This window comes from Euleptes europaea, chromosome 6, assembly GCF_029931775.1.
Source record: "Euleptes europaea isolate rEulEur1 chromosome 6, rEulEur1.hap1, whole genome shotgun sequence".
Taxonomy (NCBI): Eukaryota; Metazoa; Chordata; class Lepidosauria; order Squamata; family Sphaerodactylidae; genus Euleptes; species Euleptes europaea.
Genome location: NC_079317.1, coordinates 92,041,495 through 92,185,673, shown reverse-complemented (window position 1 = coordinate 92,185,673; position 144,179 = coordinate 92,041,495). Strand labels below are relative to the sequence as shown.

General features: G+C 45.3%; 2 protein-coding genes across 2 annotated transcripts; one reads left to right on the top strand and one right to left on the bottom strand.

Moving 5' to 3' along the window:
- The first annotated feature begins 33,254 nt into the window (after nt 1-33,254).
- LSP1 (lymphocyte specific protein 1) lies at nt 33,255-103,066 on the top strand. Its single transcript, XM_056852143.1, has 11 exons — nt 33,255-33,347; nt 59,373-59,525; nt 69,555-69,731; nt 73,730-74,048; nt 74,651-74,764; nt 75,007-75,050; nt 75,598-75,679; nt 77,801-77,941; nt 78,576-78,656; nt 80,046-80,159; nt 102,916-103,066. The coding sequence occupies exons 1-10, from the start codon at nt 33,289-33,291 to the stop codon at nt 80,133-80,135; spliced, it is 1,260 nt and encodes a 419-aa protein (XP_056708121.1). The 5' UTR covers nt 33,255-33,288; the 3' UTR covers nt 80,136-80,159; nt 102,916-103,066.
- Nucleotides 88,785-122,304, bottom strand: PRR33 (proline rich 33). The gene is made up of 2 exons (XM_056851956.1): nt 122,191-122,304; nt 88,785-90,333 (listed from the first exon to the last, which is right to left on the bottom strand). Exon 2 carries the CDS (start codon nt 90,322-90,324, stop codon nt 88,798-88,800), a length of 1,527 nt encoding a protein of 508 aa, XP_056707934.1. The 5' UTR covers nt 90,325-90,333; nt 122,191-122,304; the 3' UTR covers nt 88,785-88,797.
- Nucleotides 122,305-144,179: the final 21,875 nt, after the last annotated feature.

Sequence of the window (144,179 nt, the reverse complement as noted above, 5' to 3'; positions counted from 1 at the left end):
TCTCTATCAGCTGGAGATCAGTTGTAATAGCAGGAGATCTCCAGATGCCAGCTGGAGGTTGGCAACCCTAAATCACAAGATATCATTCCTGCTCTGACCTGTAACCAGCAATGCTTTCCGTTCTCAGAACTGTTCCTGACAGGTTGTTCCAGACTTTCCCATTTGGGTATGAATTTTTCTTCGGATTCCCAACCTTTCTTTGTTAATAACTAGTTTGATACTCATCAGCATAGAAGGTCCTCCTTATTTTCACTTGCAACAGCATTGTTGAAATGTGCAGAGATCTGGGGCTGGGAGGACTGCTACCCTTGCCCAAAACGACAGCAGCTGCTTCTCTTCATCCTCTGGGGGACGGATCATGTTGATGGTTTTGCACGAGGCCGACATGGCCCAATGAGACTGAGGAGGAGCCTCAGAAGTGTGATCAGTTGCTAGGGTAGACCTGGAGAGCTGAGAGATTTCCTGCCTGTTTACATTTTCTGAACTGCACCGGCCATTGTGGACGTACTAACCATTTTCTCCAGGGGAACTGATCTCAGTCACCTGGAGATCATTTGTAATGGCGGGAGATCTCCAGCCACCCCTGGAGGTTGGCAAGCCTAACTAGGATAGTTACTCTATAAAGTACCACTGGATTCATTTTTTTTTTTACTTCTTTTTGGGCGAAAACGCATGGTCGCTTTAGCCTCCTTTATTCCCTGTTTCAGCCAGGATTCAGCCAGGATCGAATGCACGCTCGGCGAAAACGCCTGTGTTCGATCCTGGCTGAATCCTGGCCGAAACGGGGAATAAAGGAGGCTAAAGCGACCCATGCGTTTTCGCCCTTTGTGTGGCTATGAACTTTGCACCTCTTTCCATCCCTTCAGATATCTTGCTTGCAGATACTTGTTCGAGCTGTGTTGCAACTGCCCGGCCTCCGAGCCCTGTGATTTGCGTTAAGGGCTCCTGACATAGACAAAACATAGATAAGGCTAGAAACCAAAAAAAATAAAAAAGAAAAAAAGAAAGAAAAAAAATGAGGTAACCGTACATGTGAGCACGGAGGCTATTGATGCAACATTTGTGAGATACAGCTAGACTAGGGACAAAGAGTTCTCTGTGAGCTGCTTTTATTCCCCGCATCCCTTGTGGCCTGCGCTACTACTTCCTGATTTTTAGGGGTGGGGGGGTTAGTTTTACTTTTAAGATTTGTGCAAGCCTGTGTGTGTGTGTGCGTGTGAGTGTGTGCTTCTTTCTGACTCAAAAACAAACCCACACCCTCAGCCCCACATGGTTTCCGGTGCTGCTTGCTTTAGAGTCAATACAGGAAGAGTGGGGAGAGAGCAATAGCACACCACTGTTCTTACAAAACCAGTTTGCAACTGCAACTTCCATTGCCTGGACCCACGTTCTCACCAAGTGAAGAAAATGGCTGATTCGGAGGAGTGTCTGAGAGATCTGGAGGGTGACACCGGGGTGGAGGAAGGGCCCCCCGAGGAGACACAAAGGTGAGTGGCTCAGCTCGATTATACATGTTGGCGTCTAATGCTCCAAAAAAAAGGCTTCACGGTTTAAAGGGGGAGAAAATTAAAAAAGAAGACTGGGCAGAAAGAGACATCTGGAAACTGTTATTGTAATCCCATTGGACCATTTGTAGACTCTTCCACGTATGCGGTATTCAGCTGTTGCCACTGATGTTAAGCTTACTTTTAGTGTAGTAGGTAAAAGCAAGAGTCGTAGATTCATGGTATGGTCTTAGACAAGCCGCCATCTTCCCCTCTCCCACTACTTACATGGAGATAAGGGAGACATATAGCGTGGGGAAATTGCAAAAATGATTAAGACAATATGTGAAATGCCTTGAACGTTTCAAGGCATGATCCATATACTATTAGCCATGATGGTAGCAGACCTGTGTGCTGGAAAATAAGGTGGGGTCCAATTTAAGGAGCGAATCAATAGGGTTGCCACCCTCCAGGTACTAGCTGGAGATCTCCTGCTGTTACAACTGTTCTCCGGCCGATAGAGATCAGTTCCCCTGGAGAAAATGGCTGCTTTGGCAATTGGACTCTATGGCATTGAAGGAATAAGAACATAAGAAAAGCCCTGCTGGATCAGACCAAGGCCCATCAAGTCCAGCAGTCTGTTCACACAGTGGCCAACCAGGTGCCTCTAGGAAGCCCCCAAACAAGACGACTGCAGCACCACCATCCTGCCCGTGTTCCACAGCACCTAAGATAATAGGCATGCTCCTCTGGTACTGGAGAGAATAGGTGGGCATCATGACTAGTATCCATTTTAACTAGTAGCCATGAATACCTCTTTCCTCCATGAACATGTCCACTCCCCTCTTAAAGCCTTCCAAGTTGGCAGCCATCCCCACATTTTGGGGCAGGGAGTTCCACAAGTCCCTCCCCTCCCCCAACCCCACCCTCCTCAGGCTCCGCCCCAAAAACCTCCCGCCGGTGGCGAAAAGGGACCTGGCAACCCTATGAATCAAGCATGAGGAGGAGTGCCGAATGCTCCCCTCTTTGTGCAGATTGCCTCCCCCTTACAGCACTGGGTTCTGAGACCAGAAGCGAGCCCGTTGGGGGGACAAGAGCTTAGAGAGATGGCCTACAGGGGAAGGAAGCGGTTGAGGTCCCTCTTCACTATCGGCAGGAGGTTTTTGGGACAGAGCCTGAGGAGGGAGAGGTTTGGGGAGGGGACTTCAATGCCATAGAGTCCAATTGCCAAAGCGGCCATTTTCTCAAGGTGAACTAATCTCTGTCGGTTAGAGATCAGTTGTAACAGCAGATCTTCTGCTATTACCTGGTTGGCAACCCTAGCATCATGCGGCACCCACAATGTAATTTCCTCACAAAAAACATAAGTGGCAACACCATGCCACACAGCAAAACCTCTGCACACTACTAAAACCCCAGAAAATGCAGTCTCTGTCCTTCCCCCAATGAGCCAAGGCTGTTTAAATTTGCCATTTGACTAGCCCCTGCAGAGTTCTGGGGTACAAGCTTTTATTTATTTACTTTTTTTGCGCAACTTGTTGATACTTCTGTTTTTTCCACATAAAGAAAAGTTTATTCTTCATAGATCTAAATTTAAAATTATTATATGGCTAGTCACATTCTCAGTAAAAGAACAATTTTAGCTAGATATTTAATTTTAGATTTGAGTAGCTCCCCTTTCCTAAACCTACAGATAAGTGAAGTGATTTGTATGCATATTTGTGAATGGCATTTGCTTAGAAAAGATCTAAAGATAGTAAAACGTTTTCTCCTAACTTCTTTAAGCACTGTTCTATTTCCTGTAAGATAGAGTAGGCCGCTAGAGCACAAATGCAATGAATTGGAAGAATGGGAGGGGCAAGATTTGCTCTGCTTCTCTAGAGCCCGGCAGATTTTGTAATAGAATATTGAATGTTCGGTGAGCCGAACGATTGGTGCTCCAAAGGATCCTGCAACAGAAACCTTGCTAGAGATCTATTGCCTTGACTGTCCCGTGGTTATTCTAGGCCATGTGGCATGTGTGTGCCCCCTTGAGGTTTACTGCACACGGATCTAGTAAGTCTCCCAGAACCAGTTGGCAGAAGTCTCAAACTGCCATATTTTATTTGTCTCGTTTATAGCCTGCCTTTCGTTCATCATGGAATTCAAGGCAGCATACTTAAGGATCTCATAAGAAGAGGAGTTGGTTTTTATATGCCGACTTTCTCTACCACTTAAGGAAGAATCAAACCGGCTTACAATCATCTTCCCTTCACCTCCCCACAACAGATACCCTGTGAGGTAGGTGGGGCGGAGAGAGTGTGACTTGCCCAAGGTCACCCAGCTGGCTTCACGTGGAGGAGTGGGGAAATAAATCCAGTTCACCAGATTAGCCTCCGCCGCTCATGTGGAGGAGTGGGGAATCAAACCCGGTTCTCCAGAGCAAAGTAACCGCTCCAAACCACTGCTCTTAACCACTACTCCACACTGGCTCTCCCATCTCCCATCCAGGCAGTGATCAAACCTGCTTAGCGTAAAGCAAGACTGCTGAATCATGTGTCTTCTGACCACTCCCTCTACGTCTTCATATATATTCACATTAGGCATCACAAGCCTGGTACACAAATGTTCAGACAAAGTTAAGCACTTCTATTTTTCATTGATTTAGTTGGGGCTTAAAGGGGTTTAATTTGACACACCCCAGCTTTATTTTCCAATCTATAACTGAAACCCAGATCCCAAAATACATTTCTGCCGTTTCAGAACTCAGCTGTATTATAACATGATCCCCATTTGGTGGGATGGGCTTCTGAGGAGGCAAGGAGGGCACTGCCTTTAGATGTTTTCAAGAGGTGCTACAAGCTGTTTTATTTGCTAAGGATTTTAATGGAACTGTAGGCATTTTTGAGCTGCAGGCGTTTTCTTGGGGGGTGGTATTGATTTTTATTTAATTGATGGTTTTAATTTAAAATGGTAAGCCACCTTGAGCCATAAGGGAAAGATGGGGTATCATAGTGACCATACATACAGGTCAATATCTTGTCAGGCAGGATGACACCCCCATTTGTTGCTAACATGTGAGGTACTCGACCAGAAAATAGCTCCTTACAAACACAATCAACTATCCTTGCACAACCTTCAAGGTTGGCTTCCCATTCTGGCTTCTCGTTTCCAGTGTGCCACAAAGCTCCGAGGCCTGCCCATGTATGGTCACTGACTAAGACGGGCTTTGCTGTGCCAGCAAGGCCCCATCCCATCCTTTGCCACGTTCGTCACCAGCTGTCCTGAATTCTCTAGATCTCTTAGAGGAGACTCGAAGAGTCCTAAGTAAGATTACAGCAAGTGCTAAGAATATCCAGCGTTGGAAGGAGATTGTCTGGGAAAGTTGATACCTAGTGAGGTATCTCTGGACTCCTTAGAACTGCATTCCAGGGGATGGAGCAGAAGAGTTTCTGCTCTATGTTTAACTCAAGTGTGCACTGCTGCGTTAAAAAAAAAAAAGGAAAACATGTTCTGCTTGAGTGGATAGAAGAAAGAGCTGAAAGATGTCTTGGCTCTTGACACAATTTCTGATGAAAGCTTACAAGGAAACTAATTATCAGTTAATTTAGTAAAAAGAGGTCTACAAAAAGGGGGAAATGGCTGTCTACCCTTTATTTGGTTTATATCCCTGGAAATATTTAGGCCTTTCTAGTGTTCTTTCATGCAATCGAAATCCTAGTTGTGTCTAGGATGAAAATCAGAATGATAGCGATGTTGGAAGCACCAAACAATTGAACGCTGCAACTCTTGGAATGTCATTATTTGTAAAATCTGTTCAGTTCAGTAGCTTTGTCTCTGTTTGTTTCGAAGGAAAAAGAATTAGCCATATTAATCCTTTGAAAAATCTTTGGGTACAGACTTTTGTATGTACATTCCCAGATAAATTTTGTTGTATGCAGCTTGATGTATTTCCTGGAAATTGCACTATCAGTAGACTAAATTTGATTCTGTGATAATAGCAAGCAATGAGAATGTGAATCCTGGGTATCTGTCTCTTGATTCCCTGGCACTACAATCCTAAACAGAATTATAACCTTCTGAGCTCATGGACTTCTACAGGCTTAGAAGGGCATAACTGCATTTAGGATTGTACTGTTTTTCGTACCTCTGTGAAAATTTCACTTGTAAAATGCATGAGAGGCACAAAAGTAGATGGAATTAGGGATGTTTGAACACCCACTAGTTTGGCTCATTTCTGTTTGCTGGTTTGAACAGGGCAATGATTTTTTTCCTTAACCACTTTGGCTTTGTGAATATAGTTCGAGCCTGTTCATCAGATTACTTTTCATGTAGTCCAACAGTACAATACAATGCAGTGTAATAGGCAGTGTTTCACACATGCACATTCTCACACAACCCAATGGGAGTCCTACTTTCCCCCCTCGCCTGTTGTCACTGCACACTTTGGCAGCTAAATTGTTGAAATAAACAGTGAGCAAATCAGTCAGCCAACCAACAGTTATAAACACTGTACGGGCACTTTCACACATGCCAAATAATGCACTTTCAATGCTCTTTAACAATAGTTTGCAAGTGGATTTTGCCCTTTCACACAGTAAAATCCAGCTTCAAAGGGCAATGAAAGTGGATTATTCAGCATGTGTGAAAGTGCCCCTCGTTTAAAAAAGTGTCACCGTTTGCGGTTCCTTTCTGTGTCACCAACTTTATTTTGTGCACGTGCATTTTCACACAGCCTTATGGGAGGCACAGCTTTCTTTCATGTAATTTACTGAGCAATCCAAAGCAGCATTACACTCTTCTAAGTCAGTTGACTTCAACAGGCTTAGAAGAGCATAACACTGTTTAGAATTGCACTGAGTGTTACTTTACCCAATTATCCATGACCCTGGGCAGAACCATAAGAACATAAGAAAGGCACTACTGGATCAAACCAAGGTCCATCAAGTCCAGCAGTCTGTTCACACAGTGGCCAACCAGGTGCCTCTAGGAAGCCACAAACAAGATGACTCTCCAACCATCTCACCTAATGCATATATGCAAAATCCCCCACCACCCAAGGAAATGAAACTTCATCACTACAATGACAGCAGAACAGCCAATCTGTTCAACAGCCATTTGACGAAGACAGGTAAAGAGATTGGTGGGTTGGCTCTCTGGTGATTATGGCTGTTGAGCATAGTATGTTCACCTTTGAAACATGTTTGCTGCAAAGATCACAGCCTCACTTCAGGGAACCTCTTTGATGGATACCTGATCAAAGTTAACTATGCACAAGTTAACTATGTACAAGAGAAATACCTGATGGACTCTTCTCAGTTTGAGGGCTATGAAAACAATTCAGTTGAGTAGCAATAGTTACCCTTTGTGCCTTCAGGAAAGGAACCAAATGTGGCTTTGCAGGACATTGTCAGGAACTAGCAGGAAAAGGTTGTGGGGACTGGGGAGACATATACCTCTTTGCCACCAGCAGGAGGTTTTGAAGGCAGAGCCTGAAAAGGGCAGTTTGGGGAGCAGAGGGATTTAAATGCCCTAGAGTCCAATTGCCAAAGCGGCCATTTTCTCCAGGTGAATTGATCTCTATCGGCTGGAGATCAGTTGTAATAGCAGGAGATCTCCAGCTAATACCTGGAGGTTGGCAACCCTACATATACCTGATCTCGGAGGATAACAGACATGCAAATTGTGCCAAGACATTCTGAAAGTTTAGGAGATCCAGGATGCACTAGCCTTTCTAAATGCATGTGGATGATCAACACTACTGGAGAGGGGAAACAAAAATAAATATGCTTGAAACGTGGGAGCATACATGTAACAGAATGGAACAAGGACAACTAACAAGCCATTCAAAATAAACCCACGACAACTTGCTGTGAACATATGGTCCAGAAGAGTATTCGAACATTAGAACTGGCATTCAATTTAACTGAAACCATATCCTGTCCAGAGTAACTGCAAGCCTCTCAAGCAGAAGCATGTTGGTTAGTACGGAGCTTCTGGAATACTTTTGAAGGAACATGAAGAGATTTGTGCCTGATAGTTCCTTCCCACTTTTAATTCAACAGGAAGAAGAATAAGCAGTAAGCATTCCTTGTCTGCCTTTCTTGAAACAGATGGATGAATGTCCACTCCAATGAGACTCATTTTATACGTAGAAAGGAAATCAACCAAATAATGGCTTTTGATGTTTTGTTAACAGTTTTTAACTACTTCCACCACTAGGTGGTTCTACTTGAGGCTGCTGTACATTTGTCAGAATCATCACAGAGTTCTAAAACATTGGCAGTGGTACATTACTGTGTGCTTTCCTACATTAATTAATGTTGTCAGATTCGTCATTGAATACTTGGCCTTTGGACAATACAATGTGACATTTAATCATGAATAAAGCAATTGCTTATTTTTAGGGCTGTGAGATGCAGTTCACAGCTGTAGTCGTACATTAAACAACCCTGCGATCTGGATAGCCCTGGTAATTTTCAACCCCCCCAGCCATTTAAGATATAGAAATGACTGCCTTATGCTGCTGAGTCAAACCTTGCTAATTTTGTGTCCACTGGTGGTCCAAGGAGTTAGGCTGAGGTTTTACCCAGCCCTGCTAACTGGTTCAAGGGATTGTACCCGGAGTCTATTTGATACATACAATGCATTAGAATAAACTATGGGATCTTCTGCCTACTCATTTCCGTCCCGTGTGTCTTTATTGCTTCGGTTTTTTTCTTTTCTGCAAATGTTTTGCTCCCTCTAGTGGTCAATTCGATATTAAATTGCTATATGTCTGGCATATTTCCCTGCACTTTAAATCTGCAGGGAGATATGTCAGATGTAATATGGAATCGACCACTACAGGGATCAAAGCACATGCAGGAAAACAAACAAACCACAAAGCAATAGGGACTCACAAGTGATTAAAATGAGAATACAGAAGAGACTTCTGTCTAATAGATCAATGACTAAATCCAATGGCAGGGGAAGCTGAACTCCGTGTGAATTGCATATGTATTCAGTGACTGACCTTTGCGGCAAGAAGAGCAGCTCCCAAATACATTATTCTTCAAGGGCGTTAATATCAAAATCACTGATCAAAAAGTTGTCACGGTGGTTCAGTGGTTAGCATGTCATGCTAGGACCTGGAAGACCCAGGTTCGAATCCCTGCTCTGCCATGAAAGCTCACTGGGTGACCTTGACCCACTCACTCTCTCAGCCTAACCTACCTCACAGGTTACCCACTTCATTTATACCCCACCTTTCTTCCCAATGGGGGCCCAAAGCAGCTGACATTGTTCTCCTGTCATTCATTTAATCCTCACAACAACATTGTTGTGATAGGCCCCAGGCTGCCCAGCAAGGCCACCTGGGTCTCCCAGATCCTACACTATAACCTCTACACTACACTGACTCTCACATGGGCTTCTTGTTGAGAAGATAAAACGCAGAAGGGGAAATGAAGCTGCGAGTCACTTCAGGTTAGGGTTGCCAATCTCCAGGTGATAGCTGGCGAACTCCTGCTATTACTCCAGCCAATAGAGAACAGATCACCTGGAGAAAATGGCTGCTTTTGGCAATTGGACTCTATGGCATTGAAGTCCCTCCCCTCCCCAAACCCTGCCCGCCTCAGGCTCCGCCCCAAAAACCTCCTGCTGGTGGCGAAGAGGGACCTGGCAACCCTACTTCAGGTCCCCATTGGGGAGATAAGTGAAGTATGAATACTTAAATGAATAGTATAAATAAACAAGGGGAAGTGCGTTTTCATATATATTTAGATCTTAAACTCATCCCCTGGCAAAGAGTACATTTTTAGCGGCTACGTGTGCACAGAGTAGATTTTACGCCTTGCATCTAAAGCATAAAATTTTGCACATGCTTTGCATGCCCCTGCCAAAAGATGCAAATTCAGTCCCCAGCATTTCCAGTTAAAGTACTTCAGGAATTTGGTATTGGGAAAGGTCTTTCTCTGCCTAAAACTCTAGAGAGCTGTTGTTAGTCTTCATTGACAGAACTGGGCTTGATGGAGCCCTTTTCTGATGAACTGGTGGAATCAGCTTAATACGTTCACCCTGTTCGTCTATTTCCAAACACATCTTTTCTTTTAGCAATTGTATTAGTTTGGCAATGGCACAATTAATAATAGATTGTGACCATTCCGCTGGGATTACATTAAGAACTGTCCTATGCAAAGATCAGCACTGCTTTGATGAAGTTTGGCAGGGGCAGGAACTAGTGTTGTTGTTTTTTAACCCGAGTTTCCTGGTGATAGAAAAATTCATAAACGTCACATGAAATTAGTAATATAGCCATGATCCAAATTTACAACTCTTCTCCCAGTTGCATTTTTCTCCTTCCAGAGGTATCAAATGGTCATTCGGTAGGATTGCCTAGCTGAGTTTTGTACCAAATAATACTTTTATTTAGAGAAACATGTACCTTGACCTATAAATCTTTAAGAGACTGTATTTCTGGTCTGGAAATGAGGGAAATAAGATAATTCTTTCAGAGTGTTCCTAAAGCAGCCCCAAACTAGATGCATTTGTTTATTTGACCTCAAGGAGGCAGGCTCTACTTTGTAATTTTGTACTTTGCCATAAGGTGGCAGAAAAGGAGACTGCCTTGACCGTTCTAATTTCCGTTCTAATAAGGAGAGAATCCTTATTTTGTGCTATCACAGATTATGAAGGTCATCTGATCCAATCTACTCTACTGAGGCAGGATCATAGTGGCTCCCCTGCTCTAACACAATTATGGGAATCATACCAAGTCCTGTATAAAAAGGTAAAGGTCCCCTGTGCAAGCACCGGGTCATTACTGACCCATGGGGTGACGTCACATCCCAACGTTTACTAGGCAGACTTTGTTTGCGGGGTGGTTTGCCAGTGCCTTCCCCAGTCATCTTCCCTTTACCCCCAGCAAGCTGGGTATTCATTTTACCGACCTCGGAAGAATGGAAGGCTGAGTCAACCTTGATCCAGCTATCTGAAGCCGACTTCCGACGGGATCGAACTCAGGTCGTGGGCAGAGCTTGGACTGCAGTACTGCAGCTTACCACTCTGCGCCACGGGACTCATAAAGTCCTGTGTAGAACAGACATTAACATTGCACAAAGGGGTATGCCCACAACATTAATGTCCTAACAGGAGCACATTAAGGTACTCATCGAACTATACAGTAAGTACCTGAGTTGAAGCAAACTTGATTTGTTCAGTGAAGCATTGTCACCTTACCCATATGGGGAGGGGGTGATTGCTCATTTGCATATGTTAACCTTTTAAATTATAGAGTCTTTTAAAAATAAATTCCCGTTGATTGAAACCCCAGAACCCCAGAGATAAAACAAGGCAACATAAAATAGTCCTGTCCTACCACCTGGTATCAGACAATATGCCTGACTGGGGACCTTCACATTTTATAGCCAAAAAATCTCAAATTTTAGCATCTCAGCTGTGGGTCATCTGCATCTTTTTGGGGACAAACACATCATGGCTTGAATCCAGAAATGTGCAAGCAGAAACATAAATGGATTTAGTTCAGTTCTGCTGGTCCTGATGCAACACCTTGCTCTTTCCTCCCTATATGTTACAGTGCCCAATAATTGGTTACACAAGATCTTGCACCATCAAAATGAAAGCGGAGAGCCTGCACAAGGACTCTAGTGGAAATGGAAATTTTGTGCTGGATCCACCCTATATCATCCAGAAAATCAACAGGGGAAAACATAAGGTGACATCTTGCTTTCACTTGGGAAGTAGCCATTCATGTATTCTGATCACTGAGAGTTTAGGATGATTCATTATATGCTACCTTTCTCCCAACAGGGGATCCATGGTGGCTTATCACCATCAGTAAAGCAATAAATAAATAAGGAGCCCTGTGGCTCAGAGTTGTAAGCTGCAGTACTGCAGTCAAAAGCTTTACTCACGACCTGAGTTCGATCCCGATGGATGTCGGTTTCAGGTAGCTGGCTGGAGGTTGACTCAGCCTTCCATTCTTCTTAGGTCAGTAAAATGAGTACCCAGCTTGTTGGGGGGTAACGTGTAGACGACTGGGGAAGGCAATGGCAAACCACTCCATAAAGATAGTCTGCCTAGTAAACGTTGTGATGTGATGTCACTCCATGGATCCGAATGACCTGGTGCTTGAACAGGGGACTATCTTTACCTAAAACAATAAATATAACCCATAATAACTTATTCTCACTCTAATGCCTTCACCACAAGGGTACAATTGTTACACAGGGTTCCTAATCCTGACATGAAGGGGTTAACCCCTTTCCTTGCCTCAGATGGGAGTATATTTTCTTTGCCAGTGCATCCATTTTAATACACACCAGATGTGGAAGGCAGTTGCCTGAGCATCTTAATCCTGGGTTTCAGTAGTTATAGTAGTCATTCTCACAAGGGAGACTGCTGGAGACTCTCTTGAGATTAGACGCGGTGAAAAGTTGGGGCAGAGTAGGGAACAAACACTCCCCATACCTGGCCTCTCTTCCCACACAGAAAAAAGGCTGTTGAGACCTCAGAGTGCTAAAAGTGAAGTTAAAATTCTTCCAGCTCCTACTAACCAAAAGGGCCAGCCATGAGGATCATTATTTCTGAATGTAAGGTACCAGTGTAAGGGCACAGACAATACATCAGTGTGTGTGTGTGTGTGTGTGTGTGTGTGTGTGTGTGTTAAGTGCCGTCAAGTCACTTCCGACTCATGACGACCCTATGAATGAAAGTCCTCCAAAATGTCCTATCTTTGACAGCCTTGCCCAGATCTTGCAAATTAAGGGCTGTGGCTTCCTTTATTGAGTCCATCCATCTCTTGTTGGGTCTTCCTCTTTTCCTGCTGCCCTCCACTTTTCCTAGCATGGCTGTCTTTTCCAGTGACTCTTGCCTTCTCATAATGTGACCAAAATACGATAGCCTCAGTTTAGTCATTTTAGCTTCTACAGATGTAGAAGTATTCAGCATATATTCGTGAGCTAGCGGTGACGATGGTGGGGCGGACGGGTTTATTCAGCACTGAGCCCCACATCAGAAAACCAGCGGTGAATTTGAGCTTTTGATTGCTCATAAGTAGCACAACTGGCAAGTCGGCAGGTTCTCAAAATGGTGTGAGCGGAGATACGGAGAGTGTTATATCAGTCCTCATTCATCACCTCACAGATAATATTAAACAGAGGGCTGCGTGAAAGGAACAACCGGATTCCGTACAGAAATCATCGTGACAATGAACAGACGGACCGTCTGTGAAAGTGCCAAGGGACAGTCTTTTGAAAATACCAAATCCTCTTACAACATTAAAGGAAGATGTGAAAACCCCGCCTGCAGTACGTGAGAAATAAAATGCATATGTTTTGCACAATGGACTGTAGGTGCTGGAGGGTCCTTGAAAAGATGGGACTGCTGTTAATTTTTTGTTTAAGTAACCCTTTATAATTCTGCATTCCCATGGACAAAGGCAAAAGCATTGAATACTTCTGCAGGTATGACGGAGGGGGTTATTTTGAATAATAAGATGTCAGAAATATTTGGCACTTGAGAAGCTTTTTTGAAATACAACTTAAAATAGTTTTATTTGTCTCTGGGATTTGAAAGTCAGGTTAGCAAATCTTCAATAACAGGAAATGAAGATTGCAATAGAATAACGGAACTGAGAACTTTGAGATGGTTAAGTTAAAGTGATATATTGTACATCCCAATGTATCAAGGTGTTCACATACAAATGTTTAAACCTTCATTTTCTAATGAGAGTGCTCTGTCTTAGCAGCCACTGGCTTCTTTTACACCATGGTTCTTTACTTGTAGCAGTTAGGAACATTAACACACTTCCCCAGTTTCTCTCTAAAACTGGCCTGGGATCACCCAGTTCACAAGAGATATTTCCCATTAAACTCTTAGGAATCAAAATATTGTCGAAGGCTTTCACGGTCAGAGTTCATTGGTTCTTGTAGGTTATCCGGGCTGTGTGACCGTGGTCTTGGTAAAAATACCAACCCTAGTTGCTATTCAGAGGAAGGCACTGGCAAACCACCTCCAAACATCTCTTGCCTTGAAAACCCAGGGGTTGCCATGAGTCAGCTGCGACTTGATAGCACTTTACACACACACATAGAATCATAGAATCATAGAGTTGGAAGGGACCATCAGGGTCATCTAGTCCAACCCCCTGCACAATGCAGGAAATTCACAACTACCTCCCACCCCACACCCCCAGTGCCCAGAAGATGGCCAAGATGCCCTCCCTCTCATCATCTGCCTAAGGTCACAGAATCAGCATTGCTGACGGATGGCCATCTAATCTCTTCTTAAAAACCTCCAGGGAAGGAGAGCTTACCACCTCCCGAGGAAGCCTGTTCCACTGAGGAACCGCTCTAACTGTTAGAAAATTCTTCCTAATGCCTAGACGGAAACTCTTTTGATTTAATTTCAACCCGTTGGTTCTGGTCCGACCTTCTGGGGCAACAGAAAACAACTCGGCACCCTCCTCTATATGACATCCCTTCAAGTACTTGAAGATGGTTATCATATCACCTCTCGGTCTTCTCCTCTTCAGGCTAAACATACCCAGCTCCTTCAACCTTTCCTCATAGGACTTGGTCTCCAGACCCCTCACCATCGCTGTTGCCCTCCTCTGGACACATTCCAGCTTGTCTACATCTTTATTAAACTGTGGTGCCCGAAACAGAACACAGTACTCTAGGTGAGGTCTAACCAGAGCAGAGTAAAGCGATACCCCATGGATAGGTTAAAAGTGTTGGAGTACCAGTCTGGGGCAACAAACAGGACAACAGAGGACAGAATGCGGTTCTCAGGCACTGAATATCAGCCACCGGCTTGTCTCCTTCAGAGCCTCCTGTGTTCACCAATTACGTTCGGCCCAGTTCTAAAAAAGCCTGGAGAATACCAACAGGAAAAGGGGGGGGGAGATAAGGTTTATAAAGCTCTGGAAGTACAGAGGCAGGCAGAAGCAAAGATTAAAAAGTGAAAACCCTTTGAACACTCTGTTAAGCCAAGTTATTGCAAGTGAATTTGGTTTGGGTCTGCGTCTGTGACAAACCGAGGTACAGAAAAATGCATATTTGTGGCCGCTGCCCGGGCAGTCAGGAAAATGCAATGTAAATATTTTCATAGCAAGCCTGAACAGCTTTGTGGGGCCTGGGGGTTGAGCGCTGGTTTGTTCTTCTGTGCTCCTATAGAAATATGTGATTACAGGGCATACATTCCTTACCCTGCAGACCCTTCTGTCTTCTTTTTCCATCATCTTCTGCCTGCCACCCCCAACCCGGCTAGCCCATCCATCTTTGCAACTTTAGTGAAAAGTGAACTCCTGGAGTTGTGAACTCCTAACTCTCCTCTCCCACCCTGTGAGGCATGTTTAGTTTCTGTCAAGTTCTTATTAATTATGTGAGGGTTTTTTGTTTCTTTTAAAAAAACCTCTCATGGGAGGAAGTTGACTTTGGAGAGTGAACACAGTGAGGCAAAACACTTTCAAAAGACAGAAGTGAGAATGTGGTTAACCCAGAGGCCCTAAGGATGCTGTAATGCGAAATCCTTCTGTTCCTCTCACCTTTAACCTTTTCTTCAAGCTCACATTTTCACCAAGCTGATCTGCTAATGTCTGAAAATGGGCATTAGGAACAGATGATCAAAGTGGCCAACTGTAGGTAATTGTTCCTGTCTCTACAACCAAATGGTCACCACTTTTTCCTCTTAAGTGTTGCTAAGGTTCAACCTATCCTGTTTTTATCCGTTGTTAATCTTTCTTTCATGCTCGGGCTATCTTTCTCAACAGCATGGACGACCAAGCTGTGGTACGGATGATTATAGTATGCCTGGATGGGAACAGACTAGGAGCCAACAAGCATTGTTCCAACTATGCCAAAGAGCCAGCTTCACACCCTTGCTTACTTCAGCATGCAATTCATAGGGTTGCCAGCTCTGCCCCCCGGGTTGGGAAATACCTGGAGATTTTTGGGGCGGAGCCTGAGGAGGGCGGGATTTAGGGAGGGGAGGGACTTCAATGCCATCGAGTCCAATTGCCAAAGCGGCCATTTTCTCCAGGTGAGAAAACTGGAGATCAGCTGTAATAGCAGGAGATCTCCAGCTACCACCTGGAGGTTGGCAACCCTAAATAATGTCAGGCAGCAGTCCTTCACTGCGAGTAAGTACCATTGAGCTGAGTGGGAAAATAACTTCTTGTAGAAGAGCCAGGAGCACCCACCAAAAAGCCTTTTGAGCATGGCTGGGGGAAAAAACCCACAGTTCCTTGGTTTCAATATGAGGAAGTTTATAGAGCTTCTATCCTGAGAAAGCGCTCCGCTCAAAACACAGGGATCTTAAATCCTGAATAAACCATTATTAACAGCCATTTTCTCCAGGTGAACTGATTTCTGTCGGCTGGAGATCAGTTGTAATAGCGGGAGATCTCCAGCTAGTACCTGGAGGTTGGCAATCCCAGCAATTCAGCATGTTTTCTTATTTATTAGAGCAGAAGCAAAACCAGATACCAAGACAGATACTTCCCTGTGTATTATAAAAGCACTATCTCATACATATTGTTATGTGGCTTCATGCCTGGGACGCATGTTGTTTGTACCCCAAGAACCTTTAAACTTCAGATGCCAGAGGTGCAAGGAAATGCATGTAGTCTCTCTGTCAAGGCAGGAGTTCCTCTAGATGCTTTTAAGAAGAAGTCGCCAACAGTCTGAATACTCCAGGAGAATATTTGGATGGGAGATCACCAAAGAATACCAGGGTTGCTATGCAGAGGGAGGCACTGGCAAACTACCTCTGCTAGTCTCTTGCCTTGAAAACCTCATAAGGGGACACCGTAAGTCAGCTGTGACTAGACCGCACTTTACACATAGTGTCTCACTATGTTATAATAAGCTAAAGGTAAAGGTCCCCTGTGCAAGCACCGGGTCATTCCTGACCCATGGGGTGACGTCACTTAGTAGATTCTACATATATTCTTTCACATGTATGAATACTCACACGTTTATAAGGTGCTATGCTCAGGTATAAGAGCATAGCATACCTGAGCATAGCACCTTATAAACGTGTGAGTATTCATACATGTGAAAGAATATATGTATGGAACCCACCCATAGGTTTTTGCAACCTTCTCTTTGCTGGCTTTATCTATAAGGTGTATTCTTATACAGAGAAATACAGTTCTGATCAAGCTGCTATTTTTGTAGATGGATCAAGATTTTTTGCCCTGAAGAAGGTTTTGAGTTTTTAAAAATAAAAATGCACCTGGCAATTTGAACATATCACTGAATTTTGGAATACTAGTTTGAGGCTTTACAAGGATGGAGTCCCTGTCAGAACCTTCCTGAACTAAACTGGAGACCCAGAAAGGGGCTGATATAAAATGTTAAGATGGATTTCACGCATGTCAGCTATCCTTACAGAACAAAATGGTGCATGAAAAATGATAAATCCACATTAAACGAGCTTGCCAACTGGTCTTCAACTGTACAGATGATGTGTGAAGAAGCCTTACGTGGGAAGTTTGATAATCTGCTGTACAAGAACAATATGGATGATAGCAGGTTACTATTTTTTAAAGTCAGAAACTGCTTGCAAGCGGATATAGGACTGCAGCTCCAAACAGTGTTTTCTGCAAAGAAGATTCCAAGCAGATCAGAAGTGTAGGCCTGTGGAAGATTTGTCAGTAGACGACTAATGTCCTATAGAGGTTCAGAGCAGCTACCACATCCCCTGTCTGTAATGGAAACTCCATCTCTGGGACACTAGCTGTCTTCCCTCGTCTCATGCATGAAAAGGGGTAAGATCACATTTTCCATGCTGTGTGGAGTGTGAATGATAAAAGGAAACAGACATAATTGGTGTTTAGCTGCAGGCCAAAAATGAATTGCAAATTTATGGACCACAGCAAGCCTCAGGGACATCAGTGGTGTAACCATATCTGTTGTCTGAGCCTGCATTTTTGCAGCTTAGTGCGGCCATAAAACAGAATTTAGGATTACCCAGGTTTGCTTCTGGGGGCCTTTTGTTAAATTATGTGGAATTTAACAAAGGCAGGGTTGGGGGCGGCAACCAGCGTCATCTACGTGATGGCGTCACTTACAGTGTAACCGGAAGTGCCGGCGTGAAGCAGCTTTCCACCCCTGCCTGAGAAACCCGGGACACCGGGCAGAGTGCGGCAAAGAAAGCTCGCACGCTGGGGCGCCAGGGAAGCCGCGGAGATGCAGCAAAGCAAAAAAGAAAGCCCGCACCCCCGCCAAACAGCTGAGTGGAGGTAGGGCGGTAGGAGCAAAATCGGCTGGTTTGAAACTTAAGGTAGGAACAGGAGGGGGCAGGGAAAGCCTCACGCCGGCACTTCTGGTTACACTGTAAATGACATGTAGATGACACTGGTTACTCCCTCTCTCTTACTCCACCTATTTCCGCCCGTCGACCAGCTGAGAGTCAGCGGGCAGCAGCAGTAATTGGCGTTAGATTGCCCACCATAAGCAGGCAGTGGGCAACCCTAATAGCAACCCTGGTATTCCTCGGTGGTTTCCCATTCAAATGCTAACCAGGGCTGACCCTAATTAGCTTCCAAGATCTGACAAGATTGGGATATACCATGCTGCCTTCCCTCCAATCAATCCATGTGCATCCATATTTTTTTTGCATATGAGTACTGGGTCCATTGTGGCATATGCATAATAATGACATTACTTTCTAAATGAGAGGGGCAACAGTAGAGGCGACAGAAGTCAGCAAATCCAAATCCTTGACCTGCTCTGATCTGAGATCCAAATAGACACAGTTTGAGCAGAAGGGAGATTGCACGTTGCCTCTGCGAGAAAAAGAAACGTCAGCTTTTATGCTGGAAGAGACAGAGGCCTTTTATGCATGGCTGTTTCCCTCACTGTCACCCCTCCGATTACTTCGGGTCTTTGTTTGGATTATGCATGCCGTTTCCAACTGTCAGAGGTCGCCTCGCTCTCCCCTTGCGTTTCCCCACATTTTCAAATTTGAGATAAAACAGGTCCCTCAAAAATGCAGGCAAAACGCTGGGAGTCGTCTTCAGAGGTGAGGGGGTGCCAAGCCTTTCAAATGTCCTCCCCCTTGAGGCTCACTCGGTTCCTACTGCACTTTCTTTTAGATGCCAGGCTAAGATTCAGCTTTTCACCCAGGCTTTTAATTAAGGGTTTTGTCTTATCAGCTTTGTTCTACGGGAAGCTTTTGTATAGCTTATGTCCAAAGGCTTGTTTGTAATAGCTAGGGCAGGACACCGAAGAGGCAGCACAGAAATATTCTAAATAAAGAAATAAGAACAGGGTGACTTGAAAATGTAGGCCATGCAGACAAACTTTTAAAAGTTATTGCTTTATTTAGCTGTCCCTTTATCTTTTGGGGCTAACACAGCACAACTTTGTAGTCTATTCTGGGGATCTCCTGGGCTTTCCACACAGGCTGTTCAGTCTCCTCTCTGATAATCATCAATTATTTGCAACTGGATAGCAGCTTCCACATAATGATCTTTCAGTGGCTTTACAAAACACTGGTGATCCCCCCCCCCCCATAACCTTCATAAACACCGAAACATGAGCAGATAAGTAGTGTTTTCATTACCTGAAGGAAGTTGAGTAACGGAGCGCTTCAGTGACTTTGCTCTAGTTGTGTACAAAACACTCCAAAAGTACCTGCTTCAAGCTACAAATCCATACGCTTTCATTTGGTGCACATCCTCACCTTTCTGTTGATATGGACGCATATGTTACAAATTTAAGCCAGTTCAACTTTTGTAGCTACCACTCCCTAAGAAACCCTGGGAATGTTAGTTGCCTATGGTGTTTTTTGTTCGTTTGTTTTAAAAATTGCTGGTACTCATATATAAGGTTGTGCTGATTCACATCAATTCCCTCATCAGGATTTGCGAGAGACCTCCCCCTGCAAGATGCCAGTACTCAATATTGGTACCACCACAAAATAGGCCCTGCTGGTGTAACATTGCTTGAGATCACCCACATATTTGAATTTGTCTCATAAATTAGTTGCATAAGACACTTCACTGCAGGCATGTCTGGTGACCTGTACCTTGTTCGTCTCTGTGGTTTTCCTTTTCCCTAGAGTGGTAAGCTGCAGTACTGCAGTCCAAGCTCTGCTCACGACCTGAGTTCAATCCCAACGGAAGTTGGTTTCAGGTAGCTGGCTCAAGGTTGACTCACCCATCCTTCCGATGTCGGTCAAACGAGTACCCAACTTGCTGGCGGTAAAGGGAAGATAGCTGGGGAAGGCACTGGCAAACCACCCCGTAAACAAAGTCTGCCTAGAAAACGTCAGGATTTGACGTCACCCCATGGGTCAGGAATGACCCAGTGCTTTCACAGGGGACCTTTACCTTTTTAAACTGACCTGATCAGGATTTTGTTTTACTAAGCTTGTTCTATATAAAACGGAATGCACCTATGTTTGTCTTGCTATCTGCTTGCAGCACACAATAATATTGTAGATACAAACTAATCTGTTACAACTGTTAAGTATCAAGAATCTTATCTCATTGTAGAATACTGAATTAAAGGAGCTTCCGTCTTTACAGTTCTAGGACTGTGGAATTGTTTGCACGATTATGACCTTTGTTAGTAACCATTTCAAATCTATGCCCTGGTACCAAGCCGCCCTAATCTGGAATTGCAACAATATTTAAAAACAAATGCTACTGAAGGGAAGGAATGAAAACAGAGCATGGGTATTTCATTTTTAAAGCCTCAGTTTCATGGGGATTATCTTTAACAAGCTCAGCTATTTAACCTAAAGCCCTAGTTAAATGAAAGGAATTGTGCTAAATGGGATCCCTCCTTTGGACAAGAGATACATAACTGGCAAATCTTTGTTTTGCTGCCTAGACCAGGGCAAACATGAGCTCACTACAAGTGCAAGATTCAAGTCCAGTCACCCCTTAAAAACCAACAAGCTTCTGAGAGTCAAAGCCGCCTTTGTCAGGTATCTGATGAAAGGAACTTTGATTCTCGAAAGCTTATATCCTGGAAATCAGTTTGGTCTTTAAGGCGCTATTTGACTTGAGCCTTGCTCTTCTGGAGGAGGCCCGTGGCACAGAGTGGTAAGCTGCAGTACTGCAGTCAAAAGCTCTGCTCACTACCTGAGTTCGATCCTGACGGAAGTCAGTTTCAGGTAGACGGCTCAAGGTTGACTCAGCCTTCCATCCTTCCGAGGTCAGTGAAATGAGTACCCAGCTTGCTGGGGGTAAAGGGAAGATGACTGGGGAAGGCACTGGCAAACCACCCCGCAAACAAAGTCTGCCTTGGAAACGTCGGGATGTGATGTCATCCCATGGGTCAGGAATGACCCAGTGCATGCACAAGGGACCTTTACCTTACCTTGCTCTGCTACTGTAGATCAGCATAGCTACTCACCTGAAACTATCATCATGAGTTCACTACATCTTCATCAGACTAGGATCCCAAATATCATGTCCAATCTCATTTAGGACAATATATAATCCTTAAAAGTTCAGTTTCAACCACATTTCCCTAGGGATGTAGAAGTATTCGTTTTTCTTTCTACCATGAACAGACAGAAGCTGGCCGATGTCTACAGGCACATTGATAGAGCTTGGTCATATACTATCTACCATCTACTCTATCCACATTTAGCGATTGCTCCTTTGGCAGAAACCAGTTACACACTCGGACTGATTAGGAAGCTAAATAGAAAAGAAAATCCCCTTGAAAATAATAGGGAACAGTTAAATATTAGCAGAGAGACACAATGAGGTAAAAGTACATGTGAAAAGAACTATGGTACAAATTGAAGAAATAACTGAACACTAAACTGGCAGATTCTGGGAGGGCCAAAAGATTCTGAGTTGAGATTTAGGGGTTCTGGTTCAGGAGCTGAGCCTTCTGCAGAATCCGTTTACAGCTTCCATGACTTGACAATACCATGCACTCATCATAGTATTACCTAGGGTTGCCAGGTCCCTCTTCACCATCTGTGGGAGATTTGGGGGGCGGAGCCTGAGGAAGGTGAGGTTTGGGGAGGGAAGGGACTTCAATGCCATAGAGTCCAATTGCCAAAGCGGCCTTTTCTCCAGGTGAACTGATCTATATTTGCTGGAGATCAGTTGTAATAGCAGGAGATCTTCTGCTATTATCTGGAGGTTGGCAACCCTAGTATTACCTGCGAAGCAAGTGGTTCATGATCACATAGGAAATGTATTTGTGTCTTTAAAAATTTAAAACACATGAGGTTTGTAACATGCCAACCTATATAGAGAATACAGATAAATCTCTGTCAAGAGCTAGAGTTTGCATGTCTTGTTTTGATAAATATGCTACACATTCCTGATTGATGTGGCTTTGAACCCTGATTTTAAAAAACACAGCTGGTTCCTCTAAGTTAAAACACTGGTTGTAAGGACCTGAGATAGGCTACTAATGTATTCAAGAAAGATTACTTCTGAGATGTCAGTCTGTTCTGGAAAGCTGTAGCCAGTTCAAGCTTAAAATCCACTAGTCCCTAGAGTAAGTCTTTAATTCAGTTTGAAGGCCTTTCCAAAATAACCCAGCCTATTACATACACACTGATGGTACACATATGAGTTAATCTGGAATTTCCCCCTGATTCCAATCTCTCAATAACTAATGAAGATTATAATTCTCACTCCATGAACAACCATGAATGGAAAGAATGGGGTAGGGGAAATCTGGAGATCTGCTGCTATTACAATTGATCTCCAGGCGACAGAGATCAGTTCACCTGGAGAAAATGGCCACTTTGAAAGGTGGACTCTATGCCATTGAAGTCCCTCCCCTCCCTGAACCTCACCCTTCTCCGGCTCTACAGCCAAAATCTCCAGCTATTTCCCAACCCAGAGCTGGCAACCCTACACACATAAGACCAATCTGCATTCCCAGCCCCCATGAGGAACTCACTGCAAATGAAATCCAAGTGGCAGCTTCTCTACACAATAGCTACTTACCACATGGGAGTTATCACGTCAATGTCAGATTTTGCCAAGAATGTATAGCTTGGTTCTGATTCTAGACAGACAGACAGTTTATTTACGGCCCTTAGCCAGATAAAACCAGAAACATGGTCTAAAATATTCTTACAAACAAAGAGTAACAGTCTGAGTCTTATAGCACTTAAAAAAAGAAATAACAACCAAGACACTTCTGCCAATTGGGCTAAGAGACTGTTCTATGGCATTGAATTTTCATTGCTGGCGAGCAAAATTTCACAACCTGTAAAGTGATTGAAGGATTATCCCCTTGTAGGAGCAACTCAATGTTTTCTCCTGCCCTGTCAGGTCCCATTCTCAATAAGAGGGGCTCAATAAACTTAGAACGGGGTAATGTGTAAAAATTCAGGAGGGCGTGCTCAATAGTTTCTAAGTCCCCTGATTTACAGGGGCAGAATCTCTCCTCCCTGGGTAGGTTCTGATTCTAAGTAAAAGGGAGTGGTTAAAGTGTTTTAAGTAGCAATGTTCACCAAGTGATCATTTTGTATACCTAGAGGGAAAGGGGCAAGCAAACTTCATCCAGGCTTAGGATCTTGTTTATCTTGCCTTTCTCAGGCAAAAGTAGTACTTTCTCCCTAGGTTGCCTCTCTTATTCAGTGCCGGGGGTGGGGGTGGGGGTGGGGGTAGGGTGGGGAAATATCTTCCCAGGATTTTGCTCAGGGACTGAATGTGGATTTTCCACGTGACAGAGATACATCCACCAGGTTGTTTCGCTATCTATTTACTTTATTTATAGCTTGCCTTTCTTATTGACACTCAAGGCAGATTACATAGTGTTTAAGACAATGCAATCAAATACCCGCTGGGACGCACAAATGCGAACATCATCCATTTTTAAAAAAACCTCAGCTAGCATCGGGTTTTTTCTAGTCCTTCTTGCCAAACACATTTTTAGCTTTCTGAAGATTTTGCAACCAATGACACATAGCAAAAGGATTGTGTGATTGATGAAGGCTGGCGTGCATTTCTCTCTCTGGGACTCCCTCTTTCTCCCACCACAGAAGCTGATTCACTTCCTCCCTTGAAGTTTCTCTCACCTTTATATTCTTCCTCTTTTGCTATGAGCTGAGGGTAGGGTTGCCCAAAAAACTTGGAGAAAGATGGCCTCTCCCTTTAACAGAGGCTTAATGTGTGGAAACAGGCAACCAATGTTTATCATGGCATGGAGGTAGCTAACATCACTTGGTAAATAACATCACATGAACACATGAAGCTGCCTTATACTGAATCAGACCCTTGGTCCATCAAAGTCAGTATTGTCTACCCAGATCAACTCTCCAGAGTCTCAGGCAGAGGTCTTTCACATCACCTACCTGCCTAGTCCCTTTAACTGGAGATGCCGGGGATTGAACCTGGGACCTTCTGCATGCCAAGCAGATGTTCTACCACTGAGCCATGGCCCCTCCCCATTAAGCCTCAGTTAAAGGGATGAGACATTTTTCTCCAGGAAGGTGACAACCCTAGATGAAGACAGGGTCCTGTGGTTTTCTCTCTCTCCATTTGGTTGTATATTGCCACGGCAGGATTTACTGTGGGAAGTACCCCTACATTGGGGATCATTTACACATGCCTGTCTCACAGTAAAGTATGGCCCGAAGCATTTTACACGACTGCAGGAATTTCCTGCAGCAGTTGAAATAGGGATTCTTTACTTTGGGAAACATGTGATGGGCATACACTTGCTGCAGTTAACCCTCTTCAATCATCGCTGCTTGTCCTTCTGTTGTCGTTGCTTGTCCTGGTCTTGGGGAAAGAACCCAGGGATACCACCTCTCCGCCACAAATATGGGACAGGGTGGATATTTGATTTGCCTTGCAGTTAAAACATGCAGCAGCAGATTTGTTCTGATAATGCTGTCCCACTACAGAGAAAGTGAATGCAGAGAATTGTTTAATTATTGGAAGAAAGCAGCCTAGAAAAACAAAGTTATGAGGATTGTCTTTTCCTGGTGGGCAGGACATGGTGGGTGGTGGGTTTGAGTATGGAGGGAGATGATGTCATTGTAGGGGCTCTTTGCCCCCTTCCTGTCCACTCTCTGGTCTCCAGTGGATAGGGTTGCCAGGTCCAGGTTGGGAAATACCTGGAGATTTTGGGGGCGGAGCCTGAGGAGAGTGGGGCTTGGGGAGAGAAGTTCAATAACAAAAGTGGCCATTTTCTCCAGGTGATCAGATAATTTATTGCAGCCATTGACCAGTATTACAAAGTTAAAACATTGTTAAGGTGAACTGATCTCTATCAGCTGGAGATCAGTTGCAGTAGCAGGAGATCTCCAGCCACCAGTAGCTTTCTCCAACAGTTCCTCAGTGAAGTATTTTGCTGTGGTAGGGCTAAAGCACCAGTGCTTCCTAATGGCAAGAAGGAGCAGACCCTTGGACCAGAAAGTCAATGTCTTACAGATATGATCACCACTGAGCTCTGTCTTGTGTTGCATTATATCAGCTACCTCCTTCTGCAGAAGCTTAGAAGGATGAGTGTGTATGTGTTTTTTAAAAAGGCAGAAGGAGAGGGGGGGAATAATCATAGTCCAGGCTGACGTGCTCCTCAGCTTTTGGAGTCAACCAGTTATGACATCCTCAGCTAAATGACTTTTACTCAAGCTGTGTTCTTACCATCACACTGGATGTGTTGAAAGTATAGAGAGAGGGACTGGGATTGAGTTTGCTGTTCCTCCATCCCACTTCCAATTTTCTGATGATGATATGAACAGAACCCTATGTGATATGAACCCTATATGGGTTCAGCTTTATGTGCAGTTGGGGCCCTTGCTTTGTGCAAGGCTCCTAATTGCATGGAGAAGCTATATTTAGAGAATGTGTGTAGTAGGGCTGTCGATTCGGCCCCAACCGAAAAACAGCCGAATTTCTCCTGATTCGGCGGTTTTTAGTTCGGGACGAACCGAACTAAAAAATGGCGGGAAAACGGGGGAGCCGAATTCAGCGAGTTCAGGAGTTCACTAATAAATTCAGCAAATTCGGGGTGCAGCAGCATAACCGTCAGTAAGCAGCATTCTCCCCTGGCCAATCGGTGGCCAAGCTGGGTCTTCTTCTGGCCAATCAGTCAGGATTGAGTACTGGAGGAATCAGCTGCTGTGCGGCCTGGCCAGGGAGACAAAGAGAGAGAAATCCTCATGGGGGGTGCGTGTGCACATTCGCTCCTTTCCATGGCTGCAGGGGGCGCATTTTTGGGGGTAGAGACCCCAAACTTTCAGGGGAGCTTCAGACGAGCCTTCTTAAGAGACCCCCCAAGTTTTGTAAACATTGGGTCAGGGGGTCCCGAGATATGGGCTCCACCCCTTTTCCCTCCCCCTTTTCCATTTCCGTGGCTGCAGGGGGTGCATTTTTGGGGATGCAGCCCCCAAACTTTCAGCATAGCTTCAGACAAGCCTTCTTAAGAGACCCCCCAAGTTTTGTAAAGATGGGTTCAGTGGGGGCAGAAATATGGGCTCCCCCTTTTCTCTTTCCGTGGCTGCAGGGGGCGTATTTTTTGGGGTGCAGCCCCCAAACATTCAGCATAGCTTCAGACAAGCCTTCTTAAGAGACCCCCCAAGTTTTGTAAACATTGGGTCAGGGGGTCCCAAGATATGGGCTTTCCCCTTTTCCCTCCCCCCTTTTCCATTTCTGTGGCTGCAGGGGGCGCTTTTTTGGGGGTGCAACCCCCAGACTTTCAGCATAGCTTCAGACAAGCCTTCTTAAAGGACCCCCAAAGTTTTGTAAAGATGGGTTTAGTGGGGGCAGAAATATGGGCTCCCCCCTTTTCTCTTTCCATGGCTGCAGGGGGCGCATTTTTTGGGGTGCAGCCCCCAGACATTCAGAATAGCTTCAGACAAGCCTTCTTAAGAGACCCCCCAAGTTTTGTAAACATTGGGTCAGGGGGTGCCGAGATATGGGCTTTCCCCTTTTCCCTATTGGGATGAATGGATCACCCGATCCTGTATGCATCTCCAGAGTGGCAAATCCAAGGCAAAACCTCCCGTGCTTAAATAGAATCGTATTGGATTACCCAGTCCTCCCAGGCCCTACTGATGGAACAGAAGACAGCCACAGTAAGACCCCTTTGGGGGCTTTAATCTATAATTTTTCTCCTGTGTGTATGTGTGTGGGGGGGAAGCAGAGTCTGTGTGTGTGTGGGGAGGGAGCAGTTTCTGTGGGTGGGGGGAAAAAGCCAAAGGGGGCTTTCGCCCGTTCTGCCTGGGGTGTGTGTGCCCCCTCGAGTCTCTCTCTCCCTGGTTTGAGGGGGGGCTTCAGTTGTGTGTCCATCATAAGATCGGTTAGGTCTATTTTGATGCTTGCTCAAAACTGGTTTTCAAATGGTGACTTAAAGAATGCATTTGCCTGGTCCCGACTCGAGTCCAATTCAAAAGGGGAAATTCCACCCCTCCTGCTCATTATGCATAGCTAGCTGCCTCTGTCCCTTTCCATGGTTTGCAAACTCCCAGGTGTCAGGTGTTGCTTTGCATGGTTGCAAACGTGTTGCTTTGCATGGTTGTGTTGCTTTGCATGGTTGTGTTGCTTTGCATGGTTGTGTTACTTTGCAAACTTCTTCACACCTGCCCCGCCCTTGCTCCCCACAGCTCAGCTGTTTGTCGGGGCTGGGAGCTTTGTGCGTGGGCGGCAAGCTCTGCTCAGAGATGCACATTAAGGGTGGGGGGACCCCTTTCAGGGGCCCATATCTCAGCCCCCCCTCACCCAATCTTTACAAAACTTGGGGGGTCTTGCAAGAAGGGTCCTTTGAAGCTCCGCTGAAAGTTTGGGACCTCTACCCCCAAAAATGCCCCCCCGGAGCCGCGGAAGGCGCGGTTGTGTTTTTAATGGCTTTATTTGGCCGAATTTTTTCCCCAAACTTTGAATTCGCGCCGAATTGCACAGACCTGAAGTGGGGGAGTTCAGACTTTGGCATATCCCGAATCCAGACGGGCCAAATTTGGCCGAATCCGAACTATACCGAATTTTTTTTTCAACAGCCCTAGTGTGTAGGATCCCGTTCACACCTTCCTATGGATGCACAGAGGTTGTGTCAGGGGCACTGAGCATGTGCAGTTTGGAGTTGTGAACAGAGATGTATTCTTTATTCATTCCAATAAGATCTCATCATTTCTCCTCCATCCACTTTCTTCTTCTTCTTCTTCTTCTTCTCCTTCTCCTTCTCCTTCTCCCCCCCAGTAAAGACCACTCAGTTCCCCAGATCCTAAAATTAATTTATTTATTTTGTGATTTATAACATGCCCTCCCTGGCTGAAGCCGGCTCAGAGCGGGTAACATCATATAAAAGCATTACTACATCAATATAAAAATCTACATTTAAAATAATAAAATCCCAATTAAAACTTAAAACACAAAATTACAAAATTTCAAGTGGCACCTCAACACACTCATATTGCTGGATATTACAAAATTTCTAATGGCGCCTAACCACACTCGTATTGCTGCATATTTGCAGCAGGTTACCCCTCCATTGACATTGATAATATAACAGGAAGGAAGGGTAATAGGGAGGCCAGCAGATGATATTTGCGGCTGTCCTCAGCCATAGGCCTGGCGGAATAGCTCTGTCTTGCAGGCCCTGAGGAATTCTTTAAGGGACCCACAGGGAACTTAAATGTCCTGTTATCTTGGAAATCCATCTGTTACTCAATGAGCTTTCAAATGTCCTTGAGTATATAGTCTCGAGTACTGTCTGGACACACAGAGGGATGTGGATATGTATTTGGGGGAGGGTCACACAGAAGCCCAGAAAATCTGGGCAGTACTTATTTGGGAAACTGGATCTATCTCATGGCATATATTTTATTGGTTTGATTTAAATATTGTGATGTGGTTTTAATGGTAAGCCACCTTATATCCTAAATATAAATAAATAATGTTCCTCCAGCACATCTAGACTGTTCAGTCCATATGAACCAGGCACTACAGAATTCTGTTCATCCCAGCCTAACTAGTGGAGACAACTGTGTGTGACTACAGGCCGAAGTCTCTTCCGTGAAGACCAGGGGTGGGGAACGTCAGGCCCGGGGGCCGTAAAATGCCTGCGAAATCATTTGGTCTGGCCCTTCGTGGGTCCTGGCAAATCTCTAGCTCAGAAGGATTTAAGACTGGCGATCTGCCCCCTCCCGCGGGGCGTTACTGGACCGATCTCCTTCGCCAACAAGCCCCGAGCGGCTTGTCGCTCACTCTGTCTTGTGTTTGCTGCCCTGCCTGAATCTCTTGAGCCCAGCTGGGGACGGCAGAGCTCAAAAGCGAGTTGCTCTACGTGGTAGACCCTCGGAGCTGTCTCCAGTCATGCCTGTTGGCTAAGTATTTGACCAAATATAGCAGGCTAATTTTTAAGTTGATAATTTTGTATGGCCCGCAAATGATGTTATAAATATCCAACTAGCCCTTGGCAGAAGAAAGGTTCCCCAACCCTGGTGAAGACCATTGAGCTGACTAGTCTTTTCCTGCCCCACACTTCTCCTGCTTACGATGAGAATTACATATTTCCAAACTCCCCCTTGTCATCAAAGCCAGCCTTTTACATTCCTTTCTGCCCCTCCTCGGCTTGCTATGGATTGTGCTGCATACCAGGCTATATTAAGAACGTGGTGACTGCTGGACCATGGTCGCATTTTGTTACGGTCACTGCTGGTGATGCCATAACTCTTAGGCCTCCGCTTTTTAAATTGCTGCCTGCAGCCACTCCCTTAAAGCCAGAAAGATTGTTTGAAGAGAATGGAGACTTAGGGTATAGCCACATATATATAAGTTAGTTTAAGGAGCATATTGCGACTTCTTTTAGCCCCCTTGGAGAACTCCAGGGGAATGCCTGCTAAACTGTACTGTTCTAGAGCTTTATGTCTCTGTTCATCGCATGAAATTCCTTACGCTGCCAGGATGCAGAAGACAGAACACTTTGAAGTCAAAGCTAGGCACTATCATCTGGTTAAAAACTGCCTTGAATTGGAAGCCATAGATACTTTAACGTATTTAAACCTAGCTTCTCTTCTGCCAGCGTGGTGTAGTGGTTAAGAGCGGTGGTTTGGAACGGTGGAGTCTGATCTGGAGAATTGGGTTTGATTCCCCATTCCTCCGCATGAGCGGCGGAGGCTAATCTGGTGAACTGGGTTTGTTTCCCCGTTCCTACACATGAAGCCAGCTGGGTGACCTTGGGCTAGTCACAGCTCTGGTAGAGATCTCTCAGCCCCACCTCCCTCACAGGGTGTCTGTTGTGGGGAGGGGAAGGGAAGGCGATTGTAAGCCAGTTTGAGTCTCCCTTAAGTGGTAGAGAAAGTCGGCATATAAAAACCAACTCTTCTTCTTCTTTCTCTCTTGTTCCTTTCAACTCCTCCATGGCCACAATGACCTTGACCCCCCCCCCAATTATCCTGCCCTCAGTGACCACGGCCGCAAATCGTAAATGTTCACCTAGCTTCTTCCAGATACCCTTCAACAGAACTTTCTCCTTGCCACACTATTTCCGCTTCCATACTTCATAGTTTCCTTGGGCTCTTTAGAAGTTCTGCCTAAAGCCTCTACTCTTAACCTGTGGATCATCAAAACAGTGTACTGGAAGTTAAGGTGATTTGAATATCCTGTAGCTTTAGAGAAAAAGAAATGGAGGAGACCAGAATATTTCTGTCTTTAGTGATGGGGGGGATAGGGTTGCCAACCTCCAGGTATTAGAAGGAGATCTCCTGCTTTTACAACCTATCTCCAGCTAATAGAGATCAGTTCCTCTGGAGAAAATGGCCACTGTGGCAATTGGACTCCATGGTATTGAAGTCCCTCCCCTCCCCAAACCCCGCCCTCTGCTCTTTAAGTCCTGTACACTCTCTCTCCTCTAAGGAGAAACAGCGAGAGATTGTATATGTGTGTCCTTGCTTATTGTATGATCGAATTTAAGAGTGCCCCCATAGTGGTAGGGGAATGGGTTCTCATTGCCTGAAGCTGGGCACTTCTGCATGGGAACTCCTCCTGCTTTCAGGATGATTCTTTCGTAACAGGCAAACATGGAGGACATTCTTCAATGGGGAAAGGACACAACGTGGCACCGAACAGGCAGCAGCTGTTCAGTCTTCATTACTCCTGCTATTCTGCCTGTAACTTCAGCAAGAATGGGACAAGAACAGATTAAGATTATCTGATGCCTGATAAACTCTTAGTGCAGGTGCAGAGTGTGAACGTAAGGATGGGGCCGTGGCTCAGTGGTAAAGCATCTGCTTGGCATGCGGAAGGTCCCAGGTTCAATCCCCGGCATCTCCAGTTAAAGGGGCTAGGCGAGTAGGTGATGTGAAAGACCTCAGCCTGAGACCCTGGAGAGCCGCTGCCGGTCTGAGTAGACAATGCTGACTTTGATGGACCAAGGGTCTGATTCAGTAGAAGGCAGCTTCATGTGTTCATGTAAGAAGAGCCCTCTGTGAGCAGACCAAAGGTCTAACATGTCTAGTTTTCTAACAAAGATCAACTAGATGCTTCCAGGAAGCTTAAACAGGGCATAAGCATCATAGCCCTCCCCTGTTGATACCCTGTGGTTTTCTCATGGTTCGGAAATGACGGAACACTAGATTGGAGGCATCCTCTGGCATTTACACATAAACTAGTGCTTAGCATATGGATGGCTTTTAATAGTGAATGACAGAAGAGTTGGTTGCCCATCAGCAGTGGCGGACCTATGTTTTTTGGACTCTGAAGCTTGAACTGTTATGGGGGCCCAACAATAGGGCAACATCCAACAAGGTCCAAAGGGCCTTGCTGCCTTTGCAAGGACCTTGAGGCAGTCCTTGAAAATGGTGGGGTGGAGTCCTTGAAAATGGGCCATACAGTGAGCCCCTTCCCACCAGCAACAAGGTCTGGGTAACCGCTGTTATCTTCTTCAGTGGGGTTTTTCTTTGGCAGATATATTGGTTCATTCTCAAATAAAGAGGTAGAACAGGGATGGGGAACCTTTTTTCTGCCAAGGGCCATTTGGATATTTATAATATCATTTGAAATTTCAAAATTTGACCAATTACAGGGACATTTTGAGGCCATATGAAATGGGTATTAGAGCATATTCTAAGGTCGATATTAAGTACTTCAACCCATTGGCTCATGATTGTATCACTAAGCCTTATTTTAATAACAAACACTTAAAAAAACTAATTCACTCATAAAAAAATGTTGCTTCAGGGCCCCTCCGGGATTAGTAATGTTTTCATTACTCAGCAATGCAACGCCTCTACACCAATTGTCCCATCTCAGAAATGAGGGCAGTTTTCTTGTTGCTTATCATAAATGACAATCATGCCACTGGTGTTTTCATGTATGCATATGCACTAGGAAGCTATGGTTAGCATCAAAACATAGAGGTGGAAGGGACCTCAAGGGTCATCTAATCCAACCCACTGCACAACGCAGGAAATTCACAACAGCCTCCCTGCTCCACTCCCCCATTGACCCCTGCTGTATCCCCAGAGGAAAGCGAACAACTTCCAGGACCCTTAGCCAATCTGGCTCAGAGGAAAATTCCTTCCTGACACCAAAGTAGCAATCGGCACTACCCTGGGAGGAGGAGGAGAAGGAGAAGAGTTGTTTTTATATGCCAACTTTCTCTACCACTTAAGGGAGAATCAAACTAGCTTACAATCATCTTCCCTTCTCCTCCCCACAACAGACATCCTGTGAGGTAGGTGGGGCTGAGGGAGTGTGACTAGCCCAAGGTCACCCAGCTGGCTTCATAACGCGGAGTGGGGAAACAAATCCAGTTCACCAGATTAGCCTCTGTCACTCATGTTCTCCAGATCAGAGTCCCCCACTCCAAACCACCGCTCTTAACCACTACACCACGCTGGCTCTCCACTCTCACTCTTGTGATCTGCCTAAGTTCACAGAAACAGCAAATTTCACCCCCAGATGTTTGCTGGACCCTTGCTAGTAAATGCCTTGCAGTGCCATCTTAAGCAGGGTTACAGGCTTTTAAGTCTATGGGCTATAACTCCTCTTAGGATGGCAGAGGGGCTGTGGCTCAGTGGTAGAACATCTGCTTGGCATGCAGAAGGTCCCAGGTTCATTCCCCGGCATCTCCAGTTAAAGGGACTAGGCGAGCAGGTGATGGGAAAGACCTCTGCCTGAGACCCTGGAGAGCCGCTGCCGGTCTGAGTAGACAATACTGACTTTGATGGACCAAGGGTCTGATTTGGTATAGGCAGCTTCACATGTGGCACCGCAAGAGCAGCTTTCGTGTCGACAATACTGACTTTGATGGACCAAGGGTCTGATTCGGTATAAGGCAGCTTCACGTGTGGCACCGCAAGAGCAGCTTTCGTGTCTTGAACGGTGAACTTTTGGTTCCTTTTTATGTAACGGGACGACGAATAGTGAAAAGATTAGAAAGGGAAGGAGAGACAAAGAAGAAGGGAGGGGGCGAGAAACAGATGGAAATCATAAGGGAGAGAGAGAGAGAGAGAGCGCCCTTATAGATGAGAAGAGGACACCTAATGAAGGGAAGGCATTCTGGACAGAGAAGAGGGGCTTGCAACTTCACCCTGAGTTCATTCAGCGATCAGATGGGAGCAGGGAGGGACCCTTCCGCAAGCTCTCCGAAAGCCTCTTTTCCCTGACATTTCCACTAGGCTGAGAAGGAGAAGGCAGAGGTGGAAGAGGCAAAGGGGGGGCTTGGCTGGGTGGGAGTGGGATAGGGGGCTTAGAGAAACAAAAGGAAACCAGCTGCAGAACTTCCTGAACAGGGAAAGAGAGACAGAGAGAGAGGGAACCAGCCAGTGCTAACAACTAACAAGATTATCTGAAAAAGCAGGGCGAGAGAGGGAGAGGAAAGGGGAGGGTTGGGCGCAGGAATTCGGCGCCTGCCCGGGTTCATTTCCACCCACCATGACCAGCGCGATCCTGAGACGGAATTCCAACAAGCAGGGCTTGCAGAATCTCATCAGGTGAGTCTTTACCTGTCCGCGGGGGAAGATTCCTTTGTTTCCAAGGCGCTCAGCCCACAGACAGGCTAGCTCCTCGCTGCCAAGGCGCTTTTTGACGCTCGCTATGGAAGGTTTTGCATTGGATCTGTCACTCTCTAGATGCCCATTTTCCCCATCTGAATCCTCAAAACTCTGCATGGCGGCTTATTGTTGAGTTTGGAGAATACGGGTGGGGGGGAAGGTGCATCTAAAGAGTGGCAAACCCAATGCAAAACCTTCCATGAATAAATAGACTCTGCGGGGAGGAACAGATGCCTCGATGTATCTGGACTGGGAGAAAGAAAGCAGCGGCTGCATCCTTCGGCAGGCTGAGGTTTCCAGGTAGGGAAGACATGCGATCTGGGAGGGAGGGGGGGGATTTGGCGGAGGGGGAGGGCTCTGGATTGATGAATGGGTCCCCCAGAGGCACAAAGGGAAAACCCCGACTCGATCCCGAACGTTAGGATGCGCCTTGACACTCTCAGGATCATTTATGCATGGAAAGTTTTGCCTTGGATTTGCCACGCCGTAGATGCACCTTTTCCCCATCTGAACTCTACATGGGGGCTTATGGTTGAGGTTTAAGGATTTGGATGGGGGGGGGATGTGCATCCAGAGAGCAGCAAATCCAAGGCAAAACCTCCCATGCATAAATGGCCTCAATCTTTTGGGCTGATCGCCTGCCATTTGGTGGGCACATCTTGCTTGGAGAGAGCAGCTCTACCGGCTCCCAAATGTTTCTGTGTTTTAACGTTTGGATAGAGAATTGTTGGGAGGGAGACAGTGGGTCACTGCCAGCCAAAATTGGAGGGCAACTAAATTGATGTTCTAAATTAAACCGGGAAGGCTTTTAAGGGGATAGATCATTAACTAGCATGAGTAACTTCTGTACACAGAGGTGGATCCCCAGAGGTCTCTTCTGCACAAATTTGTTTGTTTTCTCTTAATCAATAAAAAGGTGAGCGGAAGTGTCCGTCGGGGGAGTCACTTCCCTTGGGAAAGGGTGGTGTTTTAGTAATTCTCTGAAGTCTAAATCCAGGATTTTGAATCCTGGGAAGGGATGGGGGGGGGGGGTGAGGCAATAGTAAGATTGTCAGTTGACCTATAGATTGGACAGATGACAGCCACAGAGTTCCCCTGGACAGAATAAATTTGCTTATATTCATGGACGGGTTTCTATGCAAATTGTTACAATGTTCCATTGCCTACACCTGAGAATGGCTTAAGAAGCCACAGCTAGATGGCAGATTTAGTGGACCCATCAAGGTGTGCTTGGCCAGATCTGAATTTCCATGTGGTGTGCCTGTAGCTTAAGCGGGAATACCCATTCTCCACTGGCTGACTAAGGCAGATCCAGCTGTAGCTCTATATACTGCAGTGGATAATTATATAAATATATTGGTGTGAATGGTTCTGGAATGGAGAATAACAACTTCTATCACACAACTACTCTCCCCCTTTAGAGCGTACACCCTATAGGCGTGAAAGAAATTGTCACATACTGTGTGGTCACTGCTTAAAAATGTTCCAGTGGTGACTCTTAATATTAGAGAATCATAGAATCATAGAGTTGGAAGGGACCACCAGGGTCATCAAGTCCAACCCCCGGCCTGCACAATGCAGGAAATTCACAAGTACCTTCCCACCACACCTAGTGACCAGAAGATGGCCAAGATGCCCTCCTTCTCATCATCTGCCTAAGGTCACAGAATCAGCATGACAGATGGCCATCTAACCTCTTCTTAAAAACCTCCAGGGAAGGAGAGCTTACCACCTCCCGAGGATCCTGTTCCACTGAGGAACCGCTCTAACTATTAGAAAATTCTTCCTAATGTCTAGACGGAAACTCAGCAAGCTTTTGTCATAGAGTAAGCCGTGTCAGGATGGGAGACCACCAAGGAATACCAGGGTTGCTGTGCAGAGGAAGGCACTGGCAAACCACTCTGTTAGTCTCTTGCCATGAAAACCCCAAAAAGGGGTCGCCATAAGTCGGCTGCGACTTGACGGCACTTTACACACACACACAAGCCGTGTCACTCACCTCACCCCCCCCACACACAAATGACCAGCTTCCCCATGCCCATTAGGGCCACTAAGTGGAATGATAGCTGAGTAAGAAAACAGACATTCCCTCCTCCCTCACACATACAATATGCACAACCAACAAACCTCTGTACGGTGTTGGTCACAATGCGGATTAAACTCAGGGATGTCAAACAATTGCAGAAGTTAAAGAACAGGCAGGAGCATATTTGTGTAAGTCAGGAGAAATGACACTGGACTAAAACCATGGGCAAATCTGAGAACAAATGGTAACCACAACCATTACCGCAAAAGTAAAATCTGATGTCATTATTCCTAGAAAATATATGTGCATCCTTAAATCGTCTTTGTAGTGCCTTACAAATGGCCTTGGTTCTTGATACTATGAAATGTAGGGGCTAGTATCCTATGCAAAGGTGCAGTCTCTCTATAGCCCATGTACTAAAGTAGCCTCAGTGAAGCTGCTTCTGGCAAAAGGGGCTTGGGTACTTAAAGCTCGGATAGTACGGCCCTGTTAAAGTTTCCTTTTCTACCTACAGAAGTGCCCTGTGTCAATAGATAATACAAGGACTTCTGTCTCTTTAAGTACAAAGCAAAGCTGTCATGTCAACCTCGTGTAGCCTGTCCTTGATCTATGCTAGATATACAGCCCTGTCTTGAGACTCAGTGTCCAACTGTGTTCGGAAACCTCAAACTGACTTTAAATGAACGTTACACTGACATCTGGCCAATAATCCATTCAATCTTTTCTTGTTGTTAGAAACAGATGGGTTGTTCTTCTTCTTTGATTTTCAGGAGTTTTAACATTGCAACCGTGAAAGATATAATCCAAAAATGTTAGATAGATGCTTACTGATTTCACCTGGATTTCCTCATACCCAACTTTCTCTGGATAGCCTTCAATGATACATTTTTAAAGAGATGTGTTTTCGTTAATGGCAGATAGTAAAAAGAATCTGAGATGGGAAAGAGAAACCCTTTCCTCCGCATGGGGCACATGAAGCTGCTATATTGCCTGGAATTCCACCTTGGAATAATACCACTCACAGTTGGTCTGGGATGTGTAAATAACTTCCAAGTGTAATGGGGCTGTGTCGCGTACAGTTCCAACCCTTTTTGAAATACAGGGCGCCAGGCTCAGGAAACTGAACAATGCTGGGTGGTGGCAGGGTGGCAAGATAATGAGAGCTCAATTTTTATCCAAATGTAAAGTTGAGCCCCGTGGTGCAGAGAGGTAAGCTGCAGTGCTGCAGTCCAAGCTCTGCTCACGACCAGAGTTCGATCCCAACGGAAGTTGGTTTCACGTAGCCGGCTCAAGGTTGACTCAGCCTTCTATCCTTCCGAGGTCGCTAAAATGAGTACCCAGCTTGCTGGGGGTAAAGGGAAGATGACTGGGGAAGGCACTGGCAAACCACCCCATAAACAAAGTCTGCCTTGGAAACGTCAGGATGTGACATCACCCCATGGGTCAGGAATGACCTGGTGCTCGCACAGGGGACCTTTACCTTTTTAAAGCTGAGTAGAAGCATCCTTCTCTGTGTAGAATAATGCTAAAAATCCTTTGCAAGTCAATGACAAGTCATGAGGCACGAAGGATTCAGAAGACCATCCGGTTCAGCAAGCAGCACCAGCAGATTATTTTATTATCAAGCATCTCTAACAGATATACCACAGCCGGTTATAGTGTGTCAAAAACAGGGCGTAGGAACGGCAATGATGGATGTTTGTGTGGTCACTATTGATTGAAGCACCAAGAGTAGGGTTGCCAAGTCCCTCTTTCCAACCGGCGGGAGGTTTTGAGGGTGGAGGGTGGGGTTTGGGGAGGGGAGGGACTTCAATGCCATAGAGTCCAATTGCCAAAGCGGCCATTTTCTCCAGGTGAACTGATCTCTATCGGCTGGAGATCACTTCTAATAGCAGGAGATCTCCAGCTAGTACCTAGAGGTTGGCAACCCTAACAAAGAGGTTGCCAGGCTTTAATGTGTATTCGTGGTCTTTTAGGCCTAGCTTAAACATGATTTTGAGTATGCTAAAAATAAATTCTACCTGTGCAGAATTCCATGTGATTATCAGACTACATCTCTTACATCCATTATATTCTTCAGAAAGCTCCCACCTTAAGGTGCCCTCCCTTAGGATTATCCATATGACTATATCCAGACCGTGGGCTTTTTCCATGGTAGGCTTGATCCTTTGGAATGGCCTACCAGAGCTGGTGAGGAAGGGCCCTTTATTGGCTACATTTAGGAAGACATATGGGGCAGTCTTCTTCCAAAGAGCATTGGGTGGACAGGAAATTATTTCAGACAATTTGGCTGGGCTCATTCTAGTCCTGCTTGTTTTTGTATTTTGAATTCTGATAGCTTTTAAATTTGTAATTTGTATATTTTAATGGGTATTCTTAGGCCCCCATGGCGCGGGGTGGTAAACTGCAGTACTGCAGTCAAAGCTGTGCTCATGACCTGAGTTCGATCCCGATGGAAGTCGGTTTCAGGTAGCCGGCTCAAGATTGACTCAGCCTTCCTTCCTTCTTGGGGGTAAAGTGTAGATGACTTGGGAAGACATAGGCAAAGCACCCTGTAAACACAGTCTGCCTAGTAAATGTCGTAATGTTATGGCCCCCATGGGTCAGTAATGACCTGGTATTTGCACAGGGGACTGACTACCTTTGCTTTTTAATGTGTGTATTAAGTTTGGACTTTTAGAATTTGAATCCGCACAACCTGGTTGCTGCTCTGTCAGCCACCTTGAGTCTGAGGGGATGAGGGATATAAATGTTTTAAATAAATAAACGATTAGTGCCACATTTAAAGTGGGTTGTTGATGCCTCTGCAACATGATGCCTCTGTGACATGAACATGCCAGCACAGTGTACCACCAGCCACACATTCCTAGCATACTACCACTGCACATGTAGGAACTATGGCTTAAGTTACGTGTACTACTTGCTGCATGCAACCCCACATACCTTTTTTTTTTTTTTTTTTAAATGCCTGACATAATTTTTAAATTGGGTCTTGGAGTTGTGCTACGGAGCCTCGTGCCCCAGAGTGGAAAGCTGCAGTACTGCCATCAAAAGCTCTGGAAGTTGGTTTCAGGTAGCCAGCTCAAGATTGACTCAGCCTTCCATCCTTCCGAGGTCGGTCAAATGAGGACCCAGCTTGCTGGGGGTAAGGGGAAGATGACTGGGGAAGGCACTGGCAAACCACCCCGTAAACAAAGTTTGCCTAGTAAACGTCGGGATGTGAAGTCACCCCATGGGTCAGGAAGGAACCGCTGCTTGCACAGGGGACCTTTACCTTTAGAGTTGTGCTGGAGCACAGGGAAAGAAGCGGCTTGTGATGCCTCTCAGAACTGATTCACATGTGAATGTCCATCACTGGATGATGGCAGCATGAAATGTTATCATGTGCGCATGAATGAGCCATCATAGAACCCACCCTAACCTCACTGTCTGTCAATTGAAGCAGTTCACACATCAAGCAGCAAGTTAGCAAGTGTGCTCCGCTGGTATGTGCGAGCCAGTCCTTAGCCAAATCTACTTAAAAAAAAAAAAAAAGCTCTCAGTCCTGAGTAGAATAATTCTAAAGACGTAGAGGAGACAGGAGTTGGTTTTCTCTTCCTTGTCTATTAATCACTGGCTGTGTGATAAATGAGTTTGGCATGCCAGGCCTGCACAATCCCCTAATCTCTCGCAGATTCCAAGCAAATGCCAATTGGACATTTTAATCATCCCTCTGCCTCATTTAGCTTCCTGAACCTTCTATCAGCCGCACACCAAAGGAAGTGACAGACCTGACCTATGGGGTAAAGAACAAAGCAAGAGAGAGGAACTGAAAGGATTTTTGCCTTGTGAGAGGTGACCTATGCATTAGTGGGGTTGCCAGGTCCCTCTTCGCAACCAGCGGGAGATTTTGGGGGTGGAGCCTAAAGAGGGCAGGGTTTGGGGAGGGACTTCAATGCCATAGAGTTCAATTGCCAAAGCGGCCATTTTCTCCAGGTGAACTGATCTATCAGCTGGAGATCAGTTGTAATAGCAGGAGATCTCCATCTAGTACCTGGAGGTTGGCAACCCTAGGTAACCTCCACATCCAGAGGCAGTAAATCTCTGAACACCAGTGCTAGGAGTCAATGTCAGTGAGAGATAGGGTTGCCAACCTCCAGGTGATGGCTGGATATCTCCTGATTTTACAACTGATCTCCAGACAACAGAGATCAGTTGGCTTGGAGAAAATGGCCGCTTTGGCAACTGGACTCTATGGCGTTGAAGTCCCTCCCCTCCCCAAACCCCCAAATCTCTAGGTATTTCCTAACCCAGAGCTGGCAACTAGGGTTACCAACCTCCAGGTAATAGCTGGAGATCTCCTGCTATTATAACTGATCTCCAGCCGATAGAGATCAGTTCACCGGGAGAAAAGGGCTGCTTTGGCAATTGGACTCTACGGCATTGAGGTCCCTCCCCTCCCCAAACCCAGAACTCCTCAGGCTCTGCCCTAAAAACCTCCCACCGGTGGCGAAGAGGGACCTGGCAACCCTACTGGCAACTAGGGTTGCCAACTGCCAGGTAGTAGCAGGAGATCTCCTGCTAATTCAACTGCTCTCCAGCTAATAGAGATCAGATCACCTGGAGAAAAATGGCCGCTTTGGCAATTGAATTCTATGGCATTGAAGTCCCTCCCCTCCCCAAACCCCGCCCTTCTTTAGACTCCGCCCCCAAAATCTCCCGCCGGTTGAGAAGAGGGACCTGGCAACCCTACTGGCAACCCTAGTGAGAGGTCTTGGCCTCCGTGCCCTAGCTCCGTGGCTAGCCAGTTGGCCACTGTGTTAAAAAGGATGCTGGACTAGATAGACTGCTGGATTGCAGATCTGTAAGATGGAGGCAGAATTGGGAGGCTTCTTCCTTAACCCTTAAAATGATTAACAATTGTAGCATGTTATATCCTCCTACCAAGCCTCCTCTTCAGAATCCTACATAACCTTAAAGGCTTAGCGATTGTAGCATAGGTTTTTGTAAAGTAAGAGTCTCTATGCTTCCTTTCTGATGTGACTTTTTAAAGAAGCGGATGCCCACATATATATTTAAAGCTGCATCCAAATATCTTGCGTGAAATATAGCATGCATTTATTTCCTAGGAAAGGTACATATATTCAGTATGAGTTTTGAAATTTTGCCAAATGCAGTGCTTTTCTGGGATGAAGCAGACACGTTATCCTTTCTGTACTATACTTTCAATCTGCTGGAAACATGAGGATAAAACTGTAATCTTAAAAATATCATTTTTATATCTATAATTTCAGCATTAATCTTAAAACACAATAAAAAACTTTTTAAAAAAAATCTTGCAAGGCATTATAAGAGCCTTAGGTAGAGAGTGAACATTGCAGGGTTAAAAAATGGGATGAACTACAAAGCAAACAAATCTCCTTTTCCAGTGGTCACGTGGCAACTCATTATTTACAAGGTTAAAAAAGGCATTGCTCAGATCATGAGGCGTGACGTATAGCTGTACAGAGGGCAAAGTAGAGAAATTAAATCTGCTTATCCAGCACTCTGAGCTACCATAGGCAAAGAAAAAAATCAGTAATCCAACTAATCAGCTGATCAGCTAAAATAAATACAGTCAAAAACATTTTTAAAAGAGTTTTGACTTTGGAGCAAAATTGCACATCTTCATCTTCTAATGAAACAGCTAAAGAAACTGGCACACAAATCAGCTGTCTGCATCTTAAGATTTTCTTCACAACAGATGTTCAACAGTGTAATCCTAACCGCAGTTATACCTTTCTGAGTCCACTGAAGTCAATAGGCTTAGGAGAATGTAACTGTGCCTAGGATGGAACTGTATATTGCTTTTGGGTCACATCTGAAATTTTAACATAAAACCTGTTTAAAAAGGTAAAGGTCCCCTGTGCAAGTACTGGGTCATTCCTGACCCATGGGGTGACATCACATCCCGACGTTTACTAGGCAGACTTTGTTTACGGGGTGGTTTGCCAGTGCCTTCCCCAGTCATCTTCCCTTTACCCCCAGCAGGCTGAGTACTCATTTTATCCACCTCGGAAGGGTGGAAGGCTGAGTCAACCTTGAGCCAGCTACCTGAACATGACTTCCGTCGGGATCGAACGCAGGTCGTGAGCAGAGCTTGGACTGCAGTACTGCAACTTACCACTCTGCACCACGGGCCTCCTAAAAAACCTATTTTAGCTAGAATCAAATTCCAGAGGACTAGCTGTAGCCAAAACAAATACCGGTAAGTATTATTGAATACTAACGAATTTGTTGAGGCCTAATCTTTCATGAGTCACGATATTCAGGTACACTTGCGTTGTGTTAACTAAAATATACATTCAGTTTTCAAAATGGCTTTTGTCCATTTTCTATCCCCCATTAGCAAAATACAAAAATGACACCTTTAAAACTTTTTTTAAAAAGTGCCATCACGGGGTCACTTGTGAATATGTCCTATAAGAATCTGCAGTGGATCTGGTAAATAGAAAGAAAGGGCCCAGATTTTTTCTTTTTTCTTTTGGGCAGGATATAAGGCACATATCTGTGATGAACCTGCTGTGTAGGCTAAATGAACCATTTGGATTTGTTATCAAATTCACCCAATGAAGGGAACACAAATCTGAGCATTGATTAGGGTTGCCAACCTCCAGGTACTAGCTGGAGATCTCCTGCTATTACAACTGATCTCCAGCCGATAGAAATCGGTTCACCTGGAGAAAATGGCTGCTTTGGCAATTGGACTCTATGGCATTGAAGTCCCACTCCTTCCCAAACCCCACCCTCCTCAGGCTCCACCCCAAAAATCTCCAGGTATTTCCCAACCCGGAGTTGGCAACCTAGCATGGGTAGATAATGCCGCAAAATGAAAGTGGCAGAGGAGATACCCATGTGTTTTTTCCCCAAAGGCTCACCTCAAAATCCTTTGAAAATGCCCATTCAATAATTTAGAGGAGAGTGAAAGCCATGGAGGCTCTTACTCTAAAATTGGGCTTGAAACTCGTTGCCTTAGTCTCTTCACATTTGAAACCATTGGATAGGGTTGCCAACCTCCAGGCACTAAGTATACAATACAAAAAGGGGAGTGGTACCTGGAACGCACACATATATAAACAAAAATTACCACTGATGCACAGGATACGAAAGTTTTATGTGGTTTCAAAAACGTGGTTTCTAACAAGAGATTCCAGTCACGCAACAAAACAATTTATACAAGTTGCAACAATCTATGCAAGTTTACAAGGTTTCACGAATCTTATCCTTGTTTCGCTAATTGCATTAGCTTCATCAGAAGTCTGTTGCTGCTGTACAGGAATATCTTGACTTTTTGATTTTGCTCCTGGTTTTTGCACATAAAACTTTCATATCCAGTGCATCAGTGATACTTTGTTTTATATATATATGTGTGTGTGTGTAACTTCCAGGTACGAGCTGGAGATCTCCTGCTATTACAACTGATTTCCAGCCAATAGAGATCAGTTCACCTGGAGAAAATGGCTGCTTTGGCAATTGGATTCCCTTCCCTAAACCCCACCCTCCTCAGGCTCCACCCCAAAAACCTCCCGCCAGTGGCAAAGAGGGACCTGGCAACCCTACCATTGGAATTATTCTGGAATATATTTGGAGGATTGTAGCCTTGTAGGGTTGCCAGGTCCCTCTTCTCAACTGGTGGGAGATTTTGGGGGCGGAGCCTGAAGAGGGTGGGGTTTGAGGAGGGACTTCAATGCCATAGAGCCCAATTGCCAAAGCGGCCATTTTTCTCCTGGTGATCTTATTTCTTTTGGCTGGAGATCAGTTGAATTAGCAGGAGATCTCCTGCTACTACCTGGCAGTTGTAATTACAAACAGTAGTCGGCTCTGCAAACAATGGTAATAGTGTATTGCAACACCAAAGGGTCAAAATGACAGTATAATAAGCACAAATCAAAAACATCAATGACAAATGTGTACACAATGGAAAAAATGGCAACAAGAACAAGCAACAATGATCACAAAACAAGCACAAATTGTGCTAGCGAGCGGACAATACAGCAAACAATCACAATATTTTCATAATGTTCGTGCTAAAGAAACAATGTCCAATAAAGTCGGATTGGCTTGCTGCTGGATGCTTGCGCAGTCAGGCAAATCGGAGGAAATGCCTTTCTGGATATACAACAGCACTATCGCCACAAAAAGTGGCTTCTTCAGCCTTCAAATATGCAACGAAGCTTACAATTTCAGATTTCCCCACTCCCAAAATGGGCTGCTAATTCATTGATAACTGTTTCAATCTCCTGCTACTACCTGGCAGTTGGCAACCCTATAGCTTTGGTAGGCTAATACAGGAGGATGAATGGATGGCACTGTTGAGGAAAGCATAAACGGAATTACTTCACTGTGCAAAAATGTAACATGAGGGTGAGTGAGTTGATTCCAGCATAGGAACAGAGAGGCTAAAGGGAAGCCTTGCTCAGGAACTCAGTGGTATGAAATCTCCCAGAAGTACTAGGCACTGTTGTCATTGTTTACGTATTATAAATTAGGATAAAGCAACTTGCAGCAATTCACTCTCAAACAAAGACTCTGTTTAACAACCCTGGGCAGACACTGGAAGGGAAGGCGAGAGTTAGATAAGATGATAATTGTCCATTCTTCCCAAGTGTCATTTCTAGTTAATTACACAGTTGGCAGCAATAAGGTCTCCCAGCAATGGCAATGCCTGTTCTGGGTTCCCTTAGCTTGATGGGCACTTCCCAAATGCCAGGCTTTTGAGATGCAAATTACATTGGTAGATGTGTTCATGTAAAGCCTCTTTCCAAGGGTCAGAAAGGAGGCAAAGCCTACCGTTGGACAAAGCCAACCTTTGAAAGTGGACAAAGTGGACAAAGCCTACCTTTGATTCCATTTTAGGGCCACTTCACACTTTTATCTTTTATTTAGATATTAATAATACACGAACACATGAAGCTGCCTTATACTGAATCAGACCCTTGGTCCATCAAAGTCAGTATTGTCTACTCAGACTGGCAGTGGCTCTCCGGGGTCTCAGGTAAAGGTCTTTCACATTACCTACTTGCCTAGTCCCTTTAACTGGAGATGACGGGGATTGAACCTGGGACCCTCTGCATGCCAAGCAGATGCTCTACCACTGAGACACAGCCCCTCCCCAGGGTGTAATATGTATACCCTGATTTTCCAGACCTATTGTACAAAGTGGCTGACAACAGAATAGTAACATATCATAAAGTCAATAAAATAAATGACAATAAGCAACAGATAAATCACAGGACAACAAAATAATCACAGATGAATCATAGTCACAGTCAAGGTCTAGGACAAAATTACAAAACATAAACAGTCAACAAAAACATTTACAAATCTTTGTCTGACCCCTAAACATTAACACTTTCAGAGTTATGCCAATGTTACATCGGTGTTTGTTGCAATAAATAAGAATTCAAGGAAATATTAGTTTAGATAAACATGGTTGATATGCATGTATGTTTCCAACTGTTTGGAGACATGCACCTTTCTACAGCGTGGTGTAGGAGAGCCAGCATAGTATAGTGGCTAGGAGCGGTGGACTCTAATCTGGAGAACCAGGTTTGATTCCCCACTCCTCCACATGAAGCCTGCTGGGTGACCTTGGGCTAGTCACAGTTCTCTCAAAACCTTCGCACTCCCGCCTACATCACAAGGTGTCGATTGGGGGGAGGGGAGAGGAAGGTGGTTGTAAGCCGCTTTGAGACTCCTTAAAGGTAGAGAAAAGTGGGGTATAAAAACCAACTCCTCCTCCTCCTCTTCTTTTTCTTCCTCCTCCTCTTCTTCCATAATGACTATGTTCACGTCAGAAATCAGTCACAACAATTTTTGTATAAAATGTTAAGTGACACCTTTTTTGTTACAAGTTATATAGGCTTGACCTGCAGGAGTAAATTTTCTTGTTAAGCCCACCTACGGTCAAAAAGCAGGTAGAATAAGCTGAGACACAACCAAGATAAGGCCAAAATAAAAGTGAAGGCAGTCTGTAGCTATCTATAGCAGCAGAGTTATTCAGACCTGTAAAGAAGCTTGCGCTGGAAGGTCAGGAGCTATCTACTGATCTGGTCTGTCCAATAGTTTTGAGTAGCTTTCTGGCTAGTATGGCTCATCTCCTTGTCTTAGCTCAGCAGCCTTAGCCAGAACTGGTACCATTCAGGGTGCATATTTGCTTGGTATCGTCTCAGTTCTCAAGTTCATGATACACTCCGGTAGTTTTTCAGCCTATGATCTATATGGGGCAATACAACTTTACTGAACTGCTGACCTTAAACCCACAAAACAACATGTGTGAGAATACCTTGTATCTCCTGACCCAAAAGTAATGCCAAAATTGAATCCATTTCACTATCACATTTTAATTCTTCCAGTCTTTCAAGGAACGCAGGCCAATATACAAGTTCTCCTCAGCTCCATTTTTTCCTCACAACAAACTTGTGAGATAGCCATCGTTGAGAGATGGGGACCAGCCCAAGGATATCTAATACGTTTCATGATTTCTTGCTGAGACTCAAAGCAGATTACACAGTGTAAGGCAATACAATTAATATGACAAAATCAATAATAAGCATTTACTAAAAGTAGCACTACATAAATCTGAATAAGCAAAGTGTATTAGACATGACACAGAGTGCAGATATAATGAAAAAAGTGGTATTATGTCACCAGAAACTGGGTAATACATACAGCAAACTGATAATACATTCTGTACACAGAAGAGGGCATCATGGCTATCTTCTGGCATGGAGTAGGGGTCACTGGGTGTGTGGGGGGGAGATAGTTGTGAATTTCCTGCATTGTGCAGAGGGTTGGACTAGATGGCCCTTGTGGTCCCTTCCAACTCTATGATTCTATATGCACCATCTTAAAACAAAGAATTTTTCCCCTTCAAAACTTGTGCTGTCTGAATATGTAAATTTATATAGATTTAATAGATTATTTCATACATAAATTAAAACTCTTACCCATGAAGGAGATCCCTTTGAGTTCAGTGGGTTCTTGACAAAGGAGAGGCACAGTACATTTAAGGGATAACTTAGGGCACATCTGCTCTACAGACTTGGTGGCTTCATACCGCTTTAAGTGCCATGGCTTCCTCCAAAGGTATCCTGGGAGTTGCCTGTTGGTGAAGGCTCTGGGAATTCTCTATTAGAGATCCTTGGCCCACTCACTGAACTATATTTCCCAGGGCTTCTGAGGGAAATGGAATGACTATTAACTCAGATTAAATGAGCGGCGTAGATTTGCCCTCATACACAATGCCAGAAACTCAACATGTAGCCTTGATTTTCCTGCAGTGGCACTCTTTCATATCTGGGGGAAAACCAGCTGATCGTGGGATATCAGGATGGTGCCGATGCACAAATAGAATGGAGTGCATGAAGAAACAGACATATCTGAGAGTGGGGAAGACTCTTGCAGTCAAAGACAACTATGCTGCCCAGCTCTGGAGATGTGGGCTGGAAAGTACCCCGAGCCAAACTTAGCTCAGCTCAGCTAATTTCTTCTCTCTCTGGGCATTCATTAGATACCCTCATTCCACTCTTGATGCCCACCTGTCCCTCAGAAGCCGGACAGCTAACTCTCCCCTTCTTAGTGTAAAAATATGAGCTGTCCTCTCTCTGACTACTCTGGCCATTCATTCCCAGAATTTCCAAACTCTGCAGGCTGACATATTACAAACTGCGCAGCTGCCTCCTGCGTGGCTGTTAGCTGTATGTCAGTTCTCTTAACTATTCCCAAACAAGATAACACCAGGCTAACTTAACTACGCACAAGGGCTCTTTACGGCATGTCTGCTGCTAATGGGCCGCGATCGGACAATGTCTGTTGCCTGCCAGATTTCCAACTGGTACAAACTGATTAAGGCGTTGATGGGAATTTTTGCCATGGTGAAATCAATGAGACTAGCCCTAAGTGCTAGGATGGAGGTCCTCTTCATTATGGAAGTCACTGTGTGGTATAATAGAAAGATAGCTGCTCTGTTTTGTTTCAGAATAGAAGGTGAGCAATGCCAGATATTGGATGCTCCCCTATCCTATCATCTCTCTGCAAGTAGAAAAATAGCATCTCAGGGAGAAATATTCTACTAGCCTGCTCCCTGCTATCATAGTTTCACACTTGCATGGGAGTGTTTTAAAATGGCACCTCCTATCTGCAACCCATTTTACCACCTTATTTCCAGCGTGGTGTAGTGGTTAAGAGCAGTGGACTCTAATCTGGAGAACAGGGTTTGATTCCTTACTCCTCCACATGAGTGGCGGACTCTAATCTAGTGAACCGGGTTGGTTTCCCCACTCCTCCACATGAAGCCTGTTGGGTGATCATTGGGATAGTCACAGTTCTCTTCGAACTCTCTCAGCCTCACCTACCTCACAGGGTGTCTGTTGTGGGGGGAGGAAGGGAAGGAGATTGTAAGCCAGTTTGATTCACCTTAAAAAGTAGAGAAAGTCGGCATATAAAAACCAACTTTTCTTCTTCATGTATTGAGATTCAGATTCACACTTTATACAGCAGTCATATTTCACTGCCATATATATAAGTTATGATGGGGAAAAGCCCTGTGGCGGAGAGTGGCAAGCTGCAGTACTGCAGTCCAAGCTCTGCTCATGACCTGAGTTTGATCCCGACGTAAGTTGGTTTCAGGTAGCTGGCTCATGAAGGGGAAATATGTGTCTCCCACAGGCAGAGGACACATGCGAAGGAGCTGCAGTCAGTTGCAGTTCCCAAGTGTATGACTCCCATGTGTTCCTGAGCACTTGAAGATGTACGTAGGACATCTTCAGAGTGCATACATGGAAGCGATAAATCACCGCTGTATAGATGGCAAAATGCCTGATCTGAAATGTATGGATTTGCCTGAAGCCATAGCTCCTTTTGCGAGTTTTGATAAGCCGCTATCCTCCAGCTTTCATTGCGCATATTATTACCCCCAAACAAAGCCACACTGAAAAGAGTCAGGGCATAAATATTGTCCATCTACCCACTAAACAGAAAGGGGGACTCCGATTTCAAGCTCACCTACCCAAATCAGGCATCCTACTTAGACCTTTCAAAGCACTGATGTACTGGAAGAGGTAGTGTGCCTTTTGCCTTATTCCCAAGGTCATGTTGCTCATTTTTATTCCCTGTCTGTTGAAGTAAGCAGGATAGTAAGGGTGCCCCACAGCAAATGTGGGAGGAAGGTGAGTGATGCTAGTTGATAAGAATAAAGAGATCACTTTCAAAGTCACCAAATTTGGATGGATAGCCTACAAGACTAGGAACTCGGGTAAGCCATATATAGGATTTTTAGCTGTAATTTTTATTATGATACTGTATAATTCTGTGAATTTATAACTTTAAAATGTTTCTTTTCTCACAAGTTATTTGATACTGGAAGCCTGAATTATTATATGGATCTTATTTTATTGGTGTTGGACTGTATTAAATAAATTTGATTTGAGTGATGAAAATAAATGGAGCAAGAGGCATGATGACATCCTCTCCTCCTAGTGCAGAAGTACCCTTCAAGGCACAGGTAGGCTGTTCAGAATGCAAGACGGCAGACCTTACAAAGTCCAAATCTTGATATTACCTCTGGGGTCATGCAATATCAAGATTTGGACTTGTGAAGCCGCATCAAGAGTAATAATTGGGGCATTCTTAAGCATTGCCTTGAGCAGTGGTTCTCAACCTGGGGGTCGGGACCCCCAAGGGGGTCGCGAAGTGTTTTCTGGGGGGTCGCCACCACTGTCCTGGGACAGCCCCCATCCCGGGCTGTCCAGGACTAACCCAGATGCCCTGTAACCCTGATCCGTCCGTGAGGGCAGGGAAGACCCCAAGCAGAGAGGTGAGGAACTGGCCGACCGACAGCCAGAAGGAGCTGGGCTGCAGAGATGCGGCGGCGTGCCGCCACTCACCAGCTGTAGCCCCGCTGCCCAGCTGAGAGGTGGGCTGGCCAGTCCTGGCTGCGGTCGCACCTGTGCTGGGCGGATGATGCGGCAGGATGTGTGGGAGGCCGAGGAAGCTCCCCTGGCTCGGTCAGTTCAGGTCTCGGAGGAGAAGAGGGCGGTCCCCCTTGAGGCCGCTACAGCCACGTTGTTTTTACTTTTAGCTGCACTCGGGTGGGGCGGGAGCTTCAGCCTGGAATCCAAGTGCGCATGTCTGTAGTGTGGCTTTGCTTTTCTGCCCTGAGTCATCAGTTCTGCTCTGCCCTGAGTCATCAGTTCCATTCTGGCAAGGCCAAGGGGGAGAGAGTCGAGGTGCATGCGCAGTTCGGGATTTCCCCCTCGAGCGCGCAGTTTCAGTGAGGCACAGAAGGAGCAGTGACTGGCGGAGGGGAGAAAAAGGCACGAAAAGTCCGAGCGGGATAAGCGGCCCTCGGCTCTTTCCTGGCCCTTCGCTCTCGTGAGGTGATTTAACGGAGCTCCGCTTTGAGGGATAACTGCAGTTCTGTGCACAAGCAGTGTCCCAGTCACAAGAGAGGGGTTTTCCTTGCGAGAGCCCCGGCCTGCTTGGAAGAGTTTTTGGGGAGAGAGGGGAGGACAAGGAACACAGTGCATGCTCAGAGGCACTCTTTCCTCCGTGCCAGGAAAGGTTACTGTGCCACACTGTCACAGCCGCTGCACAACAGGTGGTAGTACCGTTTGCTTGTTTGTTTTAAACTTTAAAATTTAAAGTAATTATATATATGGATACCCTGGACTGCCAAAAAAACAAATGTTTTCTTTATCCTATTGAAAATGTCATTTATGCAAATTTATGCAAACGTGACGAGGGTCGCAGGTTACTTGGCAATTGTAAAAGGGGGTCGCGACTCGAAAAAGGTTGAGAACCACTGGCCTTGAGTCTCTCTAGAATTTATATCTTGCTAATTTGCTATAGGGCAGTTGGCACTCGCTCAGTGCCACTGAGGCTATAATCGGTATCCTGCTCAGTTCACTGTCCGCAGGTGCAGCCTTGGTCATTCAACTCTGGAATCTGGGAATTTTGCCAGCTGGATGTGTTTAATGTCTGATCCCAAGTGGGAGGGGTTTTTCCCCTAGTGGTCTTTGTGTGAGCCCATCTAAATGCACCAAAGCTAGGCAACTGCACGGTGAGAGCGTAGAACTTAGCCGAATGACATTTTTGTTCATTTTCTTGAATCAGCCTTCAGTCTTTCCACAGTATGCATATAAAAGCCAGGAACCACTTGACTTTCACCCTCAAAGTGTTCCACTAGCACATGCTCGATTAAATCAGGAAGCCTGTTAGTCTGAGAGGTCTCTCCGGGGGTGTTTCCTCTGAGCCTGCTTTCATCATATTTCACATTCTGAAATATGTCTCCTCTTTCCTTGCACGCTTGTGGAACTTACAAATCACTTGTTTCATGCTGTCACTGCCCATCACTTTGCCAAGTGACAACTTCTCTTTTTGGAAGGATTGAACACCCTGGCAGGATTTCCTTAATTGTCGATGGGCTTTTTGTCTCCTTTATAAATCTGTTCGGAGTGACATAATTGTCTTTCCTCAGATTTCAGTTTTCTAAACGGCATGTGTTGGGATTCCATATTGCTAGTATCATACCCCCAAATTCCTTATATGAGATTATGTTTAGCTCTGTTCTGCTTACCAGCTAGTAGGGGAAATGAAAAGATCTAGATACTACAGTTCCCAGGCAGTGTGACCCCTTAGTTTGCATACACATGAGTTGAATCATGGTGTTTTTTTGTTTGTTTTTTGTAGACCACAAACACATTGCAGTTTGTCAGGTGGCCAGTATGGAAACCCATCTATAGAAAAGGTGACTGATTGATGGGTACCCATTGCAGTGGCTAAAGAAAAAAATGCAGTGAAAAATAGCATCCTCACGGCTGATTTGTAAAAGATCAACTCCTTACAGTCGAGAAGCGAGTTCTGTCCATTTTGGCTTTTTGGGGTTCATTTTCAGCTGAATAGCAAAACCAGGAATCCAGCCTAAGGCGGATAGTCAATAGTTGAAAAACCTGAATAGGTATTTGGCTTTTTCGGCTTTGGCTTTCCCAAGGCTTTTGTGTGTGTGTGTAAAGTGCAGTCAAGTCGCAGCCGACTTATGGCGACCCCTTTTTGGGGGGTTTTCAAGGCAAGAGACTAACAGAGGTGGTTTGCCAGTGCCTTCCTCTGCCCAGCAACCCTGGTATTCCTTGGTGGTCTCCCATCCAAATACTAACCAGGACCGACCCTGCTTAGCTTCTGAGATCTGAGGAGATCAGGCTAGCCTGGGCCATCCAGGTCAGGGCTTTTACCTCTGGGAAATTTTTTGAAGAGCTTGGGGGGGGGGCTTTTTCAAGGTAGAGTCACCACATTCACACAGCATAGCTGCGAAGGACTCTCCTTGCATGAACACCAAAGTTTGGTAAAGTTTGGGTCAGGGGGTCGAATTTTAGGTGCCCCAGAAGGTCACCCCCATTCCCCATAGGAAACCTTGCAGCCACCCTGCAATTCTGGTGACTTTACCATGAATACCCCCGCCCCCCAAGCCGCCAATATTTTTTTCCACAGGATAAAATGGACATGGTTTTTTTCCCAGGAAAAACTGAAAAAAGCCGAAATACCCATTTACTGTTATGGGTATTCGGCTTATTTCAGTTTTCCTGAAAAAATTCAGGACCAATAAACCCGAAAAAAATGCACAGCCCTATTTGCAACCAAAGGGGCTAGAAAAGTGTAACACTATGTTAGGATCGAACTGTTACTAATCCCTTCATTGTGCCTCATTTTAGTGAAACAATTGCTAAAGTGAAGTCTGAAAACGCTTCGACTAAAATGTTTTTATCACAGAATTCCACAGGGAAAAACTAATTTCCTCCTCAGCTGTAGTATGTAATGAATCACTGTGACTCATCCCACCTAGGATGGAAACAAGGAACCAGGGGATGGTCTGAAGGCACGTGATCTATCTGCCTTGCTCATGTTAAACAGATCTGAGTCTGGTCAGTACCAGCAGGGGAGACTTCCTGGATATCTCCTGGATATGCCACCTTGAGTGCTATGGTGTGAGAAAAGTACAAAATAAATGCAAGCAATAAATGGGGGGACTATTTTTTTCATTGAGGGTTTCTTCCCCCCTCATGTCATCTTGGTTTAAGACCTTGAGCAGCATAAGCCACTCAGAAATATCTCTCCTATTTTGATATTTTTGAAGGAAGGGTGTCATATGTTGTACGGTTGGGTCGTTGAGAACAAAATGTATAATTTACCAAAACTGAAATTGTTCATAGTGTATATCAATTAATATAAGCAGATGAGATCATCTTTTTTTTCTCCCACTGAAGTTTATCTGAGAGGAAAATGGTCAACTGCTGTTTTTTGTTTTTGTTTTTTAAAAAGACTGGTTAGTAGGGTTGCCAACCTCCAGGTACTAGCTGGAGTTCTTCTGCTATTACAACTGATCTTCAGCCGATAGAGATCAGTTCACCTGGAGAAAATGGTTGCTTTGGCAATTGGACTCTATGGCATTGAAGTCCCTCTCCTCCCCAACCCTGCCCTCCTCATGCTCCGGCTCTAAAACCTCCCACCGGTTGCCAAGAGGGACCTGGCAACCCTACCGGTTAGGCCTAATGAAGGAAACGACCTGTGACAACTGTAGGCAAGAGTCCGTTGCCAGGATGCCAGCGCTTCCTCACTGTGCTTCTGTTACTCTTGAAGTTACTGTCCTTCGATTGTATTCAGGGCTGCCAGGAGAAAAGAAAGAGCAACAGATTGTGAGCTTGTGAGGTCATGGGGAGAAATTAGTAAATCCAGCCAAGGAAAGAAAGGGAGTGGCTACGGGAGGCTACAGTGGCAAATATGCAAGCCTGTCTTGACATTCCTCCCAGAGGAGCAATCCCAGGGCAGCGATGCGAACTAGACAGAGAAAGGTTATTGTGGTTCCCACTGTAAACGCTTAAATTTGTGGTGGTGGTGGTGGGGAGGTTACTGCTTTCTTTTAAAAACAACCTGAAATTCTAGTGAAAATGTAACTTTTCGTTCCCCAGTTTAAGAGGCTAGCTGGAAATGTTTGAGTTATGAACATTTCTGCATCAGACTTTTTATCTCCCGTCGCCGCATATATATGGAACAGAGGTCATGATGGAGTCCAGTGAATGACTTCGTTGAGATTGGGGGTGGGAAGCACAGCAGCTTGACTTCTTGCCAGGGCCCAGACAACCCTTTCCATAGGAACTGTAGAGAAAGCAGTAAATATGAGTAAAGAATTAATAAAGAGATAGGGTTGCCAGGTGCCCGCTGGTGGTGGGCAAACCCCCCGTAATGTGCCCCTGTGCCCACCGACCAGCTGACAGCCGGCGGGCAATCGTGCACGTGCGCCGACGCAGCACTTCCGGTTGTAAACCAGAAGTGCCGCGTCAGTGTACCCACAAGATCTGCACAGAAACCTCCCGCCGAAGGTGAATGGGGACCTGGCAACCCTATAAAGAGAGTTCTCAAGTCTCATTTTTGATAGCTACATTGTCTTTGTTCTTGCGTTCGTCTGTGCTCTAATGGATGGGCTTAAGTCAGGAAACAGAGGGAGAGTATGCCAGTGCATAGATGAAACATTTTCATTTTTGGCAGCGACATTCATTTCCTTGATAAGTTCCATGGTGAGAGAAAAATGCATGACTTTGCTTAAATTAAACGACAACCAACCATCTATGCACTTTTGAACTTCATCTTTTCCAATTTCACTACAGACCTAGCCATGCTTTTCAAACTCCCTGAGAGAGGTCTGAGTTTCAGACATGTTGGCTTGCTTGGAAATGATGAACATGTGGTGGAAAGAGGTCATGCCTGCCCCTCAACTCCTAATTGCTAATGTGCAGTATATTTTTCTGATGAGCTAGAAACACAAAATTAAACAGCTAATCCTTCCACTGTCTGTGTCTTTAAAACCCCCACAATTGGTCACATTCCCACAAAGACATAGGTGTACCTAAATAAATACATTTAAAATGTACGCATAATATGAATCCCCTTTCTACTGTGCCACTTTCCCCTTATATCTGGACTAGGGTTGTCAACCTCCAGGTACTAGCTGGAGATCTCCTGCTATTACAACTGATCTCTAGCCGAGAGAGATCAGTTCACCTGGAGAAAATGGGCGCTTTGGCCATTGGACTCTATGGCATTGAAATCCCTCCCCTCCCCAAACCCCACTCTCCTCAGGCTCCACCCCCAAAACCTCCCACCGGTGGTTTGAGGAGGGGAGGGACTTCAATGCCATAGAGTCCAATGGCCAAAGTGGCCATTTTCTCCAGGGGAACTGATCTCTGTCGGCTGGAGATCAGTTGTAATAGCAGGAGATGTCCATGCACCACCTGGAGGTTGGCAACCCTAGTTGCCAGATCCAGGTTGGGAAACTCCTGGAGATTTGGGGGTGGAGCCTGGGGAGGACAGGGACCTCAGTGAGGTGAAATGCCACAGAATTCACCCTCCAAAGCATTTATTTTCTTCAGGGGAACTGATCTCTCTAGTCTGGAGATGAGTTGTAATTTTCTGTGGGATCCCCAGGTCCCACCTGGAGGCTGGCATCCCTCAGTCTCCTGTTTGCCAGCCTCATGCTGGCAACCCTAAGTGGGGGATCCACAAAGACTTTTTCCCTTCCCACACTATTTCCTCTTCCCTTTCCTTGAAGGCCCCCACAGCCTCCCCCCCTTTCCTTGCTTCCTTCTCTCCTTCCCACCCATCAGCCAACCTGTCTTTACCTTCCAGTCGGTCTTCAGCTTTCCCTTCCAGCCTCTTCCTGGGAAAATTCTGCACAGTTTTGTCTGCAGTTTTGTTTGCATGGAAGGGGAACCTGTAAGGACTTGCGGGGGCACCGCACTTACCCCTGAATTCCCCTCCCTACTCTATTTCCTCTTTCCCTCCTCCTGGCAGCCTCCGTGTCCTTACCTTTCCTTGTTTCCTTTTCTCCTTCACACCAACCAAGCAACCCCCTTGGATCTACTTTTCACCAATGTTTGTTATTGATTCCATTCATACTCTCCTCAATGGGGACCCAAAGCAGCTGATAGCATTCTCTGTTTCACCTTATTCTCACAGCAACCCTGTGAGGTAGGTTAGGCTGAGAGTGCGCGACTGTTCATTAAGTGAGCGTTTCGTAAAGCTATAGGCACTGCTTCTATTATTTGGTTTAACAAACAATAACCCAATGCAGATTTTTAAAAAAAGTTTCCGATTTTTCTGCAAACCTGGGGCTTTTCTCAGGTTTATAAAAAGAAAAAGTTGGTTTTTAAATGCCAACTTTTGCTATCTTTTAAGGAGAATCAAACTGGCTTACAGTGTCTTTCCCTTCCTCTCCCCGCAACAGACACCCTGTGAGGTAGGCAGGGCCGAGAGAGTTCAGAGAACTGTGACGGGCCCAAGGTCACCCAGCAGGCTTCATGTGTAGGAGTGGGGAAACAAACCCGGCTCACCCCATTAGAGTCCCCTGCTCATATGGAGGAGTGGGGAACCAAACCCAGTTCTCTAGATTAAAGACCACCGCTACTAGGGTTGCGAGGTCCCTCTTTGCCACTGGCGGGAGCTTTTTGGGGTGGAGCCTGAGGGGGGCGGGGTTTGGGGAGGGGAGGGACTTCAATGCCATCGGGTCCAGTTGCCAAAGCGGCCTTTCTCTCCAGGGGAACGGATCCCTATCGGCTGGAGATCAGTTGTAATAGCAGGAGATCTCCAGCTAGTACCTGGAGGTTCAGTATAGGAATAGCTATGAGCAATGCCAACAATATTATGGCTATATATTTACAGTACGTGGTAATATACCCACCAACTACTTATATTCCCAACAAGCATATGTATTTATTTCTTATTCTTGTAAAATTCTTTCAAAATAGCAAGTTCACAACAATTCCTATGTAAGGTAAGTATTGAAATAAAGTCAATTGAAATGTCCTTAAAGATGTGCTTCTTTTCTTTGCAGCAGTTGATTAATTGCAGGAGAAACTCATAGCTATTCCTATACTGAATTTCTCATCTTATGATAAGTGTATAGAGGTGTCTGATTTTTCTTCCAGTACCTGGAGGTTGGCAACCCTAACCACTACTAACCATTGTACCATGCTGGCCCGGGCAATAAATTCATGTTACCACCCAGATTGGCATGTTTTAGCAACCCCATCCTTTCCTCTGGGATCTGAGAGGTAGTTTGGGTGACGGAGAATTTATTGTATAGCGGCTAGGACATTCTGGGAGGAGCCACTTCAAGATTTTAGGGCGTTGGGGAAGGAAGAAAAACAGCATGAGGCAGAAGTGGCCGGGAATGTCTGCGGGATTATAGGGCTTGGTGCCGTCCTCTGACATTCTCCGCCTGGTTGGTAGCAACGGCACAGCTTGGCTCAGGAATTCTGATGAAAATATAATGTTTCTAAGAAAACATGTCAAGGCCTTTTCACCTTCAGGATGCTCTGTCCCAGAGATTGAAAGGGGAGGTCCAGGATTCTTGTCTGATTTCTTAGCCTCTCAGAGTCGGAGGATGTATTTTTACAGCATTTTTTATTTCCCTTTATTTGTTGAACTTCCTTTGTTCTTGCTCTACGGCAGGGGTGGGGAACTTTTTTTCCGTCAAGGGCCATTTGGATATTTATAACGTCAAGCGCGGGCCATATACAAAATTATCAACTTAAAAATTAGCCGACCAAGCCCCAAGCAGGCAGCTGCCTCAGATGCCCCCCCCACGCGTGGGCAAGCAGGCAGGAATCCAACCAGTGGCGCACTCGCCCACCTGGTGGCACAGGATGGTCTGTTGCATCAGCCGGGCATAGCCATCCAGCCGCACGCCAGAGTTGCTCCTGCTCCGCACGGTCAGGGCCAGATTCTACAGCCGGCTCCTGCTACCTCCCCCTGCAGGAATGAAATGAGGACACACTGGCTAAGAACTCCCCCCCCCCCAAAACGCATTCTGGCCCTGCCACCTTTAACCCCTCCATTGTTGCCACTTCTGCCCCCAGCCCTCTTGTAGTGCAGAGGGAATAGGTTTCTCCATGGCCCTGGTGGTAAAGGGTTAACACAGTTTCTTGGGCCATCCTAACAGCTCCATAGCTAACAACTCTTCTGCAAGGGGGAAAAAAGGTTCCTTTTCTCGGCAAAACAAACTCACATCCGCCTTGGATAGAGGCTATTCCTGTCCGCAGGAGGGAGCGGATCACCAGTCTTAGATCCTTCTGAGCTAGAGATCTGCTAGGACCCAAGAAGGGCCAGACCAAATGATTTTGTGGGCCTTAAACAGCCCCCGGGCCTGATGTTCCCCACCCCTGCTCTAAGGCATAGCATTAAGAGACAGAGTGATTGCATACAGCACTATGTCCATACAGTCCAGGGCTGTACCTAGGCTGTGTCTCCACCAAGCATTTTTCACTTCATTTGTTAATCTGTGAGGGCACAGTTTGCAGAGCTTCTTGTGTTCTGCATCTGTATTCTTCCCTGGACACTAGCAAGGTTCACGAAGAGGAGACAACGCAGAAAATACATAACAAACAGAGCATTTTATTGTAACCACCAATATACATCAAGAGGAATCTTTGAACTGGCTGCTAGTGAGAGTCAAACTCCACTGCAACTGGTGAACAGACTCTTGGGTGCCAGCATGGTGCAGTGGTTAACAGCGGTGGTTTGGAGCAGTGGCCTCTGATCTGGAGAACCGGGTTTGATTCCTCACTCTTCCACATGAACGGCGAAGGCTAATCTGGTGAACTGGATTTGTTTCCCCACTCCTACACATGAAGCTAGCTGGGTGACCTTGGGCTAGTCACAGCTCTCTCAGTCCCACCTACCTCACAGGGTGTCTGCTGCGGGGAGGGGAAGGGAAGGTGATTGTAAGCCGGTTTGATTCTTCCTTAAGTGGGAGAGAAAGTCAGCATATAAAAACCAACTCTTCTTCTTGCTAAGAGGCTGATTTCCAGCACTTAATCATTTGGTGAGCCAAGAGGGACAACAAATCACATGCACAATTACTCACTGTTGGATTCTTCAGGTTTTCATACCAAAAGGAGGAACAATGTCTTACATTCTCCTTTCTTTTAATTTTTTCCCTGTGTTGCACAGACTTGATTAGTTTATGGTTCCCAAACATAGCTACTCTCTCTCTCTTTGCGGATACGTCATGAGTCAGAAACGACAGAGCTTTGCTCATCCAACTGTGTCCTCAAAAGGTGCTTGAGAAGAAGATCAGTAATGTGATGAAGCTTCCTTGAGACATACCTTGTCCATCTGCTGTGTGCCTTATGCTACACTATGCAGTTGGAGGAGGGTATTGGAATGTGTTTTAAAGCACACACTTAATTCATGGGGGTGAAGCTCAACCAACCTGGCCAGTGCCCCAATGCAACTAAGTGTGTGCTTGAAACTATACCCCCCTGAGTCTTCTACAGTGTGCCATGGCAAGCCACACATGAAGCTGCCTTCTACTGAATCAGACCCTCGGTCCATCAAAGTCAGTATTGCCTACTCAGACCAGCAGCAGCTCTCCAGGGTCTCAGGCGGAGGTCTTTCACATCACCTACTTGCCTAGTCCCTTTAACTGGAGATGCTGGGGATTGAACCTGGGACCTTCCGCATGCCAGGCAAATGCTCTACCGCTGAGCCGTGTCCCCTCCCCAAAGTCAAAGTGGGAATTTCCCCTTGAAGGTGAAGAGTTTGAAGACCACTGTGCTGTGGGCAGGTATGCTTCAGTTATCACCTGGCACAGTTATGCGTAGCTCTTGTGAATTAGAGATGGGTTTGCACGTTGTTCTTATGATTTTACTGTATTGCTTTAAGTTGTGAATTGCCTCAAGCTGGTATTTGGAGAGGCAACTTATATATATTTTTCCTAATTAATACATTTCTAAATAAATAAGGACTGAGTGATGAGCACAACAACTTCCTTATTGCAGCATAGCCTGGGTGCCAGCCTTACTTGTTCTTTAGGTTCTTTCTTTAAATTTGACCTTGATCTGGCATGACTGAATTTTCTTTGTGATTGTCAGGCTGACAGCACAGTGGAGTGTGGAAGATGAGGAGGAGGCAGCCAGAGAGAGGCGCCGGAGAGAACGTGAGAGACAACTGAGGTCCCAGGCCGAAGAAGGTCTTAACAACACTGGAACGTCTTCAGAAAATGGAGAGCCAGTACAAGAAAGCCAGTAAGTAGGGACTAAGCACAAAATTATACATGTATTTGTTCTAGGCCACTCTTAAAAATCATCTTGCACACTTCTCAGCTGCCTAATGAACAATTCAGTGTAACTCAAAAGTTTGCATTTTCATATAGCAATGGACCGGAGTGTGATAAAAATGGTTTTGTATTCATTTACAGCATCTTTAGACAGGAAAACAGAGAGCCCCGTGGTGCAGAGTGGTACGCTGCAGTACTGCAATCAAAAACTCTGCTCACGACCTGAGTTCAATCCCGACGGAAGTTGGTTGGAAGTTGGTAGCCAGCTTGAGGTTGACTCAGACTTCCATCTTTCTGAGTACCCAGCTTGCTGGTGGTAAAGTGTAGATGACTGGGGAAGGCAATGGCAAACTACCCCATAAACATAGTCTGCCTAGTAAAAGTCGGGATGTGACGTCATTCCATGGGACTACCTTTACCCTTTTTAGACAGGAAAACAGGATGACTGCAATTAAAACATTGAGGCTGATCTGCACATTATTCTAGAGGATGAACCACTTTCCATGAAGTGGATGCTCCACACTGGGGCTAAATTGTGTGGGATGATGTGGGATGGGGCTAAATTGTGTGGGATGATCACTTGCATTGCCAAGAGAATTTATGTGGCACTGAAAGAAGTCATGGGCAACCACTGATGGTTGCCTGAGATTTTCCATGCAATGTGGGAGATACATGTGGTCAGCTGTTCTACACATTAATCCCACAGTGCCATGGACATCTGGTAACTCACCAGGGTGGCTGCAGCCCACCATCCATGTCTGGTGATCTTCCATGTTTGAAACCAAGAGTCTTTTTCTCTTCCTCCTATACTTTAACTGTGAATTTATCATCTTTTAGAGGCTAAGCAAAATCTGAGATAGAGTATCATCAATAGAGATGTAATTTTTCTGTGGGCAAGTGTTTCATAGCTTGCCGTGAGCAGGACCTTCCTGTTATGTCTCTGTGGAGAACAGATTCATTCTTGTACACTCAACTTTGTTTGTTAAATGTTTTAAAATACTGTACCTTCCAGGAGGGGGATTGGGATGAAGACAAAGCTTGATGTGGTCATGGCACTTTCTTGGATGAAACACAGAAGCGCCCCAGTTGTGGTACAAGAGGGATGACGAGTCTGCTTTTAATTAATTAATTTGTTGTTTTGATTTGTATCCCACCCTCACTCCCTGGCCACGACCGGGCTCAGCGTGGCTAACAAAAAGCAAAAGGGCTGCATGTGCAGAGTAAAAAGCTGTCATCTACTCCCCAACTGACCTCTCTGCAGTTTCTCTCCAAACATCCTTTTTTGGTACCAGAAGTACCCTCTTTTTTTTTTTTTTTAACATCAAGTCACAGCCGACTTATGGTGATCTTGTAGGGTTTTCAAGGTATTTGGAGGTGATTTACCATTGCCTCCACAACAGGATCCTGGTATGCCTTGGAGGTCTCCCATCCAAATACTAGGCAGGGTCAGGGCTGAGAGCATGTGACTGGCCCAAGGTCGCCCAGCAAGCTTCCATGACACGAGCAGGGATTTGAACTTGGGTTTCCCAGGTCCTAGTCTGACACCTTAACCACTATGCCACGTTGGCTGTCAGAAGTAGCCTTAGCGGAGGTGAAGCGCTTGGGAGGAAGGCTGCAGGGAGAAGCTGTGGTAGAAGGGAGAGGGTTCAGTGTCCTTCCCCTGCACGCCCCATTCACTGTCGAAATTGGGACCCTACCCCCTCTTTCAACCTACCTTCATATCAACATGCGTAGATGTGAGAGCTAGCATGGTGTAGTCGTGGTTAAGAGCAGTGGACTCTGATCTGGAGAACCAGGTTTGATTCCCCACTCCTCCACATGAAGCCTGCTGGGTGACCTTGGAGTAGTCACAGCTCTCTTAGAGCTCTCTCAGCTTCACCTACCTCACAAGGCGTCTGTTGTGGGGAGAGGAAGGGAAGGAGATTGTAAGCCAGTTTGATTCTCCTTCAAAGGTAGAGAAAATCGGCATATAAAAACCAACTCTTCTTCTGGATTGGAGGCTGATCCTGCCACCATGACCCATCATGTGCATTCTACCACCAATATTATCTCAGAAGGATTTCAATATAAAGTGGGGTAGATATAAATGCAAAGGAACATTAATATTATCACACACAGAGTTGTTTTAGAAAAGTTCTTATTTTTTTTGTAATGGGGGTAGATCCCCTGTCATTTCTCAGCATCGTCTGCAGCTGCTGATCTGGCTACAAAAGTTAGCATACGGCTAATCTTCCATAAGCACTGGCTTTCTCTTATGTAAACTTAGTTCCCCCCAGTGGTGACTCATCTTCTTCTTATAAGCTGTTTTGGCACAAATATCCAGCCATTCCAGTGAAGTAAAGGGTTTAATGCAGTTACCTTCAAATAGCAGCTGTCATAACTTTCCTGTAGGTCCAGATTAGGTTTGTCAGACTTCCCTTATTTCAGAGCATGAGATCCTCACCAAACATAATGAGTACCTCTCCTTGTTTCAAGGCTGTACACTTCTGAGTAATGGATGCCTGTTATAAACTGTGGAGGATAGCTGTCACTAGGGGAGGGGCTGTGGCTCAGTGGTAGAGCATCTGCTTGGCATGCAGAAGGTCCTAGGTTCAATCCCCGGCATCTCCAGTTAAAGGGACTAGGCAAGTAGATGATGTGAAAGACCTCTCTGCCTGACACCCTGGAGAGCTGCTGCCTGTCTGAGTAGACAATACTGGCTTAGATGGACCAAGGGCCTGATTCAGTATAAGGCAGCTTCATGTGTTCATTTGTTCACCTTGCCCTATTTACTTCTTGCATTATATACTCATTTGTACAACTTCAGAGGAATATGTGTATATATACACACTGAGAAAACGCTAACTAAGGTAGGAAATGTGTATTCTTGTTCTAATGAAGTCCTGCTGAGAACACATAACAGATATCTGAATTATTCTCTTTAAAAATATTTTCAGATTTTGATTGACCTCTTCATTGGCTCCATCACATATGTGCAAACACTGCTAGTCACTTACTTGAGGGAGTCCCAGAGCCTCCTTTCTTGTAATTCTGATTCCTGCCAAAACAACAGAAATCCTGCAATAATCCAAATCTTTCACATGAATAAGACAATGGTGACAATTTGTGTAATTTTCCCTACTTTGCATAGTGTATCCCACTAGGATTTTCTCAGGGAAGTAAAGGGAAATGGTTATGGAGGGACCTTTCAGCTCTAAGAACTTTCTTAGGATCACTTGCCTTCCCTTTCATCCTTTAAAACTCCTTCTAAATAGCACTGGGACTGAATTAAAAAACAACAACAACCAGCCAGGCAGAAACTTTTGTGTAAGGTGGAATCAGACAGGCTGTTTAAAAAAAGCAGGCTATCTGGTTTGTGCTATCTAACTATGATGACTCAAGATTGGGCACTGTCTCTTACATTGGCATCCAGATTGATGCAATAAAAAAACTCTTTCTATACATATAATACTGTATGTGTATGAAATTTAAAAAACATACGAGAGAGATCTCAGATCCTGAATAAGTAATAGTCACTCACTTCTCATTTGATTTGATGTATGTATGAATGTTTTTTGGGGAAGGGGACAATTACTGCTTCTGTTCTAGGGTTGCCAGGTCCCTCTTCGCTACCGGCAGGAGGTTAGGAGATCTCCTGCTATTACTACTGATTTCCAGCCAACAGAGATCAGTTCACCTGGAGCAAATGGCGGCTTTGGCAATTGGACTCTATGGCATTGAAGTCCCTCTCCTCCCCAAACCCCGCCCTCCTCAGGCTCCACCACCAAAATCTCCTGCCGATTGCAAAGAGGGACCTGGCAACCCTACGGGAGGTTTTTGGGGTGGAGCCTGAGGAGGGTGGGGTTTGGGGAGGAGAGGGACTTTGATGACATAGAGTCCAATGGCCAAAGTGGCCATTTTCTCCAGGTGAGCTGATCTCTATCGACTGGAGATCAGTTGTAAAAGCAGGAGATCTCCTGCTAGTACCTGGAGGTTGGCAACCCTATTCTGTTTGCCTTCCCCCCCCCCTCCAGTCTGCAGAAGAACTGGCTATCACGTGGGGACAAGGTGTAGTCTTTACCTCTATTTTGCTGCCATCTGTCCCTCCTGGCTGCCAGAATGTGCAAGCAAAGTCTTTGTCCATGCTTAGCAGGCCCAGGCCCAGAAAATGAAAATGCTCACACAGATACTGAGCCTGTTCTTGAATAGACTGAGAGAGCCCTCCCAAAGCCATTGAAATCCTAATGGTGATTAGAGGGAAGAGGAAATGCTAAGCACGGAAACACAAACAGGTAGGATCCTGTTTGGCAGAAATCTTGGCTAACACTCCTGGATAGACAATGCCCTTATCAAGCATATCCCCTGTGTTAATCTTTCTCCTTCTGGCTCCTCTGATTTTTTTAAGAAACTGAAAGGTGCTGGAATAACAGTGAGATACCAAATATCAGTCAAATTTAAATATTGTTGATCTTGACTGAATGTTGGAAAAATTGCAGTCAGATGATTTATACTGAAGAATTGTCATGATATGGGTTGGATCATGATTAGTTATTACCTGAATGAACACCCCTAAGATCTGATGTTGCCAGTGCTTATTAGGGTTGCCAGGTCCCTCGTCGCCACTGGTGGAAGGTTTTTTGGGTGGAGCCTGAGGAGGGCAGGGTTTGGGGAGGGGAGGGACTTCAATGCCATAGAGCCCAATGGCCAAAGCAGCCATTTTCTCCAGCTGAACTGATCTCTATCGGCTGGAGATCAGTTGTAATAGCAGATCTCCAGCTAGTACCTGGAGGTTGGCAACTCTAGTGCTTATTGATTCATACTTCAAGACTGCGTAGTCTTGAGAACCCAGGATGACCTTTGTACTGTGGGGCAAAGATACACATGACTTCAGTTCCTGAACTATCCTTATTGCTAAAACCACTCTGGGGCAAAAAAGCTGTGCAGTCCTTTAAATTGTGGTTGACTGTTGCAGGGGGATCTTTCATTAAAGAGGTGGAGTCCAAGGCAGTAAAGGAAATCCAGGGCACAGAAAACAAGGAAAGACCCTCAAAACAACTCCCTCCCCATCTTAATTTAGCGTACAGATTTGCCTTTTGGTTAACTGTGGTCAAGAGGCTTGTGCATCGTTGGATTAAATTTCCGCTATTGTGTTTGATCACAGCTTTGGAATGCAGTCTGTATACTCTGAAGGCCAAATGACGGACTCTTGCCAGTTGAGTATAAATGGGTCTCTCTTTATTAACAAATAGGAGAGAGCATTCTCCTCTGCCCTGCCTTTCTGTACCCTTCAAAGCCCAGGAAATATCTGAAGTTCAGCTTGGTTTTTCCCTTTGCTCTGTCATATGGGGCCCTTTAATTATTTCAGCCTGCATACTGGGTGTGAACTTCTCAACACTTATTAGTGGGTGGTGCTCTTAGAAATTTTCCAGCCAGCAAAGGATCATGTTTTAAAACAAGGTTTGAATGAATTTTAAGGACGCTATACCATTTCATACTTACTGCATTGAAGCCGTATTCTTCTCACTCTGAAGCCAACAGAATCCTATTTTTTTTTCTGCTGCTTGACTCAGATTTAGTCAGTTTGCCGATAACCCATGTGTTATTTGCTGAGCTACTGCCAGCAAAGAAGAATCCATGAGATCTGTGCCCAAACCAGATCAGATGCTGGAATGTTCACGAATGGATCATTTTTATGAGTAAATTGCAGCCACATACGATGAGGTCTGGTTTAATCCCCTTCAAGTATTCTTGATCAAAATTGACCCCCCCACACACCGCATATGCCCTGGAAGGGAAAAAGAAATATTTAGGGCGAAAACCATGGTTGCTTTAGCCTCCTTTATTCCCTGTTTCAGCCAGGATTCAGCCAGGATCGAACGCACGTTCGGCGAAATGCATGCGTTCGATCCTGGCTGAATCCTGGCTGAAACAGGGAATAAAGGAGGCTTAAGCGACCATGCGTTTTCACCCTTAGACACAGAGACAGTGAGGGGTATTCTTCATGGAGATTTGCTGCTGTTTCGATGCTGATTTGCGTCGGAGGCAAATTTTGGTTATTCACTGCAGATCCGTGTTTTCCCCCACTGAGCAAAATAAGCCGGGTTAAAAGAGAGGCAATCCAAACCACTTCTGAGCCGTACTTTCCAGTAGAAGAGCGTTTTGTTGCTCGGATGCCCATGAAAAAATGTTTGCTTCGCTCCCCGGGACGTCTCCTTTCTCCTCCCCCAAGAACGGTGATTGGCTGGGGGAGTTGCCACTCTAACAGCATCGCACCGGCAGGAGGGAGACCCAGAGCAGACTGGCTGCCCCTCTTGAGAAGGGTGATGGGGGTTTTGGCTTGGATTTGCCGCTCTCAGGATGCCCCCCCAACACACACACACACATAGGATTGCACCGGCTGGAGGGAGACCCAGAGCAGACTGGCTGCCCCTCTTCAGAAGGGTGATGGGAGTTTTGGCTTGGATTTGCCACTCTCAGGATACCCCCCCAACACACACACACATAGGATCGCACCAGCTGGAGGGAGACCCAGAGCAGACTGGCTGCCTCTCTTCAGAAGGGTGATGGGAGTTTTGGCTTGGATTTGCTGCTCTCAGGATGGCCCCCCCCAACACACACACACACACACAGGATCGCACCGGCAGGAGGGAGACCCAAAGCAGACTGGCTGGCCCTCTTCAGAAGGGTGACGGGAGTTTTGGCTTGGATTTGCTGCTCTCGGGATGCCCCCCCCCCAAACACACACACACAGGATCATGGGAAGAGTGGGCGGGATTAGGTGGATTTGGAGCGGTGAGTCATGAGCGGCAGCAGACGTAAGCAGCGCAGAGAAGTGCTCTGTTTCTCCCGTGAAAAATTGGGATGGGGGGAGAATCTGCACTGCCATGAAAAAGCTATTTAAATCAGTTTATTATTTGCTCCGATTCGAAACCGAAGCAAAATCCACCGTGAAGAATACCCCATAGAGACAGTGAGGGGTATTCTTCATGGAGATTTGCTGCTGTTTCGATGCTGATTTGCGTCGGAGGCAAATTTTGGTTATTCACTGCAGATCCGTGTTTTCCCCCACTGAGCAAAATAAGCCGGGTTAAAAGAGAGGCAATCCAAACCACTTCTGAGCCGTACTTTCCAGTAGAAGAGCGTTTTGTTGCTCGGATGCCCATGAAAAAATGTTTGCTTCGCTCCCTGGGACGTCACCTTTCTCCTCCCCCAAGAACGGTGATTGGCTGGGGGAGTTGCCACTCTAACAGCATCGCACCGGCAGGAGGGAGACCCAAAGCAGACTGGCTGCCCCTCTTCAGAAGGGTGATGGGAGTTTTGGCTTGGATTTGCCACTCTCAGGATACCCCCCCAACACACACACACATAGGATCGCACCGGCTGGAGGGAGACCCAGAGCAGACTGGCTGCCTCTCTTCAGAAGGGTGATGGGAGTTTTGGCTTGGATTTGCCACTCTCAGGATGGCCCCCCCCAACACACACACACATAGGATCGCACCGGCTGGAGGGAGACCCAAAGCAGACTGGCTGCCTCTCTTCAGAAGGGTGATGGGAGTTTTGGCTTGGATTTGCTGCTCTCAGGATGCCCCCCCCCCAAACACACACACACAGGATCATGGGAAGAGTGGGCAGGATTAGGCGGATTTGGAGTGGTGAGTCATGAGCGGCAGCAGACGTAAGCCGCGCAGAGAAGTGCGCTGTTTCTCCCGTGAAAAATTAAAAATACCTCGGGATGGGGGGAGAATCTGCACTGCCACGAAAAAGCTATTTAAATCGGTTTATTGTTTGCTCCGATTTGAAACCAAAGCAAAATCCACTGTGAAAAATACCCTTTAGTGAAGCTCATGGAAAGAGCATCTATTGAGGGGGAAAGGTTAAACACCTTCTCTTCCTGCAACACAGCCTCTTCCTGAATTACAGCCCCCTGAGGCTACAAATTACATATAAAGACACTGGGGGAAAAGTGATCTACCTGCATCATGTCTTGTTTGGCCTTCCAAAGCAGATAATTTTTTAATTTCTTATGCACTGCTGTGATCAACAAACACATTATACTTCAAACTCCCACTAATTTAAATGGAAAGTTATGCATGTGCTTAAATAGCTCCCACCAAAACCAATAGGACTTGTTGGTGCTTGACATCTGTTGGATAACGTCCACATGCCTTGACAGGGAGAATCTTGAAAGACAAGCACCCATTTAAGTTTATATATCAGGTCCTGTGGGTTCTTTATAGGGACCTTTCTTCGCTATCAGTCAAACCATGACTCAACAGCATTTTAACCTTTGGCCGAAAACGCATGGCCATTTTGTTCCTTTAATCTCCTGAGAATGGAGCGAATTTCCCAAGGCCACATGCATGGCCGTGGCCCACCCTCAGGATCAACCCGCCCACTCCTGTAACTTCCCCGGGTTATCTCAACGCTGAATTGTGCCGACTTAAATTTTTGGAGCTCTTGACCCTTTTGTGTCCTCTTGGACAAAGATAGTAGACAAAAGACTTTCAGGTTTACAGATTTCCTATCTAGGTTTCCCTTCAGACCTCCCTTTAGTAATGAATAAGACACTCATGGACTTAGAACGAAGGGACCATCTTGAACTATGTGGTGATGACAGAAGGAAATGCATACCCTCCTTCTGGGGACAGAGCACCCCATCTTTTCCAGTGCACCCAGATTATCTTGAATTCTTAACCATTCCACCTTTCACATATTTTTCTTCTTGGCCAGACATAATGCCTTACCCTTCAATGAACTAACCGGTGGATTTTTGAAAACCCCAGTCGAGCAGAGAGTCTGCCTGTGTGGAAAGGCAAAGACCGAAACACTTATCCATTTTTTATTCAGTTGTGATTTATATTCTTCTATAAGATCTTCTTTGATTACTCCATTGATTTCACACTTTCCTGTATGTTCTCGTGACTACCACTTAATCTATCTGCTGTCTGTAATGATAAGGCTGTTACTCTATTTGTAGTTTACTACTTAACAGCCGCTCTGAAGATACGCAGAAAGTTATAATCAAGTGACACCTACTCTGCTCTAGTTAGAGACCTCACCTAGAGTACTGTGTTCAGTTTTGGGCACCGCAATTTAAGAAGGATGTAGACAAGCTGGAACGTGTCCAGAGGAGGACAACAAAGATGGTAAGGGGTCTGGAGACCAAGTCCTATGAGGAAAGGTTGAAGGAGCTGGGTATGTTTATCCTGAAGAGAAGAAGACTGAGGGGTGATATGATAACCATCTTCAAGTACTTGATGGGCTTTCACTTAGAGGATGGTGCTGAGTTGTTTTCTGTTGCCCCAGAAGGTCAGACCAGAACCAACAGGTTGAAATTAAATCAAAAGAGTTTCCGTCTAGACATTAGGAAGAATTTCCAACAGTTAGAGCAGTTCCTCAGGCTTCCTTGGGAGGTGGTAAGTGCTCCTTCCCTGGAGGTTTTTAAGCAGAGGCTAGATGGCCATCTGTCAGCAATGCTGATTCTATGACCTTAGGCAGTTCATGAGAGGGAGGGCATCTTCTGGGCATGGAGTAGGGGTCACTGGTGGTGTGTGTGGGGGAGGTAGTTGTGAATTTCCTGCATTGTGCAGAGGGTTGGACTTGATGACCCTGATGGTCCCTTCCAACTCTATGATCCTATGAAAATGCACCATTTGCATACAGGGGCTCTTTTTGAACTGGAACTCTTTTCGCGACAGGTCAGAATTCTAATGCCTTGACCAGATCCTCCTCTAAAGAGTCCATGCAAAAGATTATGTCTAAGTTATCAGCTTTGTTATGTGTTTTTCCAGAGAACGTGCAGCAAAGATGTGCACGGGGCAGCCTCGATTCAACAAATGATAAAGTTGGCCATGCCCTTTGGTCCTAAGGGTATTGTGATGAAAGCTGACCGGCATCTAAGACTGCAAGATGCAGGCTCAGCATCTGCAAGACTTGTGGATCCAGGCATGCTGACCAGAATGCTCGCTGCGTTACTCTGAGCTTGCACTGTGCTAATTTTCCCTGCCTCATATCTCAGGTTTGACGGCAAACCTTCTGGGACTTCGGAATTGGAAGAGGACGAGGGCTTTAGTGACTGGTCGCAGAAACTTGAGCAGCGCAAGCAGAAATGGGCAGGAGAAGGAGCGCAAGAAGGAGAACAAGTGTGCCAGTGGAAAGAAGCCCAGCAGGCAGCCCCTACTCAGCGGGAAGAAAGGTATGGCGTGAGAAGGGCTCTCTAACGAACGTGGCAATGCGCTGAGCATAGGCCAGGCATCCTGGAAGAAATGCAGTAACAGGGTTACCAATAGGCCTGGACAACAATGACTAGGGTTGCCAACCTCCAGGTACTAGCTGGCAATCTCCTGCTGTTACAAGTGATCTCCAGCCAACAGAGATCAGTTCACCTAGAGAAAATGACCGCTTTGACAATTGGACTCTATGGCATTGAAGTCCCTCCCCTCGCAGACTTCGCCTCAGAAATCTCCAGGTATTTCCCAACCTGAAGCTGGCAACCCTAACAATGACCCATCCCCTTAATAGAGGCTTAAGATGCTGTAATTTACCAGGTGATGTTATTTACCTCCATGCTGTGAAGCTGCCCATGTCTACAAATTGGGCTCTCTTAAAGGGATGGGACATTTCTCTCCAGGAGAGAACCAACCTGGAGAGGTTGTATTCATGTATACGTGAAAGTAAGCCCCACTGAATTCAGTGGGGTTTACTCCCTGGTAAGTGTGCCTAATGTCATAGCTCAGGCCCAAATCACCCAGTATACTGTGAACCACTTCTGTTTTAACTTTTAAGGCTTTTTATTTTAGTATAGGCATATTTACATTGATTCATTGCCCCCCTTTCTCCCCAATGGGGACCCGAAGCAGCTTAGATTGTTCTCCTCTAATTTTATCCTCACAACAACCCTGTAAGGTGGGTTAGGATGAGAGTGTGCGACTGGCCCAAGGTACCGAACAAATTTCTGTGGTAGAGTGAGGATTTGAATGTGGATCTCCCAGACCCTAGTCTGAAACTGTTTGACAGTTGCGTGCTAGTTCAGTGGAATAAAAGGTAGCATTACCCACCATTCCACGCTGGCAATATGTTTTCTGCTTTTGTTCCAAGAAAGAAACTGAGAACTCTGATTAGTACACTTGTCAAGTGTGGGACATAGCAGGGTTTCCGCCTTTAACAACTGCAGGACAGGCAGAAAATCAACAGGTATGTTTTTTTTCTAACAAGGAGATGCAAAAATGGGAATGGCATATATTGGCTTCCTACCTGTTATGTTGCTGATAAAGGCAGAGCATCTGTGAGGAAACAGGACAAACCTTATGGTAAGGTAAATGCCCTTGCATTGTGCCTTATTCTACCATATCTCTGCCAACTTTCAAGAACGCTAAATGACCAATGGTGCTAAATGCTACCATCATTTAGGTAGCTAGGTAACACCCCCCTTCATCTGCCCTAGGCTTCTACAGGTGTTCTCTGTTTTCCCAGCTGAAACAAGCTCTCTTAGCCAACCAATCCTTAGATGCTTAGTGAGGGCCAGAAAAGGGGTTTGAGGTATGTAACAGCTTTCTATGGGTCATGGCTGCATATATAAACACAGTGAAAGATATGAAAAATGGACTATTGTTATGCCTTGTGAGACTGTGACATTTGTAATATTTATACTTTGTCCAATTAAGTTTACTTCTATGTAAGTGTGCACAGGATTTCAGCCTTACCTCCAAGGAGAGGTCAAGCATAAATTTCAGACTGGTAAACAACAACCTGTTTGGTTACCTATATTGTTCTCAGGTGACAAAGTAGGAAAGTGGTTAGAAATTATAAATGAATGTGTTCCTCTCCTCCTCCTTTCTAGGCCACAAATGATGAACATTGATATGAGCAGACAGCCTGGCTAGTTAACATATTTGTGGGCAAGAAGAAAGGTCGATATATTTCAATACTTCGACTAAATGTGACTTAGGCGCTACCCAAAACGTAACTGTGATCACATGTATGATTGGTTTTTTTTTTGCTTTTAAAGGGGGAAAAAGCATTGGTTGGCTTAAGAGAGCTTGTTTCAGCTGGGAAAACAGAGAATATTTGTAGAAGGCTAGGGCAGATGAAGGGGGGTGCTACTTAGCTACCTAAGTGATGGAAGCATTTAGTACCATTGATCATCTGGTGTTCTTGAAAGTTGACAGAGACATGGTGGAAGCAAGCATTAGTGGTTCTTCTAGATATTGGTGTGCTTTTCCTTCTTTTCCAAAAGGGTTTGTTGCCCCCAACCTAGAACTGAGAGTATTATGACGTAAGACAGGAAGAGGAAGCCTTTCTGTCAGTGAAAGGGTGCTACAGTTTCTGTCTAGACTCAGAAGCAATTTTTGGGTGCTAAGTGTGAAATCTTTTCAAGATAAACATTGAGATGTGTATTGGACAGAAGTCTATACTTAGAGGGGAAAAGGGGACTCTGTCATTGTCTTCTAACACCTGTCAGAAATGTAGGAAACTAGCGGAAAGTGTAGACTTTGTGGAAACTCTTGGAATTGCAGTTGAAGTCATTTTAGTCAGGGTCACTCTTATAATATTTGCATACAAGAGTGGTTGTATTGGATGTTATAAGCTTGGGCTGGAATTCTGTGTACGCTTACTTGAGAATAAATCATGTTCAACTCAGATTTACTTTTGGGTGAAGCTGCACTGTCTAGGACTTTCTATCCAGTTCAGTATCAGTAGAAATAAAGTAACAGATGGAAATCCTTCCTTCCTATCTCCTGATAGGACGAACTCTTATAGGGCACTTATGTGGCCTTGCCATATCAGCTGATGGTTCTGTTATTCTTGCATCTGCTCCATTGATATGGCAAACTGACCAATATATCTATATATCTATATCTAGTAGGGTCGTGCAAATAAAAATTGGTAAATTTTGGGTTCATTGGGCCTGATTTTTTCGGTAAACCCAGAATAAGCCAAATACCCATACCGGTAAAGGTGTATTTTGGCTTTATTTCTGGGTTTACTGAAAAATTCAAGCCCATTATAGTCTATGAGGATTTTTTCAAAGCTCCTGTGGGGGCATTTTTGGAGATAGAGTCACCAAATTTTCAGCATGGCTGCAAGGGACTCTCCTTAGAATGGTCACCAAAGTTTGGTGAACTTTGGGACGGGGGACCAATTTTACGGGCCCACAAAGGGGTCACCCATCTTCCAGGCATTTGCAAGCCGAGCTGTTCATCGGTTTTCAGGTTCAGAAGTTCAGCAGTTCCGAGGACTGGCAGAAAGAGCCGATTGACAGGCTGGCACCTTAAAATCTGGAGGCTCTGTTCATATCTGGGTTGCCTTACATGATGTCCATGCAAATTAGCTTCCAAACTGAGGGAAAGCTGCAGAGCCATGTAACTGAGCAATTGTCAATAGCCATACCCGAAATTTTGTGGGAATTACCTATTTGGCTTCGGGGAGATCGGTAAAACCAAAACCCGAATATTGCCAAAATGGCTAATTTTGGGTTTATTTTCAGTTCAGGTATATCGATATGCACAACCCTAATATATATGTGTGAGTGTGCGTATCTTGTATCTCAAGTGCAAGATGTCTATCAAGAAAATCAAGGGTTACAGAAGAGTGGGTTAGGGTCGGATCTGCTGACTGACAAGACTGCCTAGCATAACAAGTTGATGTTATTTTGCCTATGGATATCAGCAAAGAGGGGTGGAATGCCGATGGACAGTGAAATCTAATTCCTACACCTGATTAAGGGGGGGACTGCTCTAGTCCTCCATTAGTATAATATTTTGCAGGGAAGGCAATATGTGACTTGAATTTCATGTCAACTTTCTAACAGGTGAATTAGCATTTCAAGCTAGATGATGTTCGAAGCTGTAAGGAGAAGTTGTTTACTCTGTCCCTACATGCAGCACAGGGTGCAGAACATTTTACTCAAAATAGTCATTCTAGATTAATTTTGTTGCTAAATTGCTACTGAGGTACATCTTCTGTCATTGAATGGCACAGTATTTTTTGAATCCCTCTGAGGTACTGGGAAGTATTTTTTCCTGTTTTGAAAAGTGTGGAATATTCTCAGCTCCAAAAGAATTCCCAACTTCTTCAAATGGCTGGTCTCTCATAACCTGGATCCTTGAAGGGTCCTGGTACTTTAAACAGACGAGTAATGGGTACGTTTTGTGCATTCAAAGGCTGTCCTTTCTCCCTGAATTCTAATTCTAGGTCCCTGAGGCATTCCTATACAGAAGAGGACAGCAACCTAAGGGAAGCGGAAGCCAAGCTGGAGCAGGTCCATCTGGATCAGGAGTCAGATTCTCCAACCATCATCCGGTTTGGATGTGGGCCTTCAAATTTTCTGAAGTTTGTTCCTACTTCACCTTCATTCAATCAGAGCAATATAGAAGCAGAACTGGAGGGGCAGCAAAAGCTCAGTGAAGCAGTGGATATTAGAGAAGAGAACCAGTATACTGGATTTGAAGCGGAGAACCAAAGTGTTGTTCATGAGAATGAGCGTGAAGAAGATGAGAAAGAAAAGCAGGAGGTGAGAGCAACAACCCTGTCCTTTCCACCTCAATTCACTCTCACTTATATGCTGCTGATGCCTGGTATTAATTCAATCAAAGCTGTAGATCTAAACAAGCATTCGACTAAGGCTTAATCCTAGTAAATTTTCCATACTCCTCAAAACTTTTTTCCAGGTGCACCAACATAACGATGGGAAGGTTTAAGTGGGTGATGATTTTCTATTCTTATAGTCTTGGAACAGGCAGGCTAAGCTAAAAAGGAGTCAATAGGGCCATGTAGAAATGGACAGTAGGGTTATAGGGAGGTTAAATTCTGGAGTAAAATCTTGTGCTGCTGGTTCTGGAGGTTTCCAACTCTTTAATCACAAGACCGACGTAACCTGGATGTTCTGGTTGCTAATCTGGCTCACCAGGTTCAGCTGTAGAAGCCAATATGAGTACCCTGTGCAACTTCCATTTAAACTTGCTTGCTCTTTTCCTGCTGTATTGGTTACACACAGCATCAGCATTGAACAGCTTGAAATGCTGTACTGATTGCAGGCATACAGGCAATCTGTAAGTGCATTGGTCTCATGTGCAAGCAATGCCTTCTGACTTTGTCGACCACTTTTGTCTTCAGGAGAAGAAGAGGAGAAGGAATGAAGAGGAAGAGGCGCCCGGAAAACGTCAGAGAGCCCCAAGCTCCTCCAGCTCGGAGGAAGAGATCCAGCCTCCTTTGAGTCCTACCATAAAGGTACGTTTCTCCAAATGGAAGCTTTTATTCATGCCAGGATGGTTTATAAAATGGTACAGAAACATTGTTTTGTAAATGGGGGTGGAGGGCGGAGAAGTCTCCCAGCACACAATTTTTCTCTTCTCCCCCCCCCCCACTTCCTGGCTTTAGCTTGACACGTCTGAATTGGTAGAGATGTCAGTTTTATCTGTTCTATAGACCGCAAACTGAACTGCTAACAGTCTGTTTTATCTATTCTTTAGATCACTGAGAGAACTGAATCACTGATCCGCTCCATAGAGAGGAGGTAATTTCCACAGTATTGCTGTGCGATCTCAGTCTGCCCATTGGTTAAAAGCAGCTATACTGAAAACAGGTGTTGAGGCAAGGAACTGGACTGTTTACTTTCTGGTCCTATGAAGACATAACATACAACCATGGTTTGTTTTTCCTTACGCATGGTAAAACATTCTGTCTGAATACAATGATTACAATTTGCCACAAACTAACCAAGGTTGAGTATTATACCTGCAGTGAACAAACCATGGTTAAGGCAATTTCCCCAGTCTCTCTTGTCTAAAAGACCTTGCTGGTCTCTCCTAAAGTATGCTGGGAAGGGGTAGGACTTGGTTCAGCATGTTAAACTATGGGCCCTTCAACATCTGGGCTAAGATACCAAATCATGGATACGTAATATGTCTGTAGTGGTCCTTGCTGTATAAATGGGGTGGCATTTCCTGGAGGGACTAGTATGAACTTAATGGAAAAGGGATTGCAGAGTAAATGGTAGTTGGTAGGGTCTGTAGCATCCAGCCCTAAGTCCTCTTTCCACCAATCTTCTGTTCTGCTTCCAGTAACAGTGTGAAGAAGACCCAGGTGCCTCTCCCAGTTTCAAAGATTGATGACAGACTTGAGCAGTACACTCATGCCATTGAGGTGAGGTGAAGACCTTTGAGCCTGTTGATAACGTTAATGTTTGCAGTTTCCAAATCCGTTCTCCATGTGTATTCCTTTCCTTGTTCCTTCTCATGGCTGGATTTTTACATAACATGACAGAGGCTTTGAAAATCCAACAAAAGCCCAGTGGCCCCTAAAAGACTGGTATTTATTTCAATATGAGCTTTAAAAAAAAAAAAAACCCAGCCAGCCATTATTGGCTCCAAGACTGTGACAAGGTGGTAGAGTATTTTTACTACACTCAATCTTAGCCAAAAGGTCGAGAAGCCTACACCTTGGATCCAGCACCTGGCATTACTCTGCAAACATTATATTTAGTATATGCAGTACCATTCCAAAAGTGGAATCCTATTTATGATGTTGTGAGTGTGCCTAATGGACTCGCCAATACATGCAGGTCCCATTGCTATCTTATGCCCAATGACATACACTGTTAGACCAATTGTGCTGAACTTCAAGTGATGGAATTATACTGCCTCCTCTGCCAGGGGGAGGGGCTGTGGCTCAGTGGTAGAGCATCTGCTTGGCATGCAGAAGGTCCCAGGTTCAATCCTCGGCATCTCCAGTTAAAGGGACTAGGCAAGTAGGTGATATGAAAGACCTCTCTTCCTGACACCCTGGAGAGCCGCTGCCGGTCTGAGTAGACAATACTGACTTTGATGGACCGAGGGTCTGATTCAGTATAAGGCAGCTTCATGTGGTCATGTGTTCAGGGCCTGTTAGCCTTACCTACTTGTTCATTTTAGCTGATCTACTGTCACTGTTTTACTCGGGCAGGAGCAGCCGGGGAGGCCAAAACAACCCCAGGAGAAAGACCTTGACTCTGACTTGCCTGGGGAGAGAGGAAGGAAAAGCTTGTGCCTGCATACCTTATGCAAAGGCCACTAGCTGGCACCTGCCTGTCTTGCAGAAAGTGCAGGCTGTTGGCTTGTGGGGCAGGGTGTACTGGTTTCCATCTGCTTTGCACAAATTGTGGGGGGGCTCCCTCCTGCCATCAGCCCACCAGGACTTTCCACAGTGGTCTTAATGGCCAGTCCACCCCTGCTCTCATGTAGAAAGCTCTACGTACAACAACCTACTGGTGGCCTCCAGCCCAAAGAGTGTGCGGCTGTCTTCGACAGGGGACAGGGCCTTTTCATCCCTGGCCCTGGCCTGGTGGAGTAGTCTTCCAAGTGACATCAGGGCCCTGTGGGACCTTAAGGAGTTTTGTAGGGCCTGTAAAATGGAGCTATTTCCCCAGGCCTGTAGCTGAGGGCAGCCGCCAGTTGTCCATCATTGCTGTCCTCCCCATCTCCCCTCATAACTATAATCGATGGGGGTTCATCTGCTTGTCTAACCCACAGTGGCTACTATGTTGTAATTTTAATACCATCTTGTTTTATAGTTGTTACAATTGTTGGATTTTAATTGCAGTTTTATGATTTTATGTGATTTTAAAGGTTCTTACTCTCCCTGAGCCTGGTTGGACTGGGAATGCGGGTGGGCTATAAATATGCAAATTAAATAAATGTAGGTCTGACACAAAGGCAGTCACTACATTGGATGTGTTCAGGAGCTACTACGTCAAGGCACCTGCTTGCACTGTGGTCGACAAGCGGTGTTATCACAAAGATGCTATATACCAAAATTCCTGCTTTAAAGTCAATAAAACCACCTTCCCATGTGAGCTGAAGCAAGAACACAATTGTAGAGATACTGCCTGATTGATAGGGTTGCCAGCCTCCAGGTACTAGCTGGAGATCTCCTGCTATTACAACTGATCTCCAGCCGATAGAGATCAGATCACCTGGAGAAAATGGCCGCTTTGGCCATTAAACTCTATGGCATTGAAGTCCCTCCCCCTTCCGAACCCCGCCCTCCTCAGGCTCCACCCTAAAAACCTTTGGCCATTGGACTCTATGGCATTGAAGTCCCTCCCCTTTCCAAACCCCGCTCTCCTCAGGCTCCACCCCAAAAACCTCCGTGGCGAAGAGGGACCTGGCAACCCTACTGATTGGAGATCAGAGTAAACAGGATGTGATCCCAAAACCGGTGCTGTACAACTCCCTTAATGAGAGCCTAACTGGCAAAGCCTCTTACTCTTGCCCGTATGCTTTCTAGACTTCCAGCAAGACCCCAAAACCAGGCCGTCAGCTTTCCATTGACCTGCCTGCCAACAGTGCAGTAGTGGCCAGCGCAAAAAGTCTGTGGGAGCCTGGTGAGGTTGCAGTTCTCTCCCCTGTGAAGACAACACCCTCTAAGGTAGGACTTCGGGCTTTGTGTTCAGCACGTTTTTACTGTTATGGAAAGGCTAAATCTATGTGAAGGAATGGATGTGATAGCTGAAAAGAAGCCTTGTTGCAGAAAGGAAACGGTTTCAACATCATTTTAGTGCAAAGGCTCAGAATCAAATAGCATAGCAAATAATGTCAGTTATTGGTTGTTAAAAGCATTGTGACCTTTAATACATACATCTTATTAATACATAATACATTGGTAAAGGTCCCCTGTGTAAGCACCGGGTCATTACTGACCCATGGGGTGACGTCACATCCCGATGTTTCCTAGGCAGACTTTGTGTATGGGGTGGTTTTCCAGTGCCTTCCCCAGTCATCTTCCCTTTACCCCCAGCAAGCTGGGTACTCATCTTACCAACCTCAGAAGGATGGAAAGCTGAGTCGACCTTGAGCAGGCTACCTGAAACCAACTTCCATTGGGATCGAATTCAGGTCGTGAGCAGAGCTTGGACTGCAGTACTGCAGCTTACCACTCTGTGCTACGGGGCTCTTGTATTGAGGGTGTTGTAAATGTTAGTCTTGAGAAATGAATTTGCATTCAAAGGAAGAGTTTTTTTTTGCTTTTGAGTTGAAAGAAATAATGATGACTCTGTTTGTAGGACATTGTGGCTGGAGACATTGTGGGTGTGAGAAGCATTTGGGAGCAGAAAGAGACCCCAAAGGCAGATGGGAGTGCTAAGGTGAGGTGTTGTGTTTACTATGGGAGGGGGGAAGGGAACCACCAAACAGCGGAAGGAAATGGAGACCAGTAGCCGAGGATGCTTTCCTGTGACTTGAAGGATGCGTTCCTGTGGTTTTCCTTTCCTAGTGTGCAAACTGCTCATGTGTATCCGGTGGCCGCTTGACAGGACTAGACTGCTCTATGCATATCTACTTTAGCTTGGACTGAAAAAGTTGTAGGAATACGAAACTGCTTCCAAGGGAATTGGTCCTGCCAAACTGGAAAAGGGAATTATATTTTGTTACCCCACTTAATGAATCTCCTAAAATGCTACTCAGGGATTTACAATGGGGGAATGTAATCCAGCATTCACCCTTTGAAATTCACTAGTTTAATTAATAAGAAATGTTTTCGCGTAGAGTAGTTGTGCTTTTCTGAGTAATTTTGCTAGGCTCCTATTCTTGTGGAATGCCTACCTGTTACTAAAAGGTGCATTGCAAGAGTGTGGTCTTTGTACTATTTGACTTATCAACAAATAATCCTTGTGTCAGGCCTTCGTGGTTGCTTGACATGAGTAGGCTAGCCTCTGGCTCCGTGTCAAGACTTTGAGTCTCATGCCTGTAAACTCTGTGTACAGTTTCGTCCGTCCTGTTTTTCCCAGTTGTGTAATATTTAGTCTATGCTTCCTGGGAACCCCTTATCTCGGGTTTGCCTCGCTTTGTTTTGCTTTCACAGGCTAGAGTGCTTTTAAACATGTAACCTGCCTATGTATCGCCATTAGCAGCCTTCTTCTGTTTGATGACAGTCAGTTCTTTTAATCTACCTTTTTGCTCCTAATAAAGTATTATTGCTTCAGGACTACCTGCCTGGACGAGTTTGCTTGAGGGATGCTAGGGGTGGACGCCTGATTCTGACACCTTGTGGGGCCCTAAGTAGATGTTTGTTCAAATCATGAGCATTGGCGGGAAGTTAATCCAGATGTATCTAGTGCAATAACTAGACCCAAGATGTGTGTGTTAAGTGCCGTCAAGTCGCTTCCGACTCATGGCGCCCCTATGAATCAATGTCCTCCAAAATGTCCTATCTTTGACAGCCTTGCTCAGGTCTTGCAAATAGAGGGCTGTGGCTTTCTTTATTGAGTTCATCCATTTCTTGTTGGGTCTCCCTCTTTTCCTGCTGCCCTCAATTTCCCTAGCACGACTGTCTTCTCCAGTGACTCTTGTCTTCTCACAATGTGACCGAAATACAATAGCCTCAGTTTAGACCCAAGATAGATTGTTTTAAAATACTGAAAGCAAACACTTTAAAACAAAATAACTTGGCCAGTACTCAAAACCCATGAAAAGTGGTGAAATGGGAGGTGGGTATTTTCTCCTGAAAGTTCTCCCATTTCTTTTCTCCTGCTTAGGTCACACTTCCAGGCAAGAAGTACAAGTATGTGGCAACCGGACATGGCCAATACAAGAAGGTGTTGATAGATGAAGCCACAGAAAAATAGCCTGCTTGGGCTCGAAACATGTGGGTAGGTACTGCAGACAATGACTTCAAGCTCGTAGTGTGTGCCTTTAACCATTACTGCATTTGGACTCTCTTACGTGTACCACGCCATAACGCCATTTGACAGAACTTTCCAGCAATAGGTAACAACTTCTTATGACTCAAAATGACTATACTGATCTGTCTGAAACAGCAATCGCATAATGTGCTGTGAGGAGAATTGGGAAGCTTGTCAACTTTCTGGCAGTGATGTCTGACACACACAAAAAACAGGTTTTTTCCCCATAGAAATACTTTATTTAATCTATGTACACAATGTTTATAAAAACTGCTGTCATCTTGAATCCGGTGGCTGGGTGTTATGGAAATTGCATTGAGAATACCGGCTATGGAAGGAAATCACTAAGGGTTGCTATAATAATCTGCGGAAGGGTTCTAGTAACTGTTAACCAGGGACTCAAAAAAAGGTGCCCAACTCACTTCTCCCTTTCTTTTGACTACATCCTACCTCTCATTTCTCAGTTCTCGACCTTGGCTGCATCTCTAGCACTTCACACGTTTTCCGTTCAACCTTACCTCAAAACAGCGGGTGTGTATTTCCTTACCTGTTATCTGAGGCCTTATCATGTCTACATACTTATTCTTAGTTTAGACTTCCCACACATCTGAGCCGTCACTGGATAAAGAGTGTGTATAAAACCTCAGCCTTACTTTTCATATTCATTTTAAAAGAAAAGGGGGTTTGATAGTGAAAACCAGCCCGTGACCTACATCTGATGTGTGTAATCCAGTATTTAAAGTTCGTAAATTACAAACCCTGGGCTTACCAAGTTTGTAATTCATACACAGTGTCCTCAGATCCTTGCCTTTTCTCATCATTTCAAATTCACCTCCTGTTAGGTGGCAGTAAGGATTGTGGGGCTTAGAATTAGTGAAGACATGAAAGTTCAGGAGATAACTACCTATGAACACTTTATGTGTCCAAGGAGGGGACATATTCTCGTTCAGTGCTGCTAGCATGAATAGGGTTCAAAGTGGATGCACCAACTGGAAAAAAAAACATGTATCTCTCCAGTGGATGGATTCTGGCTTGCTGCAGAGCTCTGCTTTTGAGACCTCTCATGCTCCGGCTGTAAAATAGATGGCGGCAAGAACCCTCTGCTCTTCCACACCCCCCACAGTAAGACTGAAGCTATCTGCCTGCAGTAAATACCCCATTTGCATCTTCTTAAGAATGCCTGTAAACCTTCTTTATAAACTCTTTAAATGTTTAAACTTTGCACACGCGACTTATATGTACTTTAAAACATTAAAGTGATTCAGTCACTATTCACAGCAAGCAGAAGTACTTAACACCCATCTTTTTCTGCCATTTCACAAAAAAGTATAGCTAGAGATCCCATAACTACCCCCTCAACAAAGTTTACAAATTCAAAGCAGACAGGGCATTAAGTTTTTTTAAACACATTCCGACGTGTGACACAACAGTTCTTGAAAGCAGTAGCAATACGTATATTAGGATCTCTTGTTCTCTTCAAGTAATGTTGGTGATGCCTTAAAAAATTCTCTCCCCTCTAAATGCATGCAGGTTTGTTTTTGGTTACCGAAAGGGGGCTGTTAGTCCACTTACCAAGGGATGCATTTCCCCCCTCGTTGTTAGTAGAGAATGCACCAATTGGGAGGGAATGCCTACCTTGATATGGCCACAGGACCAAGGCCCGCTCCAGGTATTTCACTACACCAAGCATAGTAGCAGTTGTCATGCAGGCCAAGCCTCACCTGTCCCTTTCTTATGGCTATCTGGAAAATGAACCCTAGTAATACTACTGGCACCTCTGGGACTCCCTTTGCACTTTTGGCACACGTTTGTGATGCACATTGCTGTCTCCTCCTGCACCTCTGCCCTTGTCAAACGGGGTCTGAAACAGCCACTTGACTTGGTTGAATAGTCACTCTCCCCGCCCCCCGCCCCAGGAGGGCATACCCTTGACACACACGTGTGCATATTTTCCACCTTGGAGTTGAAAGCGGGGGAAAGGGCTAAATGGAGCTATAGAATGTGAAGATCTATTGGTCTTCTTTTGGTCTTTTATGTTAATAGGTGACTGTAATGCGTATTCCTTTAAACGCAGTTGCTTTTCCACATATTGCTTTAACTGCATTACGAACAATGCTTTTTTTGCATTCTGTACTGAGCATAACAGTAAACATCTGTATCTCCCGAATGGGTAACTTCAAGACTTATTCCACCTGTATTGTTGTCATATTCCTTTTGTAACAAGGCATAGTAAGCTACTTAATCCTTTGAACATCAAAACAATGGCGAGTGGCCATGTTCCATTATTGGCATAGTATTTTAAATGTTCACTCTTGGTCTCGGGTGTATCCCCTTTAGTTCAGTGCAGGCATTGTGGAAGTAGGGGACGGGCCATGGCTCAGTGGTAGAGCACCTGGTTGGCATGCAGAAGGTCCCAGGTTCAATCCTCAGCATCTCCTGATAAAGGGACTAGGTCAATAGGTGATGTGAAAGACCTCTGCCTAAGACCCTGGAGAGCTGCTGCCAGTCTGAGCAGACAATACTGACTTTGATGGATCAAGGGTCTGATTCAGTATAATTCAGCTTCATGTGTATGCTTGGAACCCTATTAATAATAGGCCTGTTTTTAGCCAGGAATGAATGGGCTGTTTAATCTTTTTCTGGCATTTCAGATTATGAGGGGGCCAAACTTGACAAGATGCTTGTTTCTTGTGTGAAATCCAGCAGCGGAAGTCACAATCTAAAGTAGAAGACCTGTGTGTTTGGGAGGAACTTGACCTTCTTCCTGTTCCCACCCCCACCAATTCCCTCTCCATCTGAGCTACTTTTTATGGAAAGAAAAGCACTTTGGAGCAAACACATAATGGGAAAGGGTCAAGGCATTCCTTCCAAAGGGTCATGTGCTTCAATTGCAGCTGCATTTAGTAAAACCAACCAGGATAACCTCCTTGTGACTGTTACGGGTTGTTTGGCCTTTAACCGCTGTTGCTGAAGAACGGGACACAAATTTCAAGCTTGCTTCAGGGTGGTACAGTATTCTGTGACATAACACAACGGCTGCTCATTCTTCAACAGAGTTTGGAAGCTACAATTCATTTCACACTTCTCAAAGCATCCGTGTCGAAATAAAAGCTACAAGTACAACTGTATAGAATCAAAAGGGGAAAAAAACAAACCTCACACCAAGTCAGCTTGTTTTTTCAAATCTGAGGTTAATGCATGCCTGGAGAGAGTGAACCACGTAGCTGCTCAAAGCTATATTACAGCAGAAAACAATGCCCTGTTTAAGACAGTAATGTCTATTCTAAATTGATGCGGCTGTAGTTAAATTTGCTTCTCTCCAGGGCAGCACTGCCATACTTCATAGCACTATTTACACAAAGCAGTAAGAAGATCTGTACAATTCTTTTTTGGTAATTCCCTTGTTGTATGATAACTGGGGTTGCAGACTCCAGGTTGTTCCTGAAGATTTGGGGTGGAGTTTGTGGAGGGGGAGGCCCTCAGTGGCTATAATGTTGTAGAAGCCACCCTCCAAAGCCACCATTTCCTTCAAGGGGACTGATCTCTGTAGTCTGGAGATCGGTGTTGCGTGAGGTATGTCTGGCACCTGTCCCAAACTCTTGTCCTCTGCTGTGATTTCAGCTGTTTCAGGGTCACCTTCCCAGGTCTCGAAATGGTGCCAGAGCTGAAACACACTCTTTTTCCCTGGCTGGACAGTTCTGTAACAGCGAACCTTCCAGCCGCCTTCCTCCCCGGCCATTTGGGAAACTTCCCTATTTATATACTCCACCCCCTTTCCCTCATCATCCAATAGGACCCGTCCTATCCCACATCCATCATTTAGTTGACTCCACCCTTCCCTGCAATTGCTATCCCGATGCGATGCAAGGCCTGCCCATGAGCCTTGATGATCCCTTCCCCAGCACCCTCGTTCCAGCTGGGAGTCATTATCCCTCTCTGTGCCTAAAAGGATTGGTGCACCCAGCCCATTCTCTTCCAGCTGCCTCGATCTGCCTTGGCTCTCTAAGGCTTGAAGGGGCATACGGTATGCAGCCTAGGAGTGTGGGGCAAGCACTTTCCCTGGCTGCTGCCATGCTGCACCTTCCCTTGGGGCCTGCCCATCCATAGGGTTGCCAACCGCCAGGAACTAGCTGGAGATCTCCTGCTATTATAACTGATCTCCAGCCGATAGAGATCAGATCACCTGGAGAAAATGGCCGCTTTGGCAACTGGACTCAATGGCATTGAAGTTCCTCCCATCCCCAAACCCTAGGGTTGCCAGGTCCCTCTTCTCAACTGGTGGGAGATTTTGGGGGCAGAGCCTGAAGAGGGCGGGGTTTGGGGAGGGACTTCAATGTCATAGAGTTCAGTTGCCAAAGCGGCCATTTTTCTCCAGGTGAACTGATCTCTATTGGCTGGAGATCAGTTGAATTAGCAGGAGATCTCCTGCTACTACCTGGCAGTTGGCAACCCTACCAAACCCTGCTCCCAAAACCTCCTGCCGGTGGCGAACAGGGACCTGGCAACCCTACCCATCCAGCAGGTTGCCCGGGTTGGCACTCAGAGTTGTGCCAAATCTCTTGGCACTTAGTGACGTCCTGGATGGTTGTTGTTTCTCTTGTTGGGCCTTGTTTCTCCTAAACTCCCAGGTAAGGGGGGAAAAGTCCCATTGGGAGGACTGGGGAGTAGAGTTGCCAACTTCCAAATGGTGGCTGGATATCTCCCACTATTGCAACTGATCTCCAGGTTGCAGAGATCAGTTCACCTGGAGAAAATGGCTGCTTTGGAAAAGTGGAATCTATGGTACTGTACTCCATTGAAGTCCCTCCTTTCCCCAAACCCTGCCCTCCTCAGGTTCCACCCCCAAAACATCCAGGTATTTCCCAACCCAGCGCTGACAACCCTACCAGGGAGCCAGGCAACCCCAGACAAGTTATAATTCTGGGAGACCTCCAGGCTCTACCTGAAGGCTGGCAGCCTTATGACTATTGTAAAATGTTCTAAAATTGCAAGAAAAAAGTAATCTTAAAAACTACTCGAAGCATCTAAGAACATAAGAACCCTGCTGGATCAGGCCAGCGGTCTGTCTAGTTCAGCATCCTGCTTCACACAGTGACCAAACAATTGCTCTGGAGTGCCAACAATCAGGGTGCAGAGGCCAAGCCCCTTTCTTCAATGTTGGCTCCTAGCACATTGCTCGAATTGCTTGATGTAACTCAGGGGTGGGGAGCCTTTTTTCCGCCAAGGGCCATTTAGATATTTATAACATCATTCGCAGGCCATACAAAATCATCAACTTAAAAATTAGCCGACTTGGGCGGTCCTAGTAGCTCCATAGCTCACAACTCTTCTGCAAGGGGGGGGGGGAAGGTTCCTTTTCTTGGCAAAACAAACACACATCTGCATTGAATAGAGGCTATTCCTGTCCATGGGAGGATGTGGATCACCACTCTTAGATCCTACTGAGCTAGAGATCTGCCAGGACCCATGAAGGGCCAGACCAAATGATTTTGTGGGCCTTAAATGGCCCCCAGGCCTGATGTTCCCCACCCCTGATGTAATTGGTGAGCTCCAAGGCTATGATTGTGAAGCACACAGAGCTATTTCAGCTGGAACAAGAGAACCCTTTTTGCCCTCCATATTTTAAGGTGCTTAAAGGATGGTGTGAACTCACTATTAATTGCACCCTGCTGCCATACAGAGGTTAAGAAACTCCAGATCACTATGGGCACTATCACACATGCTGTATAATCCATTTTCAATCCACTTTGAAGCTGGATTTTACAGTGTGAACTAGCAAAATCCACTTGCAAACCACTGGCCATTTATGCACGGGGAGATTTTGCCTTGAATTTGCCGCTCTCTACATGCACATTTTCCTCATCCAAATTCTCAAAACTCTGCACAGGGGCTTATTGTTGAGTGTTGAGAATTTGGATGAGGAAAATTTGCATCTGGAAAGCAGCACATCCAAGGCAAAACCTCCCGTGCTTAAATGGCCATTGTTAAAGTGTACTGAAAGTGGATCAAAAATGGATTATTTGGCATGTGTGAAAGTGCCCATGTAATCTTTCCAACCGCCATAAATTGTTCGCACACAGTCCCAATCCGTGACTGGACTCACACTTGGCGAACCAGCTGATAAAATACAGCAGCGCCTGGAAAGTACTGTGTCAAGGGTAGAAATGGCTGTCTACCATTTTTGCATGCACACACTGTTATGTTAGCTAGCTGAATTTTGCTTGTGTGTAGAGGAAAATGATTGCAAATGGACCCTAAACCTGGTATTTGAGTGTGGTTCAGCAGTAGTACACCTGGACTTTGAAAAACTCTTTCCTCCTCTCTGCTCAAGGTTGCTTCTGATTTTCCCACGCTTTTGTTTTGAAAATACAGTTTCCTTTCCCTAGATCTAACCGCCACTGGCTATCCATCAACCACTTCACACTTGAAAAAGGGGAAATGGAATTTAATTTTTCCTTGACACTCTAAAGAGAAAAGGTGCCACATCTCTCACGCAATTGACCCATCCACTTGAGAGGAAAATACCTTTTAGAGAAGTACTGTAAGTAAAAAAAAATATGGCTGTAGATCTGTACCTGGTCTATTCTAGTCACGTCAGATATGCTTGAGCTATGGGACATGCTCCCAGGGAGCTCTGCCAGATTAATGCTGCCATCTCTGTTCCACAGTGACATGGATTCCTTCATCTGTTTTCTAGCTGCGGCCCTAGGCATGTCCCCCCAAATGAGTACTGTAGCAACAGCCCTAAAGGGGGAGGCAAGCTTCTCATGTCAAGTAATTGCTAACATTCTTCAAAGGAAGATGGGGAAAATCCCAGGCCTCCTGTGCTCTTGCAGGGCAGAGGTATCAACAGTGCTTCTTACAGCAGGCTGACAGCAGTGTTGCAAATAAGATGGGAGCCATAATTTAATGAGGTGCCTGGGCTCATCATTTGTGGCATAAAAGAGCCAACTTTTGTATAAATTGCTAGCCTGGCTGCCTTGACTCAGTTTCTCTTACATGAATAAGGAGGATTTTTCTGTGGTATTAAACCATTTGGTTGAGTTTTTTTAACTCCATTTCTAAAAGACAAGGACCTCATTATGGTTATCTGTATCTTGGCAATCACTCAAACTCATTATTGTAATCCATTAAATAAAGTTCAAGGTAGCGTCGTCTTAAGATCCTGTAGCTGCCTCAGAATAATACTACTTATCCTTTTTATAGGGGTATAATACAAGGAGTATATTTACAGTTGCCAACCTCCAGGTACTAGCTGGAGATCTCCTGCTATTACCACTGATCTCCAGCCGATAGAGATCAGCTCATCTGGAGAAAATGGCCGCTTTGGCAATTGGACTCTATGGCATCAAAGTCCCTCCTTAAACCCTGCCCTCATCAGGCTCCACGCCAAAAACCTCCCGCCGGTTGCAAAGAGGGACCTGGCAACCCTAATGATACAACAGTTCTGCAAAACAATGCCTGTACCCAATATAGACAGGGGGGAAATGCCAGCCACCATATAGGATATATACAAAAAGTGACTGTGAAACTGAGTATGTACAATATAGTTTCTAATGTCCTTTATAAGGTATCAAGGTATCATAACATTCAAAGTTGGCTTCTTGAAACTGAAGAGTAAGATGGGATACGATCGTTTCAGAGTCTTCCTCAGTCCCACTTATATCACACACTTGTTCAAATTCAGCTTATTAAGTTTTTCACAAGAAAGTTCCCCACGGGGATAATGGCTGCAACCGCTACAATATTCCAATTGTTCAGTAATCTCAAATCAGGATGTCCATCCTTTATTGCAAGCGGTTGTTCAGCAATTTTCTCACAGCATCAAATAACAAGTTACCATGTTCCCAAACAGGATACAAGTTATCCCCGTGGGGAACTTTCTTGTGAAAAGCTTAATAAGCTGAATTTGAACAAGTGTGTACACTGTTGATGATATAAGTGGGACTAAGGAAGACTCCGAAACGATCGTATCCCATCTTACTCTTCAGTTTCAAGAAGCCAACTCTGGATGTTATGATACCTTGATACCTTATGGACATTAGAAACTATATTGTGCATACTTAGTTTCACAGTCACTTTTTGTATATATTTTCACTTGTTGTGTGCAGCACATCATTACAACTTTGTTATGCTATGTCAGTGTCAGCATTTTCCTGTAATAATTTCTTAACCATTGGTACCAGTACAGAGGTGTTCTTTTTGCAATTGCCATATAAGATATGGCAAAAAAAAAGGCCAAGAATATTCTGTCCACTACAGAAAAGAAAGTAGGTCTGGCAGGATATTCTTCTAGTTTGGCTCAGTACTGTACACCTAAGTGGGTGTCTCCTTAGTGAGAAAAAACACTAAACATCCAGAGGCTTGAAATGGCTGGCCAGCTTAAGACCTGAAGACCATTAAAACAAGACCCAAGGAGAACATCTTTCCCCCTCAGGCGTCTCTCACTTAAACCACGCATATACATTTCTAGGTCCCTTGAAGGGTTTTATTTTTTTTCCTTAAACGATTCCCTCGCAGTAAATCTTGTAATTATCAGATCTTCCCGAACGAAGGAGAAGGGGTTCATCCCTTTCCTTCAGATCCCCACCCAAATGCAGTCCTGTTAACGCAACGGCGATTCCTCGGGTGTTTTGCACTGGATTCGGCGTACCTCAAACAGAGTAGTAATCTTTGTCATGGGCTTGGATGCCAGCTCTTTAAGCTTCCGCGCATCAAAGCGAGGCCTGTGGAGTAAAAGGGGTAAGCGGCGCCGAAACGGGAATGTCCCGTCTCTCCTGATTTCCCTTTCATCTCGCTGCTGCTTTTTTGCTTTGCTGGTCATCATCTGGTATACAATGGCATCCCACATCTTGATGGCTCTTGACTTGGTTATCCGCTTGTCCTGACCAGTGTCAACTTGGGAGCCTTGTGTTCTCTCTGCTCCCTCCTCTTCAGACTTGGTTGGCTGGGGTTCTGGGACTGGAAATTGAGGCTCTTCTGAGTCTATTATCAAATGCTTCTTGAGACGAGACCAGCCACTAAGCTTATTTCTGGGGGGCAATGCTGGCTTAGGCTTTGGTAATGTACCTTGGAAAGTAACTGGTGGTGGCAGGCTCTGTTCACGCCTAGCTTCTGGTGAGAGAACATGAGTGATGGCTGTTGATGGAGCAGGCATGGCTGTCTCTGGCATGATGTGCTTTTGAGATCCATTGGGAGTTGCATGTCTCTGAGCCTCCTTGTGTGGTTCAGGGCCTCCATCACTTCCTGGCATCACAGGCCTACTGACTTGAGGAGCTGGGGATGTGACCACAATCTGCTGTCTGGGAACATGCAGTATTGCAACTGTCGTTCTAGTAGGAGGTTCAGGGGCAGGAGCAGGTTCAAACTTAGGAGTGATTGGTCTTGCCTGGCTTGAGAAGTATGCACCTGGTATCTGGCCTGGTGGCGGATGTTCTTGGTGTACCTGCGGGTGAAGAGGTGGTGGCCTGTCTTCACTACTAGGATATTTAGGCGATTGTTGTAGCAAGGGGCTTGCTGCTTGCATACTATACATGGAAGTATGGGTCTCTGCAATGTGAGCAACCACTGCGGGGGGTTCCACCACAGGTATTAGATGAACAGGAGGCTCAGGAGAAAAAAGCACAGCACTTGAAGGGGACCGTTGTGCGTCTGCGTCTGACTGTGGCTGCCCTCTGAGTGGCCATGAGGGCTCAGCAGTGCTCGGTCTCTGGAGTGGTGATGGGGCAGGGGAGGAGGTGACCCTGAGATGCTCCGAAAGGCTTTTCTGCTCTGCAACGGTGAACGTGAAGGGCTTGCCTTTGGGAAAGGGGGAAGAAACGTGGTGGATAACAGGTCTGATGGAAAAGCGGGGCGGGAGGTTGATGGTGAGATGTGTTGCCATTTCTGTAGGCTTCAGAGGGGAGGAGCGTTCACTGCGCTCCAGGTCGGGGCTGGCTTCACTCACAGGGGACAGACTGGATCGGAATGATGTGGTTTGCTGGGCTGATAAGGTTGCTTTCTTCTTTGCTGCTTTTTTCAAGAGTCTCTGAAGCTTAAGATTGTCTTTTCCAGGCTTTGGCGGAAGAGGAGGGGGTGGCATCTGTGGATGAAGCGAGGCTGGCTCATAGGGTGGTGTTACAGTAATCAGCATTTTAACCCCCTGAAAGAGAACAAAAATTTCCGTTTTTAAAGTTTAATATTTGGGCAGCGTAGATTCTTGTATGATGTCTACACACAAGAAGCATTAGGGCTGCAAACCTCCAGGTAGCACCTGGAGATCTCCCGCTGTTACAATTGATCTCCAGACAACCAAGACAGTGTGAGCGAAAAGGATCTTTGGGTCTTAGTAGACCAAACACTGAACATGAGTCAGCAATGTGATGCGGTAGCTTAAAAGGCAAATGCGATCTTGGGCTGTATCAACAGAAGTATAGTCTCCAGATCACGCGAAGTGATGGTATCGTTTTGCTCTGCTCTGGTTAGACCTCACCTAGAGTATTGTATTCAGTTTTGGGCACTGCAATTTAAGAAAGATGTAGACAAGCTGGAACGGGTCCAGAAAAGGGCAACCAAGATGGTGAGGGGTCTGGAGACCAAGTCCTATGAGGAAAGGTTGCAGGAGCTGGGTATGTTTAGCCTGAAGAGGAGAAGACTGAGAGGGGATATGATAACCATCTTCAAGTACTTGAAGGGCTGTCATATAGAGGAGGGTGCCGAGTTGTTTTCTGTTGCCCCAGAAGATCGGACCAGAACCAACGGGTTGAAATTAAATCAAAAGAGTTTCCTTCTAGACATTAGGAAGAATTTTCTAACAGTTAGAGCGGTTCCTCAGTGGAACAGGCTTCCTGGGGAGGTGGTGAGCTCTCCTTCCCTGGAGGTTTTTAAGCAGAGGCGAGATGGCCATCTGTCAGCAATGCTGATTCTATGACCTTAGGCAGATCATGAGAGGGAGGGCACCTTGGCCATCTTCTGGGCATGGAGTATGGGTGTTTGTGTGTGGGGGGATGTGGTTCGGAGTTTCCTGCATTGTGCAGGGGTTGGACTAGATGAACCTGGTGGTCCCTTCCAACTCTATGATTCTATGATTCTAAGATCAGTTCACCTGGAGAAAATGGCTGCATTGGAGGGTGGACTCTATGGCATTATATCTTGCTGAGGTTCTGCCCCTCCCCAAACCCTGCCCATTCCAGGATCCACCCCCAAAATCTCCCCAACCCAGAGTTGGCCACCCTAGTTAAACGCCCTTTTTACCTTGTGAGATAAAGTTAACATGAAGAACAGACATTTGACATGAATAGCTGCTTAAGAAAACCACATCGGAACTGCTAAACCACCTCGCATCCCTCAAATAATGCTTTCCATTTAAGTTAGTTCACGCATGGGAGGAAACCTAAGTGTTGAGAAATCAAGTTATGTACACATGCAAATATGAGCCGGCCTTTAACTCCACTGAAGAATAAAAATATTAGACAGCTGGGATAAAAACTCTATTACAGGGGTGTCAAACTCATTTGTTACAAGGACTGGATACGACATAAATGTCAATTGGTCGGGCCAGCCCGTATCGCCTTGCCAGGCTGTATCAAGACTGGGGGGCGGGTAGCTGCCTCAACGGGCTTGCAGCCCGGATAAGAGCTCTCAAGGGGCCGGATCCAGCTCACGGGCTGTATGTTTGACACCTCTGCCCTATTATTTGGCTGAAACCCTTACATTGACTTAATGGATGATCAGTGGCTATTTATATTCACACACCATCTGACATTCTGCTCAATATACAATTCTATCCTTAACGATGATCTTTGGCCCAAGCTTGGAGATAATAGCAAACCTGTGCATTTAAATACAGGTTTGCCTAACCCACATGTAACATTTGGGGAGTGTGCTATTGTTGGGGTTGCCAACCTCCAGGTACTAGCTGGAGATCTCCTGCTGTTGCAACTGATCTCCAGCCCACCGAGATCAGTTCACTTGGAGAACATGGCTGCTTTGGCAATTGGACTCTACGGCATTGAAGTCCCTCCCCTCCCCAAACCCCGCCCTCCTCAGGCTCTGCCCCAAAAACCTCCCGCCGGTAGTGAAGCTGGCTACCCTAGCTATTGTTGAGTCCTTCACCCTCTTTCCACTCTTACTCCTGCATCTTGTCTTACTAGGGCAGACCCTTTCAAGTCTGCCCAGGACGGCAGAGAAACACTTGCAGGGAAAGAGCTGTGAGGACAGGAAAGCAGTGGATGGGTTACCATTCAGCATTTCCATCCTTGTGCTTCTGCGGCCTCTAAAATGTGCCCTCTCCTGCCACCAGCACTCTTTCAGAAGACCACAAACGGAAGCAGCCACAACCGCACCAAATGCACTCTTTATTTGTTGAAACATTTATACTCTGCCTTTCCTCGTTGTTCAAGTCAACTTATACCCATTCTTGGTCTCGCTTTTAAAATACGTGGCAGTAGTATAAATTCCAAAGCCATTTTAAAATTGTATTCAAGGTATGCAAATATGTCACAGGCATCTAGTAGTAATCCTGTTTCGATGTGAAGCACGAGCACCAGACCGAGGACAGGTATCATGAGTTCTGGACAACTAAGACAAGTGTTAAGATTAACATTAGGAACAAGATTATGTGTTGAGCAAAATACCAAGTGGTATGCTAATCTAAATACCCCCTATTAAATCCATGTAAGTAGCTCAGTCAGCTGACTTAACTGGAAAAAAAAGTATCCACAGCTATGATAGAGAAGTCTCATAATTTCTCTCTGGAGTCATCAATTATCTGAGGAGGGGTTATATCAAAACAGGAAGATAACCGGATGCCTGTGACATATTTTCATGGTGGTGGTGGAAAGTGCCATCAAGTTATTGCTGAATTATGGGGATCCCATAGGGCAGGGGTGTCAAACATAAGGCCCGTGGGCAAGTTCCGGCCCCTTGAGAGCTCTTATCCGGCCCTTGAGCAGCCACCCCCCCACACACACTCTTTATCTGGGCTGGCGAGGCATGGCCCGGCCCAACCAAATGTTGTTTATGTCAAATCCGGCCCTCATAACAATTGAGTTTGACATCCCTGCCGTAGGGTCTTCAAGGCAAGAGACGTTCAGAGGTGGTTTGCCATTGCCAGACACTGCATTGCAACTAGGGTTGCCAACCTCCAGGGGGTGGCTGGAGATTTCCCGCCATTACAACTGATCTCCTGCCGATAGAAATCAGTTCACCTGGAGAAAATGGCTGCTTTGGCAACTGGACTCTATGACACTGAAGTCCCTCCCCAAACCCTGCCCTCTTCAGGCTCCACCCCAAAAATCTCCAGGTATTTCCCAACATGGAGCTGGCAACCCTAGCTGCAACCCTGGACTTCCTTGGTGATCTCTCTTCCAAGTACTATCCAGGGTACACATTTGTATGTGTGTGTGTAAAGTGCCGTCAAGTAGCAGCCGACTTAAGGCAACCCCTTTCTTTGGGGGGGGGGGTTCATGGCAAGAGACTAACAGAGGTGGTTTGCCAGTGCCTTCCTCTGCACAGCAACCCTGGTATTCCTTGGTGGTCTCCCATCCAAATACTAACCAGGGCTGACCCTGCTTAGCTTCTGAGATCTGACGAGATCAGGCTAGCCTGGGCCATCCAGGTCAGGGCACATATTTGTATACCTTATATAATTTTACAATTGCTCTTTATACTGCTGCTTGTGTAATTTTTTTTTTAAAGCTGTCTATAAGAAGACAGATAGATACAGTGTACCCTACTGATCTAAATGATTTTGTCCAGTTGTGGCCTTCTGACTTTGCAAGTGCTGTTCCTTGCTGTCTGGGACCATCATTTTTTACATATGAATAGGGGCACACCTGTGCTTTAAAGATGCTGGCCTGTGTAGCCGAGGCCTCATGTTTGATCTTTGTTCTTGAAATGGAGTCTCCTGTTTTGCGTCCTGAGTTATCTAAAGGTGAGTTATGGAACTGGAGAGCTAAGGATCCGCTTTACGAATTGAATTTTAGCTTTAGGCAACAGACAGCGTTGAATATCATTTGTCAAAGTTCACTAGGGCTATCAAGTCCACAGGGCTTCTCCTTGGTGACTGGGAGGCTTGTCTCAGCTGGTATGGCCTGCTGGTCAAAACCCCGTGGCTCATCTGATAGCAGGTCCTCCTGGGAGCAGGAAAGCAGAAAGACAAGCTTGACTCGCTTCGTAATATCCTGAAGCTTTCGTATGTAGAGCAGATGTTTCCACTTGAGCACACACAAGTGGCCTGAGCGGCATTTGCCTGTGTTGCAGTTTGTCCATCAGCACAAGCTAATTAATCCTCTGGCCTTAACCGAGAGAGACCTTGGAATACCTTCTGCAGGGTTACGATTCCAAATCTCACTTCCAAGGCTGGTTTCTCCTCGTGTGCTCGGTGGCATGAGGATAGGGTTGCCAGGTCCCTCTTCACCACCGGCGGGAGGGTTTTGGGGCGGAGCCTAGGGGGGCATGGTTTTGGGGAGGGGAGGGACTTCAATGTCATAGAGTCCAATTGCCAAAGCCGCCATTTCCTCCAGGTGAACTGATCTCTATCGGATGGAGATCAGTTGTAATAGAAGAAGAAGAAGAGTTGGTTTTTATAGGCCGATTTTCTCTGCCACTTAAGGGAGAATCAAACCGGCTTACAATCACCTTCCCTTCCCCTCTCCACAACGAGCACCCTGTGAGGTGGGTGAGGCTGAGAGAGAGTGACTTGCCCAAGGTCACCCAGCTGGCTTCATGTGTAGGAGAGTGTAGCAGGACATATCCAGCTAGTAGCTGGAGGTTGGCAACCCTACATGAGGAGTCGTCTGAAAACTCATGGCTGGAGAATGCTTGCGTGGCACCGCACTTGTGTACGCTGCTGTTCTTTTGCTTTCCAGCAATTTGACTGTGGCTGCAAGGATTGTGATGGCCTATCACAATTTGTATGCGCCATGCGGCAGTCTCCTTCACATGCATGGTTTGCCACACAAACCAGCTTCCATCTTGTTGGACAGTCAAGCTGTTACTTGACCACTGAATGCATACGCGAGTTGATCCAAGGATGAGACATGATTTCGGGTGACCCACAACGGACAGCACAGCCACAAATAACATGTAGAGCAGGAACTGGATTTTTTTTTTTACCTGTACATTTTTTAAAAGTGAAAATCATGTCTTTATGTTTGCTTTGGTAACACTAAAAAGAGAGCTTGCCCATCTCTCTCCCTCCCCCAACAGAAGGATTTTTGTGTTCTCAGTTCAGAAACAGCACACATCTTCCAGTGGGTTGAGGCAGGAGCCTTTCCCAGTCTTATAGGTGAAGAGTGAAAGCCGGAAGTTCAGTTCACCTTTTCCTTCTCGTTAGCTAATTTCTCAGGATGTTTGAAATCTCATCCATCTGCACTGATGAGCCTATGGGCTAAAACGCATGGTCGCTTTAGCCTCCTTTATTCCCTGTTTCAGCCAGGATTCAGCCAGGATTGAACACATGTGTTTTTTCTTGCTAAATACTGGCTGAAACAGGGAATAAAGGAGGCTAAAGTGACCATGCGTTTTTGCCCTATGAGTGAACATAAGAACATAAGAAAGGCCCTGCTGGATCAGACCAAGGCCCATCAAGTCCAGCAGTCTGTTCACACAGTGGCCAACCAGGTGCCTCTAGGAAGCCACTAACAAGACGAGTGCAGCAGCACCATCCTGCCTGTGTTCCACCGCACCCAAAATAATAGGCATGCTCCTCTGATACTAGAGAGAATAGGTATGCAGCTTGTTTATTCTGTAGGCACAGACAGCACTGGCACGGCGTGGGACTTGCTTCTCCTCCGGCCGGCTTTGGAGGAGTGAGTCATAAAACCATGACACGGCACTAATTCTCATGAGCCCGAAAAGCAGATTTTGGCAACTTTCTTGTAACAGAGTCACTCCACCCATCAATATACGGGACCTTATTCAAACGGAGAAACCCTTCCCCAGTAAATACCAAGCTCAACACTTCTGACATTTACCAATTGCTTTACACCACTATTGTACAATGCAAATCACACAAGACAGTTATTGCTATGCCCTCAGTCTGTGACTGAGAACAGAGAACAATCAGTTGAAAAAACTATAACCCACTACCTTCGGACCAGCCGACCCTATATGCAACACAGTCCAGTTCACAAAATATACGAAGGGCCACATTCTGATAGAGTTTTGGAAAGTTGTGTGGCACCCACTGAGGTGACACTACAGAGCTTTCTTTCCACCCATTCCTCCCAAAATGTGTACAAATGTATGCAAAAGTGTTCCACAACAGTCTCTCTCACAATCAATCCACCCCTTCAATCAAACACAATCAATCACAAAATCACTCACTCACTCTCACACGCCACCCACCATTTCCAAACCTTTTCCTGTCAGACCTAAGATCTCTGCGGTTTCCAACCAAACCTGATGGCTGTACTAGGGCAGAATCTGGAAGTTGATCAGACCTCCCTTCCTCTGATTGCAGAGGGCACCAGAACTGAACTAAAACCCCTTTCCTGATTCTCATCTGCCTTCTGTGATTTCCTCCGGAGGTGCTGGGCTGGTTCTTGCGATCCTGTTGGGTTCCAACGACACCCTACCAGGGTGAGTGAGGCCAGGGTGTCCATGCGTAACTCTCTCGACCAAAAAAGGTCGTGCCGGCAGAAAGGACTCAAAGGCACCCTGGTCCAGCACCCCGAGCCGGGTGGGTAAGAGGGGGGCAACACCCCATCTCTCCCCCCTTCACGAGCACGGCACCAGAAATGATACGGCAAAACGGGGGTTCGTGGGGGGAGAGAGAGACCTGCAGATCGATATTCAAGAAAACAGTTTATTCTGGCAGCTGCGACCCAGAGCACTCTATCGAGTAAAAATCTCTGAGCCCCGATCATACTGAGGAAGGGATATTTATCCAAATTCAAGATATGACAACCCATCAACATTCAGGGTAGGCTGATAACACTCCAGACATCGAGGCGGCAGTGGAGTAATAGTTTCACCCAGTTCTTGTTATGGTTTACTGTAACCCTCCATGACTCTTAGCCCAGTTACTAGCTCACAGACACACAGGGAGATTCTGCCCAGCAACAAGCTATTCCCTGGTTGCCCTAATACATTTTACAGAAAGGAAAAGAGATTATTACAAATTGCTAAATCAGTGGATCTTCCATAGTCAGGGGAAGTCTACCTTGCTGTCACACTAGTATCCATTCTAACTAACAGCCATGAATACCCCTCTCCTCCATGAATATGTCCACTCCCCTCTTAAAGCCCTCCAAGCTGGCAGCCATCACCACATCCTGGGGCAGGGAGTTCCACAATTTAACTATGCGTTGTGTGAAAAAATACTTCCTTTTATCTGTTTTGAATATCTCACCCTCCAGCTTCAGCAGATGACCCTGTGTTCTAGTATTATGGGAGAGGGAGAAAAACTTCTCCCTGTCCACTCTCTCCAAACCATGCATAATTTTATTGACCTCTATCATGTCTCCCCTCAGCCACCTTCTTTCCAAGCTAAACAGCCCTAAGCATCTTAACTGCTCCCCATAGGACAGTTGCTCTAGTCCCCTAATCATTTTGGTTGCTCTTTTCTGCACCTTCTCAAGCTCTGTAATATCCTTTTTTAGGTGTGGTGACCAGAACTTTACACAGATCCTGCTATCACCTCTGACAGATTCATACCTAGTTTGCTAGCATTCTGTGCCATCATAAGCAGAGAACCTGTGCCAATGGGAGCACAAGAAGGAGTAAAAGACATGCAGGGGTTGGACTGGAAGCCGATACGCTTCTGTTAATGTGTAGCTGTATGCAAAAACGAATGGCTGTCCGTAAAAACATTAGAAAAGTGTGAAAGCAGATTTGTCTTCTATGTATAAATGCTTTCATTACACCCACAAACATACAATGATGCAGGAAAAATTTCTCCAAGTCATCTCTTTTGCTCCCTCTACCCTTGCAAAGTGATCACTTCTCTGGGGAAACATTTTTCTATAAGGGGAAATAGTAGGGTTGCCGATGTCTAGGTACTAGCTGGAGATCTCCTGCTATTACAACTGATCTCCAGCCAATACAGATCAGTTCACCTGGAGAAGATGGCCGCTTTGGCAATTGGACTCTATGGCATTGAAGTCCCTCCCCTCCCCCAAACCTTGCCCTCCTCAGGCTCCGCCCCAAAACCTCCTACCAGAGGTGAAGAGGGACCTGGCAACCCTTGTCAATAGTTAAAACTTTGGTTATTCTCTCTCAAGCAAAAGTTCTGTTTGCATCTAGACAGATTTCAGCGTATAAAATCCTTGCTGTGGTCATGTTTCTACTTCCTTCTTCCAGCCTTGCCAAAGTGTAAATCTGTGTGACAGAGTGGTGTATTTCAGCTCCAAACTTCTGCTTAATATCATTTTTCATGTTCAGAGCCAGGGTTAGTAGAAGTGCTCATTAACCTCTCTCCCAGATCTTGTGACACGCTTGGATGGTGTGGTCCACCACCCTCGTCCCTCATCGGTATCGGTTCCACGCAGAATTCTCCACGCACACCTGAGCAATAAGTATTGAGGACCTACTGGTATTTATAGAATGCAGTCACTTTCCATACCTGAATACGGTTACGTGGCAGAGTGACTGTTCAAGCTTCCCACATAGCTTTCAAGTGTCCCTAGCGGAAGTGGGAACTTGTGGGGAAAGACATGGATTATCCACCATTTCCTTTCAGCTCTGATGCCGAATCACTTTGCTGACTGCTCTTCTACTATGTATATCAGCCTATATTTAAATCTTTGGTCAACTTTGGTCCAGTTTCAGGAGAACAGAGCTCCAGTGTAGGAGAAGGGTATAGGTTGCTAGATGGAAAAGTAATTTGCAATCCTTAATGCAGTACCAGCTGTTCCTCTTGGAGAGAAGCCTGAGATGTGAGGAAATCTGATACTTATGTACTGCAGCTGATCTGCTACGGGAAAGCTGTCTCTCTTCTCTTGCGAGGGGGGCCACTACACGACCAAGCTTTCCCCCCCCCCTTGGCTAAAATGAAGAAAAGGGGGGTATAAAAGAAGTGCCTAACTGGACAATACAGGATTTAGACCTCTAGTCGCACCCCTTGCCCAGGTTCACCACCAGCGCTTCCATGGCTGGCAAGAGAAAAATGGAAGTGGTAGTGGTGGACACACAATATTACTGGTTCTTGTAGGTTATCCGGGCTGTGTGACCGTGGTCTTGGTATTTTCTTTCCTGACGTTTCGCCAGCAGCTGTGGCAGGCATCTTCAGAGGATTAACACTGAAGGACAGTGTCTCTCAGTGTCAAGTGTGTAGGAAAAATAATATATAGTCAGAAAGGGGTTGGGTTTGAGCTGAATCATTGTCCTGCAAAAAGTATCAAAGGTAATGTGCTAACCATTGTCCTGCAAGTATCAAGATAATGTGCTAATGAGGGTGTGGTATGTTAATATGGAACAATTGTATCCTGAAGTGATCTGTTAATGTGTGAAATCCAAAGCTAATCTGCATGGCTATTGTGAGATTTGGATTTCACACATTAACAGATCACTTCAGGATACAATGGTTCCATATTAACATACCACACCCCCATTAGCACATTATCTTGATACTTACAGGACAATGATTAGCACATTACCTTTGATACTTTTTGCAGGACTCAAACCCTTCAGCTCAAACCCAACCCCTTTCTGACTATATATTACTCTTCCTACACACTTGACACTGAGAGACACTGTCCTTCAGTGTTACTCCTCTGAAGATGCCTGCCACAGCTGCTGGCGAAACGTCAGGAAAGAAAATACCAAGACCACGGTCACACAGCCCGGATAACCTACAAGAACCAATGAACTCTGACCATGATAGCCTTCGACAATATTTTGACACAATATTACTTTTAGCAAAACCCCGGAAGTGACCTCATGACATCAAGGATGCCGCTCCAGGATTATCTAGGAAGTGGTGTCATGACCTCACTTCCGGTTTTTGCCGGAAGTGATGTTGTGTGCTGGCACATCTGACCCCCACCCTCAATTTCTCCCAAAGGGTTGCCAGTGGCTCAGGTTGGTTTAATTATGATTGGCATGATCATCCAAATGCAGGTCGTTCCACTAACTATAGCTAGTCAGGGTTATGTCAAGCCAGGATCTGACACCACCATTCTGAAACTGGATAACTAACCACAGTTAGTCTAAACTAGGGTTTCATATGATGTGCCAATCCAGACAGTATTGGCTTGTTGGCCCAGCACCAACCTTGGCATAGGAGGCTGTGGGGAGGGGGGCAGAAAGAGCAAAGATGAAGAACTCAGCGTCAAGGCAAACCAAGATCTGAAGAAGAGTTGGTTTTTATACCCCACTTTTCTCTACCCTTAAGGAGTCTCAAAGAGGCTGACAATTGCCTTCCCTCCCCCCAGCGGACACCTTGTGAGGTTGGTGGGGTTGAGTTTTGAGAGAACTGTGACTAGCCCAAGGTCACCCAGCAGGCTTCATGTGGAGGAGCAGGGAATGAAATCTGGTCCCCCAGATTAGCGTCCACCGCTCCTAACCACTACACACCACACTGGCTATTAGAATATTCTGAGCTGAATTCTGTTTTCACAATCTAACCATAGTTAAACTTTGCATTAGCTTGAATAATGCAGCGTGTTTACTGTTGTGACAGCTGAGAAAGAAAGAAAATTGCACAGGGGCTAATCTTTGTCCTCCCATAGCCCAGTAAAGTGGTAAGCTTAGTAATATAATGAAACATACAGTAAGCTTATAACTTTGTTTTTGATCACCCAGTTCCCTTTCTGTTCATCCTTGAGGGCCAGCGTGGCGTAGTGGTTAAGAGCGGTAGTTTGGAGCGGTGGAGTCTGATCTGGAGAGCCGGGTTGGATTCCCCACTCCTCCACACGAGTGGCGGAGGCTAATCTGGTGAACTGGGTTTGCTTCCCTGCTCCTGCACACGAAACCAGCTGGGTGACCTTGGGCAAGTCACAGTTCTCTCAGCCTCACCTACCTCACAGGGTGTCTGTTCTGGGGAGGGGAAATGTCTGTTGTGGGGAGGGGAAGGGATGGTGATTGTAAGCCGGTTTGATTCTGCCTTAAGTAGTAGAGAAAGTTGGCATATAGAAACCAACTCCTCTTCTTGAGAATGCACATTCCTTAGTAGGGCTACACTGTGAAGGACTGTCTGTGCTGCTCTCTGTTACTGAGTGGTATAAAGAAAAGCACCTGATGTCAGGAAACAAATCTGAGACTGTTACGGCAATTTTTACAGTCTCCTCTTTTAGCCTTTTTTTCTCATTGCTCTATCGGGGCGTGAGGCTGGACCCCAGCAGTGACTCTGGAACTCTCCAACAGAGAGAACTTTTTGCAGGCAAAGACCAGGCGCCACCAACAGCTGTGTGGGCAGAAAATAGCTGCTCTGGGGTTCCACCTGCGTGCTGCTTGTTCAGCAGAGGGTGTGAAGAGGCACGAATAGAAACCAGTAAGAGCAGGGGACTCCCCACAGGGGCTCTCAGCTATAACGTAGGTGACTTTCATTGCTATATGCTCCCTTACAGTCTGGATCTGTACTTTGTAGAAAAGGTAACGTGTGAGGCTCTGAGGAGATCCTGCCTGTCTTCGGCCAGCGTGGTGTAGTGGTTAAGAACGCTGGACTCTGATCTGGAGAACCGGTTTGATTCTCCACTCTTCCACATGAGTGGCAGACGCTAATCTGGCGAACTAATGCTAATCCGGTGAATGCTAATCTGGTGAACTAAACAAACGAATCTGAGTTTGCTACTGACTGTACTATCAAGTAGAGCCAGCATGCTGTAGTGGTTAAGAGCGGTGGTTTGGAGCGGTGGACTCTGATCTGGAGAACAGGGTTTGATTCCCCACTCCTCCACATGAGCGGCGCAGGCTAATCTGGTGAATTGGATTTGTTTCCCCACTCCTACACACAAAGCCAGCTGGGTGACCCTTGGGCTAGTCACACTCTCTCGGCCCCACCTACTTCACAGGGTGTCTGCTGTGGGGAAGGGAAGGTGATTGTAAGCCAGTTTGATTCTTTCTTAAGTGGTAGAGAAAGTTGGCATATAAAAACCAACCCTCCTTCTTCTTCGGGAAGCAAAAGGAGCTCCACCGGACACAGGGTGCCTGGTGTTATTCTTTGCTCCCCTTTCCTCACCTAGGCAACCCCAACAAAGAAAGTTGAGGGCTACCCCCACATTCATGAATGCACATGTAGACATCCACTCCTGTCTGCTTTAGTAGGGCTGGATACTGGGGGGGAGGGAGATCTACACGCTTGTTGCAAAAAAACTAATACTGAAGCGCACTGCTGAAAACATGCTGCTCTTTCATGTTTATGGAAAGATGCAATTCACCCTACTAGTCAGCCACAAATGTGCTAATGGGGTGTGGGGAGGAGAGAGCAACCAGGGAATGAAGATGTTATGGGTAAGTGCATGTATCAGTGTTGTTTAAAGAGCACAAAACACCTAGCTTATGCATTGTCAGACGGCCAGAAGTAAAAAGCAGACAAGCAAATTGAAGATCTATCTTGCGAGTGCTAATGGAAATCGGAATTTCCTGCTTTGAAAGTCTCTTAAACTTAAAGTCCTATTTGCTGCAATTATTTCAGCTTCTACTGTTTCCATGTTCTCATGGCTGATGTTCTGAGTGCATTGCCTCCTTGATTCAGGAGGGTATATACATCTGTATAACTGTCAAATGATTTTTTTTTAACAGGTGGTGGATCTTTCTACCTACAAAAGAGATCCTACAACTCTCTGTGTTCTTCTTACAGCTTGGCTTGGTCCCGGTTTGGACACTTGTGGCAATACTTCTGTGCAACGCTGAAATTTCCTCTCCTGAAAAGGAACTCAACAAAAGGACGTCTTCCTTCCTATCTCAAATATGCAACCTGCTATTAAACCAGCTAATGATTTCTTCACAGATAGGAGCTTCTACTCCAAGCTGATTTCTTTTGGACTTTGGGCAGCCTCAACCAACAAAAACCCTCTCTAGATCATTTGGCTTCTGTTTGGAAAACTTGTTAGTTGTATACTATTCTATGCCATTCTGGTAAAGTGAAAGGCCAGCCTATTTTTTCATAGCCAAATTTGAAGGATTATTTTAGTAATCCAGGAGGGACATTCACATAATCTGTTACTAATTTGTTAATTTGGGAGCAAGAAAATAAAACAAACGTTGACATGTTAATTTGAGCACTAGGGAAGCCTGGTAGTCTACCCTTCGTTGTAAGAATTTTTCTACCATTCAAAAGGACAATCTGCAGTAGAATTTGAAGTTTTCGTGGCGGGCCGAATCTTCCTTTCCAGTCAGTATTCTGGAGCTTTTACAATGTGTACCATTGTAATTCATAAAGGTCTTATCATATTCACATATGTGAATCTACCTAGTTTTCTCTCTTGGGCAGCCTTTGTCATTCCTTTGCAGATAAAAAGTCAAGTTAAAGTTAGTATCTCCCTCACAGAATTCTTATCACAGCCTTGTCTGTGTGATACATCTCTTCCCTCATCATTTCCGTCAGAGTCACTGTTTTTGCATGCTTAAGCACTTCAGGATATCCCCCCCTCCCAAGTGCCTGTCTGAATCACTATGTGGTGCTAACTACAGCTGGTTCGTGTGTACAAATCCTGAAGTTCCTTCCTTCTCAAGAGTCTAGAAGGTTCCCCCCCTCCCATTTTCTTTCATTTGTTAGCTTTTTGTGTGACCTGGAATTGTTTTGTAAGCATTTAATAAAAATTCTGGGGAATATAAATGTTTGGCTCCAGTAGCGTCACTTGACCCGAAAGTCTCCAGCAATGCTCTTATAATCTCTTCTGTGAAAAGAAGTATTTTAAAAATGAAGGTATGTTCCAAATTCCTATGTCGTAGTGAGGGGCAAGAAGAGAGTTGGTACCGATAATTGTTCTGGTGTTCCATCATGCATATCCTTAAATTAACAGGGAAGTGAGTTGGTGTACTGTGGGGTTGTAGCCAAGGCCTCTGGAATCAGCACAAATGTTGAGGGAGGTCTGTATGAAGCCCTTCATGCATTCACCAGTCTTCCATCACTCTGCACCTATGTGCATTGGGCTCCATGCAGATATTCTGCTGAACAGGCAGGGGCAGTAGTTGTGATAATGAACATTGTAGAGGGGAATGGGTGTACACGCTACTGGATGCTGGCACAGAACTTATGAATGCCTGACAAATATTCTGCTAAAGGAAGGCTGAACTGGGAAGAAGTGTGTGAAAAAACTTAGCTTCTTTCATGGAATTCTTCTGGGGAGGAAAAGAATGACAAGCTTTACTATATCCTGATGGGAACTTCAGGTTTTTCATTTGTTTCAATAATACTCTTAAGAACACAAGAAAGGCCATGCTGGATCAGCCCCAGGCCCATCAAGTCCAGCAGTCTGTTCACAGGTGGCCAACCAGGTGCCTCTAGGAAGCCCACAAACAAGACAACTGCAGCAGCATTATCCTGCATGTGCTCCAAAGCTCCTAATATAATAGGCATGCTCCTCTGGTACTGGAGAGAATAGGTCTGAATCATGACTAGTAGCCATGGATAGACTCATCCTCCATGAACATGTCCACTCCCTTCTTAAAGCCTTCCAAATTGGCAGCCATCACCACATCCTAGGGCAGGGAGTTTCACAATTTAACTGCGCTCTGTGTGAAGAAATCCTTCCTTTTGTCTGCTTTGAATCTCTCACTTTTCTAAAAATGAAATCATAGGGGAGGGTGAAAAAGCAAGCACCTGGAACGGCCATGATCCTGTACCATGTAACCAGTTTTGCATCAACAAAAGGCAAGATTCCTGCTGGATCAGACCAATCTGCTCTAGCATCTCATTTCCTACAAGGGCCAACTTATCTCCCTTGTCCATCTTTATAGTAACCCCTCCCTCTTCTGCCTCTTTAGCAATCAGTTGTTTGGGTCAGCCTGGAGTGTAGTAACAAAGGGATCTGTTAAATGGAAAACGACTTTGCACATGTCCTACCATAAGGATCTGTTAGAGCCTCTGTTAACACCAGACCTTCCTGGAGCTTATGAAGAAGTAGGCTTAACTGAACTAACCTGAGAAATCAGCAGTGGCTGAACATGGACTGACACAAACAGGACACAGGGTCTTATTCCAAGACACTGAAAGACTGGACAATTCTACCAACTATTTTGTCAGATTGCACAGAGAAGCCATTGAAATTCATAAACATCAACACAACTTTAACAGAAAAGAAGAGAGTTTAAGAATGAATAAGGCTTGGCTTCCTGCCCTGAAAAACCTCCAGACTAACAAAGGCTACAGTCAACAATAGCCATGCAGATTTTACACATTACCAGATCATTTCAGGATACAATGCTTCCATATTAACATACCACACTCTCATTAGTACATTATCTTGATACTTACAGGACAATGATTAGCACATTATGTCTGCAGGACAGTACTCAGCTCAAACCCAACCCCTCTCTGACTCTTCCTACGTACACACTTGACACTGAGAGACACTGTCCTTCAGTGTTACTACTCTGAAGATGCCTGCCACAGCTGCTGGCGAAACGTCAGGAAAGAAAATTCCAAGACCACGGTTACACAGCCCGGATAACCTACAAGAATCAATCAACTGGTGTGTGTTTTATTCTGGAGATGACCAATCCACCTTGATTGCCTCTGCTCTTCTTATGGCATATTAGGTTGTATCAGGTACCAATGAAATGGGGTTATGAAAGAGCCTGGGCTCAGGGAAGGAATCTGGCCTTCAAGTACCTTTGTCCTATGTTGCTAAGCTCCTTATTAGATCATCTTCATACAATTTTTGCTGTCATTCTCAGTGGCTCCCTTGGATTTGTTCGTATGGTTCCATTACAACTGCCGCGGCCTTGCACCATTCTCTCCATGTATTTTCTTGCAAGGAAATGCCACTGGTTCACATACTACAGAATTGTTAAACAGACCTGCCACAGAGGTATACACAACTGGGAATTGTAGCCTGTCCCAGCTGTGAGAGTACCTGTGTAATGTGTTATACCTGCTGTGCAGGGGCTGTGGCTCAGTGGCAGAGCATCTGCTTGGCATGCAGAAGGTCCCAGGTTCAATCCCCGGCATCTCCAGTTAAAGGGACCAGGCAAGTAGGTGATGTGAAAGACCTCTGCCTGAGACCCTGGAGAACTGCTGCCTGTGTGCGTAGACAATACTGACTTTGATGGACCAGGGGTCTGATTCAGTAGAAGGCAGCTTCATGTGGTCATGTATGCTTTTTGTCACATTCAACCATTCAATACATGCTTAAAAATGAAATGTGCAAAGAGATCATTCAAATACCAAGGACAACAAGACTATGTTAGTAAAAAAATCTGATTTCCAGAACTGAATAAGGCCAAAAGTGGCATTATAAGACTTGATTTATGATAGCTGGTGGTTGCTCTGTAATTAATATACTGTCTTATGGAAGAATACTTGGACAGTATATGTTACTTTGCAGGATATAGCTTTTCATTGTTCTATTAACTTCATTATTTAAAAACTGAAACTTTCCTTTCCTTTCAAACTTTACTGACTTCATCTTTCAACTATGCAATGAACAGTTTTCGCTGTAAACATTTCTTCTTTAAAACTGTCTGCTAAAGTAAATGGATGAAGTTTTGTCATTCTTTCCCTATATGATTTACTTTTTCTAAGTCATAAACTGCTTTTTGCAGGTTCCTCCAAATACGCAAACATAAATTTTCAGACTAGGAAAATAACAGAGCTGTACCAAATCAGGGAAAAAAACTATCTAAGGAGCCTGCTATTTGACTGATCTGCCTACATATCATCGCTGAGCCAAAATCAATCTGTGATCCCAGTTTAGTAACACTTTATATTTTGAAAATATAATGAAAGAAGGTATTCTGCTTTTTATATTTAGATGAGGCACGCCTTATTTCCTCCCCTCCAGCTGCGCTCCCCACTCCTCCCAGAGCCTTGCCGCTGATCAGCTGTTTCACGCGAGGCAGGCGGACGAGGCGCACTTTCCCAGCCTGTTTTGCCTTGGGGTGGTTACGCGTTGGGGTGGTCGTCTGGGGCTCCTTTTTTTATCCGCAGCCACAGTTGGGCTCCTGAGGATGGCTCCCCCTCCCTTTCCCTGCCTACTTCCGCCCGCCCACAGTTGAAAGTGGGCGGGCAAGAGGATCAATGGCCGGTAGATTACCCGCCATAAGCGGGGACTTGGGAACCCTACCTACCAGCCAAAAGGCAGCTGCTGCCCCAGGATAGGACAGGGCACAGCAGGTGTATAAGTGCACCAGGCAGCAGCTGGGCATAGCAGCAGGGACAGGATGTTTGCCAGCCCAGGGCATTAGTTGGGGTCGCCTTGCCAGCTCCACCGGCGCTAGCTTTGTGGGGCTGCAGTGGACGTGCACAGTGTGCATGCGCGCCTGGTGCGGCATGCGCAAGCCCCCCACGTGACGCACCTACGTCACTTCAGGGTCTACCCGGAAGCGACACGGACGCTCTAGTGATCCCAGCCGAAACTCTGCGGTTTCCACAGAGTTTTAGCCGAGGTTGCCAGAGCATCCGCGTCGCTTCCGGATAAAACCTCAGCTGGCCGGCGGGCAACCCGGTGGATTGGCGGGGTTTTACCCACCATCACCGGGCACCTGGCAACCCTAAGCTGGAGGCATGGGGAATAGCAAGGGCCTCTGGCTAGCCCTATGCAAAACCAGATGGGCTGGGGCAAGGCAAGGAGGGGGTTAAGAGAGGAACAAGGCTTATAGAAGGGCAGTGCCGGGTTTGGCCATGGTGGGCCCAGCCCCAGGGATAAAAAGGGAGATGTCGGGAGAGACAGGCAAGCTGGCTGGGAAAGGCTAGAGAGTGCAGAAAAGGGAGGAAGGGAAAACGAAAGGAGGAGCTGGGGCCTGGGACAAGATAGAACTGCCCCAAGGCAGAGGCACAGCTCAGCCCTCTGATATTTTGAAGGGGCAAAAGCAGGTGGGTGAAGGGAACTGTGCTTGCGAGGAAGCCTGAGTGGACTTTGCTGGTTCCCAAAAAGAGACACTTAAGGAGCACCATTGCTTCCGATGAGTCTTTGCTGCCCATGAGAGTCACTTATGATGTCCTGTTGCCCCTGGATGGGGCCACAAATACATACTTCATTTATATACTGTTCATATGACTAATTCATTGAGGATTAAGATACTGCTCTACTATTTTGCTTTCTCCTATGCTAAGAAGAGTAGAAGCAGCCACAGAGTTGCTACCAAGTTTATTTACTTACATAAAACATTTATTGGCCACCTTTCTTCCTGATGGAGCTCAAGGAGGCTTACAACATAGATAAAATACATAAAAGAAAACACAATAAAAACATAGGTCATTTATGCATGGGTACTTTCACTCATGTTCGCCCCTGGTCTGTCTCAGTTGCTCCTTGGAGTTATGCATGAGTTTTCTGTCCATTACAGATGACCTCGCTGCCCCCCTTGCAATGTCCGGATCTTCCCACTCCTCTGTTAACCCGACTCTTCCATCTTCCCTGAGCAAAGCCCGGGTGAAATTCCCATGCATAAGGCAAAGTGCGGGGCACGCAAGCTTAGTTTCGCTCACAGCCAATTACAAAGCAGCATGTCCAGAGGCAGGGATTCAAATACTTCCTGCTTCCTGGGAGCTCTTTCTGAGCAGAAGAAAACCTTTTTAAAACCAAAGTTTGGATTTCTCCCCCTCCTTTCAGATTGCTTTGTTTTTTATGTTGTTGTTCTTAAAAGGCTTTTTTATGTGGCAATTGGGTTGGGGGGAAATTGTGTCTCACAGTAAGCACTACAAGTAAGCCAATTACAAAGCAGCATTTAAAGGGAGGGCCTTGAGTTGAGCTTGGTGCACAGATTCCCAACAGGAAAGTGTGGGTCCAGCGAGCAAGGAACCTCAGGTAAAACTCCCATGCATAAATGACCATAAAAACCAAAATGTAGAGTTGCGATTCAGGACTGCTGCTAAACTTAACCAAATGTTAACCAAGTTTTGTAGTGTGTATTATCAATCATACTTGGTCCCACCCACCATATTGAATCTTCTTCTTTTTTGCTAGGATCAGGGCTAGTCATCTCCAGCAGGCAGATGTGCCAGAGGTCAATGGATTTCCCAAATCAAATTGGAAATCTGGGGATGGGGGAAGATGTTACTCTGGTATTTCTCTGTGTTCCCTGTGTTCACTCCACACTCTGTCTCCTGATCCTGTCCTGAATAACAAAGCTGTCCCTTATTTGTGGTATCCAAGTCTGCAAGTATGGGTCACTGGAACCTCTTTCTAAGAAATGGCTCGTCCTACTTTGGAGCCACAATGCAGCAGAAAGCTTTCTGGGGCACCACCAAGTTAAGCTGTTGCCCCATATCCATAGCAGCTGCTCTACATTCCTTTGCATTAAATAAGCTTCCAGCACCTTAATACAAAACAACAGAAAACACCTACATGGTTAGGGTTGCCAACCTCCAGATAGTAGCTGGAGATCTCCCGCTATTACAACTGATCTCCAGCCGAGAGAGATCAGTTCATCTGGAGAAAGTGGCCGTGTTTGGCAATTGGACTCTATGGCATTGACGTCCCTCCCCTCCCCAACCCCCGCCCTCCTCAGGCTCCACTCTAAAAAACCTCCCGCTGGAGGTGAAGAGGGACCTGGCAACCCTATACATGGTCTTTCAAGCACTCAGAGAAACCGTGGTTAACTAACATCAAATTACCCAAATCCTATGACCTCAACAGCAACAGACATGTGTCAGGCAGTAAAATGCCACTGCATAATAGTGGGATTGAGAGAGTGTGACTAGCCCAAGGTCACCCGGCTGGCTTCATGTGTAGGAGTGGGGAATCCTGTTCATCAGATTAGCCTCCGCCACGCATGTGGAGGAGTGGAGAATCAAACCCTGTTCTCCAGGTCAGAGTCCACCGCTCCAAACCACCGCTCTTAACCACTACACCACGCTATCACTGTGCCTAGCCATCAGCTCCTCACCTGTGACCTGGGAATCTCTCACAAGGTATATATAAGGATAGAGAACTGTCATAGGCATAATCATTTGAGTGCAAAGACAATTGGTGGGTGACGGATAAAGTTCAAGGTGGCTGGCACTTCTATAAAAACCATCCTCCTGAACAGATGGAAAGTTCCCTGGCCTAAAAATAGCTTGGAGGCACATGCTACTTGGTTGATTAGTCATATCTCCATGTTGCCATTGGAAGACGTGACATCAAAATTTTGCAAATATCACAGGTTGATAAATGTCACAGATCTTCTGGGATAGTTACTAGAAGCGGTAAAACTGAGTTCCTCTGAGTTTCCTGTGAGAATCAAATTGCAGAACAGTCCTAACTCCCCTCCTCAAACTCCACCCTCCTCAGGCTCCACCTCCAAATCTCCAGGAATTTCCCAACCTGGAATCGGCAACCCTATCTCCTTCCCACCCAGCAGCCAACCTAACTTTATCTGCCCCTTGGTTTTAAGTTTTTCCTCTCACCCTGCCCCCCCCCCCCAGCACCCTCGACCTAGGAAAACTATGGCTCAGTTGCATAGTCCCTCATTTTGGTTCAAATTAGTTGGGTTTTGCAGCTTTAAAATGCTGGATGTTTCAAAGCTGATGTTGTGAGTCACCTTGAGTGCTATTTTGAGACAGGTGGCCTGTAATGGCTATGAATAAATAAATGTGGGAAAGGCCTGACTCCTGCTGACTTGCAGCAAAGACACAGCTAGAATGGCACATGTACAGGATGGATCCAAGCCTATTGCATAGGTTAGTGGACTAATGGCAGCATGCTGGAAGGCAAACCTGGGCCATACTCAGCCCTTGGCAGAACATGCACACAACCAGCTGGGCATGAGCTGAATTCTGGAAATCAGTTTTTAATCACAACTGCTGCTGAGTGCCAACTAGGTTTGCCAACCTCCACGTATTAGCTGGAGATCTCCTGCTATTACAACTGATCTCCAGCAGATAGAGATCAGTTCACCTGGAGGAAATGGTCATTTTGGCAACTGGACTCTATGGCATTGAAGTCCCTCCCTTCCCCAAACCCCGCCCTCCTCAGGCTCCACCCAAAAAACCTCCCACAGGTGGCGAAGAGGGACCTGGCAACCCTAGTGCCAACTCAACTATATGGTCTGGCCCACTGTCTCATGGCCTAGGGCTAAATTCAATGTTACTTGATTCCTCACTCTTGTGGTCTTTAGCTCCATGTTGCATTTGACAAAACAAAACAGATGATGCTTGTTCTTCTATGTGTATCCATGCTTGCTAGAGGCCATACGCAGAAACCTCAAGAGTACCCCAGACTTGATTACACATTCACATGGTAAGAGCTTTTGGCCTCTTCTGACCTAGTCTGGCTGCTGGAAAGTGCTGTATCCTATTACCAGTCCCTTAGCGGTCCTGTCTGTTCAGTTATTCTAGGGTATGTGAAATATGGATCTAAAAATAAAATACAGTTGAGGAACACCAGGCACCAGGGGCCAAGTACTTAGATAGAGCAGGTTGTTGTATCTCCAGTAACTGCAGGAGAGTCACCAAGCTGGACAAGTATAGTTGCTCCCCTTTATGCTTGTGGTGGGAGAAGTAAAAAAGATGGCCACGTTAGAACGTATGAAGCTGCCATATACTGAGTCAGGCCACTGGCCCATCTATTCCAGTACTGTCTATTCTTAATGGCGGCAGCTCTTCAATATCTCCAGGGAAAGAAAGGTCTTTCCCAGCACCCGAGACCCTTTTTAATGGAGATACCAGGGATGGAATATGGGATCCTCTGTATGTAAGGCATGTGTTGTATCTTTGAATATATGGCTTGCCCATTTCAAAGAGTTGGAGGGTAGGGTTGTGGCTCAGTGGAAGAACCTCTGCTTTGCATGAAGAAGGTCCTAGGTTCAATCCCTGGCATCTCCAATTCAATGGGCTAGGCACTGTGTGTGTGTGTGTGTGTGTGTGTGTGTGTGTGTAAAGTGCCGTCAAGTCGCAGCCGATTTATGGTGACCCCTTTGGGGTTTTCATGGCAAGAGACTAACAGAAGTGGTTTGCCAGTGCCTTCCTCTGCACAGCAACCCTGGTATTCCTTGGTGGTCTCCCATCCAAATACTAACCAGGGCTGACCCTGCTTAGCTTCTGAGATCTGACGAGATCAGGCTCGCCTGGGCCATCCAGGTCAGGGCGGCACTAGTAGATGTGAAAGATCTCTGAGACCCTGAAGAGCTACTGCCAGTCTGAGTAGATAATACTGATGGGCTGATTCTATATAATCATAGAATCACAGAGTTGGAAGGGGCCATATAGGCCATCTAGTCCAACTCCCTACTCAATGCAGGGATCAGCCTAAAGAATCCCTGACAAGTGTTTGTCCAGCTGCTGCCTGAAGACTGCCAGTGAGGGGGAAATTACCACCTCCCAAGGCAGCTGATTCCTTACTGAACTACTGTAAAAAAAATATCCTAATATCCAGCCGGTGTCTTTCCGCCCATAATTTATATCCATTATTGCGAGTCCTATCCTCTGCTAGAAAAAGACAGTCATACTAGGAAAAGTTGAGGGCAGCAGGAAAAGAGGAAGACCCAACAAGAGATGGATTGACTCAATAAAGGAAGCCACGGCCTTCGATTTGCAGGATCTGGGCAAGGCTGTCAAGGATAGGACATTTTGGAGGGCTTTCATTCATAGGGTTGCCATGAGTCGGAGGCGACTTGACAGCACTTAACACACACACATCCTCTGCTGCCAACAGGAACAGCTCCCTGCCTTCCTCCAAGCGACAGTCTTTCAAACACTTAAAGAGAGCAATCATGTCCCCCCCTCAACCTCCTTTTTTCCAGACTGAAAAGTCCTAAGTCCCTTAGCCTTTCCCCATAGGTCTTGGTCTCCAGGCCCCTAATCATCTTTGTTGCTCTCCTCTACACCCGCTGTATTCTGTCCACATCCTTTTTGAAGTGACGCCTCCAGAACTGCACATATCACTCCAGGTGTGCCCTGATCAATGCGGTGTACAGTGGGACTATGACATCTTGCAATTTGGATGTTATGCCTCTGTTGATACACCCCAAGCCTCCATTAGCCTTTTTTTGCTGCAGCTTCGTGTGTGTCCCAGAGTTTGGAATGAATTTTTAAATTTTGTTTGTGGCATGGCATGTTGCTCAGTTTTAGACCGCTTTGACCCCACTAGACTGCTTTGATTCACTAACTAGTAAAAGATCCAAGAATGACAATTGATTGAGGTAGTTCTAGAAACACACATATACAAGGACTTGAAGGAGGCATCTCATTTTCTCCTCACCCGCTATTTCCTCTTTTCCTTCCCTGGCAGCCCCCATAGTCTCTCCCCTTTTCCTGCTTCCTTTTCTCCTTCCCATCCATCAGCCAACCTACTTTTATCATTTCCCCTATCTTCAGCTTTCCCTCATTACCTATCCTGGGCAGCCTCTCCCTGGGAAAACTCTGGCTGTGCTGCGTAGTGCCAGTGGTTGGGACAAGTCCAGTTGCATGATAGGGAACCAGCTTGTGAGGATCACAGTGTGGTGTAGTGGTTAAGAGCGGTGGTTTGGAACAGTGGACTTTAATCTGGAGAACCGGGTTTGATTCCCCACTCCTCCACATGAGTGGCAGAGGTTAATCTGGTGAACCAGGTTGTTTTCCCTACTCCTCCACATGCAGACTGCTGGGTGACCTTGGGCTAGTCACAGCTGTCTTAGAGCTCTCTCAGCCCCACCTACCTCACAGGGTGTTGTGGGGAGGGGAAGGGAAGCTGATTGTAAGCTGGTTTGATTCTTCCTTAAGTGGTAGAGGAAGTCGACATATAAAAAACAACTCTTCTTCCTCTTCATTTTCTCCAGTATCCCCTTCCCCACACTATTTCCTCTTTCCCTCCTCCCAACAGCCCCCACATTCTCACCCCACATTCTCATAATGAGAGGGAGGGCACCTTGGCCATCTTCTGGGCATGAAGTATGGGTCACTGGGGGTGTGGGGGGGAGTAGTTCAGAATTTCCCGCATTGTGCAGGGGGTTAGACTAAATGACCCTGGTGGTCCCTTCCAACTCTATGATTCTATGACCTTTCTTTTATCCCATTCTAGGCATGAGACAGCTGCAACTTGTGCCTTTTTTGGCTTACACTAAGTCTGGGCCTAGTGATTATTGCTGTTAAAGACAAAGCCCACAAGGTTGATGTAGCTGTAGAATCAAGGATCTCAAGTGATTAAGAGACTGGAAGTGAGCCGTGGAACTGCACAGTCCCTTTTCCTTTACTTGCCACTTTAACAGTGATTATGCAAAGCAACAGCGCTGATGTTAATCATGGTTAATGCTAATCCGCCTTCATCAGGATATGAAATAAGAGTTTGACGTTGGTTGGCATCTCCTGATTAAGAAGGATCTCATTTGCCATAGCAGTTAATGCTGCTGGAAGCCAGCAGAGGAGGAGGCGCTTACTGTAGAGAAGGGAGAAACTGGGGGTGGGGGGAGAGCACATGTCCTGACCCCTACTCCTGCAGTTAAGAGATTCCCCAGTGTTAAGCCTGCTCTGGCCTATGGTTTCAGAGCTAGAGAGTTTCAGTGGATGGAAGGCAGAGTCACAGTAACATTCAAAAGGGTACTTTTAGATGCATTCAAGAGTAGATTGCAAAATAATAGATTTATACATCAGAATTAATTATCACTTTCTTACTAGCAGAGATCTGACCCTCAGTTTTTTGAAGGAGTAGGAAGCTCAATGATTTGCAGTTTTGGCATGCATACGTAGCATCTCTTCCAACATTCAAAAGATGACAATAGGCATAAACTTTTTTAAAAAAAAGAAATCCTTACACTACTTCATGACCCCTTCAGGCCCTACTTTTCGCTATTGCCGAAGCCTCATCTTTGCCCGTTATGATGGTGAATTCATTTCCTCTGCAATAACCTCAGGGGTGGATTGGTCATTATGGCCACCAGGAGAAATCCTGGTGGCCCCATGAGCCCATGCCACTTGGTATGCTGCCACCCAGGCAAGTTGTTGGCAATGGCCACCTTGTCAGCCAGGCCAACCAGTAGGGTTGCCAACCTCCAGGTACTAGCTGGAGATCTCCTGCTATTACAACTGATCTCCAGCCGATAGAGATCAGTTCCCCTGGAGAAAATGGCCACTTTGGCAATTAGACTCTATGGCATTGAAGTCCCTCCCCTCCCCAAACCCTGCCCTCCTCAGGGTCCACCCCAAAAACCTCCCTCCGGTGGCAAAGAGGGACCTGGCAACCCTACCAACCAGCCCAGTAATGATTAGGATTACCAGGTCCCTCCTGGTCTCTGGCAGGAGGTTTTTGGAATGGAGGGGAGGGGAGATCTTGCACGCATGCGGCGGCGCCGGCACAATCACGTCACTTCCAGTTTACACCCAGAAATGCCACACTGTAAGGGGCCTTTACCACTCAAACTGGGCGTTGTTATGCAATGCGGAACTTCCATTCTTTTCACCATATGGGTATAAGCTGCACGGCTGAATGCCCACTGCTGTAAATGCTGGGGCTGTATTCAGATGTTATGTTAAGCCAATGTTAAGCTGACGCTGTGCACAGACCTGGCTTGTTTTCCAGGTCTGCCCACACTTTGCTCTGCCCTCCCCCTTTCCCTTTTTACACTGAGGTCCTTTATGCATGAGTAGTTTCACTCACGTTCGACCCCGGTCTGAATTGGTTGTTCCTTGGCGTTATGCGTGAGTTTTCCGTCCATTAGAGATGACCTCATGCCCAGCCCTCGCAATGTCCAAGTCTTCCCATTCTTCTGTTAGCCAGACTCTTCCATCTTCCCTGAGCAAAGCCCGGGTGAAATCCTCATGCATAAGAAAAAGTGGGGGGCAAACCTGGTTTCACTCACAGCCAAGCAACAAACTTCAGGTAAAACTCCCATGCATAAATGACCTAAGTGAAATAAAAGATCCTGGTTTAAACCAAATTTCAATTGCCTGCCATGGCCAAATGAAGACATTTGTGTTAACCAGTGTGTTCCTCCACCAGCCAGGATTCTGGATCACAGTTCAGTTCAGGATCTTCACTTGTGGGGAGGGAGGACCTAACTCCAGTTCGCTCAAACACCTGCTTTTGTGTCCAAGGTAGCTGAAGTAGGTTTAAATGGAGGACACCCTCATCCCACTCTATGCTAAAAGGTAGCTGAAGTAGGTTTAAATGGAGGACACCCTCATCCCACTCTATGCTAAAAGGGAGGATAGAGGAAGTAAGAACGATGCATGTATGAAAGATAGTAAAAAGCGGAGCTCATGCACAATACCCACTTAAAACATGACATCTTGAATGTAGGCTGGAGGCTGGCATCCCTCACAAGAGCTCTGGCTATTAGAAACTGTGGGCCACAGTTTACCTAATACGGAATCTGAAAAGTCATAATGATTTGCGCATATGCTGCCTTTCCATTTTAAAAACAGCAGGTGTCTAGTCCTTGGGGTGGCAGTGAAACGTCTGTCTGAAAAGATGCTGCAATAAATACAAAAGGATCACAGCTGGAACAGATCTTTATTGATCTTCCAGAAGAGTAGGAGGCTTTTTGATGGCTTCCAACTTCTTTTTCTCATTCTCATCCCACATTACCCATGAACCCGTTCCCAAAACATTGTCCAGCCTCCCCAAAGAAGTTCCCCCAAAGCCCATGCATAAACTAGAGAAACGGGCCATAGTTTAGGAAGGCTTGTACTAGAACAAAATTTTGTTAATCTTTAATGTGCTGGGTTGCCAGCCTTCAGGCTGGGTTTGGAGTTCTCCCAGAATTACAACTGATCTCCAGACTACAGAGATCAGTCCTCCTGATGAAAATGGAAGTTTTGCAGGGCAGACTCTATGGAGCTAAAAAAAACCAGAGGTCCCTCCTCTCACCATAGACACTGCTTCCAAATCTCCAGGAATTTCCCAAGCTGGAGCTGGTAACCTTATGCAAGACTGCGCCGTATAGACATTAAAATGGCCAACTTCCCCAGAATTTAAGTTTAGTAAACTATGCATTAGAATTTCATTTCCATCGTCTTCACAGTAACCAAGAAGGGAAATAGAGGAGGTTATCGCACCAATAAATTTGTGAGTCCTCGCCACCCAACCCTCTAAACCGTTTAGGGAAATCCTCACCTCACTTTCCCCATTGACACTTTCAACACAAGTGGCAATATTTAACATTTCCCCACGGCACCAGGGTGAGTAGAACGGGTTTTTTGGGGGGGAGGGGGAGAAGAAGGGGAGCGCTGCGTCATTGTGCAATGGCCCAACATCCTTTTGTCCCTTCGTCCTAACGTTCTTTCCTCCCAGTGATAAACTCAAATGTTCGGTTAAAAAAAAAATTACGGAGGAGATGGAAGGAAGTGAAATGGCCGCCTGGGAACACAAACTGGGACGAACTGGAGGGGGGTGGAGTCAATGAGGGGAAACATGGGAAAAGTGGGTGTTGCTGCTGGGATTCGCAGCAATGTTCTCGTCCCTTCGCACCGGTGGAGAAAACATCATGGAGACAGAGCATTCGAAAACATCGCCAGAAAAGGGTTTCCGGAAAGAATGATTACTCGGCGCTTTGAAAATGGTTCCACAGCCAAACGAGGGGAAAAGGTGCGGTGAGTGCTGAAAATGCGGGGTTTAAAAGGCCCGGAAAACGTTTGGGACACTTGGTGCGGTAAACCTCAGCGTCATAATCCCCCTCCGGTGGGTTTCAGAATCCTTCCAAATGGAGCACTAAGCCACTGGCAGTGAGTGCAAAGGGAAAAACAAGTCACAAGAAGCTAAGGAAATGATTCTCTTTATGTCATGGCTAGTACTGAGTGGTAGGTAGGGTCCAACAAAAACTTTAAAATAAAAGCACCTTTATGTTGGCGTCACTGTTTAAAGGTCAACACTGAGACGCAAGGAAACTTATAGAGAATGAAAGACGTGGAGGAACATCTAGGTTTAAAGCATACACCGTTAATATGGATGAAGCAACAATGGACTGCCTTAAATGACATAGGCAATTGTATTTGCTGTGTGACCTTTGGGCCATTTTCTATGGTCTGAAAGGGATCACAGTAAATGAGCTAGATAGAAAGCAGGGGATTGGATTCTCCTGAAAATTACTGCTTGCGCTGGAAGTGAAAGACTTTGTGCTTCTTAACCTCAAGACTTCAGAGGTGGACTAGACTAGAGAGTCAGAGAGCTAGAGGGGTCAAGTCACTGGGTATCCTTTCTCTACTGCTCTGAACTATCCCTTTGATGTGTAGATTAATACTCTTAGGGAAAATGCCTTCCTTCCTGCTTCTTCCTCATCTCCACTCCACATGCACACACTCTTCTCCATCTTGCCGCCACGAGGGAAGGATGCAAGTCCTGTATCTCCCTCTGTCCCAGTTAGCTAGGTTAGATTAAAGGTAAAGGTCCCCTGGACAAGCACCGGGTCATTACTGACCTACGGGGGTGACGTCACATCCCGATGTTTACTAGGCAGACTATGTTTTAATTTGATTTTGAATAGATGTGCAATTAATTGTTAATATTTTGAAATGTTATTGTTATCTTCTTTAGTGTGTCATGCAAACCCCTATTTTGAATAATGCTTTTTAGAGGATAGGGTAGGGGGCACTGGGGTTGAGTTTGTGGAACCAAGGGGGCGGTGGCCCAAACAGTCTGGGAACCACTGATCTAATTCTTCACTCTCTAGGGCTGCCAACTGAAGAGATCCAAGCTAAGGCTCCCATTGTCAGACACTAAGAACATGTTACATGTGTCTGAATATTAAAAGCACTTCAGACTATATCATCTTTATAATGTATTAATTAAAGGTGCCTTTTGCTGTTATGGCACCTTTCTTCCTTTTCATTACTGTTTCTACTAATCCGAAATAAGGAACAATTCCTAGAAATAAGGAACAGTTGGCAAACCGTGCTCAGACTTAGGGCGGTTCTCTGGAGCCCCAGGCAGTGGTCTTTCGTAGTAGCCCTGCCTGAGTTCTGTTAGCTGGCGATGCAAGAAATTGAACTTGGGACATCCTGAGTGGAAAGCACGTGCTCTACCTCTAAGTCACAAGCCTGCCACTAAGTGCTTTATCACATTAAAAAAAAAAAAACAGGAGAAAGAAGAACATCAAGAACATATGTCTGATTACAAACATACCTCACAGATATTGCGGGTTTGGTTCCAGACCACCACAGCAAAGGAAATATCACAATAAAGTGAGTGACACTAATTTTTTGGTTTCCCAGTGCATATAAAAGTCATGTTTGCACTTTGCTGTAGTCTATTAAGTGTGCAATAACATTTTGTCTAAAAAAGAACACCCCAATATACTGCTGTAATAATGAATTTTTTTGAAATATTGCGTAAATTAGCAAAATGGGACAACGAGAAACGAAGTGAGCATGTGCTGTTGGAAAAATGGCGCCGATGGACATGCTAGAAAACGCCACACCTGTGAAACTCAATCAAGCAAAACACAATAAACGAGGCATGCCTGTAAATGCTCAGCTAAAAAAACAGGTATTGATAGTTACACAAGAAAAAATGTCTACAGACCTACATGCATAGGGATATTAGACTCACTAACTGCCAGGGTGCTAGGTTCTGTCCCTTTCCTTGTCCTGAAAGCCTATGCAGTGGAAATTAAGCAGTGTCTGAGGTCTAGTGACATTGCAGGTCTAAGTATTGCATTTCTTAACGTGTCCCATAAAGTGTTTGGAATAGCGAGGATTTGGGGGATGAGAAGAGGTGCGAGCCAGTCAAGGCTATGTGCCATTCCGTTGCAGAAACACTAGTTCTCAGCTATCATGGCTGGTTTTGCTGCCAGTTCAATATCTGAGCTAACTTATGAAGGAAACAGAGGGAGCAGATGGCAATAAATGGGGGATGAAGAATGCAATCAAAGCATGCCCCAAGCCCATAAAGTACCTACATTAACAGTGCGATCCTAAACAGAGTTACACCATTCCAAGCCCACTGACTTTCAATGGACTTAGAAGGGTGTAATTCTGTTTAGGGTTGCACTGTAAGGCTGCAGTCCAAAGCAGACTTATTAGGGTGTAGGGTTGCCAGGACCGAGCTGGGAAATACCTGGAGATTTTGGGGGTGGAGCCTGAGGAGGGTGGGATTTGGAGAGGGGAGGGACTTCAGTGCCATGGAGTCCAATTGCCAAAGCAGCCATTTTCTCCAAGTGAACTGAGTTATTTGCTGTTTTTTAATTGGATGTGTTTTTTTTTAAACCATCCAAAAGCGTTTTGATGGCATGGCAGGGAAAACGAGAGCTGCAAAGGGCTGACAGAAGGAAAATGGTGCCAGTATTGGGGGTGGGATAGGGTTGCCAACCTCCAGGTAGTAGCAGGAGATCTCCAGCCGACAGAGAACAGTTCCCCTGGAGAAAATAGCCGCTTTGGCAATTGGGCTCTAGGGCACTGAAGTCCCTTCCCTCCCCAGACCCCACCCTCCTCAGGCTCCACCCCAAAAACCTCCTGCCGGTGGAGAAGAGGGACCTGGCAACCCAGGGTGGGACCTCTGAAAATGCCTGCCTTCATTGTAATGTGCCTGGGCTGGGTTCTTTTTTTTAAAAAAAAAACCTGTCATAAAGCAAGTCTAAGAATGCAAAAGAAGATACTGAGGGAAGGAAGACCTGGAAGGTGGACCATTAGAAGACAACCTCATGGGAGTGCTCCGCAAACCCTTAACTCCAGTCTGGAAGCAAAGTGGAGAAAACCATCCATGAAGCCGGCCGGAGTTGACCATTCATCCAATGATCCTAAATATCCAACAGAAGCTTTCAGCAGCTGAAGTGAAGCCAAATGTCAATGATCCAGACCCTTCTGAAGGGAGCGGTGAGAAAAATAAGGTTGCTCCTAAAGCTCATTGCCCTGACCTGGATGGCCCAGGCTAGCCTGATCTCGTCAGATCTCAGAAGCTAAGCAGGGTCAGCCCTGGTTAGTATTTGGATGGGAGACCACCAAGGAAGTCCAGGGTTGCTGGGCAGAGGAAGGCACTGGCAAACCACCTCTGTTAGCCTCTTGCCATGAAAACCCCCCAAAAGGGGTCGCCATAAGTCGGCTGTGACTTGACGGCACTTTACGCACACACAAAGCTCATTAGGTGAAGGTCACCCATTTTGGCAGGAAGCTGCATATTCGTTTAAACAAGCTATGGAGTTGCCATGCAAGTGACAACGGTTACTCTTTTTAATGATGCTTTTAAATGCATTTTTTATTCTTCTTTTTTTTAATCTGTTTAAAAAACCCTGCTGCCCAAATAAGAGACCAGCTGATCTGTCTGGGAATGGCTGGGCGGTGAGTTTCTCCTGTACTCACGCCTGCCAATGCTCAGACTTCACTGCTCCAGCCCTCTCTTGTACTGTACAGGGGCTGCCATATCAGCCCTCGGGGCTATCTATAACAGGCAGCAAATCAGTTGCGACCGGGGAATGTTCTTGCGCTTTCAACCCTTGCAAACCAGAGTGTGCAGCTGAGATTTTTTAAGAGGAGCAAACCAGTCATGCTTTGATTTCTTTCTGAGCAAACGCAGCTCGACTTTGGAAATTGCCAGCACAAGGCACCGGCCGATGCCGAAGTGTGGACAGTGCGTTACAAATGTATTCCTACATGCAAAGGGGAAGGCATCGCAGGAGACTGCAGATTTTCTCAAAACACATCCCCAATAACACAGTGGCCATGGGAAGTTTTGCCTTGGATTTGCAGCTCTCTAGATGCACTTTCCCCACCTCCGAATCCTCAACACTCTGCAGGGGGGCTCATTGTTGAGTTTTGAGGATTTGGATGGGGGGGGGGGGAAGGTGCATCTAGAGAGTGGCAAACCCAAGGCAAAACCTCCTGTGCATAAATGGCCAGGATTTCCAACCAAATCTAGGCAGGAAATTGGTTCTTTCCAGGATCACATGCACCAACACATACCATTGGAAATGGACAAAAGATTTTTTTTTTAATTTTTTTCTTTTTAGTTTCCTTTCCTACCTAAGCAAGCTAATCATTAGTCATTAAAGGCTGGCTTCTTGCATGTTCATTTATCCTACAAGGGAAGGCTACAACAAGAGAAGCGCCGTACAGAATTAAAAGGGGGGTGGGCTTTTGCTTCGTTACCTGGCGAAGGCTGCCGGCTGGTTAAAGGCTGCAGCTCGCTGCTCCCAGCTCCGCGGGTTTAAAGCCCTGCCGGTGCATCCTTGCCTGGACTCTCCCCATCCCAGCGAGGGAGGGACGGGGGTGGGGAGGGGGGGGGAGAGACGGCTTCCTGCCCAAAAATAAAACATGCCCCCCAGCTCCTGATTCAAGGCCTCCTCTGTTCTCGCAGGCTGCTGGCTCACAGGTGCCGACCCCTCCGGATGGCACGGGGCTGCGCTGCAAAGGAGCCTTGCCAAGGGCATCTGGAGGGGAGAGGCGGTGGGAAACGAACTGGAAAGAGGAGGCAACGTGGAAAGGGGGAAAACCGGACTCGCGGCTCCCCGGCTGCGCTTGGTGTCGAAGGCCCCCTAGTGGCAGAGCGCCGCCACTGCATGAGCCATACATATATAAACCTTTATTGGCATAATAGCAGCCTTACAGCGTGCATTGACCCTAGAAGCTAAAATGACTAAACGGAGGCTGTCGTATTTTGGTCACGTCATGAGACGACAAGAGTCACTGGAAAAGACAGTCATGATAGGAAAAGTTGAGGGCAGCAGGAAAAGAGGGAGACCCAACAAGAGATGGATGGACTCAATAAAGGAAGCCACAGCCTTCAATTTACAAGATCTGAGCAAGGCTGTCAAAGATAGGACATTTTGGAGGACTTTCATTCATAGGGTCGCCATGAGTTGGAAGCGACTTGACGGCACTTAACACACACACAGCGTGCATTAAGACAAAACCCCCTAAGAGCAATCATATTCGATCATGGACGGTCCAGCTGCTAAAATCAGTGCCTAAACAAAATTGCTAATATCACTTTCGCACCGCCCCAAATAATGCACTTTCCATCCACTTTCGATGCGCTTTGAAGGTGGGTTTGACGGTGCGAACTGGCAAAACCCACTTGCACACGATCGTGACGGTGCTGTGAAAGTGGATTGAGTGTGCATTATTTGGGCTGTGTGAAAGTGCCGGTCGCTTTAGCCTCCTTTATTCCCTGTTTCAGCCAGGATTCAGCCAGGACCGAACGCATGCGTTTTCACCGAACCGACTTCGATCCTGGCTGAATCCTGGCTGAAACAGGGAATAAAGGAAGCTAAAGCGACCGTGCGTTTTTGCCCCAAGTCTCTCCTTCTCATATCACAGCAGATAATGCCACCCAGATCCTTTACACAGCGCTAGCGTCCCAACTCCTGTAGTTCACAAGTAAACTGTTGCAAAAACAAACGACTCTTAAAGCTTCACAATAAAATTGAAAGTTATGCTCAAATAAAAACTCGTTAGTCTTTGAGCAGCCACAAAACTCCTGTGTTTTTTTTTGCCGCAGCAGATTAACACTGCTTTCCCGCTGTAAACTTGGTGATTCTCTTGCTGTCTTAACTCAAACTGGCTTTGAACATTTTGCTCTCTGGTACACCTTTTCCACGTCATTCATTCATTCTCTAATGCAGCCTGGAGAACCCAACTTCTCCAATTCCATTGCGGGCTGACGCATTCATAATTTTGTGGGAGATTCATTTTCCTTATAAAACCGAAGGCCACCCAGGAACTGCGAAAGGTTTGTCCAAAAGCCATTTCCCTGCCTGTCTCAGCCCTTGGGCGAAAACACACAGGAGGTTTTGCCTTGAATTTGCCCCTCTCCAAATGCACATTTTCCCCAGCCAAATTGTCAAAACTCAAAAATAAGCCCCCATGCAGAGTTTTGAGAATTCAGATGGGGGAAATGTGCATCTGGAGAGCAGCAAATCCAAGGCAAAACTCCCCATACGTTTTCATCCCTTCTGTGCAAACGTGGTTTTCTGCCTCTTATTTGTCGAGGGTTTGCATATTTTGAAGATGTCTCACGTATTCTTGGCAGGCCGAAGTCCTAAAAAGTAGAATGACATCTGCAGACACTTTCCTTGGACGATTTTCCTAGATGCCCATTATTTCACAATACCCACGTAACAGAGACCATTTATATCAGACATCGCATTCAAAGCATCAATTGTTTTTGAATGTTTGACACGGAAAGCCCAGCAATGTTTTCCCAGTTTTGTGCATGAACAGCTGTGGCAGAACTCTATTTATGCATGGGAGGTTTTGCCTTGGATCCGCCACTCTCTAGATGCACATTTTCCCCACCTGAATTCTCAAAACTCAAAAATAAGCCCCCATGCAGAGTTTTGAAAATTCAGACAGGGAAAATGTGCAGCTAGAGAGTGGCAAATCCAAGGCAAAACCTCCCATGCTTTCTTCTAGTTGTTAGAGCTGGGTGATTTCCCAGCACTGTCCCAGCAGTTCAAACCGTGAGGCACCCCTTGAGATTTTACAGCGGCTGAAAATGTGTTTGAACCCTTCCTGAATTCTGAACCCCAGGACCATCCTACAGGCAAAGCCTGCTTGCCTCGACCCTATTCTCTCTAGTATCAGAAGAGCATGCCTATTATATTAGGCGCGGTGGAACACAGGCAGGATGGTGCTGCTGCAGTCGTCTTGTTTGGAGGCTTCCTAGAGGCCCCTGGTTGGCCACAGTGTGAACAGACTGCTGGACTTGATGGGCCTTGGTCTGATCCAGCAGGGCCTTTCATATGTTCTTATGTTCTTACGACCCTTTCCAAATCGCAAAGAACACGTGCAGCAAAATACTGCTCTTGCGGTTAGAGTGATGTGGGGCCAACATGGGCTTGAAAAACTCAAATCGCTCTGGGCTCCACTCTGACTTGCTCCAGCTTCTTTTGCACCGATCACCCCCTCTTTAAATTTTGCTGGCCTGTTTGGGTTATAAATAAAGAAACCTAAGCCACAAGTCCCCCCCCCCCTTCAACCATGTCCCTCCCATCTTAGCCTAGCGTCGTTCCTTCAGCTGCTCCTATACTTGGTATGACCTTTTCCCATCCCCAACCCACCTCCTTTCAATCCCTCTCCCTTTCCTTGCTCTTTCCCTCCCTACTGTTGTGAGCCTGGTGGCCAATCGGCTTCTCTAGAAGATCAGATGTCACTATAACATGAGGACTTAATCGCCTGGGGAAGTTTGCAGACCCGCGAAGCCTGTCCCCTTCGGCACAGGGCTCCTCGCTTCTCTCAGCTTCCCCCCTCTCAGGTAAGAAGGAGATTCAGGCGAGGGATGTATCGGTAAAGGGAGCGGAGAAGACAGAGCATGTTTAGAGATCAGGGAAGGCGGTGAGGGACCGGGCCGTTCATTGCCTGGAATACATTTTCAGGGTTGCAGCGCCCATTCATTTTCTGTTTGACCTGCCCTTTTTCTTACCTGATCTAAAGGGGACTTGCTTCTGTAAAAATAAAGAACAGAGGTCCATTTCAGGAGACAACTGCACCAAAAGCAAGGGAGAGATACATACAATCTTTCATGGCTCTTGAGGTTGTCAAGAAAAAATGTCTCACGTACACAAAATACACTCAAAATCTGGGAAGATGTCAGAGCTGGGGATACTGTTCCAGATTGGGGGTGGGTCGGGGGGTCCCTAGGGCCTGAATGCTGTTGGAAATGGTTGGCAGAACTTAGAGCAAAAGTGCTGAGAGAGGAATCCTTTTATGTCAAATGGGGGCATCCCTTGACAATGAGTGTGGCTGCCAGGAGGGAGTTGAAGTTGCATTATGGCGAATTTGTGCAGTTTACAATCCTGTGCACAGTTAACTTTGAATTCAAAGAAATGTAAATCAAGTAAGAATTATGGTCGCCTGGTTTCAGATGGGGTCAATTCTGCTTGTGGATTCACCGCTGTCAGCCAGTGAAGTGAACTCAGAGGCCTGTGTTAATTATTATTTCTGAGCTCTTTCTGTCCTCCATATAAAGTGTCCTGGCTTGGACGCTGTTCAAGCCCCGTCATGCCGAGCGTGCTTCAATTAGGAATCGCTCCTAAATATGATTACTGGCGAAAATGTGATTTGTGACGATAAAATAACTGCATTTTGCTTCCCCACAAATTATATGTTCTGTGTTGGACGCTGAGAACGTCAAGCATGTGGTATGTAGAGAAGCGTGCTGCAAATGCTGTGTCTAGGATGTGTTAGGAGTAAACCTCTTTATTAGTGTGTGGGTCTGCCCAGCTTCTAAAGGTGGGTCAGATCTAATGGGGTCTGCAAGGTACTGGATTGCATTTCTGACGTTTAACCAGTTTGAGCGGTTAATTGTATTGGTTATTGTCGTTTCCATCTTGAAAATCGGGGTGTGTTAGTGGGCATAGAGAAGGTCTTTTTTGATAGGGAACAGGCCTGAGTACAAAATCCTGTTACGACTCAACATGCGGCCTTTAAAAAATAGAATCTTTTAACTTGTTTGATGCATTTGACTGGGTGTCTGTTTGGAGTCTTCACAGATGCTGAGGTCATGCAGATTACTAGATAAATAGACAGTTGGCATATTATTATATGTGTTTATTGCTGTTTCTAAAAAGTGGAGGGGAGAATGCTCTTTGTATGCAAAATGCTACTTTTCCTACACTGAGTTGTAACGTTCATGAGTGACAAACGTGAGCATGATCAGGAGCATCACACAACATTAAGGACTGACCGCAGCTTCTATGCCCAGGTCATTTATATTCCGTCTTCAGGACAGCTGCCCCCATATGGCAAATCGTTTGCGAGAACAGCTCCCTGTGTGGATTGGGTAACTTTCTCCATCAATACCACTGCAGGTCTTTTTTGGCCCTTTGCAACGGTATGAAGATAATCGCACATGAGGGCTGCTGCCACCATGTGGCAGCCATGATTTGCGCGCCAGCTTAACTAGAGACATTCTCTTATTGCACTAATAGGATTGATGGTATGAAATGCTCCAGTGGCGCACCCATTGTTATAAGGTGGCCATTGTAAGCTACAGCATCTCCTCCCCTACAAACTCTGAAGTTTCAGATCAAATTAACTGTGATCAGAACGTCTGGGACTGTGAAGAATATTACCTTAAGTTGCAAGAACTGGTGATTCTTGAGGAGGGCAACACCTTTTCCGGTGGCACATGGCACAATTCTCTTGCAGAAGCCCCCGTGTGTGTGTGTGTGTGAGAGAGAGAGAGACAGAGAGAGACAGATTTTTTTGTCCTACAGACAGCAGTTAGACCACCTCTTTTCTTGTAGCAGCAGATAGCCCTAGACAGACTCTCAGAGGAGTGTTTTTGTGTATAGGAATATTCCTCCACGAAGGAAAGAACTGTTCTTGATGCCATACATATCCATTCTCTAAACCGACGGTGGACTCTGATCTGGAGAACTGGATTTGATTCCCCACTCCTCCACACGAGCGGTGGAGGCTGATCTGGTGAACTGGATTTGTTTTTTCCACTCCTACACATGAAGCCAGCTGGGTGACCTAGGGCTAGTCACACTCTCTCAGCCCCACCTACCTCACAGGGTGTCTGTTGTGGGGAGGGGAAGGGAAGGTGATTGTAAGCCGGTTTGATTCTTCCTTAAGTCGGCATGTACAAACCAACTCTTCTTCTTCTTCTACAAGTGCCTAACACTGGACACTTCGTTATATAATATGGTGGCTATATTATAACCATAGACAACCTGTTCCACTGATGTAGAGCCAGAGTGGTGTAGTGGTTAAGAGCTGCTGACTCTAATCTGGACGACCAGGTTATTTCCCCATTCCTCCACATGAAGCCTGCTGGGTGACCTTGGGCCAGTCACAGTTCTCTCCAAACTCTCTCAGCCCCACCTCCCTCACAAGATGCCTGTTGTGAGGAGAGGAAGGGATTGTGATTGTCAACCACTTGGAGACTCCTTAAAGTAGAGAATAGTGGGGTAAAAAAGCAACAACTCTTCTTCTTATTTGTATTCACAGCAGATTTTAGCCCCCAGCACCCCTTTCCAGCCAAAATCTTAACAGAAACATCATTAATCATGCTGACAGAGGATGAAGACAAGCCTGGTTTCCAAGTCCTCTTTATCAGTAGGAAATTCTGTGCTGGCTGGGAGACAAGCAGAGCATCAGAAGCCAGGGGCACAAATGGGTAGGATTAGGAACGAACAGCTTGGTTTAAAAAATAAACACAACTCCAGCTGTTAGTTTCTTGATCCCAAATATAGAATCACATTTCAGCCCAGCTAAATGGTCAAAAAGAATTTAGCTTGGGAGAGAAAAACGATGGAATCAGTAAAAAGGACTATAATACTAGATGTATATATTTCAGATTGACTAGAGATTCTGCCAAGGGAATGGATCCATGTGCCAAGTGACAGATGGGTACCTTAACCGTTGCTTCCCCCCCCCCCGCCCACCCCTGCCAATTGCTAGCTGTACCTGTCAGGCCTGCTCTTCATTTCCATTTCCTTTCTCTGTCTTCCCCTCATAATGTTGCTGTGCCTCACTTCCCTTGTATGGCCAAGGAAAGGGAATGATTGATAGGTGGAAGGCTATTTTCATAAATGGTCTCTGAGGTGTGAGGGAGTGAATTCAATCTATCAAGAGGAAGATGGGCACATTCTCAGCTGCTAAGACGCTCCTGAGGAGATGGGGACTGTGCTTTTGAAGCCAAGAGTTGGAACAGATTTGGGGCAAAAGGAACATTATGGTTTAGAGTGGAAAGAGAGACAGGTTGGGGGATTTATGCAGTGGAATCATGAACCGCTCTGTCTACTTCGGTTTGGCTCAAGTGTTGAACATTTACTTGTCATATGTGCCCTTCATAGAGGACCTAAAAGAAACAGATTTATCTGAATTTTAGATTTATTTGCACTATGAATAAAGCGCAACTGCCTAATAACTATTACTCTGTTGGTGCTGTCGCTGCTTCCGTTTAAATGCAACAAACACCCATTAGTTTAAAACGCAGTCAATAGTAGGCTAGCACAAGGAACTTATGTTTTAAAGTGACACGAAGCTGACCTGCCATAAGCTATTTTTAAAAGGGTGAGTCTTCTACTGTTTCTTGGAGATCAGCAAACTGAGACATCCGAGAGAGCAAGGCGTGTAATCCGTTCCAAAGAATTCCCTGCCTCAGATCGCCCAAAGAAGCTGAGCTTAATTTGAGCCAAGGCATAGACAACGAAAATGAGTTTGATGCCAGGGTTCTTATCATGTTTGATGGACCAAGGGTCTGATTCAGGACAAGGCAGCTTCAAGTGTTCATGTATGTTCATGTTCTTGCCCCAATGAGCCTTGGGAACGAAGGGTAGTCCGTCTGCCCCAAGATATTTTACTGCCCCTGGTCTCTGTATTGAACAGCCCCTTGCAGTATCACAGAAGGTATGGGGTGGGGGTACCATCCTCAGACTGTGCATGTGAATGTATAACTGCGTCTTCTGCAACAATACAAAAAGTATTGGTTAGGTTGTGTGTGATCCCTAAAAATACACTTGCTTTTTGTTTGCTTGCGCAGCTGAGCCTGCCTTGATGTGAGATTCTTTACTGGGTGATCTGAGCCCTGTAACAAAATGACAATTCTCAGAGTTCTTAGTTAGAAATTGTGGTAGCTGAGCAGGTGTGTGTGTGTGTGTGTGTGTGTAAAGTGCTGTCAAGTCGCAGCTGACTTCTGGCGATCCCAGCAAGGGGCTTTCAAGGCAAGTGAGAAGCAGAGGTGGTTTGCTAGTGCCGTCCTCTGCCAAGTCTTGCTTGGAAGTCTCCCTTCCAAGTACTGACCCTGCTCAGCTTCTGAGATCTGACGAGATCAGGCTATACCCTGCCACCTTCCCACCCTGAGCAGGTTTGAAAGGGATTTAAAATGTATAATACAGAAGGCATACCTTTGTAACCAGTTTTGAGCGCCAGAATTCAGCTATGGTATGTCTGAAAAAGTAAGAAGTTCTGCAGAGCTCCTGTAAGCATTGCTCTTCACTGCTGACTAACCTTATCCCCAATATTTGGAATAAAGGAGTAAAGCTTCCAGATGCAAGAGAACACTTCCACCTCCCATTTTACCATTGTGGTCCTTCCTGTGTCAGTTGGGTTTGGCTGAACTTGTGATGACCCCTATCATTTGAATATCCTCAGGCCATTTGGATCATTGTTGTTATCATATTTCTATTGACGTATTATTATTATTGCTAATAATAACAGTTGAATTAATATTACTATTATTATTGCTAATAATAACTGCTGAATTATTAGTATTAATGATAGTAATACATAACTCAACAGAAATATGATACAACCATAGTCCTTGAAATTAACAACAAATAATTTATATGGTGCCATCATGTGCATGGTGCTCTACAGCGCATAAGAAGACAAGTCCATGCCTTGAGAAGCTTATGTTAATTGGAGTTGTGGTATGATTTTGTTGTAAATTTTCTGGCTTCTCCAGCATGGTGCCATGGTTAAGAGTGGTGGACTCTAATCTGGAGAACAGGGTTTGATTCCCCACTCCTCCACATGAGCAGCAGCCTTTAATCTGGAGAACCGGGTGGGTTTCCCCACTCCTACACATGAAGCCTGCTGGGTGACCTTGGGCCAGTCACAGTTTTCTCCAAACTCTCGTGGTCCCACCTACCTCAGGTAGGTGCCTGTTGTGGGGAGAGGAAGGGAAGGCAATTGTAAGACGGTTTGGGACTCCTTAAAGGTAGAGAAAATCGGGGTATAAAAAAACCAACTCTTCTTCTTCTTCTATCACAATGAGACAGATCGTTTACCAAATGTAATAAAGACCATATTTTAAGGAAAGATGCATTCTACATTTGAAAGCAATTTAAAAAATATCAGAAGGAACTGTATTTTCTGCTACTTCCATGAAATAACTATTCAGTGAAAACAGAGATGTCTTGCCAAGTAAGGTTCGGGAGAGAGGATTTTTTAGTGCAAACAGAGGCTTTCAACCCAGAAATCATTCCTAAAAGAACCCAAAATATCATCTTTTTGTCCTGCTTTACTGCTGTTTTCAGCCCTGAAAGGCAACAGGTTTTGGTACTGGAGTCTAACTGGGAAGATCCAGGTTGAAATTCTCATGGCTTATTGGGTGATTTCAGCTTAATGTGTAACAAACTTATTATGAGGACAAAATAGTGGAGGGAGGAACTATGTACACCAGGGGTGTCAAACTCAATTGTTACAAGGGCTGGATATGACATCAATGTCACTTGGTCAGGCCAGGCCATGCCTCGCCAGCTCAGATTGAGGCTTTCGGGCCTTATGTCTGACACCCCGACGTACACCATCCTGAAAACCTTGGAAGAAGGGCAGATTAAAATGTAACATACATGGATTTTGTCTAATCAATTCTTTGAAAGCAGTCCTATTCCTCCTAGGGTTGTGCATATTGATATACCCGAACCAAAAATAAACCTGATATTAGCCATTTTGGCAATATTTGGATTTTGGGTAGACCGAATACCAAAACCTGGGAATCTGCCCGAAGTTGAATAGGTGATTCCCGGAAAAGCTTTTCATTTTTCTATCTTTGACTGGTTTTGTTAGGGCCCCATAGTTGGGGCCCTTTTGAGCTAGGGGTTGTGTAATCGGAGCCAACTTGGTCTGACCAACCATCACCATTGAACACATGAACACATGAAGCTGCCTTATACTGAATCAGACCCTTGGTCCATCAAAGTCAGTATTGTCTACTCAGACCGGCAGCGGCTCTCCAAGGTCTCAGGCAGAGGTCTTTCACATCACCTACTTGCCTAGTCCCTTTAACTGGAGATGCCAGGAAGTGAACCTGGGACCTTCTGCATGCCAAGCAGATGCTCTACAAACTGAGCCACAGCCCCTCCCCTAACCCATTCAGTGGGTTAATCTGGATCAAGCATAAGGGTTATTTAAAAGACGGGGTTCACCCAGTCCCATCCGGAGGGCTATACCCTCCAACTAAAAAGAATCGGATTCGACAGCTGCTCACACCACCAGGTTTCCAAAGGAGACTTCCTCACCCACACGGATGAGCAGTCTCCTTCAGAATAGCCCCCGTGGTCGAGACTTTGGCTGGCTTTAATATCACAACCCCCCCCCCTCATGAAAACCTGCTTTCAAAAAGAAGTTTGCCCTGAGTAGTGGCTTTGTTCCCCCACACTGTGACCATCTCTTGAAATCAGATTTTTGATGGCTATAATAAAGGACTGTTCACAGGATGTCATTTGCCACCAAACTAAATACTTTCTGTGCTTTATTTTTTTTGCATTTAAGCCATTTTCCTCAGTTTGGAAGCTAATTTGCATGGATATCACGCTATGCGCCCCAAATATGAAGGGAGCCCCCAGACTTGAGGCACTAGCCTGCCCATTGGCTCTTCCCACCAGTACTCGGCAATGCTGAACTTCTGAACCTGAAAACCGACAGACAGCTCGGCTCGCAAATGCCTAGAGGATGGGGTGATCCCTTTGCTGGCCCTTAAAATTGGACCCCCTGTCCCAAAGTTCACCAAACTTCGTTGTCCATCTAAGAAGAGTCCCTTGCGGCCATGCTGTGAATTTGGTGACTCTACCTCCAAAAATGCCCCCCCCCAGGAGCTTTAAAAGATCCCCATAGACTATAATGGACCCAAATATTTTTGGTAAACCCGGAAATAAAGCTGAAATAACCCTCTATCGATATGAGTATTCGTCTTATTCCAGGTTTACTGAAAAAATCGGGCCTGAACCCAAAATTTACTGAATTTTTTGTTTTGCACAACCCTAATTCCTCCTCTTCCTTCCTAGCAGCAGTAATGGTACAATTAATTTTATCGATTTGACTACATGATGATGCCAGTGAGAGCAAACAAAACTAATTCCGAGTAAAGTGATCTCACTTGGAAGTCCCATAACCATGGCATATATGTGTGGAGCAGGGGTGCGATCATGTCTACCCCATCTCACCTGCAAGGGTTATCAGTGCAGAACCTATGTGTGCACAAAGTGTGCACACAGTCCACACAATCAAGAACCATTGAAAAGAAGCATTCCAGGTAGCACTTTGTACATGTGTCGGCTCAGCACCAATGTGGGCTTTAATGTGCTTAAGCAGGGGGCAGGGATAGTGTGCATGATTCCACGTCTATACTCACATGTACAGTGTTTAAATTTGCTTTGCCTTCAGTGATGTAATCGTGTAGCCCAATCTGATTGGCTATGAGATTGTGGGTGAAAACGCACGGTCTCTTTAGCCTCCTTTATTCCCTGTTTCAGCCAGGATCGAACGCATGCGTTTCACCGAACGTGCGTTCGATCCCGGCTGAATCCTGGCTGAAACAGGGCATAATGGAGGCTAAAGAGACCGTGCGTTTTTGCCCTATGTTGCTGTTGCTAGAAAGAAATACAAAGTAGCGCAGCTAATTGGAGCAGCGATCTCTGGAGCCCTGTTCCATGTTTGCCACCTTTCTAACCATAAAGGTGAGGGTCATGTTTTTCAGGGAGGAAATAGTTAATCAAATGCAGCCCACTACATGTTTTGGGAGAGCCCCATATTAAGAGTTCCTGTCTTCAAAATATTGGTTTGGATCCTGTCTAGATTTTTGTTGTTTCTTCTCTCCCGCAGCAGGCCCAAACTCTCCCTAAAATGCTGCTCCTCAGGGATGGGGGACCCCTAAGAATAGCTTGGGGAGGATCAGAGGTCTGAAAATTGCCCCTGCCCTTGTGCCCATGAAAATTTAGGCAGCACCCAAGCCAATAGTTTTTTCTAAACAATGACGTGAAGAGAACAAGTCTTGCCTTATTTGACCTGTTGGGGAAACTTACATGTAGCTTATCAGTCATTAGGGTTGCCAGGTCCCTCTTTGCTACCAGCAGGAGGTTTTGGGGGGCAGAGCCTGAGAAGGGCAGGGTTTGGGGAGGGACTTCAATGCCATAGGGTCCAATGGCCAAAGCTGCCATTTTCTCCAGGTGAACTGATCTCTATTGGCTGGAGATCAGTTGTAATAGCAGGAGATCTCCAGCTAGTACTTGGAGGTTGGCAACCCTATCAATCATAGAACCATAGAGTTGGAAGGGACCTCCAGTGTCAATAAGTGTAGGTTTCCCCATTGCCTCAAACAGCAGCTTGCCAGGGCTGTTTCACGTTGGGTAAATGGTGCGGGAGGAAGGTTTAAGCCCCCGCTCTCTACACCATGGTCCTAAGCTGAACTGGTCCCCATGCACCTTAGAATATGATTTTCTACTGGGAATGTCTGCATGATGAGACATGTTGTGGACCTGCAATCGGTGTAGCATATGTGTGTGTAACGTGTTGTCATATTGCAGCCAACTTATGGCAACCCCAGCGAGGGGCTTTCAAGGCAAGTGAGAAGCAGAGGTGGTTTGTCGTTGCCTTCCTCTGCAGAGTCTTCCTTGGTAGTCTCCATTCCAAGTACTGACCCTGCTCGGCTTCTGAAATCTGATGTGATCAAGCTATATACCATGCTGTCTTAGGCCCTTACTTGTCGCCATTGTACAATCTCCTACAAGTATGTGACTTCTATGTGCAAATGGTTTTAGTAAAAGTAGCCTGGGAGTATCAAAAGATCGGATAACCTCAATATACTTTTAATCATAGTTTACTGTCAGACTGGATGTTCTCTGATGCTAAAAGTAAGTGCTGCTGCAGTGCTATAACATCAGTAACAATAAAGTCCAATAAAGTCCAATCAGCATGAGTCCATACTCATGTTTAGATATCTAGCCTTTCACTCTCTCACACACACACTTAACCCAATTTATATGTGAGGATCAATTGTCCAATGTCATTCCATATTCATGTGAATGTTTTCATACTATGGCAAGAAACTGGGATTGTTTGCAATTGACTTATTGAGGAGATTTCAGATTGACATCTTGTTCTCTCCGTTCTTTCAGTCTTCCTATAATATTTCTGTTTATGTTGTATTACTGCTGAGGGGTATTTAACGCATAGTTAAATTGTGGAACTCCCTGCCCAAGGATGTGGTGATGGCTGCCAACTTGGAAGGCTTTAAGAGGGGAGTGGACATGTTCATGGAGGAGAGGGGTATTCATGGCTACTAGTTAGAATGGATACTGGTCATGATGCATACCTATTCTCTCTAGTATCAGAGGAGTATGCCTATTATATTAGGTGCTGTGGAACACAGGAAGGATGGTGCTGCTGCAGTCGTCTTGTTTGGGGGCTTCCTAGAGGCACCTGGTTGGCCACTGTATGAACAGACTAGACTTGATGGGCCTTGGTCTGATCCAGCATGGCCTTTCTTACGTTCTTATGTTCTTATGTATTTTTAGACTAGACGCTCATGATCAAGATTGACCTTAGGTAGTGATGTGGGAGGCGGGAATTCATGGGCATCAGTTTTGTCCAAAATATGCCACCTTAGGCCTTAAGTGCACTTTCAACCTCTTTTAGTACATCTGAGATGGTGCCTGAAAGGTTGCGGCACAAAGACTTCTTGGAGTAGCTACTACTTTGGACTTTGTCCAAAGGGCAACTTCCCAAGAATAGAACACATGAAGCTGCTGTATATTGAATCAGACCCTTGGTCCATCAAAGTCAGTATTGTCTACTCAGACCGGCAGCAGCTCTCCAGGCTCTCAGGCAGAGGTCTTTCACATCACCTACTTGCCTAGTCCCTTTAACTGGAGAGGCTAGGGATTGAACCTGGGACCTTCTGCATGCCAAGCAGATGCTCTACCACTGAGCTATGGTCCCTTCCCTATAGAGCAATGGCTCTGGTAAGCTTTTGTGCAGCGCATATTTTGGTGCCATCTTGGAACTGCCCGTGATGAAAGACATTGTACAGACACACACGGACACATCTATAGGCACATTTGTAGGGGATTCTGCTGAGTCTGTCCAGATGGCAAAGCACTTTGTTAACAAGTATGGCTCCTAAATCCAATTCATTTTGTCACTTCATAAAATCCCTTGTCATTGAGGATAGAGTTACTTCCCACATATACATAGTTACTTTTTCAAACCATTTATCCAACATTGAAAGAGTTGACAGGCTAGGCTCCTTTTTTTTTTTTTTTTTGGTCTGGCCCATTTCTGCCAATGAGGAAGAAATTAGGAGCCAGCAACACTCCACAATTTCAAATGCACACAAAATGTCCTTTTGCTTCCACAGTAGGGTTGCCAACCTCCAGGTATGAGCTGGAGATCTCCTGCTATTTCAACTGATCTCCATCCGATAGAGATCAGCTCACCTGGAGAAAATGGCCGCTTTGGCAATTGGACTCTATGGCATTGAAGTCCCTCCCCTCCCTAAACCCTGCCCTCCTCAGGCTCCACCCCAAACACCTCCCACCAGTGGCGAAGAGGGACCTGACAACCCTATTCCACATGATCACATCAGTGAGAACAAACAAATAATTTTGAGAATGTATTTTCTGGTCAATGACCGTAATAACAATAAAAGTAAAAGAAATAATTTTGCTCTATTTTTCCCCATTGTTTCTAAGGAAGATTCACCCCAGGTGTATGAACCACTCAAAGAGTAAAGAGCGTGTTGTAGCCGAGAGTCCCACAGGAAGCCTTATGGGAATAGTTAGTTTGGAAGGAACCTTGATGGATTTTATTGCTTTTCTCTCTGCTATGGAGCAGCTGAATCATTCCATCCCAGAGACCAAAAATATTGTCCGCCTGCCTGTTGTTAGGGTTTTATGACTGGAACACGTAGAGCCTCACAGCATAGTGGTAGAGGCCATGTAAGCACACACCCTTCTTGGTGTTTACATTAGATCATTAAGTGTTGCTATGGGTTGCTGGGTAAGATTCCTTATATGGCAGGACTGTTGCCTCCGGGATTATAATACCCTTCTGAAATAGAAACCTGGTGAGCTGCAGATGTTCCTTTAGGATGCACATCCATCTACTTGTTCCTTCAAGACTCCTCTCATATATCAGCTGAGTAATGAAGTCAAGACAAGGCTTGGGTTTCCTAGGGAGGAGCCTTGTTTTCTAATTTAAGCTACATCTATCATGGATTGCCTAGAGGCTGGATGGATGAAACCCTTTCTGCAGAGTTTATCTGTGACCGCCTTGTGTTTTCTAACTTCATCAATTTTATTAATGTTTTAGTCACAGACCTTAACAATGTTCAGATTAAAACCATACAAATATATAACCCACAACAGCCAGAATTACATGAATAAAAATTTTAAAATGTTACAGACAGTTGCGTATATACCTATTGTTGCTGATTTAAACATTATAGTTCCCCTAAAATATTCTTCCTATGGCAACTTCAGAGCCTAATTTTTAACAAATTTCTTCCTTGACTTAGACGCTAACATGATAAAAAAAAAAAAAAGCCACACTAAGCGTGATCTTAGAGTTAACGTCTGCCATTAAAAATCTAACTCTGCCCTCAACTGTATCTAATGCATCTGGGATATGCTGGGTTAATTTAAAATGAATGGAGTCGTAAAATGGGCAACTAAACAAAATATGTGGGAGATCCTCCATTGAACCTGTGGAACAGGGACAGTTTTCTAACTTACTTTGGCGGCTGCTGAGGGCTGGGGAAACGGTTGCTTTGAAGAGAGAACCAGAGCCCTTCGTGTTACCAGTTTTTTCAAGTAATTACTCTGGGGTATGATATCTGGGTGTAGTAAATACAAGAGCTAACTGGATACCTCTATTCAAATAGTCTTCAGATTTCTGGTAGGGTTGCCAACCTCCAGGTAATAGCTGGAGATCTCCTGCTATTACAAATAATCTCAAGCCAATAGAGAACAGTTCTCCTGGAGAAAATGGCCACTTTGGAAATTGGATTCTATGCCATTGAAGTCCCTCCCCTCCCCAAACCCCGCTCTCCTCAGGTTCCTCCCCAAAAACCTCCCACCGGTTGTGAAGAGGGACCTGGCAACCCTAATTTCTGGCATTTTCCCATATTTCTCCTTATGAGTGAATTGGCTGCTAATCTGACGTTGTCTTCTCTTTTTTTCTTTTACATGGATATAAGGCCTGTTGTAACCTTAGCAATTAATGGAGTTCTTGTCATATGCATTTACTATCCAGGCAGCAAAGTGGAGTAGTGATGCTCAATGGGCCAATTAAGCTAAAGCATCAGTCCCATGTAAGCAATCTCACCATTCCTATCCTCAGTTTTCCTGACTGTAAACCTACTCACAACAGTTAATCTGAGGACAAATGTTAAAAGAATTATAAAGCAATTATAAACATGGATGCACGATTGTGTTTCTTGTTAATAATAAATGAAAGAATTAATATAGGAAAATGAATGAATTGTTGCTAAGTCAGGATAATTACTTTAACAGCCATGGGAACCTACCTGCTCAAATACATTCATGTCATACTGTAGCCCTGATGTTGCTCCATCTAGGGCAGATACTGGTTGTATAGCAAAGCAGAGTTACACCCTTCTAAGCCCACAGACTTCAACTCTGCTTCAGGTTTGTTCTGCCAGTGTGCCTTGGTGGTAGATATCTAATATCTACTGAATGTCCGTGAAAATTAAATACTGTGGAGTTGGTTGGAAATATGTTCTTCCTGGCAAATGAAACACTAGTATCTTATTAAATGATTTTCCCCCTGAGAGTGTATGAATTGCACTGTTAAAATGATTTTCTTTTCAATTAATGAAATTGCATTGCTCCACAAGCAGAAGTGTTGTGGGGTTTTTGCACCTCTACAAAAGGATCGGATATCATTTATTTTCACTGTTGAGTGTCAGTCCAACTGTACTGATATATGCATGAGGGTGTGTAAGATGACACTTACTCATCCTGTCCTTCATTTTGTTCTTTTCTCTAGGAACCTACTGCCAACATGTCTGACACCGAAGAAGTGTAAGTTGAAGAAGATCTGTGGGACTGATCATTTTTGTGGGCCTTCTTGGTAAAGTAACATTAGTGCCCCCACCCCAGGACCAGTGAGGATAAAGCCCAGCTAATGTTATGTCTTCTCAATAAGCCCTGAAGTTGTTAGATACAGATTTCCAGATGCAGAAACATAGTAATGTCTCTCTCTATCAGCCAGAACACCAACATCAGAGCTGTGTTTTGCACATATATGTGTGTGGAACATCTATATGTTTTGAACCAACACAGAGCAAAGATGGAGGTTAATCATTCAATATCCATAGAATAGAACATGTAGGGCAAAAACGCATGGTCGCTTTATCCTCCTTTAATCCCTGTTTCAGCCAGGATTCAGCCTGGATTGAACGCATGCGTTTTGCCTAATGTGCATTCGATCCTGGCTAAAACAGGGATTAAAGGAGGATAAAGTGACTGTGCGTTTTCTCCCGTAAAGTGTTCCGACAAGGGTTGCCAACCTCCAGGTACTAACTGGAGATCTCCTGCTATTACAATTGATCTCCAGTCTATCAAGATCAGTTCACCTGGACAAAATGGCCACTTTGGCAATTGGACTCCATGGCATTGAAGTCCTTCCTCTCCCCAAACCCAGCCCTCCCCAGGCTCCACCCCCCAAAACCTCCCGCCAATGGCAAAGAGGGACCTGGCAACCCTAGTTCCAACCTTGGCTCACCCAATACTAAGGGCAAGAAGGCAAGGCCTAATGCCAGTGATGCCGTGAGAAAATGTACTGAATGGAAACTTTTTTAAAGCCCCTACACATTTCACACACATCTTCGTCAGGGGATCTCAAAATATGTTTATCTCCAAGCGCTTTCCCCACTAAACATATTCAGAGATCCCCTGATGAAACCACATGCAAAATGAGTAGGTTTTTTTTTTTAATTTCCATTCAATAAGTTTCATTTTCCCACTGCTACAATGACATTTGGCCTCGCCTTTTGTGTTGGTGACAGATGCAGTCCGGCTCCTCCATAGAGATACAATGTATTTGAATACAATGTATCTCTATGGAGGAACCAGGTGAACTTTCCCATGGTTTAAAGCCCGGCTCCTCCATAGAGATACATAGCGAAGTTCCCACTAAAGAATCTGAATACAGCCACTTCGCTATTTCTTTTCTTTGGAGGAGGGTGGGTGTTACCCCTTCAATACCCCATAACTCCAGACCCCCTTACCCAATCTTCACCAAACTTGGGGCTCTTGCAAGGAGAGTCCCTTGGAGCAACACTGAAAATTTGGGGGATCTACCTGCAAAAATGCTCCCCAGGAGCTGCAGAAAGCCCCATAGGCTTTATTGGACCCGTTTTTTTCAGGAAACCCAGAAAAAAGCCGATTTTCCATATTTACTGGCATGGGAATTCGGCTTATTTCGGGTCTCTTGAAAAAAATCAAGTCTAATAAACTCGAATCCGAAATTTACCGGATTTTTTTTTTTTTTTTGGAACAGCTCTTCTCAGCAAGAACAATGCCATAGAAATATTACAGGGGATTGGATGCGATACTAATGAAAACAGGCATGAAGGGTTTTTATGTGTGACACAGGGATAGAACAGAAGAGTTAAGTGGCGGTGTAAGAACAGGGGGATGTTAAAATTTTACTGACAGTGGAAGCTTGCTTAAAATGCTAATATGTTGGGTCTTATGAGGAGAATCACAGAGTTGGGTTAGACATCTGAAACTAAGGTCAGAGTTTTAACAGAACGAAGATTACTCTTTTTGGCTTGAGGAGTATCATACAATAGGCAGCTTCTGGGCCTGACTTGTGAAGCAATCCCATTATCTATTCTGGCAGCAACTAAGAGCTGCGAGATGAATGCTGACATTAGTCAGCATGTACTGTATGTGTTAGAATTACATGTGGCAGCTCATCGACTGATGTAAGTTAAGTAGCATCTAATGAATCTGAGCATGGCTTGATCTGTGTTTTCTCTTCCAACAGTGACCAAGTAGAGGGTGAGTATGAACACCCCTTTCTAATGATACATCATTGTTTTAAAGTCAAATTTTTTTCTGTTTACTTTTCTGATGCATATTAGTGTTTTAAAATTTACTCAGCAGTCTTAAGGTGATATCCATTTTTGTTGTTCTGACGAGTTGCAATGATTCACATCAAGCAGGGATTCTGCTTAACTTGTTTTGATCATTTTTTTTTCTCATGCGGAATATCTTTGTATTCCTCCTGGGGATCCCACTGAGTCTGAGGAGATGGAAATCTGCCTTCTTTTCTGATGCATATTAGTTGTTGTTTTTTAATTTACTCCCCAGTCTTAAGGTGATATCCGTTTTTGTTATTCTGAGGCGATGAAAAACTGCCTCAACAGTGGACTGTAAATCCCCAGTGACATGACGTGCATATTTAGAGCGGAGATTCTGCTCTGTAAGCTTCAGGATGGCCAATGCTGCCTTGCTTTTCTCTCCACCTACTCTAGGTATTGAAAAGAACCTTGAACCATATTTCTGTGTCACATAAGGAACACTGTAAGCTGGAGAGAGAGAGTTTCTTTCAGACCCAGGCACTGGGAGTCCTGATGCTATGTTCAACAGTCTGCGACAGACCTTTGGAAGAATTTTTTTAGGCAGCTTCCTTTCCTTATAAAATCCTGACTCACATTGACCTTGCCTTGAAGCCCATCTCCTGTTTCATACAGTTGGTTCCTTACCCCTTATTTATCTAGGTTTGCAGCCCATCCAAAAACCATATTCCATCTTTCCTTTCTCTGTGTTGCTTTGTTGTGGTAGAGCTGCTGTCATCTGCTGGTGACACATTTTACAATTCTGGAGACCATGAAATGTGTCCGTTTTTCCTTCGTATACGTTTCTAGCCTCGCTTGTTTTTCTGTTCTCTTGTTGAGTGTGAGTCGTGGCACTCAGTAGCCAGGTTGGCTTAAATTAATCTTTTAAAAAATATTTTTTCAGATGCCTCCAAACTTGTCATTTTGATGTCTCCCCCCCCCCTTTCCTAAATGTATATATGTTACTTGTAGCTTGGGAAACTATTGCTGTTCTGTATCCATTTAAAGTTGGCAAGACAGATTTAAACACATCAGTTGTTTCAAAAGGATACGAACAGGACATTGTATGTTCTTTACTCTATATTTCGTTATGTTCATAGCATAGCCGTTGATAGAGATAAACATGCTTTTGGCACAGACTGTGATGCGTTGCAGCCAAATGTAAAAGAAAATGTAGTTTTTATCAGAATTTGATGTTTGCTCTTGGGAATATAGCCATATCTTCACTTTGGAAAGAACATGAAAGACATTTATACATTTCCCCTTCAGACAGATTCATTTGATGAGAAACTTGAGTTACAGAAGTGACTGTAAAACTTGAATGGGTCTGAAGATCATGCAATACAACCATATCCACCCCACACTGGAAGAATCATCCATACTCAACCTTCTGACATTGACCAATCTAATAAATTGCCACCTAAGCTTATGCTTCTTACAGTGCAATCCTCAGCAAAATTATGCCATTCTAAGTCCATTGATTTCAGAGGGTATAACTCTGCCTAGGATTGCACTGTTAGAGGTTAATTAATGTATTTTTTTCACTTCTTGCATCCATTCTCTTGAATAAGATTTCTCAGAAGGTGAGGGAATGATTGTTTTTATAAAGTAGGGCAGTGAGTTTTTTTTTATCATCATCATCATCATCATCACCTTTATTAGACATTTACATCAGTATACCATAAACAGAATTACGAAATCGGTTAAAACAGATTACCGTACATTAAAAGGACATTACTTAGAAGTACGTACAAACTGCTCACGAATCCTTTGTGCAGACAGGAGAAAACTAGCTACTTGTTAGGTAACGGTAGGGTCAGATAAAAGGTACATCACCGACTGCTGATCTGACTCTGTTCACTAGGCAGTAGGGGTTTAATATAAGTATTCCTCGGCCTCATGTAAAGCTGGCAGTACAACAGCACGTGAATTAAGTGTTCAGGATCCCGAGGTTTTTTATCTTTTGTGTCAGTCCTTGTGGTCCTTCTGTGACAGTTGCTATGTGTTGTTGTTGTTGTTGTTGATTATGCTGCTTTTTATCTCATTGCAGAAGAATATGAAGAAGAAGGTAACCAAACTCACCTGGAATGTACCTTCTCTTTCTCTGACCCCTTGATCTTCAATTCTATCAGTGCCTGTCATTCACCCATCTCTCTGTTATTGTCTGCTCAAGATGATGTGAAATTCTGCGTGAAAATTCAGCATCTCAATTTAGCGTCAAAACCCAAGGCCAATTCACATGTGATGCTGAAGATAAAAACGGTGTTAAAGCTAACCATATGACCACCTGATTGCCAACTGACTTCACTTTTTAGTCCTCATCATTACAGAATTAGATCTGAATTTATGATGGCAAAAACTCCCAATACATTTTTTCAGGACGAAACAAGCTATCGGTGGCACATTAAGTTAAATGCACACATTGACATTACAAGACAGGCAAATGTGTATCATCTTGAGCTGACCAGTAACTATTTGACAAGCTGCTGAATATCAATACAGAAGTATTAAAAAGATGAAGTTTGGAAAACACTCTTCCACGCAGATTCATCACTGATGAGTTTACTGTATATAGAACTTTGTGATAATAACTTCAGTGAAGTTTATACAATCAGAATGTTCAACAAGACTTCATGTTAAATTACTCATTAGCTGCCTGTAATCTGAAGTAACAGAGGCGTATTTCAGAACTGCTTCTAATGTATCTTCCTGATTCCATAAAATGAAGTTAATTTCCTCTAAGCCTTGATTTGTTGTGCTCGGATAAATTCCTAGAAAAGAATATATGGACAAACTCACAGATATCCTGAAGACAGGGTTAACTACAAGATGTAGAAACCAAATTATTCACATACCATTTTTATCTATCTCCCTGAAAGACAGGGGTATACTCCATTAGATTGGTGATGCCAGTCAGACTTGGCATGGGCTACATCACTGTCTCATGCAGTGACGGTCCCAAACACTAATGTCACTTCCTGACAGACTTTGGTTTATCAAGGTTTTAACCCTATGTGAGAAATATATGATTCTTACTCATGCCACCCATACAGGCTTTGAGCAATATTATCTGTTGCCATCTCAATTGTTAATACTACTGGTAATAATACAAGAATAATATAATTGAGACATAAATGCCATGGTATTTAAAATCCATGCAGCCTTTGGTGATCTGGGTATCCTAACATAGCTACTGTGGGAACTCAAGAATACTACTGATGGAAAACTGTATAAAATGCCATAGGAATTAAATCTTATATATTAGTATTTCCTTACAAGAAACTGCCTTTTCCAGACCTCTACAGTTTTTAAGTCA

Excerpts from the sequence above, each read along its gene's own strand:
- LSP1 (XM_056852143.1), top strand. The coding sequence starts at position 33,289 with ATGACCAGCGCGATCCTGAGACGGAATTCCAACAAGCAGGGCTTGCAG. Across the intron at positions 74,049-74,650 it reads ATGAGAAAGAAAAGCAGGAG|GAGAAGAAGAGGAGAAGGAA; the intron begins GTGAGAGCAACA and ends TTTTGTCTTCAG. Across the intron at positions 78,657-80,045 it reads AGGCAGATGGGAGTGCTAAG|GTCACACTTCCAGGCAAGAA; the intron begins GTGAGGTGTTGT and ends TCTCCTGCTTAG.
- PRR33 (XM_056851956.1), bottom strand. The coding sequence starts at position 90,324 with ATGCTGATTACTGTAACACCACCCTATGAGCCAGCCTCGCTTCATCCA.